Source organism: Anastrepha obliqua, chromosome 1 (genome assembly GCF_027943255.1).
Source record: "Anastrepha obliqua isolate idAnaObli1 chromosome 1, idAnaObli1_1.0, whole genome shotgun sequence".
Taxonomy (NCBI): Eukaryota; Metazoa; Arthropoda; class Insecta; order Diptera; family Tephritidae; genus Anastrepha; species Anastrepha obliqua.
The window spans coordinates 163,633,132-163,764,273 of record NC_072892.1 but is presented as its reverse complement, the minus strand read 5'-3'; the positions used below and the strand labels follow the sequence as shown (position 1 = coordinate 163,764,273).

Genomic DNA, 131,142 nt, shown 5'->3' with positions numbered 1-131,142 from the left:
GCTAATTAGCTAATACTTTTTATGTGTATGTGCATGTGTGTGTAACGCAAGAATGCAAATTGGACTATTTAGTATTATTAACATACCATAATGTGTGATAAAATTATATTGTCATTCGAAGCTCATATTGATAAGCTGGTAATATATAGAACATACAATGCAATTTATGGCGAAATAAATCGATTGATTAGAGTAATTTTGTCACCGATTATCGTTGGTTTATCAGCTTATCAAGCCACGCCCACACTTTTGCTCACTTCACATTATTTATGGCGTTCTGCGATTGTTTCGGTTGCTATTAATAACGAGTATGCACTCGATTTCTCTCCCTGCCATTCTCTTATGCAATTGCAATTACAATCGCATGCTTACAAATACTTTTACAATATATGAATTGCCCTCGTTGGAGGGTGTCTCATAAAATAACAACATTCTGTTGCCTCTACATTTGACTGTTACACATGACTACATATGTACATAGGTTAGTATGGTTGCCCAGGGAGTGGGCACACTTGGACGAAGAGAGATTCGTACATATACATACATAACATATACATATACAGTTGCTTAGCCGATAGCCCAGGTCATTACATTAGAATAATCTGTGATTTTATTTATATTTTAATAAATAAATAATAATACGTTTGCGAAGTATGTAGACATGCTGGCAATATTAGCGGCAATGGTTGCTAGGTAGAAGCAATTCAACATGCCATGTTATTAAAAAAAAATCCGAAAAATAAAGATAAGAATTGGTTGAATATTATTTAATTAGTTCACACCAAAATTAATGAAAAAATCTCTTAAAGCTGGGTTTAGCTTATAAAAAAAAAATAATTAGCGCGTGCACTTCTGTTAGGTGTTTGCCCGAGCTTCTCCTCCTATTTGTGTTGTGCTTCGTTATGTTTTTCCACAAATGGAGGGACCTACAGTTTCAAGCCGGCTCCGAACAGCAAATATTTTTTATAAGGAGCTTTTCCATGGCAGAAATCCACTCGGAGGTTTGCCTTTGGAACGAGTTTATATCTAGATTAATATGTTTTTTAATCGCATTTATTTAAGTTTAGGTGTGGAAACATCGGTCAGATGGAAAAATCTTCTCTTATTTCTTAAAATTTCACTTTATTGTAAAAACAAGCGATTCTAAAAAATCTGGTTTTCAATTTTGAAAGATATAAAGCATCTAATATTTTTATAGAAACTATTTATTATCTAAAATTTCATAATTTATGCTTCAAACTAAATATTAGTTAGGGTAGGGGGAAAATAAATCCATTATTTTCTCGGTAAATGGCTGTAGTGATCGATATCTCGTAAAGATTAAACAATTTAACCCTTAACGGCCGAAAGGCCCCGCTACGGGGACATGAAAAGAATTCAGTGTTCATTTCATTTATTTATCATCGCTATAGTTCTCTTTAACAAATATTGCAACTTTGTACATCCTTGGTTTGTTGATCATATAAAATTATAAATCAAGTAAATGTATTGAATTCATATCTAAATAAACCAGTTTAAATGTTTAGTTTTACCTAATTTTCCGGCGTCTTATGGGCGAGTATTAGAAAAACAAGCTCTCGGCCGTTAAGGGTTAAAGTTTATGTTCCTTGTCAAGGTGACTTTTCACACTAAAAAAAATCTTTTGCTGTTTTTTGTTTGTTCCATTCAGTTGTGAGTTACAGGGTGTTAACAATGGAAATGAACAAAGAGAAAATACGATACATTTTACAGTTTTTCTTTGATAAAGGCGAAAATTCACGCCAGCCTGCTGAAATTGTGAATGGTGTTTATTAGGCCGAGTCGATTTGTGGGGAGGCAAAAAAATCGCCCATTGCTCTGTGAAAATCATATTCTAGGGATCAAATAAGAAACTTTGCCGAAGGAACCATACCCCTAAGACGAATTCTGATGTCCCCCAATTTGGGTCGAACTTTTTAGTTTCTTTTCTCATGTAAAGGCCAAAAATGGTGATATTTTGAAATGATTGCATGGGGAACCCCCCAGGGGAGTTCCAGGGGGTGTGCCACTGGCATGGGTGGATCGGCCGTCCAAAGTTAGTGGGGGTCGGTCATACATTTGGACTCGGTTGGAGCACTCTAAATGGGTCAAAGTGGGATTTTTCGTTCGACCCAAATTGGGGAACATCAGAATTCGTTTTAGAGATATGGTTCCTTCGGCAAAGTTTCTTATTTTGATCCCTAAAATACGATTTTCACAGAGCAATGAGCGATTTTTAAATCGACCCGCCCTAGTGTTTATGGTACCGATACTTTAACAACTAATTACGTGCAATTTTGGTTTCGACGATTTCGTTTAGGCATTTTTGATGTTAAAGAAAATGTCGATAAAATCACAGAAATAATCGAAGTTCACATGCTAGTAGTCGAAGCGTCGCCCAAGACCTAAAGATGGACCATAAAACAGTTTTAAACCATTCAACAGAAATTCTACGCAAAACTGATGAATTTCTTTTTCCCCATACTAATATTTCTTTGCTTATCAAAAGGGGAAAATTCTATAATTTGGATTAAGCTCTACTTGCTTTGAATAAGATTTTATGCCTAGCAAGTATTTGTCTATAACTTAAAGAAGAAAGTAATAAACTATTTCGGGACTCGTATCAACCAACCCGGGATTGGCATCCCTACAACTGACTTGCAAATCCGGACACCATCCAATTGCTGTTGTTGCTGCTTTACTTTTTTTGCAAGCGCACATTTTAATAATTTTTATATTTTTAGTTCATAGCAGTCAGTTCATATTAATTAGCCTGTTAAACCATTTTTTCAAAATAAATATTCTTAATGTTTGTAGTTGTTGTTTTTAAGAGCTTGAGAATTTAAAATGATAATATGTTAAATAAAAGAAATATGGTTGGAATGATTTTTTTTTATAATCTGGTAGCTAATCTCATGGCATTTATTTACGAATATGATATCCGGCATATGTCTGCCGCGGTTACGAGTTACATGGTCTATTCGACCAGTCCAATTTTCCAATAAATCCTTTAGTGCCACCACTGCTTGAATATTTCTATAAATGAAAAAAAATTTGGAAACAGTGTATAAAAAACCAGGAGTAGTTGTGAATATACAGGTAAAATTTCAAGTTAATCTTTCAAGATTTTTTAGAATTATGAGTCCGACTGACTTGAAATATGTGTTTAATGTTTCTGAGACGTTACTGAATAGGCAACGCTAAAATTCAATATCAGTATTTATTATTTTTTGCCGCCTTAAACCTCACTTTTATGTCTGGAAGGGGTTTCATATGTCCAGAAGCGCCAAAACTGCGCTAAAGGAAAAACTGCTTTTAGAAGGGATAACAATAGAAATAAATATAAAAATTTTTATACAATGTTTTTTTAGTACTTAGGTAGGTAGGTAGGTAGGTAAGATGGCAAGAGTACCCCAGGTACGCTACAAGTAGCACTTACGTGCCGTTTTGATACCATAAAGTGGACCACTACCTGTGAAAGGATTAAGGGAAGAGATAAGACCGTCTACAGCCATCCAGTGCTGTTGATGTAGCGGAGGAGAGAAAAGGGATCTAGGCTGGAGAATTTCATCAAGTCATCCCCAAAGGGGACGCTGAGGAATCTCAAGCGCATAGCCGCCAAAGCCGGACATCTGCAGAGAAAGTGTTCCACAGTCTCTTTCTCTGTAGGATCCCCACAGCTTCTGCAAAGGGAGTTGTACGGAATTCCAAGCTTCTCCGCATAAGTGCCGATCACCCAGTGGCCAGTGATCACCGCAATGAGTTTGGAAATTGAATGGCGGGGGGTTCCCATCACCTTAAGCGTTCCGTTTATATCGTATTAGTATTTAGACTTTATAAACAATTTTATATTAATTTTTCTTTACAAAAATTAGTATGTATATAAGAAATCACGTGACCCAAAGTGAAAATGGAAAAAAATTGCTCCACGGTCTGCATCATTTCTCCTTGAAATGTTGATGGATCTGTAAAAAGGAAAAAAAATCTTGTAAAATAAAGTTGTAGTTATAGTTGTCGAGCCGAATTTTAAAAAATTATGTTTATAACATTTTTTAATAAAAATTTCAAAAATCAAATCTATAGCGAAAACACTTTCGAATATTAAAAAAACCGCATCGAAAAATATTAAAAACTGTATGAGTTATCATGCAGACCGTGTCGGAAAAAGCCGTTTTGAGAAAAGTTTGAGGTACAGGAGTGCGCGGATCGGAAGCTATAATATTGGGAATTTCCGCATGAAAATTTCACAGTATATTCTTAAGATACTAACCTTTCGAAATATCGAAAAAAATCGAATTTTTTGAAAATTCTGAACGTACATATGTAACCCAGCATGTAAGCAAAAACAAATGGAGTTTTTTTTAGAATTTCTATTAAGGCCTAACCCTTTAAATAAAATTTATAGAGTCCCCTCTGGATATCCGTTATACCAAACTTACGTATTCTCTTCGTTAAATCCTTAAAAAATAGTCAAAAATTCTCCATGGTTTTAAGTCGGAGTTATAATCAGGCCATACCTATTTCTGAAACAAAATTTCCGTCTTAATATAATATCTGAACTAATTTGCCTGCACAGAAACGCCAATCAACGAGATTAAACTTTCATCTAGTAACCTACGGTATCTTCTTCTTCCTGAATGGTGCGATAATCGCTTATGGTACTCGATTTTGGCTTTCGGTAACTGCACAATGCAATAAATGAACAAAGGTACGTTGAACACGCACGTCCCTATTGCGTTCACCGGTTCGCTTCTTTGTGTACGATATGGCGTCTGAACCAAAAGTAATAATTTTACACTCTTAAAATCTCTTTTCTCCCAGCAGTCAAAGCCAAATTTTGGTGTTGTTTGCTCAATATTAAGCTTTTGGCGCATTTTCGTAGTCAGCAGTTGCTTTTTTACAGGATGCCAGCTAGTAAAATCCGCATCTTACAGACTTCGTAAAAAATTCTCATCTTCCATTTGCTCTATCCTAACGTTTTTGGCGTCTTCATAGCTATATGTGCACTATACGTTCGGATTAGCGATCAATCCTTGCTCGCGCTAGCGTCTTTCTGATGCGTCTTGAGCCGGTTATGTTCACTCACCTGTACTTCTCATAAATCTTAAATCAAAAATCCAACTGTGGAATTGCTAAATTCTACCATGAAACTTAATATGGGCGGATACCACAAACAGGAAAAGAAGCCCGGCGAACATCTGCTTTCGATTGAACCTTAATCTCACCTTCTATACGAATTTAACTAACTTTCCGTTGAAATATTTTTTAGTTTCCCACAAAAATAAATATCTCGATAACTCTAATGTATTTTAAACCAAATTCCAATAAAAAGTTAAGTTTTCTTTGGCACTTTGATTGTACAACTTTTCTCCTTTTTATATTTCAGGTGACACTGTTTTCGCTTCCGGCGCTGCTGCCACCCCCATCGATTTGCTCAAAGCCATGACAAAGCACGGCAAAGAAAAAAATCTTAAAGATGTCACCGTATGTCACATGCACACCGAAGGCCCAGCCGATTACTGTGCGCCCGAAAACAAGGATATCTTTCGCTCCAACTCTTTCTTCATGGGCGCCAATGTGCGCAAGGCCGTAGCCGAGGGTCGTGGTGATAATATGTCGATTTTCTTACACGAAATTCCACAACTTTTCTACAAGGGCATCGTAAGACCCGACGTCGCGATCGTGCACGTGTCACCACCAGATCGTCACGGCTTCTGTTCGCTTGGTACTAGTGTGGATTGTGTGCGTGCTGCCGCCAATCACTCAAAATTGATTATTGGTAAATATTGAGTCAACTTTTTTTTTTATTTGCACACTAAATTAAAAAGTGTTTCCAATTTTTGATATTCAGGCCAAATTAACAAGCAAATGCCACGTACATTTGGCGATGCCTGCATTCACTCGTCACACTTCGATTTTGCCGTGGAAGTCGACTCACCTCTGCCACAACATGGCGGCAAGCCACCAAGCGAAGTCGAAAATAAAATTGGCAAATTGATTGCCGATAATTTGATTTGCAATGGCGCCACGCTCCAGATGGGTATCGGTAATATTCCAGATGCTGTGTTGAATGCTTGTCATAACCACAAGGATCTTGGTATTCACTCGGAAATGTTTGCCAACGGTGTGGTGGAATTGGTGAAAAAGGGTTGCGTAAACAACAGCAAAAAGAAGATGCATCAGGGACGTATTGTCGGCTCATTCTTGATCGGCAATCAAGCTTTGTATGACTTTGTCAATGATAATCCCTTCATTGGTGAGTGGTGAGCAAAAAATGGAAAATTTCAGCAATCAAAAAAAAACTTGAACACTTTCAGAAATGTACGGAATCGATTATGTGAACAATACTAGCATCATTAAACAGCAACCAAGCATGACTGCCATCAATTCGGCCATTGAAGTCGATCTCACCGGTCAAGTGTGCTCCGATTCGATTAGTACACGTTTCTTTTCGGGTTTCGGTGGTCAAGTGGACTTTATTCGTGGTGCTGCTGAAGGACTTGATGGCAAAGGTGTGCCCATCATTGCACTACCATCCGTAACAAACAAGGGCCAGAGCAAGATTGTGCCCATTTTGCAGCCAGGTTAGTTATTTATCCTGCATACCCACGTTCAATCTTTTATCGATGTTTGTGCTTTTCAGGTGCTGGTGTGGTCACGTCACGTGCTCACGTGCATTATGTTGTCACTGAGTATGGCATCGCTTCGCTCTTTGGCAAAAATATGCGCCAACGTGCCTATGAACTCATACAAATCAGTCATCCAGATCATCGTGAAAAGCTCGAAAAATCAGCTTTCGAACGCCTTAAAGTGATGCCATCTTGCTGAATATGTTAAAATTACCAAATTTTAGACTTGCTAGCTTAGCATCTCAATACACATAAACAAGCGGTTCTATTCAACTGTTTAACTAATACATTTATATACTCGTATATGTGTATGTAACGACCGTTTTTTTTTTATCAGGAAATATATGTATATGTAGAAAAGCTACAGCTAGTATTGAGCGCAAAATTATATTGTTAAGAGGATCCCTTCGAAAATATAATAATTAAGTAGCGATTCAAAATTAGACAAAAGAAAATAATTATAATTACATGCGTATTGTAAAAAGAGAACAACAAATGAAAACGATCATTCCCAAAAACAAAAAATATTAGCATTTTACGTAAAGTTAGCAAACATTTTGTTACTACTAAACATTGGGAAGATCAAATAATTAAAACGAAAATATAATATAAAGAAAAAGTAATGCTGCAACTGTTTTGCATTCGATAGACTCACTTGTATACAAATAATTGGCATTGATGTGATTTTTTTAGGAATCCACAAATAATAAAATAAAACATAAACTAAATTTTAAAATATATTTACGTTTTTTTTTCGCATGCTAGAAGTCGAAAATTCAGAAAAGTATGTACAATGATTGATTATGATTAAATATGTATTTTATATTATATTAACACATGGGCTGAAAAGTCGAGGGCCTAACACAAGAAAATCCGGTGTAACGGCCGAAATTTCGACGTTTTTTCATGAATCATTTTTAAAAAGAAAATTAAATGCGATCGTTTTAAAGTTTTTACATGTTTTTATTGGTGTTTTGAAGTATATAAAATTTTTTTTTTTAAGTTAATTTTATATTATTATAATTTGTTGAAAATTTTTGATGTCAAAGTGGAGTCCTTAAAACAAAGATGAGTTGGTTCGGGGAAACACACAGCCTTCCAAAGTCATCTAAATAAAAATTCAAAGAGATTATTATTCTGTAGACTTTATTTTAGGTCCCGAACCTAAAATAAACATAAAAATAAAAAAAACAAAAACAAAATGGCGGACTTGTGATAAAAGTTCTCAAAATCTAATTTTTTTTCTTCATAAATTGTTTCAATTAAATAGTTTATTATTAAAAAATTAAATGTTTTAAAGGTCCGGGTTCTAAATATGTGTGTCTAGAATAACGGGTTAATTTTTTAGCCAAATCGGTTGAATAGTTTTGAGTCAGTGATTCCCCGAAATTTCGAAAACATGGTTTTGAGAAAAACACGTTTAAAGTTTCGACAACAGCTGCTGCTGGCGTGTCACACATTTTCATACACACTACGGTGCGCTCTCTTATTTTAGCTATTACTTTAAAAATATATAAAATTTCTGTCTGAAATTTTTATAGTATATTTATAAGATGTCTTTCTTCCGAAAAATGTAAAAAAAACGATTTTTTGAACCCGTCACACCGGGCTACTACCTTAAAAATTAGCTTTATTCATCAACGTTATTTCCATAAAGAACAACGCAATCCGCTCTAACGTTTCAAAACCACTTCTGTAGAACGTTTTATATTTTGCCTCAAAATAGACCTCTGTTTGAGCGATAAACTCTTCATTCGAGCGAAATTTCGTACCGGCAAGCATTCTTTAAGGTCTGCGAACAGCCAGTAGTCGCTGAGAGCCAAATCCGGGGAATACGGTGGATGTGGGAGCAATTCGATATTCGATTCATGTAGTTTTGCTATCATCAACACGCTCTTGTTTTTGGTTAACAGTGAGCAAACGCGGCATCCACTTTGAACAGAGTTTTCTCATAGTCAAATGCTCTTCCAATATAAAACCAAGTTGTTCTTTTGATAGCTTTACGATGTCAGCTAACTAACTGACGCCACTTCACTTTTCGATCATTCAAAACGATTTTGTGGATTTTTTGATGTTTTCTGGTGTGACCGCCTCATTTGGACATCCACTGCATTGTGCATCATCGGTGTCTCTACGACCACGTTTGAAGCCACCAAACCATCGTTTTATTGTTGTTTCTGATAGAGTAGAGTCCCCATAACACTTTTCCATCCATTGCTTCGCTTGAACGGTATTTTTTCGCATCAAGAAGCAGTGTGAAATTTTTTGCTTTCTTGTTTTGAAAATAACAAAAGTAGCGTCACTTTAGCACAATAACTCACGAACTAATGAATATCATGAAATTTTAACCCGTATGTGTTAGGTCCGGGGCTTTTCATCCCATGGACAAATCCACGGGGGAAAAATATAAATAATTAAGTACCTATCATAAAATAACATAAACCTATTATATGGTTTACATTGACCTTTTTTCAATTTATTACGATAAACGTATTACCCTACTTCCCTTAAGTGACAGCCGACATCAGCTGTCAAACTTTACACAACCTCTTATTATTGGGGCTCCTCTATTCGCAATTTCTCCGCTCGCTATCTCTCTGCTCGATTAACTTGACGAAAAGTTTGCATGCGAAAGGAACAAGAAAGTTATCGAGTAAGATTGTTAGGCAAACATGGCCAAGGCTAAACTAACGTCTGTCCAAGAATATTATAAAACTGAGTAGACTTCAAATCAGAACCTTAGTAGGGGCCCTCACAGGACATTGTCTCATAGGAAGTCATGCAAGGAGATTAGGCCTTTACAGGCATGATTTCTGTCGTAGCTGCAGAAATGAGGAGGAGTTAGAAACAATTCAACACCTTTTTTGCACATGCCCAGCTCTAGCCAGAAGCAGGAACCGATTTTTAAAATCCTACTTCCTAACGAATATAGATAATCTATACACTTTAGGTATCAACAACCTTTTACGCTTTGTCGAGTGGTTTAATATGGAGAGGGAAATCTAGCCCAGCCCCCGCGGCTCACAACGGATCCATTTCGTGGTCTAAGTGGCATCGTTGTTTCTATGTGCGATGCGGCTGTCAAACCTAACCTAACCTAACCTAAGATTTGCTCTAAATATCTATATGTATTTTCAAACAACAACTTCGGCGCGAAATAGGTTAGGTTAAGTTGACCTGGCTGGCTGAAAGCCATCACATAGACCTATTGGTCCTTAATGGTACCAGATGAAGCTTGAACCTGACGATTCCTTGTTGTAGGCTTCTTGTAATAAGCCTGCGACTTTTGCGAATCTAAGTAAGCTCTGAAGCTCTATACCCGAGAGGCACATTCTAACTTATGTATCATATTGTAGAGCTCCTAAGCATTTTACTCAGGTTCTAGCTAACGCAGGGAGTTCAAGAATTTTCCTCTCTTCCAGTTCATTGGAAAATCTGTAGCTATCGTTGTTTGTATTTTTTGTCTTGTATGCGTGTGCCGCTAGCAAGTTGTGGTCTATCTGTATAGGCTATGTTCAGAAACGCATTATAATGCGCAGTACTTGCAGCGCTGGCAGCACTGTCAATGTGACAATTCATGCAACTGATAGATTTGTTGAAAAATTGCAAATAGATTTGTTGCATTTATGAACGCGCTGTGCAGTAAAATGGAATTGTTACTAAGTTTAGTCATGGACGATGTATGTGAGGAAAAACCCGATAGTCTTTTATTAAATTTAAGAAAAAAAAAACCGTGTAAAGCTTAAAAGAAGGACATATCTTGTCAAAAGTTTAATATCAAAATGGAAAATACCCAAAAATAAGTCTTTTTTTGAAGCCATGATGTTGATTCTCTACCCGATGTATTGTTTCTTTTTTTTATTCGCTTATATGTGATGAGTAAATTAGAAAATTTTCGCTGGGCGATGTTTCTATCTATTTTTAAATCTTTATCAACTTTTTTTACTTCATCTACGACCTTAGCCCAGAGCACGCTCTTTTTCCTCCTTCCCGACGTGAACTCGTTCTCCATGCTCAGTCGGACTCTGAGCAGTAATTTTATCTCCGATGCAGTACTGCCATATTTGCATTTTTGAACGCACTGCTCACTCTGAAATGGTATGTTGCGCATTATAATGCATTGTTGAACATACCCATACTTATGATAGTTCGACGTGAAATAACTTCGGTAATATTGCGGTAGCTTATCAGCTAAGTACCCCACCTACTTTATACTTACAAGGTGAAGTCCAAAATAAACAAGAATGAGCTAAAATAGAAACGAGAGGAGCTTTGTGCTGATAACTTCGAGTTTATTTATTCAAAACAGTCCCCTCTGGCCTCGATACACTGTTTTGTATGATCTAAAACTTTTCGAAAGAATGTTTCAGGTCATTGACCGGAATGTCCATCCGGATGTCGGTACAAACCTTTTGTATGGCCTTTACGGACGCAAAACGTTTTCCTTTCATGGCCAAATGCAATTTTTCGGAAAGGTAGAAGTCACAGGGAGCCATATCAGGCGAATACTGTGAGTGATTGATGGTTAAAATCCGATCTCAAAAAATTAGTCACTCGAGTGGATCTATGAGATGTTGCATTATCATACATCAAGCGTCAGCCTCCTCCTTCGCGGTATTCAGGATGAATTAGACGAGTGCCAAGATAGAAAATTGCATTGACGGTTTGGCCCGTTGGCACGAACTCTTTGTGGACAATTCTCATGGAATCGCAAAAACAAATGAGCATCGACTTGATTTTCGACTTCTCCAAACGCGATTTTTTGGGTGATGGCTTGTCTGAGGCCTTCCATTCGGCATTTTGACGCTTAGAGTCGGGTTCATGTTGGAAACACCACGTTTCGTCACCAGTTCCAAAGGAAACTCTCGTCTTTTCTCATCTCTTTAATGAGGTCTTTCGAGTGTTGAATTCTGAGCAATTTTTGGTCCTCAATTAACTTGTGCGGAGTGAAACGTGCACAGACCTTTCGTAAGCCCAAATGATCAGTTAAAATGCGATAAATCGATGTTGTGGAGATATTCAACTGCGACTCCATGAATTTCAACAATGATTTCGGTTAATTTTTGATAAATTTACGAACAATTTCGATGGAGTTTTCCGTGATTACTGATTTTGGGCGGCTCGTATGTTCATTGTCATTTATGTCCTCACAACCATCTCTGAAACATGTAAGCCGCTCTTGAACTCTGGCACGAGATGGACAGTCATCGCCATAAACTGTTTGCATCAATTCAAATGCCTCGGTAAACGTTTTACCGATTTTAAAACAAAATTTGATATTAGCTCTTTGTTCAAAACTAATTTTTGTACCACTGAACCGAATGTCAGCAACATAGATAATAAGATGGGAAACTCTTGCATTTTGAGAGAGAGCGCGCCCATGAGGATGTTTCAAAACTTGGCTGATAGGCCAAATGGCGGGCTGCCAGCGAAAACGCGCCAAAAATAACTAACGAAAACAGTTCGTTTTTGCTTAATGGAGAAATTACGCGATGGAAATGTTTATAATTATTTGTCTATTTGTGTAATTTAATTGAAACATAATAATGTAATTTGAAGAGAGTTTGTACAATTTTCCAAAGCTTTTTATATCCTTTTCGGCTTCTACTTTTAATTCGTCTTGTGTACATATCTGAATACATTTTACATACATATAATTTTTATTGAAAACTAGCATTTCCCAGTGGGCTTCGCACCACCATACATAAAATGTTTTTTTTATATCGCAAGAAATTTTTCATATTAAGTTTTCTTTATAGAACTCGTAAAATGTTTAAACAGTTGAATTAGTTGATTTTTTTCATTCACCATACTTTCTAAAGATGTCACAATAGCCCTTTCTGTACTTTTTTAAAATTTGATTGTGGTGGTCACCTATATACAGATAAGGTGAAAGAGCCGATAAAAACTTGTAATTAAACTTTGGTTCTTTAATTTATATTTCAATTTTTTACGCTAAATAAATTATGCTAAAATAAATAAAGTTAAAAATGTTTTTCCAGTTCCTTGAATGCTCCAGTCTTTATTATATTTTCGCCCAAAATTAATATTAACATAATACACTTACAACCACAACAGTACAATAGAAACGCTCATAAGCGACTGTGTATTTGTTGTTGATGCTTTCCATTTCAATTCAACCGGGCTATTCGGGTCATGTTCTTCGATTTCGATGTAACTGAAATATGTTGCTCTCTGGTCAAAATAATGAGACACGTATTTTTTTGTACGCCCGAAAAAAATTTTTTTCAAGAGTTATCGGCAATTTTGATTTTCGACTCAAACTCGATTTTTTTTAATTATATCAGAAAAATTTTTTTTAATTGCCCATAACTTAGCCAAAAATGAACCGATTTTAATAATTCTGGGTTCAAAATGATCGTAATTACTTACACGAGCGACTTCATGTAGAAAAAATTGCAAAAAAGTAGTTGGAAATTTTTTATTTAGCAAAATAGAAAAAAATTGAAATTTTTTCGAAATTCAATATTTCAAAAAGTGTATTTTTTTTTTTATAACTTTTTCCAAATGAAAAGGACATCTCAAAATTTAATTGAGCTGAATGCCTAGTAGCTAAAATGAGTTGTTTTTGAGTAATGAATTTTTGAGTAAAAACCCTGTTTCGCACTTTTTGTTTTTTGCAAAATAAAGAAAAGAACTCTAAAATTTTTGTGCCAATCGGCTCGGCGGTTCTTGAGTTATAAGATTACCAAGGAAATGTAACTTCTTTTAATATATATAGATGTGTGTTGGTTTATGAATGTAAATATGTATATATGTAAGTGTTTATGGTTAAAAAGCGTAGGTAAGGGAATTAAATTTGAGTTTGAAATATTTTGCAAACATACATAACTATTTTTAACATACATAAACTTCAAAGTTATCTGTTTCAGCTTTACACTTATAAACCTTTTCGAGTTCATTACTTCATAATATTACATATATAGCATTTGTATATCAATTTTGAATAATTCCATTTAAATGTTTTTGTGTTTTTTGTGTTTATTTTTATCAAATGTAGGTGTATACGGGTGATATAAGGCTACTGGGCAACCGCGCACTATAACTTCTGCTCAAATATGAACGAGACTTTATCAATAAAACGGTCCGTGGATGACATATGGCGAAAATAAATTTTTTGTTTTTTGGTAGGACTGTTATAAGCTTACATGGCAAATTTCAGCGTGATATGTCATATAGTTTGTTTTCTGTGCTACTATAAACAAGTCAAGCTACAGTGTGTTTTTCGAATTTAACGATGGAAATTCAAGTTGAACAAAGAATTTGTTTGAAATTTTGTTATTCCAACAAAATTTCGGCTTCAGACGCCTTAAAAATGTTGCAGACAACCTATGGGGACTCTGCTCTATCGCGTGCACGTGTTTTCCAGTGGTACAAATCGTTCAAAGAGGGCCGTACATCAACCCAAAAAACCACGCCAAAGTCGCTCAAAAATTAAGGTTATGCTGACTGTTTTTTTCGATTACGAAGGTGTGGTGCACTCGGAGTTCCTTCCGCAAGGCCGATCTGTTAACGCTAAATATTATTTAGACGTTTTAAAGCGTTTGCGCGAGAACATTCGTCTTAAAAGGAAGGAATTGTGGGACAACAAGTCATGGTTCTTGCATCACGATAATGCACCAGCTCACACATCACGTCTTGTTCGCGATTATTTGAACAAAAATAATGTTAATATCGTTCCACAAGCACCGTATTCGCCTGATATGGCTCCATGTGACTTTTTCCTGTTTCCCAAGCTCAAGTTGCCGCTCCGTGGAAAACATTTTGAGACAATTGAAGTCATAAAAGAGAATTCGAAGAAGGAACTGAAATCCATACCGAAATCGGCCTTCCAGAAATGCTATGATGATTGGAAAAAACGTTGGCATATGTGTATCGCCTCCAATGGTGATTACTTTGAAGGAGATAAAATAAAAATTGAACAACAATTAACCGTTTGTGTTTTATTAAATCAGTCTCGTTCATATTTGAGCAGAAGGTATACTAACCTCAATGGCGGTGTGGAAACTAAAAATTCCCAATTTTTGTTTAAAAAATACCCATTCAAAGTTTCTTCCGGTGTGGCACTACTGACGAATGTTATAAAAAATGCACATTTTTCAGCGCTCTCACGAGAAAAAGAGTTTCCCATCTAGTCATCTATGGTCACCAAGCTTTCACTGGAAGTCAGCTAGGGATGTTACTTCCAACGCGCTAATTTATTAAAAAGATAACGCCATCAAAAACATTGCTATGATGCCAGTCTTGTTTATTTTGCACTCCACCTTGTAAAATTCAACATTTTATTACAGGTTTTAAGAGGAGGTAAGAAATCATCAATCGACTGTTTGGCGAATTTTACCTGCAGACGTGCTCATGGTGGACATTTAAATGATGCCATTTCTCATGTATTCTTATAATTGTTAAGAATTGTTTCGAATAGACATAGTAAAACCTGAAAGAGTCTAAATTGGTACATGTTTTTTTTTTTAACAACATCTAGGCTCGCCTTTGAATCATCATTTATTAACAATATAACACATAAGAGGCAATTTGTTCCCCTTGTAAAAATACTTTCTTCGCAAACTGTCTGTTTGCTAAATGTGTTACGCACTTCAAATCGAACGGTAGCGTAGTGGTAATAACCCATCCAGAAGCAAGTGACACCTCCTGTCTCTTTGCTACGTAATAATTGAAGGTCTTATCTTTGTTTGATTGATTTAAAGTTTTGCGATGTCTATAATTGAAATGATTTTAAAGCATTTCACTTTTTGTCCATATTTATAAAAGATATCTTAAAATTAATACCAAAGAACTTAATGTCAAAAATATTGCAAACCGATTGATTGATACGTATGTGTGTATGTATGAATGTCTACGACTGTAACTTTTCACGATACCAGGTATTAATGCGGAACTCGAAGGCATTAGCGGACTGCAGATAGTGTTTTTGTTCCAATGTTACTTAAAAACAATAGCCCACACCAATTCCGAATGAGGCGAAACAATTAAATACAACTTTACTCAAATTTGGTAGAACAAAAGTCCTCTCAGGAGTTTTACGCTGCACTTTCATTTTTCCACTTTGGTATATCTATTATTCATAATATCATACAAGTATTATCAAAATTATAGTCTAATCTATCTATATATATAAAAATGAAATGATGTTCGTTTGTACGCATTTTTTTGGGCCGATACGAGGCCAATTTTATTCGTTCTTTTTTCATATTATAGGGATCCACTAGGGGAAGGTTTTTAGCAAAAAAAAATTTCTTTTAAATATTTTCTTAATATAAAAAAAAGAAAAAATCAAAATATTGTACAAAACAAAACTTGCTCGATTCTTAGATTAAAGTAAGTTTCGAATCGACATTCATTTTATGTGTACAACTTTTTTTGATTTTTCGTTATTGTATACAGAAATTTCAAATGATTCGAATGAAATTTTTTTTTTTTTATTTCTTCCATAAAATATTACACCTGTCGTTAGACAATAAGTAATTTGATTTACAGAAAGATGGAATGAGAGTGATATTGAAGGGCCAATGCCCCCAAGCTCATTTAGAAGAAATATATACATATTATTTAAAAACAAGTGGATAACAAACAATGACATATACGATTAGTTGACAATTGATTACAAGGATTTTGCAAGATCTGTTGGTGTTTGACGGTTAAGCCGACTTTGGGTAGATTTTTCTTTATTTGGTAGTCTTCTCATCATAGGATTTGTATGCGTTAAGGGGGGGGGTAACGTTAATTCATGGAAAAAAAGGCACATTTTTATGATTTTTTTTTTGATGACACAGTTAAAATTTCTTCGTAAAATCTTTTACTACATAAAACTATAGCATTTGAAGTATATTTTGTGAAATTTTCATCCAAAAATATTTAAAAATACGGCAATGGCAGAAATTATTCGGACGCATCTCAAAAAAAAGGAGTTTTGCGGTGCCCCTCATAACTCGTTGTTAAATCATCTGAAATCAAAAAACCAAAGTTGTTTCGTTAGATAATCGTTTTCTCCGGGTAACGCCGAGAGGGTTTTTTGAAATTAAAAATTTTTCGATTTTTGGGAACACGTTAAAGTCAAAAACACGATTTTCGCGTAAAAAATCGGTGAATTAGTTACCGTAAAAACAGAAGTATCAACAAATTCGAAAAAAACTCTTCGGCGTTACCTTGTAAAACATCTACAGAAAAAGTGTTCAAAATTTCAAAAGGATCGGTGCAGTAGTTTCAAAGTTATGAGGGGCACCGACTTTGAAAACGTAAGTTGTGGGAAAAACGCTTTAAAGTACAAATGGCGCGCGGTTGAGCCAGGTAGGTAGCAACACTTACATGGCTGTATCTTTGTAAGTTTTGCTCCGATTCATCTAAAATTTTCACAGAGTATTCTTGAAAGGTTCTTCATTTAAAAAATCAAATAAAATAAAAAATGCAAAAAAAAAATTTAAAAACGTTACCCCCCCCTTAATAGTCTATTTATGTGTCTTCTGCTAGCGCTTTGTATTGTTTCATCAATAGTATCGATGTCAAGGTCGCGATGAATATCTGCGTTAGGTATGTACCAAGGTGCATTAGTTAAGGTCCTAAGTATTTATGAAAATAATGTTTCAATTCAATTGAGCAATGCTTTCTTTGACCAATTCTATATGGGAATGAATGCGTTTGCAAACGATGTTTTCGGCTATGAACAAATGTTGGAATCGAATGAAAAAGGAAAGAAACGCGAAATGATAAAAAAAATTCTTGGAAAATTTAAAATGAATGGTGCTTCATTGGAAAAATTCAAAGGTAATAAGCATGATTCAATAATAAAAGGTTTGCTCAGTAAGCAGCTTTCTCATTCCCTCTTGACAAATCGGCTCCCTTAGCAAGACACTGGGTTGCTAGCTCTAGAAATTTTGACTAAAAGTGGAGGAAAAGTAAAATTTGTAGAAAAACATTTCATTTTCAAAATGGACTGCTTACCAGCAACAATTCGCTCAAGATTTGTCATCGGTATGTTCAAAACTATGGTAGTAAGACATGAAATAGATACCGCTAAAGTCAGGACATGATAGAGTATTTGACCCAATCCGAGATCGAGATGGAGAATTTACAAAGCTTTATTTTTTATGATGTGGTGATTTAAACGGAACTCATGTTTTGCAAAGAGGTAGCGTTTGCTAAAGAGTAACAGAAGGGAGAATTATTGAATAGTCCCGACGTAATCGATTACATTGCAGACCTCATTATAAAAAAGTTGGCAGAACTTGTTTCCAATGAGCCCACCTTCCTATGGATGGATGAAGTGTTCATGCTTATTACCCATGATTCAATTATTAAAGGTTTGCTCACTAGTGACACTCGAATTTTGACACTCCCTTACAAAAGGTTGTATTTAAGAAGGTGCATAAAAAAGAAAAAATTCAATCCTTTTTGGTAAAAATGGTAGCAAAATAGTATTTTGTTACTTAAATGGAAACAAACTGCGAACGGTTTAAAAAATAAATTTTAATTAATATTTGAATGTAAATAATGGTATAGATAGAAGTGATTAGCGGAAATTGCCTAGTCTAATATTAAAACAAGAAATTATTTCACATAGTCCAAGATTTTATTTTGTGAATTAATTTTTAAATTTAAAACCAATCGCGACGTTTCGCCAATATGAAACTATTTTGTGAAAAATAAATAAATAATTGGCACGTACAATTCTGTTAGGTGTTTCGCCGAGATCCTCCTCCTATTTGTAGCGCGCGCTCCACAATTGGAAGGCCCTACAGTTTAAAGCCGATTCCGGTAGATGGTTTTTTATGAGAAGCTCTTTCATACTGGTACTGTGCTTTTCTAAGCCTCCTCTGAACACTTCATCCATCCATAGGAAGGTGGGCTCATTGGAAACAAGTTCTGCCAACTTTTTTATAATGAGGTCTGCAATGTAATCGATTACGTCGGGACTATTCAATAATTCTCCCTTCTGTTACTCTTTAGCAAACGCTACCTCTTTGCAAAACATGAGTTCCGTTTAAATCACCACATCATAAAAAATAAAGCTTTGTAAATTCTCCATCTCGATCTCGGATTGGGTCAAATACTCTATCATGTCCTGACTTTAGCGGTATCTATTTCATGTCTTACTACCATAGTTTTGAACATACCGATGACAAATCTTGAGCGAATTGTTGCTGGTAAGCAGTCCATTTTGAAAATGAAATGTTTTTCTACAAATTTTACTTTTCCTCCACTTTTAGTCAAAATTTCTAGAGCTAGCAACCCAGTGTCTTGCTAAGGGAGCCGATTTGTCAAGAGGGAATGAGAAAGCTGCTTACTGAGCAAACCTTTTATTATTGAATCATGGGTAATAAGAACATACACAAGATAAAGTTAGAATTCGAATTTTTAGATTTATTTTGTTTATCTCTCATTTTTTCAGAACAACTCATTCCAACTCTGATTTTGAAATCCTGTTGGAATTGGTGATCGATAATTTTGTCACTATAATGGTCAATGGAAATTTGCGTGTATCAGACCCTGCATATTATTTACCATATCAACTTTTTATGGAACATATGGACCAAATGAACACAAAAAAATAATTTAGTTTTGTTTTGATTTTTTGCAACATTTTGGTTTTCAGTTAATACAATAAAAACAATACTGTTTTTTCGTGAACACAAAATTCTAAATTTATTACATTGTTTGTTTAGAATTTTTTTAGAAAAAAAGTAAATTTTTTGGTTTTGAGTGAAAGCGTAGATATTTGTAAGTATTTGACTATAATCCTAAAAGTTAATGGAATACCACTATGACACATAGAAAACATTTTTTTTTTTAAAATTGTTTTCAAAAATATTGAAGAAATAAAGTAAAATAAAAAAATTTCAAAAGCATGAAATTTTTTCAAAACCAAATTTTCCTCAAAAAGATAAAAGAAATTTCTTCGAAGAGGTGTTTTTCTAAAATTACAAAAAAAAATTTCAAAAATTTTAAAAAAATAAAATAAAATAAAACTTTTTCAAGGGTATGAAATTATTTCAAAACAAAATTTTCTGAAAACCAAACAAAATTAAAAAAAAAAAATGGTGTTTTCAAAGCATTTCATATTCCACTATTAATAGAGAATACATTTTTTCGAGGGGGTGTTTTTCAAAGCGGAAAAAAATCTTTTTTAACAAATCAATTTAAACTTTTACAAAAGTATGAAATTTTTTCAAGAACAAAATTTTCTCAAAAACGTTAAATTAAAAAAAAATAGTTTTTTCAAAATATTTAATTTTCAGCAATTAACTGAGAAGAAATTTGTTAGAGCGAAGTTTTTTTCAAAACTTCAAAAAACACTTTTTAACCAAAAAAAATAAACCTTTTTTCAAAAACAACAGGAATGATAACATTGCCTAACAATTTCTGCACTTTTGCACAGTCTAAAAAGGCATTGATACAGAGTGTATTTCCAAACATAGTTCAACATTACAAAAACCATGATTGACTCAGCGAAAGAGCAATTTTAGCTGGGAAAAATAAGGACGTCAATGATATAAATTCAGCTATTTTAGATCAAATACCTGGTGACATAGTTGCGTATAAGTCAATGGACACTATTACTGATCAAGATGAGGTCGTAAATTATCCAACTGAATTCTTAAACTCACTCGATTTGCCAGGCTTACCACCTCATAATTTACGATTGAAAATTGGAGCACCGATTATTATGCTGCGCAATAGTAATGTGCCCCGACTTTGCAACGGTACCAGACTCGCTGTGAAGAAGCTAATGGGTAACGTTATCGAAGCAACAATTTTGAAAGGGAAGTACAAAGGAGAAGACATTTTGATACCCTGAATTCCACTGATTCCGGCGGATTTACCATTCGATTTCAAACGTTTGCAGTTCCCTATTCGCCTTGCCTTCGCTATGAGAATTAATAAGGCGCAAGGACAGTCTCTACAAATGTGCGGTATTAATTTAGAATACCCAATTTTTTCTCATGGACAATTGTATGAAGCTTGCTTACGAGTTGGCAAACCATCGTCATTATTCACGCGAAAGATGAAAAAACCAAAAACGTTGTCTACCAAAAAGTGTTACAATAAAGTTCGAATGAAATTGTATCAAAGAATTTGCTTTGTTTCGTATTAATTTTATTCTCTTTCAGCAAATCATTGAATTTATCGTCTAGCGAAGCGGGCGAGGGTACGCTAGTGCAGTATAAAAGATATATTTTTAAATTTCTTTTACATGAAAGTATGTACAAAACTACGTGTCGATATTACTCAAAAAGCCGTGTAGTCTTCGTCGTTGTCGAGTCACAAATTATTCAAACAATCAAATAATACATTATATTTTGTGAAGTATGTGTCATTGGAAGCTACAACTTTACTCCATTTTTCCTCTGACGAAAAAGTCGAGTTCTTTTGACTTGATCCATTCATTGAGCCAATTTGCGATGCTCTCGTACCTGGTATACCGCTCTCCAATAAGGGCTGACTGTATTGATCGGAACAAATGGCAATTCGAAGGTGCAATGTCTGGGGAATATGGCGGCTGGGGCAAGATTTGCCAATTCAGTCCCTCTAAATATTTCTGGACCTGGCGTTGTCATGCAGCAAAATCAATTTGTCTTGTCTACCATCCCATTCCGGCCGCTTTTCTTTGAGAGCTCGATTCAAACGCATTAGCTGCAGTCGGTAAATTCGTAATAGGAGTTCATAAAAGATGACTCCCTTCTGATCTCAACAGATGCACAACATAACCTGAAGCATGAATATTTTTTCCTTGTCGATGGACCTGTTTCACCTGGCAGGCTCCAACTCTTTCGACGCTCAGGGTTATCATAATATATAGATCCATTTTTCATTTTCTTTTCCGCCGTTGAAGAAGCATCTCACTCAACGTCTGCCGATATCCCTCTCCTTCAATTGATGTGGCACCCAGTTACCTGCTTTTACGACCATTCCCATCGCGTGTAAACGTTTACTGACGGTTGATCTGTCAACATACAACGCTTTAGACATATCATCAATTTTTGTAGTTGAGTATCTTCGAATTTCTTCGGTGCCCCTTCGCGATCTTCATCACTCACGTCAAAATTGTCACTTTGGAAGCATCGAAACCACTCTTTACAAGTTTTACTTAATGGAGCTTGACTAACGAAAATATTGATCAATATACGACACGTTTCAGCTGGACTTTTCTTTAAAAGGTAATAATGAAACATGACTTGCCGCAAATGCTGTTTTTCTCGAAATGAACGTAGACATTTTTGACGTCAGATAAAAAAGATGTCAACTACTGGGATCGCGACCTCACATATACACCTTCAAATCACCAGTATATTACTAGAGCGTACACAAAAATAGAATCAGAAGTGACACCTCTTTTACGTGGGCGGAAACTTATTCCCATACCCAATAGAAAAATTAAGGGGATACCGTTTTATTTTCATCAAAATATCACATTTTTTAATAGGAACTTTTAGAAGAATTTTAGGTACACTGTTTTATTTCTGGTAAACAGATTCTCTAGATAATAGAAATTTTTATGATCCACCTAATTTTCCCTAATTAAAAAACCTTTATTTTACGATATCTCGAAAACGACATGTCGAAAAAAAAGTTATAGACTCAGCGGACTCAGCGACCGATTTTTCAAAAGAATCAGATGGCTGGTTCTTGAGTGTTTTTGGCTGTTTTTCCTTGTTCACTCCGCTCGAGAGCATAAGTCCACGACCATCGTACACGGTGCTTGGCTGCTGTTTTTGCGCGGTCCCATGTGATGTCGGCAACTGGTAGTCCGCGCAACATCAACCTCCTCCAAGCATTCTTTAGCCGACTGCGAGGTCTGCTCCCTTTCGGGATCCAATCCAGTGCCATTCTCGTGATGCTTTCTGGTGGTTTTCTAAGCGTGGACCTATCCAACGCCACTTTCTGTATTTGATTTGCCTAAGGATGGGTTCATCATTCGTTAATCTCCACAGTTCCTGATGGTGTTCTTCCTGTTAAAAATATAAATAATTAAGTAAATACTACAGATGATCCGGAGGCATTTGTTGACGAAAGATGGTAGCCTCTGTGTAATGGAAGAGACCAGCCATGTTTGACTTCCGTACAACAATACTGCCTTCACTGCGACCACTATTGCAAAAAAACCTTTTCTATCATTTTTGCTGTTTCATGCACGGAGATTTGAACCCACACACTCTTACATCGCACCGTATATCGCACCCTAAATACAAAAGGGTCACAACTCAAAATTTTCCACACTCGAGCTTGACTTGTTTACAGTAGCACAGAAAACAAACTATGTGACATATCACGCTGAAATTTGCCATGTAACCTTATAACAGTCCTACCAAAAAACAAAAAATTTATTTTTGCCATATGTCACCCGCGGACCGTTTTATTGATAACGTCTCGTTCATATTTGAGCAGAAGAGACATTTTGAGTTGTGACCCTTTTGTATTTAGGGTGCGATATCTTTACTATTTTCCACGAATTTGGCAGATCTTTATCATGCACAAACCCCCATTTTTTATTGCCTCTTAATTAATATTAGGTTATGTTAGGTTTTTGTGGCAGTCGGTTTAGACTACCGAACTCACTTGGACAATGTAGGGCCGTTGAGGTACCACTGTGTAACACGGGAACCTCAGTGTTTATTCATCATTGGAACGATTTAGACGCTCTTATGAAGCGTGTCATTTCAACACCGGATAGTTCCGTAAGGGAGTGAAAATAGTATTTTCCCATAACCTTGCTCTACTCTTAGCTATAGCAGGACAATTACAGAAGAAATGTTCTACTGTTTCTTCCTCTTCCCCGTCTCTACAACTTGTACAGTATTCATGAGAAAATACTCCTAGCCTAGAAGAATGCCTACCTAACAACCAATGACCGGTGACACAAGGCACGGCCTTGTATGCAGTGGAGTCTAAACGTAAACCTGACTAAATTTAATTTATGGTTAACATAGAATGTTAAAGAATTCCTGCTGGCTGCCATTGGTTTTACGGTAGTGTTCCCATTGAAATCATCAATGAATATAAATATCTTGGTATTATGTTAAGCTATAAACTTAGTTTCATGAAATATTTGGTAAAAAACTTTCGTTTCTACTGTTTGCAATTTAAATGTTGTTCAAGAGACGTTCCCTTTTATCGGTGTGGGTCCTATTTATTCGAATAATCGTGTAAAGTGTTTTGCCGCGAAAAATTTGGATCTACCGCAGGTCTTCAATATCTTAAGAGGAAATAATTATTTAGCTCTTTGTAAATACATTTGTAATTGCTTACAGCAGTGGTCGCCAACCTTTTCAATGTCTTGAGCTACTTTCAAGATTTTGAAATAAACAGCGAGCTACTTGCACAAGCCAACATAAATTAAATAATACACAGTTATATTCGACATATCGTCCCCTTAGTATAACAATAGCCTATGTGCTCATAGCCTATTATTTTTTTATTGAATATTTGGATTCTCCATGGTCGGTTTTATATGTGGTCAAAATTTTGTCAAATTCTAGTTCCACAAAGTTGGTCAAAACGTCAGTCAAAAAATAATAAATATTTACAGACATAACGAGATTTGAGTGAGAGCTACTTTCGACAAAAAGTTTGAAATTCCTTTTCTCAAAACATCAAAAAATTTATAGGCTATTTTAATACTAAGGGGACGATATAATACATGTATTTATTTTACTAATATACGTTCTATATATAATAAACTTATGACTTATAGTGCTTATACTTATGCATAACTAGATCCATGTTCACACCTATGAATCGTAACAAAATTTTTTGCAGTCATAATGGCAAATCACAAGCGACTTAAAAAACAACAAAACAGTAATAGTACATTATTATATAAATAAAATATGGGCAGATAAAAAGAGCATATTTAATGAGAAGGTTGACATTCTGACTCATCGATAATTTTTTTAATATTTGCAGCATAATTACAGTCATTCGAATACAGTTATCCAAATCTATCTAATCTAATATCTAATCTAAAGTCGATTGCGGTATTTATTTTTAATAAATTTCATATTGGAAAAAGAAGATTCACACAAATAAGTTGAACTGAATAACGCTTTCACTTTCAACGCAACACGACATAAAACTGAATACTTATCTTTACTTACTAAAGTCTATATACATTTTGTATTTGAACCTAAAGATTTTAAAGTCAAGTCACTTTGAAAAGCAATCAGTTCCATTTCTGTCACAGCAATGTCTTCGCCAAAGTTGTTCATAACACAAGTTGCAAACTGTTGTATATCAATGTCCATGAAGAGTGAAACAACAAATTGCGTCACTAAAGCAATTTTGCTGAAATCCTTGAAACGATTTTTGAAGTTTTCCTTCAAGGTTGAAACTATTTCCATATGATATTTACTGGCATAGGGCTCTAATAGATTTTTGGATATCTTTTCGGATAGAATAGGAAAAAGCTTAGTATCGCGGTTTTTTAGGTTTTGTTCCCAAAATTCAAGTTTTGTAATAAATGCATTTATATCAGAAATCATTTCCGCTAATTCTTTATCCCTGCCTTGAAGCTGCAAGTTAAGCTCATTTAATTTCTCTGTTTTGTCGAATTTTCCAGTTCAGGAATCGGTTCATCGCGTTCTTTGAAAAATTGGAGTATAGCAGGCAGGACATCATTGAAACGTTTGAGCACTCGTCCTCTGCTTAACCATCGCACTTCAGAGTGAAGAAGTAGCTCTCCATATTGACAGTCAATTTCATCAGCCAAGGTTTTAAATAATCTTCTTATCTAAGTCACTTCTTAACTGTAAAAAAATATCATTGCTCATTACTTCTACTCGCCTCATCACTGTATTAGCAGAAAGTTGCATAGATTTTATAGCAGACACTATTTCGTCTTTATTTCTAAAGTTGGCGAATAAAGAATCTGCAGCTTCCAAAAATGCTTGTTTTATGATTTCCCCGTCTTCATAAGGTTTTTTCTTTTGTGCAATTATCTGGGAAACACGATAAGCTGCTTCAGTTGCAGCCTTATTTTTGTCGATTGTTTTCAAAAATATTGACTGTTGTCCAATTAACTGGATTTTTAAATGTTTCAGTTTTTCTTTTCTGGTGGCAGAATTTAACGGGAATGCCTTCTCAAAATTCGAATGTACAGTTTTATGATGCGTCTCAATATTTCCTTTTTTAGGAACTGACACAGATGTATTACATAACAAACAAACACTTTTGCCTTTAACTTCTGCGAAGAAGTATTGTTCTTCCCATTCCGAATCGAAATGGTATGTCTTCGCCTTCTTACTACTGCTTGCCATAATGTTTCGAACTCTAACCCAACCGCTGCACGCAGAACGTTGATAATGCCGTTCAGTATTAAACTGAGCGCACTGTCGACGTGCATTGCGTATATATAAAGCCAAAAAATTCTCGAACACGCTAATCGGTTCCAGCCAAGGCGAATTTATTACAGGTGACAGCAAACACATATAAGTAAAACCCTACATGTATTTGTTGTTGCGTTTGGTCCAACCATCACGTCAAAATCAGCAAGCAAATGTAAACATACGAATGTAAACATACCAATACATACAAACAAAGCATATCATTTTGACGTAAGCCATACCTACGGTGAAAAATTCAGCTGGGTGAATGCTGTCACCTTAATAAATCCACCTTGGTTCCAGCCGATCCTAGAACGGAGACGCGACTTCGCGTCGTGTTTGTCGGCGCGAAATCGCTTACCGCAGTGTTGCCGCTGTTTATCTATTTATTATGAAAATTTCTGAAATTTGCTAATACTGGTATGATTTTCAGACTTTTGGATTTTTTGCAACGTTAGCAGCGCGAACTACCAGAATTGCCTTTGCGAGCTACCGGTAGCTCGCGATCGACGGGTTGGCGACCACTGGTTTACAGTATAGAGAACTAATTCTGAATGAATTTACTTAGTTTGAAATTGAAGTGATTTGCAGACATAGAACGCCAAGCGTTAAATGTCTATAATTTTATTTATCCTACTCTATTTTTATATGAATTTCTAATTTGTTAAATAAGAAAGTCGTATATTTTTTATTGCAAAGCATGTTTTTTATTTAAAAGCATGTTTTATTTAATAACAAAAAATAGCAAAAATGTTTCTTCATAAGAAAGATATGGCAAATTAAAATAATTCAGTTACACTTTTGACGTCACAGCTTAAATGGTGCACTACATTAAAAGTATTTAAAAAACATAAACACATTAATATTTCGATTTCATGATTAGGGCTAATACTTAGTAGGGTATCCCTTTTGATTCAGAACAGCTTTTAATCGCGAATTCATAGATTCTACAAGTTTTTCTATATAATCGGAGCTAATTTTACCTGTAATGTCCGTTTCAGATCAGAAGCACTAGAAATATTGTGGTTTCTTATTTTATTTTCTAGCACTGACCACAAATTCTAAATAACGTTGACATCTGGACTCTGCGAAGGTGTCTGTACTACATGTGGACAGATCCAGATAAGCCACATTTTTACAATACCAGACGTATGCTTGGGATCGTTGTCTTGGGAGAACCAAAACGAATCCTTAATGCCCGTTTTATCCGCACTTTTTACTAAATTATCTTTTAGCAGATCCAGATACATGTTTCATGTATTCATGTTTCCTTCGACAAAATGTTAAATTTCCGACGCCTTAATAGGGCATGCAACTCCATACCATCACACTGCCCCCGCCGTGTTTAACTGTAGAGCGCAAATTACATGGTTGAAGTGCGGTGTTTGGTTTTCTACAAACACAGGACGTCCCATCACACCTGAAAAGGTTAAATTTGCTTTCAACCGCACAAACAACGGACTTACAGACCGAAATGGCTTTGTTCAAATGTTGCCTGCAAAACTCTATTCTTTGTTTTCTGTTAGGAGCATTAATCAACGGCTTATTTTGGGCAGTCCTTCCATGGAAATTTACTTCGCGCAGAACTCTACGAACAGTTTTAGGGTTACAGATCTTGCCTAAGTATTTTTCGTCTTCGTGCGTTAATTTTGGAGCGCTTAAAACTTAAACTTTAACTTTAACTTTGCGAACAATCCACCTCTTATCTGCATCATTAAATATTTTATTTGGCGCAGATCTGCCCTTATCTTCTATCCTGTTTTCGTGCCGAAAGCTTTCTATAATGTGCCGGACAGTGGAGAAACTAATACAATTTCTGCAATTTTTCGTTGGCTTTTGTCCTCTTTATAATGACGAATAACGTCTTCCCTTTTTTCAAGTGAGGTCCGTTTTCCCATTTAAAAAAAATTTTAATTTTTTCACCTTTCCTTAAACAAATTTTTTGAGAATGCCATAAGACGCTAAGCCAAACAGAAACAAATACATTTCACCGTTATTGCATTCTCAGAGAAAATATAAAATACACTGCATCATTTAAGCTGTAAACATATTTTGCTGAGAAAACTATTCTATATTTCTATATTTTTTCAGCAACCTTTGTTTTTGTTATTGTTCTTTCTGCAGTGGTAAATGTACATACTATACATACCTTATTACAAGTCGTACGAGGTGTGTTCAAAAAGTATCGCGAATTTGTGTTTTTTCAAAAATTATTTATTTATTCATTAATATCTATTTTGTCCCCTTCAAAGTAATCCTCATGAGATATTATGCACTTGTGCCAACATTTTTTCCAATCTGCGAAGCACTTCAAAAAATCATTTCTTTTTATCTTGTTCAGCTCCTCCTTTGATGTCGTCTTTATCTCGTCAATCGTAGCGTAGCGTCGTCTTTTCATGGGCCTCTTCAGGTTCGGGAACAAGAAAAAGTCACTAGGGGCCAGATCTGGGGAATACGGTGGCTGTGGCATCATTAGTGTGTTGTTTTTGGCCAAAAAGTCGCACACAAGCAACGATATGTGAGCAGGAGCGTTTTCGTGATGCAAGAGCCCATTTTTGTTCTTCCACAAATCCGGGCAAATTGGACATAACTTGCAGGTAATATTCCTTATTGACCGTTTTACCTTGTGGCAAGAACTCATGATGCACTACGCCCCTGCAATCGAAGAAAATGGTAAGCATAACTTTTCCATTCGACCGAACTTGTCGCGCTTTTTTCGGTCTTGGTTCGTGCGGCAGTTTCCATTGAGGTGATTGAGCTTTGGTTTCCACGTCATAAGCATAAATCCACGATTCGTCACCAGTTATGACCCTCTGGAGCAAAATTGGGTCGTCGCGGACAGAGCCCAACATCTCATTAGCAATGTTCATGCGATGCTGCTTTTGGTCGAAATTGACTAGATTTGGTACGTACGATTTTGCGGCGACCCGTCTCATGCCAAAATCATTGAAAAAAAAATCGAATGGCTCGAGCCAATCGACATGTCTAAGTCCTCAGCAACGGTGATTCGACGATTGGCCAATACCATTTTCTTCACTTCATCAATTCATCAATTTTTTCGTCTGTTGTTGAAGTGCTCGGGCGTCCGGCTTTCGGCGAAGCATTTCATCGTTCACATCTTCTCGGCCTTCTGAGAACATTTTGTACCCCCGACAAACGTTGCTTTGGTCTAAAGTAGCTTCTCCGTATGGCACAGTCAACATTCGAAATGCATCCATCCGCGCACTTAATTTCGTTTTTCACACAAAATTTGATTCAGGTTCTTTGATCCATCTTTTTGTATAGGTAAAAATCGAAGACGAGCCGAAACATGTGCAAGCAAAGAAGCTGTCAACAATTAACTGAACATTCAAAATGGCCGAACTCGTCGGCATGAGTGAGAGACATGAATACCAACATATCGCCACAAAAAAATCGAAATTCGAATATACGTAACCTGCGAAAATTCTAAATTCGCAATACTTTTTGAACACACCTCGTATACATTTTTTTAATTAAATTTAATAAACATCGAGTAATTTTCTTTTTCCTAAAAAGTTTACCTGCATCAAATAAGCTGTGAGTCACTGCATGTTACTACTACTACTAAATACGTATATTTGCTGTCCATATAGGTATGTATGTATGTGCATGTACATTACCTTTCGAATATAAAGCAAAAACAAAAAAATAGGAAGTTTTTTCTAATGGTGGTCTTACATCGACAGATAATTGCAATTTCCGATTGCCACTCGTCGGTGACATGTAACTGCAAAAAATTCTCTATTTGCAGAAAACTCCGTTAAGGTTGAATATCATTATTATTTTCTCTACAGAGAAAACCAGACCTAGCTTATAAAACTAGAACAACTAATGATATTTTTGTTAATTGGAAACTAGTCAGGTATTGACTACATTTTCACTAGTTGAAAAGAAAGCAAGAGTTCAGGAGGTTTGAACAAATTCGCATATTTTTGTTGACATCCAGATTTTTTATTTAACACTCTTTTGCAAATATTGTTTTTGTAATTGTAAAAAATTTATTTGCTTATTCTTTAATAATTTTATACGATGATTCTTTCTCTATTGAAGCAGGTGTAAAACAAGGCGATGCCCTTTCAAATGTCATATTTAACTTGATGCTGCACTCCGTCGTTAAGGAAATCAACAAAGGTGGTACCTTGTTAATTAAAACAACCCAAATATGTGCCTACGCAGATGGCATCGCTATTCTCTCGAGGAATACGAACGATTTAAAAGAAACCTTTTTAAAAATTAACAAAATGGCGAACGAAAATTGGTCTGTTTGTAAACGAGAGCAGACCAAATATTTTCTGAACTCGAGGCGGCCTACCCAGGTGAAAAGTTTCCATGTGGGAGCCTATACTTCTGAAGCAGTGCAGCATTTTAAGTATTTAGGAGTTATGTTCGTATGTAGCGGTGATTCAATTTTTACAGTCAGGGATCGCATCAACGCCGCCAACAAAACGTATTATGACCACCTTAACTTGTTCAAGTTCCGTTTTTTTTCTGGAACTACAAAGCTAACTATGTACAAGGCCCTTATCCGACTAATCCCAACATATGGTTGTGAGGCATGGACTCTTAAAGTTGCTGAGTGTGCGCTAATTGCTTGCACGGAAAATAAAATTGTGAGAAAGATTTTTTGTCCAATAAGAATGCATGATGGTACCTATAGAAACCGGTACAAATCCGAACTAAACAGAACGAGACAGCTGTGTGTTTTATTAAAGCGTAGCGCATAAGGTGGGTGGGTCATGTTACCCTATGCCTGCTGACTCTACCGTGAGAAAAGCCATGACAGGGAAACTAAGGCATGAAGACCAAAGCAGACCAGGAAACTAATAGATAGACGCAGTGGAACGCGATCTCAAGGGTTTAGGAAAATGTAACTACCAAGCAAAAGCTCAAGATCGACCACTTTGGAAGATTGGACGCACCCCGCTTTGTAATGCAGTGAAAGAAGAAGAAGAATTTTATGACATATATATGTATGTGCGTATGAATCTATGTCAGTTTCAGCCTTATTCACCCCATCACCCCAAACTCTCACAAGTTTTGAAGTTTGTGTGAATGCGCACGATCTACAGATTGCAGAGGTTTGGCCAAAATCAGACCGTTAACCGGCGCTCAGCGTTTTTAAAAGGATCAGCTGATTGGCTGAAGTTACCAGGATCATGTTGGTGAAACAATTTTTTGAGGTGTGGCCAAAATCAGACCGTTAACCGGCTCTCAGCGAATTTGAAAGGTTCAGCTGATTGGCTGACGTAACTGGGGTTTGCTTACGAAAAAACTGAGATTGTGTTGGTGTTATACGAAAAAATTAATGCAGCAATGATCATCTTACTTCATCACCGTCTGAACAACGATGAACGATAATGGGACTAGTGTGTGAATACGTGTGAAATGAGCGGGCAGAATTCCACTGCTACGTCACCGGGTGCTCGGCAGCCGAAGTTACTCTCACGATTTTAGTTCGGATGAGCAAACCTGGTAATCTATCACTGTATTGCAATTTTGAAATCAAGTACTTAAACAGACAGCGAGGGCTTTTCTTCACAATTATTTATGTGATTCTGTTTCTTATCCATTGATCCCATTATTCCAGGAGTGTTTAGACAATGACATTTTTATTGATTCGTGGAAACTCTGATTGAACCTGACTACAAATCAAATGGTTTCATGCCTAGTATTAAACGCATTTAATGACCATGCTTAGCTACATAGGGCAAATACAAACTCTACAAACGCGTTTGACAAATTCGGTCACTCAATACTTTTACGCAAGCTCAAACATTATGGCATCAGGGGAAAACTCTTAGAATTCTTCGCCAGCTTTCCTTGTAAGAGGAAATTACTTGTGAAAATCTGTTCTTCTTCTTGATTGCCGCGATAATCGCTCACGCCATTTTGGCCGAGTTTAACAAAAAGTCAATCATTTCTTTCGCGTGCTAACCGGTGCCAGTGGGGCACATCAAGTGAAGCCAAATCCTTCTCCACCTGATCTTTCCAACGCAGAGGAGATCTTCCCCTTTCTCTGCTACCACAAGCTGGTACCGCATCGAATACTTTCAGAGCCGAAGCGTTTGTACCCATTCGGACGACATGACCCAGCCAGCGTAGCCACTGGATCTTTATTCGCTGCGCTATGTCTATGTCGTCGTAAAGCTGTCGTCGATATTCGCCGTTGCCAATGTGCAAAGTTCCGGAAATCTTGCGCAGAATCTTTCTCTCGAACACTCCAAGCGTCGCTTCATCGGATGTTGTCATCGTCCAAGCTTCTGCACCATACGTTAGGACGGCCATGATGAGAGTCTTGTAGAGTGTTAGTTTTGCTCGTCGAGAGAGGACTTTACTGCTCAGTTGCCTACTTAGTCCAAAGTAGCACCTGCTGGCAAGAGAGATTCTACGTTGGATTTCAAGGCTGACATTGTTATCGGAGTGAATGCTGGTTTCTAAATACTCGCAGTCTTTTACTACCTCGAAATTATTACTGTGACGTGGGTGCCGATACGCGAGTGCGCCGACTGTTTGTTTGATGGCAGGAAGTATTTCGTTTTGTCCTCGTTCACCACCAGACCCATTCACTTAGAATCTTTACCGAGTTTGGAAAAGGCAGAACTCACAGCGCGATTCTCAAGGCCGATGATGTCAATATCAGATTCAGATATCGCGGCATATAGGCAACTCCTTTTCGTACTGTCGAATGCAGCTTTAAAATCGACAAAAAGATGATGCGTGTCGAATCTCTGGGGGATTGTGGATTTTCCAGGTCCAAAACCACACTGAGCCACATGCATGTAATATATTTATTACGTCTGGTGGGTTTGTGACAAATTGAAGATGTAGTGAAACTTTCGTTAAGGGAAGCAGGGACTATTGTAGGTACTAATTCATCTTATCAAGGACTAACTCCAAAAATGTAAAGAAAGAAATAGGAAAATTCGTTTTAGATTGTCGTATAAAATTCTCAAGTTGCTTATATAGCGAAAATTGCCATCTAAGGAGGCGAGTAGCTTTTTTATGGCAGAAATACACTCGGAGGTTTGCCATTACCTGCCGAGTTGCGGTTTTATAAAAAAAACTTTTTCTTAATTTTGCTGTTTCACCGAGATTCTAACCTACGTTCTCCCTAGATTCCGAATGGTAGACACGCACCAACCCATTCGGCTACGGCGGCCAGCCAACTTATCTACCTATCCTATAAGGATATTCTAGTCGAGAATGTTGGCGAATTTAATAAAAGAGGACCAGTTGAATCCCCAACAGCATTTGCTTATGCACTCCATCTGCATTGATTGAATACTCCCATTTTTTTATAAAATTTTATTATTATTACTTTGGTTTTGCTCGTATTCGTTCCATCATCGACTTGGTTCTTTTAGCGTTTATCAATAACCACGAATGCATTATCATTCTGCTGTAACTCGCATTAATTCATTATTTAAACACATGTATGCTTATCACTGTTATCGTGCCGCAACAGATTTTTATTGATTCGTATCGTTTTGATGAACTTGAAGCAATTTAAGCAAATGCACACATACATTTTCGGCCGAGAAAATATAGCCAACATATTGGCCTCTGCTTACATTCACTCAATAATTATCTTGATTGATGACACTTATAAATGACACGAATGAATTATGAAGTTAGATTTATGGGCATGGCTTTATGGTATTTGGTTGTACTCATTGGAGGCGAAAGTTGCCTAATCTTGCGCAGTTGTATAACCGAGAGCTGAGCTCAAAAATATGCATTTTAGTGTATCAAGATTTGAGTACTTTTTTTTTTTTTTTGTTGTAATAATTCAATACTCTGTATACCAGTCCTGTGTCCTGCTGAATTCTGAGAAAAAATTTTAGTAGCCTTTGAATTTTATGCCAAATTTATGTTCTGCGAAATATAAGTATACTTTTAGAAACTCAATAAAGTAGTTGTATATTATCTTTGATTGTATTTTTGGCTTCAATTAATCTGGAGAGCGTTTACCAAAAATGTAGAAGCTATGGGTTGAAAATGACAAGGCTTATGGGCAGATTTATAAGTATAGTAGATTGTAGATTTGAGGGGGTTTGGACAAGTCCAAGCACTCAGTCAGGAAGACTATTATACTACACCCGGATAGATTGCAGTGGAAGGTATAGAGAGGCAGGATAGATACAGTATGGATAGTAAGACTGAAAAATTTGGTTTGAGGTCAGTCTTCCGTGAATCTTTTGGATTCATGGATGAATGACTGACATTTGACTCATTGATGAATTGATGTTTTTGGATAAGTTCTGCTGTTGAAGTGGAAAGTAACAGAAATTGTATACATATGAATTTCTCAACCGGTATTGTTAAAAAAGCAAAATAGTTCAATTACTTTACGTTGCCCTTAAATGACCAAATTGTTTGAAATACGTACGACACGTTTGTCTTTATAATAAAGGGAGGTTAAATTTCAAGGGCCGATGTTGAATGTGTGAACCACACCTAAAGGTCAAATTTTTTTTCTGCATTTCATTTGACATTTTTCAATTTCAGACTTATTCAATTTAAACCATGGAAAGGTACACAATCGAGCAACGCGTTAAAGTTATTCAGATTTATTATGAAAACGGGCGTTCAAATCACAATGCATATCGCGCACTTCATCTTCAGTGATGAGGCACATTTTCACCTCAGTGGATTCGTCAATAAGCAGAATTGCCGCATTTGAGCGAATGATAATCCAAGAGTGATTGCCGAAAAACCAATGCACCCACAAAGACTGACTGTTTGGTCCGGTTTATAGGCCGGCGGCATCATTGGGCCGTATTTTTTTCCAAAATGAGACCGGTCAGGCAGTTACTATGAATAGTGTTCGCTATCGAGAGATGATAATGAACTTTTTATGGTTCGAACTGGAAGATATGGATGTGGACGATATGTGGCTTCAACAGGACGGTGCCACTTGTCACACAGGTAATGAAACAATGGCTCTTTTGCGCGAAGAATTTGATGGCCGAATAATCTCACGGTGCGGCGATGTCAATTGGCCGCCAAGAGCATGTGATTTGATACGGTTGGACTTCTTTCTTTGGGATTATTTGAAAAGAAAAGAGCTTAAGGATGAGATAATTCGGCACATTAACAGTATAGAACCTCAAATATGCCTCAGCGTCATCGAAAATTTGGACCATCGGATGGAGATGCACCGCCAGGGCGCGGGGGCCATTTGGCCGATATTTTGTTCCATGCGTAATTGAGCCCCAATATTATCATAATAAAGATAAATGATAATAATTTCGTAAAAAAAATTGTATTTTATTCAAAATTAACACCGGCCCTTGAAACTTAACCACCCTTTATAAATATGTAACTGCAGCCGTTGAAGTTGAAGTCGTGTAAACATAACTTTTTGAAATAGCTAATTTTGTAAAACCGGGCATTTACAGACAGGTTCTGGAATCCGAGTGAAAATGAAAATTCAGCAGACGCGAATCCGATGGATTTATTCTCTTTAGGACATTTTGGAGAGCAACGTCGAAATTAAAAGATTTAGAAAATGTTTATTTACCTGGATACAAATGCAGGTGTCTCAATAGGCCCTAGGGTCACCGAGTGTCTTCTCTTATACAAGCAACCTGCCTAGCCTAACTTAATCTAACCTACACTAAATGCTAAATATTTTCTGCATTAAAAATTTAAATACCGAAAGCATTTAAACACTCTGCGATCTGCAGGATTTATTCAACAAGTGCAAGCGATCATTGACGCGGGTGGTCGAGGGCGCCTGCGAGGGAGCTTAATTCGTCTTATCTGTCAAATCGTCCATGAAGATCTCAGTTTTATCCCATCAAAACGCCTTCTAAACAAAATTAAACACCCTGAAGCGACTAAGATAAAATGAACTTTTTTGACGAAAAATTTTTTTATCAAGACCTAAAAAGCAACCACAAAAATAATAGATGGCTATGTTTCAATCCTATAGAGGCTCCTGTTGTCATGCACATGAATTTCCAGCCACTGTTATCGTTTTAGGTGTGTGAGTAACAAAGGACATGTCTTGCCACCACACTTCTTTACTCAAGGATTTCAAGTGAATACTGCTGCATATATCATGGTCCAAAGACACTATCGAGGTAATGGATCGATAGTATACGCAGTGAAATCTCATACGTCTTTCAGCAAGTCTCTGCTCCTTCACGCAAAGAATTGACGACACATGATTGAATAGCTGAAAATTTCCATGACCACATAAAACCGAACTTATGGCTGCCTAACTCCCCATATCTTAATCCCCCGAATTACTACGTATGGGGCGTAGTTTGAACGTGAAACCAATAAACATCCTCATAACACCATTTCTTCTTTGAAGGTTGCAATTAATACCTCAATTGACGCTTTCCACACTGATTTCAAAATGAAGACACATCTCACAAAATTCAAGCGTCCTGCCTGTCGCCACATATCGCTCAAAATCTTATATAAATCCGTTGCTTTCAAAGCCTACCGCCTGAAAATATGCATTCACAATTTTTAAGTGCATATATGGTAATTTACAAGAATAAAACTATAATTTTGAAGATGAGTAAATGCACATTTAATAAATACGCCACTATGAACATTCAGCGTAAATGCTGCATTACTTTTTATGAGATGGCATCACGTTTTGTGACGAAATTTCTGTAGTAATCGCAACGTCACGCTTTCTGCGAGTAAAATGTTGACAATCTCATGATCTTCATTAGCTAATCAATCGCAATATAGAAATTTTCACGGCAGATGTGAGATGGAAGAGGAAAAATCAGTTTTCATTTAATAAATACAGGGTGGGCCATATAGCGTTTGCTTTTTGAACCACCTATTTTTTTGAGAATGGTAACACAAATGACATGTCAAATGTGTTCATAATTTACTTAAAGGTTTGACATTTACGAAATGGGACGCTATACGCTTGAACAAAATTGGGAAATATTGAAAACCTATTTCCAAAGTGGTGAGTATTCTTCTTCTTCCGCGGTTACAGTAAATGACGAGCGTTAACGTGACATGCTCAACGAGTTTTTGTTTCCAAAAATTGAAGAGCATGACATGGACGACCCTTGGTTTCAACAGGACGGTGCAACTTGTCACACTGCCAAAGTTACACTCAAAGTTTTGGCTACCGTTTTTGAAAACCGAATAATCAGCCGAAATTTCAATATCAATTGGCCGCCTCGGAGCTGTGATTTAAGGGGGGAAGTCCATGTAGAAGCCTCAAAATCGGTCATTTTTTAAACATATTTTTAAAGGTGATAAAATAATTATATTAATATAATTAGAAACTTTAACACAACTTTATTTAACCTTTTAAGAGTACAAAAAAAAAATTTTTTTAATTTTTTTTTTTCAAAATGGCGGCTCAGCATCATTTCTTGTCGGCTGCCTACGGCGCGAGGTCCCAAACTGCTCCATTTATCACTCTTAATCTATCGATCTGAAACAAAAAAATAAAAGTGATTTCTTTTTATGAAATATTAACGGAAAGGATGAACCTTTAAAATTAAAAAAAAAGTATAAAATTAATTATGAAATAAGCCTTTCAAAAAAAAGTCAGAATTTAGGGCTATTTTATTGACATTTTTAACCCCCAAAAAGTAATTTATCAACTCGAAATGTCTAAAGTTTTTGGTTCATCCTTCCGGTAGTAACATACAAAAAGGCCTCACCAAATTTCAAACAAATCGGTCGATAACTTTTTGAGTTACAACACGAGCAGTTTTTAAAAAAGTCGTTTCGAAATAATTGAGTTTAAAGTTTGAGGTACAGGAGCGCGCGGACCGCTCTCTACCTAGTTAGTGGGCTGTAGAAGCTATAATATTGAGAATTTCGAGATGAAAATTTCACAGTATATTCCTAAGATACTATATTTTCAAGTTATCGAAAAACAAAAAAATCGATTTTTTGAGACTTCTACATAAGGCTCCCCCCTTAAGCTCGTTGGACTATTTTTTGTGGAGAACCGTTAAGGACAAATGCTATGCGAACCATCCAGAGACGATTGATGCTTTAAAACACGAAATCGAAGTTGCCATTCATGAAATTGGAGCCCAAACAATCGAAAATGTGCTTAAAAATTGGGTTGATCGAATGGCCTACTGTTAAGCCAGTCGTTCATTCATAAATGACAATGTTCAATCTTCAAAATAAAAAAAAGTTTGAAAAAATATTGATTAGTTTTTTTTTATAGCCGATTCAAAAAGCAAATTTTACCTGGCCCACCCTATACTACTTAGAAATTTAATATTATTTATTTACAGAACTATGTCACTAATTCATATTTCTTTATTTCCAAACAACAACTCGGCGCAAAACAACCACTCCAATATTGCGGTCGCTAATCAGCCTAGTATCAACAACATCAAAAAAAATAGCATGGTCGTAATATTACTGTAATTATTGACTGTGGCGGACACACCTGTTATTAGACATTGTTGCTTCCCATTTAAAAGAGGCATCTATCCATGTTCAAGGAAGCTTTCAAACAAATATGAGAAAGATAGTTGCCTCAAAAGTCGTGAGCTCAGTACGACAATGATGGTCGTAACATACGACACACATGACTGACTTTCTAAAGGTAAATTGCGCTGCAAAAGCACAAAGTCAAATGACTCTAAATAAAAAATACCTATAATGCGAAGTTCAATGCATACATTTCCCCATTTGGAAGACACTTTATAAGCTAGGTGGATGTAATGGTTCTACTTGCGTCACACGTGGATTTTTAGTGCCCCAAAAACGGATATTTTGCTTATTCACGTAACCGTTTAAATGGAAATGCGCTTCATCGCTCATGACGATTTTCGTCAAAAACGTCTCCTTCGTTGATGAGACTTAGGACGGCTTAGCAATAATTCACACACGACTGACGGTCAGTAGTTATTAACTGGTGCACTGTTTGCACTTTGTACGGGGACATGTGTAAATCTTTTACTAAAATTCGCTGTAGGGCCCGTCTGGTGATGCCCAATTGCGTGGCCCGTCTGATTTATGTTTCTTCGTTCTCAGAGTCATGGGTAGCTACAGTCGCGATATTCTCGGTTGAACGACCTATCCGGTGGCCGCCACACCTTGTAAGCTTCCGTGAGGTTTGAGTGTTCATTGGCACGACACCATTATTAAGTCGACGTCGATATTCACACTGTGCCAACACTACCGACCGATTATTAGTCATAAAAAACCGTCACAATTAATCCACGCTCTTGAGAAATAATAGCTTAGACAGACGGTGGCGTTAATTAGGATTAACAATTGAATTCGGATTTAACTCAGGAATTAAGTTCAATTAATGCGCATTGACAACTAGACTTAATTCTCATGATTTGAGCGGATTAGAGGAATTTTCGATGGCAGCATTTCCGAAAAATGACATTTTAAATCTATTGTGAACGAAAAATAATGAAAATTTTAAAGAGAAGTACAAGAAAGACTGGATGAAATGTGCTAGTTTGCATTAACACGTTCGAAATTACATTAATTGTTTTTGATATTGCGGAGCAGTTTGAGAATTAGATATTCAAGATTTTTTTAAATAACTAATTATTTTTTAGTATTAGGGCAACCCCGTATTTGTTACCTGCGGTGCATCTTTTACTGACAAAACTATCCAGTAAGCAAATCAGCTGTTCACTAATCCGCGTAACAACCGTCTGTCACACTACAATTTTAATCAGAATTAATTGCGCCGGTAATCGCGTTTAACGTCGCCGACTGTCTAGGCTATAAGACGTCTTGTTCACAAATGTCAAACATTATTGACATGGTGATTAATTTTGCGCCACCGTGTACTATATATGTAATTTAAGCTCTTGTCCTGTTAAATTGACATATTTGCACCATTACATTTTTTTCAATTGCTCTTGTACGCACATGGTCAAGCCGCAATCAAAGCTCTGACCAGATCCAAACTAGTCAACTCCTGTAATGAGGAGATCAAATCTCTTGGGTGCACAGGTAATATTCCTCTGATCTGGATTCCAGGACATAGAGGGAAATGAAATCGCCGATGTGCTTACCAAGAAGAAGACTAAATTGGTATCAGAGACCTCCTACCCGGTCATCGGCATCCCCCTGATTTTTGGGGAGAATTGCACAACTTATTTCGCAAGAAAGCGCAGAAAAGACGGAGTACCGTTTTTTATGTGCTATTTCGAACACCCTGGACCCCCAATACAAACGGAGGACTTAGAACCTCATAAGGACTCCACGCCATTCAATTTCCAAACACGTAGTTCTGCTTACCGGTCATTGAACGATCGGCAGACTCGCAAAAAATCTAGGTTTACCATTTAACCCTCATTGCAGAAGCTGTAGAGACCTTTTAGAGAAGAAGACAGACGAGCACTTTCTTTGTAAGTGTTCGGGTTTGGCATCTAGCCGATTAAGTCCACTGGCTGCTTCTTTCTTCGACAGTCCGAGGCAGTGCGCCTACCTAAATCCCATCGATCTTCTCCATTACATCAAGAGCTCTGGCTGGCTGTAGACATGTGCCTGTTGGTGGTCTCTTAATCGTATCAAAACGGCGCTTTAGTGCTACTTGGGGAATGCCAAAGTGATACTTCATCCATTTCACCTATACCTACCTAACTGGCACACGCATATGCCTCAGTAGACTGCCAAAGCAGAGAAAGCTTGTATGTATTTATGTGCATACATAAGTGTCAGATTTTAAGCTACCAATCATTGTCGGTTTCAAAGGAAAAACCCCGAGCACTATTTCCATGCAAGTTAATACTACAGCGCAACATTGAAAGCAAAAACTTACACAATTTACACTTTTAAAAATAGTAAACAAACTTTATTTGTTTTCTTTAGTTTTTCTTTGTTTTTGTGTATTTTCTCTTTTCGAAATGCGCATTCAAATTTGATTGCATGTTAATTACTCCACAATTTTCTATCACTTAGGTTGGTATGTACAAATTACAATAATGCATACAAGATATCTCTCCATTTATCGTAAGTTAGTTTTTTAGTTGATTTTAATATTTAGACCTCATTATTTCATATTCATGCTTGTGTTTGCACCTGCTTTGCCAAGCTTCAAGGTCCACATATCGTCAGAGGATTGTTAAGTGACTTACTGTCGTAGGTGCAAAATTGTAATTTGCTGTACATAGTTTTTTTTCATTTTTTCGTACCTCGTCTTTTGTATCTGTGTATGTATGTATGCGTATGCATATCGTATTGCATATACAAATGCAATGCAAAAAGTGTATGCATGCGTTTAGTTGGTTTACTTTATATGTAACTTCTGAATGCTACGACTCTACTTATTTCGGCAATCAATTTACGTACATATGTATAATATTATGTTGGATAAGTTGAATATGGGATCATTTTTTAATGGTTACGTGTATTACTCAGTGCCTATAGAAAGCATCCCTGATAAAACGCTTTTTATTAATCAGCGCAGAAATTGATTTGTTTATTTGATTTCCTACACAATTAAGACGCCAGCAGCGTTGTCTAAAACTATTAGTTGATAACTGTTGCATAATGTGAGCAAGTTTAAGTGAAAATCAGTTCTTACATTCTGGCAGAAATCGCGGCTGATCTTACTGCATCTGCATGCTAACCGACGTATATAAATAACTATCAAGGGTTCGGAAGTTATAACTGTATTACTTGTATATAAAGGAATCACTAGGGTAATTTGAGTAAAATATTATGAACTAATTAAAACAAAAAGAGGAAACCTAGCCGAGGAACTCGAGTAATCAATCAAACTCGTTCAACTGAACTCTAACTCTTTTTTTTCATCGTTTTTTTAGCTTAAAGTGAATTATAAATTTGAAGAATGTATAGGATTTATGTTTTCTGACTGCTAAAAACTCGTTTATTTCTTCTTATTTTTAGCATTTTTGCCATCTGAATTATTTTCCACTTTCTGCTTCTTCTTTTGTGGTTGAGCCTCTTCCTCCTCTTCCTCGCCAGTCTCCTCATCGGTCTCTTCATCTTCGATGTCGACAACGTCGTCCTTGATATTCTGGCCCATTATGTAAACAGGTCCATTGCCCTTGATCAACTTAAATGTCACAGATGTTTCGAAAAATTCCACATCAGGATTTACGGCGCGTGTTTCACCAGCCTTTAGCACGGCGATAGGAATCTGGAGTGCGTCCTTAACTGTGTACACCTGCAAGCGAAAGAAGAGAGCAATTATTATTATGATGAATAGAGAATGATTAGAATAGAGAAATATAGAACATATCTGTTATATCTCATAAAACTGGAGAATTGTCGACACACATACGTACATATCACATGCACCCATACATTCTACATAACACAGCGGCCAATAAGTCCCGGGCATTCCCATGGCAGCCGGTTCTACGTACCGGAATGACTCGGGTTTTTCCCGTCCAAGGGCTGCCGCTCCAGTATACTAGCCCTGTATAGTGAAACTCATCCCGGGCCTGACCTCTAGATGGCGCCCGTAATAGCATATCGATTTTGTTATTCAATAGTGCTAACCTCTAAAGGTATACTGTTAAAATTTCAAGACATTCGGTTTATTATTTACCAAGTTACAGTTAGCTTTAAGTGACTCTACTTTTGCTATTTTTAAGAACAATGAATTCAAAGCAATTTCGTGTTGATTTATCATTGTTTTATGAAAAAAAATACCGTTGAAGCAAATCAATGGCTCAATAAACGTTAACCGGGCTCTGCTCCATCGGAAACAACCATCAAACGATGGTATGCTGACTTTAAACGTGCCCGTACAGACACCGATGATGCTGAACGTCCTGGTCGTCCAAATGAGGCAGTTACTTCAGAAAATATTGAAAAAAAAACCGTCAAAATCATCATAGGCAATCGCAAGAGTGAAGTTGCAAGAGATAGCTGACATCCTGAAGATATCAAAAGGCAGTGCGTTCACAGTTTTGCACGAGAATTTGCGTATGAAAAAGCTGTTGTCGAAATGGGTACCGCGTTTGCTCACGCCGAAACAAAAAGAACTACGAATTGATGTTTCAAATCGCTGTTTGGACATTATTAAGCGTGATAAGTCTGAGTTTTTGCGTCGATATGTAACAATGGATGAATTATGGATCCACCACTACAAACCAGAGTTGAAACTGCAGTCATCTGAGTGAACTGGGCCCGGTGAAAGCCGCCCAAAGTGAACAAAGACGAAACAGTCAGCTGGAAAGGTTATGGCGTCGGTATTTTGGGATTCGCATGGTAAAATTTCCATTAATTATTTGGAAAAAGGCAAAACAATTAATTCTGATTATTACTGCGAATTATTGGAACAATTGAAGGAGATAATCGCAGAAAAAGGGTCCCATATGAAGAATAAAAAATCCTCTTTCACCAAGACAATACACCTTGCCAGAAATCGATTAAAACGATGGTTAAATTGAACGAATTACGTTTCGTATTGCTTTCCCACCCACCGTATAGTCCAGATCTGGCCCCCAGCGACTACTGGCTGCTTTCAGACCTCAAAAAAATGCTCCAGGGAATGAAATTTCTATCAAATGAGAAAGATATAGCTAAAACTGAAGCGTATTTTGAGGCCAAAGATAAATCGTTCTAAAAAACATGCATAGAAAAGCTAGAAACTCGTTGGAACCTCAAAGGGGACTACATTATATTGATGAATAGACATCGGATTCTTATGCAAGTGCATATGTTTGTTTAACATCAGATGAAGTTCGCACCTAGGTAGAAACTCATCATAATAAAAATTGAATTAATAGGATCCTACTATGTTTTGCATAGTTTTTGCATATTTGCATATATTTTGCATATTCAATTTGCATAAAAATCCGATCTCTATTGATGAATAAAGAATTTTTGAAAAAAAAATGTTATTTTCTTATCCAGTCCCGGGACTTATTGACCGATGTGTTATACCCATGGCTAAAATAATAAATGCACGATGCTTTCACCAGTTTTGGCTACTTTACTTTTGTTATATTAATTTTCATAATTTTTTTATAAAAATATTGTTTATTCTATTGTCCATTCATTACTTATTTACAAGCCATCTAGTATCGACGTGCCACAGCCTTTTCTACAATAGAAAAAATCAAGTATCGGGCAGTAATTGAATTCTTATTTCTGAAAGATGGATTGCTTGCTGAATTTAAAAGTGATCGCACAAGCCTTGAAAACGATCCATGTCAAGGTCGTCGGAAAACAGCAACGGAACCGGAAATCATAGAAAAAAATACAGGATATCGTATTGGAAAATCGTCGAGTGACTGAAAGAGATTTGGTGTAAGCCCTAGGCATCTCCTTGGACAGCAAAGTTTTGACTGAAGTATTGGGTTTCAGAAAGCTGTGTACACAATAGGTGCCACATTCGCTAACAATGGAACAAAAACACATTCGAATGTAACATTTAGAGCGTTTTCGAAAGGATCAAGTGGATTTTGTGCGTTGATTAATCACTATGGGTGAGACTTGGATCTATCACCATGATACTAAATCAAAACAAGAGGCTAAAGTGTCGTGCAGACCCGGTTCTTCGGCTCCGAAACGAGTTCGGCCAAGGAGTTTTTTTTTGGAATGTGCGAAAAATCAAAAAAGACCAAAAGAAAAAAATATTTTTCATCAGGACAATGCACCGTGTCACAAGAGCATTTTGACAAAGGCTAAAATCTATGAATTAAAGTTCGAATTGTTGGAGTATTCACCACTAGTGACTTCTGCTTTCAAACCTAAAAAAAATGCATGCGTGGAAAGCATCTTTCATCGAATCATGCAGTCATAACAGCTGTGTCAACGTATTTTGCAGCCCTTCCAGATTCTCACTTCAGGGACGAAATTCATAAATTGCAATCTCGTTGGAACAAGTGTATTGATGTTCAGGGACACCATACTGAATAATAAAGTATATGTAATATATTTATTTATAAAATTGTGTTTTCCTTATCGCCGGCAAAACTCTTTGAACAACCTAGTAACATATAAATCAAAATTTTAAACTTTGTACACGATTTATAAAAATTTGACAAATTTGGAAACGCACTAAATTTTAGTATTGTTATTATTAAGAACGGATTTAGCACTGTGGCCTGAAAGATCTACTGTGCCAACAACTAGCAGTGGCTAAAACTTTAAATCAACAATAATTATCATGGACCAAAACTTCGCTCTACCATCGCATTTTTAAGTACTTATTTTGGTTTAAAGCTAGGCGCGTCTGTTGAGAACCGCTTTTGTTTTTAAAGCTATATCAACTGACCCAAGTGGCAACACGAAACAATCACAGAAATATGTAGGGCGTTCAACTCAAGCGTAATACGCGATTCCATTTTAAGCGCAACTGGCTTTATATTTTATATTTAATTCCATTCAAATTGTTAAGAATTGTCAGAGTAGTAAGTACAATTTCATTTCGTCTATAAAAGCCAGATGGTTTTATTGTGAAATGTTACTTCCTGGCAAACAAAAATTTTTCTATTACTTAGGGTAGAAAGTCAGCGTGTTGAACTTGGAGGCAACTATAGAAGTCAACGGGGTAAGCATGAACGCACGGTCAGCGAAATCGAGAGATTTTTCGACATTTTGCTTTCATCGTTTTCACATTTTCGTATTTTTATTCAATTGCTCTTTGGTCTCGCGCTCAACGAACAAATGACCAAATAAAATTGTGAGCTTAAACGTCAAAGACACCCAAGAAAAACCGCAAACAAAAAGTCATCGCAAGAAGATTCTCGAATTTTTTTAAAGGAATATGCCAAAAAAAAAGCAAAAACAAAAACTCTTACATTTTTAGAATTTCGACATTATGTTACCGGAACGCTCCGGATTTATATCTATCCACGGAATGTCACCACACTGGTCTAGAAATGTAAAAAAATCGATTTTTTGTTTTTTCGATATTTTGAAAGTATAGTATCTTAAGAATATACTGTGAAATTTTCATGCGGAAATTCCCAATATTATAGCTTCTACAGCCCATTAACTAGGTAGAGAGCGGTCCGCGCGCTCCTGTACCTCAAACTTTAAGTTCATTTATCTCGAAACGACTTTTTTCGCCTGGTGTTGTCAAAAAAAAAACTATTATTCAACCGAATCCTCTGAAATCATTAATGGCTATCGCCCGTACTAGAATCATATTATTATTTCAATTACTTCGTATTTTTTTATTTAAAAACCTGAAAAAGTTAAGAGTGTTAAGTTCAAAACCCGGCCATTTTGTCAATTTTTTTTTTATTATTCTAGTAGCGGGACACAGTACAGTTATACTGCTTAATAATTCTTTTGGTTTTTGTGTTTCAGATAAATAGAAGAGCCAAAATATACAACACCGTCCAGGTCCAATTTTTCGGGAGGATCAACTTCAGCGCCATTTTTTAAATTATAAAAAATTAATTAAAAGTTAAATAAAAAGCGCAAAAAATGTAAATATCGTTTTTCATTTTTTTATTGGAAAAACAAATTCCTGAAAATACCCTAAATTTTCGAGTTCTAGACCACTTAACGTTTATGGTAGATACTTCAAGTATTTGCAACAACAAAAATGCGACATGTGATTTAATATGAAATGAGGGACAGCAAATTTATTTCATTAATTAAATTTTCCAATTCCGTGATGTATTGATGGAACTCGTAACTCTCATACTAACAGTCCAGGTGCTGTGACAAGCATAACTCGGCTACCATGAACGCATATAAATAAACGTCATTGGTATTAAAAAAAACACTTGACCAGACGTTGCCACCAAAAGATAATTGACATTTTGAAACATTGTCGTGTGATCGTCATAAAAACCTAGTAAACATAAACGGGTTTAACATGGCGCGACACATGACTAAATACTTTGACGCTTTCATTTGTGAAACCTTTTTGAATGTAGCAAGCGATATTTACCCACTTACTCTATTTTGACTTTATTAACGAACGAACCAGATCAATGCAAGTGACAAGCGTTATCTAGAGTGCGATATTTCAATATGATAAACGCAATTTTTATTAAAGACTTTTTCCAAATGACACGTTTTAATTTATGTTTTTTACATTGAAGATTTTTTGCACATACATAGACAGTTATTTTAATAAAAATTTACCATGAATTTATAAGTTCAAATGTAAACAAAAAATGTGGAGATTATCTTGGCACTTAAAGATATGCATAAGCGAGTGGGATTGACGGTTTTCCCCAAAAATCGGTGTATCCATGTGAAATATTCTTATTTGCTCTTATTCTTATGGTTGTGCAATCAGATTTTCAATAATGTGTTTTTATGCCGTCAATATTACTTAAGTAAAGATATTTCATGCTTATGTCTGAAAATAATATTTTTCAAATTTCTAAATAGCCTCCCTCGACGAGGTGCTTCTCTATGATGGCAGTGAACCAATCAGATGCAGCCGCTCTTGGAGTTTCGCAAGATTTTTGGCGCTGCTCGCGTATATGACGGTTACCGCATTCGAATAAATCATGATCTGTATCAGCTTTACGGAGATATTGGCATGGTCAAACGAGTCACCCCGCAGCGACTAAGGTGTTTGGATTAAGTCGTCCGTATGGAAGTGCTACGGTGAAGAAGGTGTTTGAAACGGTAATTGGCGATCGACGGCGAAGAGGATGTTCTCTTGCCCGGTGGAAGACCAAATTGAATATAACCTGGCTTCTCTTCGCTTAAGAAATTGAAAGAAGTGTGCGGAAAATCCAGACACCTGACGAGACATTATTCGGCAAGCTGTGTAACTCGACAACGGGTTTTTACGGCCAATTAAGTAGTAACAAAAATTTAAAGTAAAATTGTATTGAAAAATATGGTTTGGTGCATGACTACTAGTCGGAAGTGTGCAGATTCGAAATCCCGTGCATGAAACAGCAAAATGATAGAAAAAGTGTTTTCTATAGGGGTTACCTCTCGGCAAGCAATGGCAAACCGAGTGTATTTCTGCCATGTAAAAGATCTTCACAAAAAAATATTTGCCCTTCAGAATCGGCTTAAAAGTGTAGGTCCGCCCATTTGTGGAACAACATCAAGACCCACGCCACAAATAGGAGGAGGAGCTCGACCAAACACCTAACAGAAGTGTTATTTATTTATTTATAGTACAAAAAAATAAAATGGTAAAACATTATTTTAGCATAAAAAATTGTCTTTGAGTAAAAATTTGTTTTTATTTAAACTATCCTCGAATTCTGCTATTTATGTGTCCCTCTGTGTCGAGGAAATTATCAAAGTTGTCTCTTGTTAAAAGAATTCGTATTATTATTACTTTTTTCTTAATATGGAAATTAATCATTTTTAACTCAAAACTGTGTCAGTCTCGTGTCGCTAGTATTTGTTTTAACCCTCATCCGTTGTTGGTATGCGCGTGCATACCATTTCACTTTTTGAAACTATGTTTAATATAGTAAATATTCATCGATTGATTTGAATTTTTGTCCAACTAAATATTTTAGCAAGTATTTTTACTACATTGAATGACAGATGGCGTTGCGGGCTGTAAGTGCCCCAACTAAAAAACTTACATATCTGTTGTTGGTATGCGTGCGCATACCAGTGTCAAAGATAATGGGATGACTTTTTGTACCGGTACATATTTGAGTGTTCGTTAGCTTTTTTCGCATGTTTTCAGAAAATTTCTCTATCAGTACGTTCTGTTAAGTGTTAAATATTGTGTTGAGTTATTAACGGAGAATCAATCATCACTAACAATATCTTTGATATTTTACGAGAATTTTACCATTTTTTGAAGAAAATGAATCGCCGCAGTCTACGAAATCGTATTTTTGATGAAAATGAGTTGGAAAGTGAAAGTTCAGAGCTTGAGGCATCGATTGAATATGAAGAAAATGACGATGAGCGATCTGAAAGATCGAGTGACGATAGCCTTGAAAGTGATTCATCGGATATCGAACCACTGTCACAAGAAATTTTAGAAGGTAGCGCAGTAAATCTCGATATTCGCATGAATTCGAAAAATGGATTGATCGAGTATACGCAAGAACCATTTGTAAGTGGTAGAAGATTTTCTTTTCGACATCAATCGAATGTTTCTAAAGGTATTTTTTATTCTGTTTTTCTCCGGTTTGGTAGTTTTGGTAACTTTATCATTCTTGTTCATTTTGCTCACAGGTCCCACTGCTTTTGCTATTTCTGCGGTTGATTCTCCTCTATCGGCTTTTCTTTTGATCCTTTCGCCAATTGAAGAGCATATTCTCAGAATGACAAATTTATTTGGTGCAAGAACATATCGCAACAACTGGGAACATTTGACAATTCAGCAATTGCGTGCGTACTTCGGATTGCTTCTTCTTGCTGGTGTTTACCGGTCATATGGCGAGTGCGTTACGCAGTTGTGGAATGTAGATAAAGGCAGAGCTATTTTTCGCAAAACCATGAGCCTTGACATGTTCAAGAAAATTCAAAGGTGCATTCGTTTTGATGACCGCGAGGAACGTAATCGGCGTGATAAGCTTTCACCTATTCGATTTGTTTTTGACAAATGGACTGCACATCTCAAGACATTGTATACTGTTGGAAAAACAGTCACAATAGACGAACAACGTGTTCCGTTCCGTGGCCGATGTCCATTTCGCCAATACATTCCATCAAAACCGGCAAAATATGGAATAAAAATTTGGATAATTTGCGATTCAGAGTCCTATTACACTCATAATGCTCAAGTTTATCTTGGCCGTGTTGCAAACACTGCTGTGGAAAGAAATGTTGGGCAACGTGTTGTGCTCGATTTGTGCCATGGGCTGACAAGTAGAAACGTTACTTGTGACAATTTTTTTACAACATACGCGCTGGCTAAGGATTTGCACAAGCAAAAAATGACGATAGTGGGAACAATACAAAAGAATCGAGCTGAATTACCATCAATACTGCTCGATATGAAGCGAAAGCCAGTTTTTCATACAGAATTTGTTTATGAGCCACAATTGCAAGCCATTTTGTTGTCATATGTTCCAAAAAAAAATCGATTTGTGACATTGTTGAGCACATATCATCGAGGCCTAGAAATTGAACAATCAGCGAAGAAGAAGCCAAATTTGATTACTTTTTACAACAAAACTAAAGGTGGAGTAGATACGCTCGACCAAATGGTAGGAACGTTTCGATCAAAGAGAAAAGTTAATCGTTGGCCAATGGCTCTCTTTTGCAATATGCTAGATATAAGTGCATTGAACGCATATATTATTTTCACCCATATTTTCTCTGATTGGAATAGAAAAAAAAAACAAATATTAACATTCGTCGTAGATTGTTTCTTGAGGAATTGGGTGAAGCACTCACAGTTCCATTTGCTACAAACCGTAGTCATCCACAACGTATGTCACAGCAATTCCATGCTGAATTGCATCCTCAAACATCAATGTCTCATCTTCAACCGAACAACAAAAGAGGCCGATGTTATATTTGTTCCAGTAAAAACAATCGTAATGTTTTCGCTTCCCGATGTGAAAAGTGTGCGAGATTTATCTGTGCTAGTCATAAATATTCAATTTGCCATAATTGTGCCTGTCGAATAGTTTCAAATTGAATTTTTACGTGTCCTAAATATTTATTCTTTTTTCGCATTTTTGTTTTAATTTAACATCGTTTTGAAATTAAAAATCATTGTATTAATGAGGAATGAATAAACAATAAAAGTCGTGCAAAAAATGTATGGGTCTGCTTTTTCTTTAATTGGATTTTAATCCTGTATTCGTGCGCATACCAAACAACGTATATGTAATACGAATTCTAACAACCGATGAGGGTTAAATAATAAATCAATTTTTTGTATACATAGACCAAGTGTTCTATTTATGCGACCATGGCTGTGTACACATACATTAGGGTACTCACTAAAAAACCATTGCGGTTTTTCCAATGGAATTACAAAATTTATTATATTTTACAATTGCCGCCAGAAAATTTCAGAAAACATATCGACATTTACGTTATGTTTGGAGATACTTTACAAATATGTCCAAATCTTAAAAATTGGCAAGAACCTTAAAATATGACAAATTTTATTATACCGACAGAACCGGAACAAATGCACTTTTTCTTTTAATTTTTTTATATGGAGAAACACCGTCAGGAAAAAAATGTATCCAAAATTTTCTGAGCCACTTTGGACTCAACTTTGTTATAAAATGAGGACAAATTTCTTTTTAATCCGGCTTAAAAAGTTGGAAGTTTTGAAGAAAATTTTTCCAATTTTTATACTAAAAATTTATTTTAAAAATATTACTTTTATAAAAAATTTATTTTTATAAAATATGTATTTTTATACATATATAAAATGTATTTTTATATATTAAAAAATGTATTTTTATATATAAAAATTTATTTTTATAAAAAAAAAATTTAAAACAGTTATTTTTATAAAAAATTTATTTAAAAAATAATGGATTTTTATAAAAAATTTATTAAAAAAAATTATATTTATAAAAAATGTATTTAAAAAAAAATTATTTTTATAAAAAATGTATTTAAAAAAATTTATTAAAAAAAATTATTTTTATATAAAATTTAAAAAACAAAATAAAAGTAATCAAAACTGGTCTAACTATCGCGTTTCTATTATTTTGGCCGTGAGTGTGCACACATGTCCAACCTCCAACGACAATATTTATTTAGTAATTTCACTGTTTCACATCGTTTATACCATCCATATGGTAATTAAAAAACTGGCATTAGTGAAAGTAAAAGTTTTAAACGAATCACTTTGAGAATTGATAAAATTTTAAGTATCCTCCTTCAAGTATCGACCTAAACAAATACTTAAATCTTGCTGATAAGCAAATATTGGGCGTAAGAGCGAAAATTTGGCGACATTTATACATCAAAAAAACAAATCTGTAACTAATCAACCAAGTCATTCAACAAATTACTGTAAATTTTCGCACGTGCATACATGCACAAACGTATAAGTAGTTGTAAATTACTGATACTAACTGCAACTAGCTGGGGAGTAAGCTATTAGTTATTAGGCAGTCGGGTGACCACATAAACAGACTTACGACAAAAACGGTAAACACAAGACAAACAAACATACATACATACATACCTACACATACACATATGTACATAAATACACACATACATACATACATACGTACATATATACAAAAAAACTCTGTTGAATCGTCACATTCGCGCTGCATGCTTCAATTGGCCCAAAGTAAAAAACGGTCTCCAGCGCGGAAACGTTTCATTCCAAATCAGTCGGTTGAAGCAGTAGCAGCAGCAACGGATATTCGAAATTTTAACCGGAACAAATATTCGAATTTCGAGTGCAGTTAATAAAACAAAATATAATAGTTACGAAAATTTTCGACGAAACCAATTTTAAAAAACGAAGTTTAGTTAATAAAATAATTAGAAAGTTGCAGGGAAATACAAAAGAAAACAAAACGAAGATTTAGAAAGAATGTCACAAGTCAAAGGTGCGAACACAGAAAGTGATTGTTGAAGAAGCTAAAATGTATAAATAATATAATTAACAACTTGAAATGCCACTAACGGTCTAAAAGGGTGCAAACAAATTTCGCAGTACTCAAGTTGCTTTGTGTTAATATTGACAATACAAAACCATTAAGTGATTAATGTAATATAATGATATCTGAAAGCTATATACAAACTGTTTATATACTTACATACATAGATATGAATACATACATATGGACATTTCCATGAAAAACCATGAAAAGTGAACCACAGTTAAATAAATGAAAATGCTCTAACACATTTTTTATGACTTTTTCATAGTAGATCACACAAATGGACCCGAAACGGGTCGGAAGGGTTGAAAATAAATAAAAATAATATAATAAATAAAATAATAAATAATAGAATAATATAATAAATAAAATTATATAATAAATAATTTAATATAATAAATAAAATAAAATACCTATTCCTAAAATATTTTATATTATTAGGAAAAAGTTAGAGTCGCGTCCGACATCATATTTTAATTCAAAATACATATGTATGTAAGAAAACATCTCAAGATTCGCAGAGTTCTGACTATTCTTACGTGTACCCTGACACTACTTCCGTTTTATATAACGTTAAATATCAGCTACTTTGATTTCACCCAAAAACCGTACTAAACTAAAAAACTACGCTACGAAAATATCGGGTCTGTGAAAAGCACTTTTATAAAAATGTTCCCATGTTAATGTTAAAGTTAATGATGTTGTTGTTATTGTAGCAACATAAAATGTTCCCCATAAATTTTTAAGAAATTCTACTATAGTAGAAATCTTTGACCGGATATAAGCCCGGGTCCTTTCAACTGTCGTGGGGAAATGTCTGGCTGTTTGCCTCGGACTCACCAGCAGGTCTAAGACAGTTCAATTGAATATATTGTATGTATAGTCATCTCAAAAATAAAATTTACGTGAAAAAACAGGAAGCAATTCAAGCATTGAAAGATATAATAAAGGTGATTCAATTACCGAAATAGAGCCTAATTATGCCTAAAGGCCATATAAAATTTCACCAAATGAATCGGCATTTGTAAGCGACCTTGAAGGTCGCGGTATAAATTTTATATTCATACTCGGCCGCATCGTTAAATCCGTGTGAAAAAATCATTTCTATAAAGTACAATTGGAAAAAGAAAACAAAATGGGTACAAATTTCTATACAGTGTTTAGCAAAAGTAATCGGAACTTCAGTTTTGTAAAACGAAACCTCAAATAAATTTAATTGTAGGAAACAAAACTTAAATTAAGGCATTTACCATGAGAGATCCCCACCAATAATAATCAGCAGGGGAAAATTAATACATTATTTTTTCGGTAGATGGCTGTAGTGATCGATATCTCGTAAAGTATTTAAAGTTTATGCTGGTTGTCAAGGTGACATCTCACACTAATAAAATTTTTTTGCTGTTTTTTTGTTTATTCCATCCAGTTGTGTAAACAATAGAAGTTAACAAACAGAAAATTCGGTACATTTTAGTTTTTCTTTGATAAAGGTGAAAATACAAGGCAGGCTGAAAGCCGCTGAAATTGTGGAACAACAATAAGATACGCGTCACAAACAGGAGGAGGAGCTCCGCCAAACACCTAAAAACAAAGTGTGCGCGCCAATATTTTTTTCTTTTTCGCGCAACAACTGATTTATAAAGTTTCCGAATCACGTTTTTCAGTTCTATTGGTGAGGCTCCATGCAATTTGTTTTTTTTTTTTTTTTGTGCGAAAACTTATTATTACAAATGACTAGTTACATAAAACAATTGTACGGATTAATTGAGTGTGACTGCAGAGTTCTAAAAAAAAAAAAATTATATAATCTGTGTGCATTTTAGATAATAATGTTAATAGTCAAGTCAAGCAAGAAAAGGTATATACATCCATAAATTAATTGTGCTATACTAACATACATACAGTACAACATACTTCAGTACAAATACAAGCTAATTTGGCTGTACTTTATGGGTGATGAGTGAATATTTAAATCGTATAATAAATCAAAAATTGTCCCATATCTAAAAGAGCATTTCCAAAGATAATATTTTACTGATATTGCTAAATTATCAGTAATAAGAGAAAAAAGTATTAACACAAAAGAAAAAATCCAAGTACATGTCCTGCGAATGCGGTTTGCCGTACTAAGTGACAAGAACCATTTCAATAAAATAAGATTAATTAATTTTCAAGTAAAAAAATATGTCAACAGAGAACTGAATTTACTTAAAAATTGTGTTTGTTTCTTAACCTAGACGAAGATGACATCTACCACGAAAAATTACCGAATGTTTGTGATGCCGTCAAGAAATCGGCGAAAAATTGTTGCACGCCAGCCACAGCAAAGAAGTTCCTTCCGATCATAAACTGGTTGCCCAAGTATGAATGGAAATTTCTTATACAAGATTTTGTAGCGGGTCTAACAGTGGGCCTTACCGCCATACCACAAGCGATAGCGTATGGCACAATAGCGGGACTAAACCCACAATATGGTTTATATTCGGCATTCATGGGTTGTTTTATTTACATCATATTTGGCACTTGCAAGGATGTTACCGTTGGTAAGTGTAAATAAAGAGAAGAAGATGGAGCGTGATGCTTTCGTATTAATATTGTTACAATTAAAACTCCTAAATCCACTAACCGCGAAAGTAGTTAATTGTAAAGAGTAATTTATGCCAATCAATAATTTCAATCTTCCCCATATCAGGTCCCACCGCTATTATGGCGCTCATGGTGCAAACAAATGTAGCCGGCAGTGCCGATTATGCAGTGTTACTCTGCTTTCTATCTGGTATTGTCATACTGCTAATGGGTATCCTAAATTTGGGCGTCCTCGTACAATTTATATCGATACCAGTGACGACAGGCTTCACCATGGCTGCAGTAATAACAATAGCCAGTGGACAAATTAATAACCTGTTTGGTATACCAAGTAAGTTTTGGAAAAAAAATTAAAAAACGAAACAAAAACAAAATTAAAAAACAAAACAAAAAAAAATTAAAAAAAAAAACAAACCTGAAAATCGAATCTCTCATTAAATTCTCGAAACGAATTAATATTTTGGACCAAAATCTGTAATAAAAATCTCGGTTAGGTGGGGAAATCATATAAAATAATGAGCTCTAGGGCAACACAACGGACCCAACTTGCGGTCTAGGTGGCACTCCGATGCGGGGTCACCCTTAAACCAACCAACCAACCCAAAAAAAAAATAAAATAAAATAAAACAAAAACAAATTAAAAACAAAAAAAAAAATAAATAAAAAAAAAACAAATTAAAAACAAAAAAAAAAACAAAAAAAAAGAAAAAAAACAAATTAAAAACAAAAAAAAAAAAAACAAATTAAAAAAAAAAAATACAAATTAAAAACAAAAAAAATAATAAAAGCAAAAAAAAAAAACTAAATAAAAACAAATTAAAAAAACCAAATTAAAAAAGTTCGAAAAAAAAACAAAATTTAATAAAAAACATTAAAAAAGTTCGAAAAAAAAACAAAATTTAATAAAATACATTAAAAAAAATTTTAAATAAAAAAATTAAAACAAAAAATTAAATAAAAATAAAAAAATACAAATTTTAAATAAAAAACAAATTTTAATAAAAAAAAATTTAATTAAATTAAAAAAATTATTAAAAAAAATCAGAAAATTTCAAAACAAAATTAAAAAAAACCCTAGTTAAAAACCTTCCAACCTACAGGTTCTTCCAATGAATTCATCGAGTCGTGGGTCAATTTCTTCACACATTTAAATAAAATCCGACGTAATGATGCTATACTGGGCGTAGTAACATTAATTGTGTTGATACTTATGCGAGTAAGTGATAATAATGAAAAAAAAAAGTAAAACTCTTATTTTAATTTAAGTTTACGTTCGCCATTCGCAGAAAGTCAAAGACATACCCTGTTCGTGCAAAATGCTGACCCAGTACATCTCATTATCTCGAAATGCGCTGGCAGTCATTATAGGAATTATACTATGTTACACGCTCAGTGACGACAATTGGTTGGCGTTTACCGTGAGCGGCGAAATTGTACCAGGCATTCCATCATTTAAGTTGCCACCTTTTCATACCGCAGTGAATGGCACATATGTTGGTTTTGGCGAGATGGTACAGGAACTGGGCGCCTCGCTGGCATCGATACCTCTAATTTCGGTGCTCGAGAGTATTGCTGTGGCAAAAGCATTTTGTGAGTACATAACATATATGCACATAAACCTACATACAACATAATTTAGTTATTCTTCACTTCAAAGCATTAATTTAACTCATACATTACAGCAATGGGACAAATTGTGAATGCCTCACAGGAAATGATAGCACTGGGTATCGCCAATATTATGAGCAGTTTTGTCTCATCTATGCCTATTACAGGCTCATTTACGCGTACAGCAATCAATAATGCGAGCGGTGTTAAAACTACACTTGGCGGTGCTTTCACCGGCATTGTGGTTTTGATGACTTTGGCGTTTCTTACAAAAACTTTTTATTACATACCGAAAGCCACGCTGGCTGCCATTATAATTGCCGCCATGTTATTCATGGTGGAGTATGAAAGAATTGGCGAAATTTGGCACTCAAAAAGTATGGGCGTTCTATCAAAGGATGTATTCCTTTAATCAAATTTAATAAGTTTATATATTTTGTATTGTTTTTGTATTCCAGAGTTGGATATGGTCCCTTTTCTAGTTACACTGCTTGTTTGTGTGTTTTGGACACTGGAATATGGTATGGTTTGTGGCATGGGCGTGAATATGTTGTTCATTTTGTACAAAAGCGCCAGGCCTAAAATAGTCATTACAACGGAAAAGGTTCGTTGTTGCTGCCCTGTAATTACAGAAATGGAAATTTTCATACCTAAAAGATTTTCGTTTCTTTCTTTCAGTTGCAAAAAGACATTGAAATCGCTGTTGTGGATGTGCACGAAAACTTAACCTACTCCTCGGCGGAATATCTGAAATCAAAAGTTGTGAAATACGTGGCTACGTATGGGCAGAGCATCGATATGGTAGTAATAAGGGGAGAGCAAATATACACAATTGATTCTACTGTTGCGCTGGTAAATGAAATTTGATTGTGACTAACCAAAACAAAACATAACGACTTCTTCTTGTTTCGCAGAATATTCTTGGGTTGAAAAAAGACTTGGCTGCTCTAAATTGTGAATTGGTGTGCTGGAATTGGCAAATATCTTCGGCTGGCGTCGTTTGTCGCTTGCATCACGACGCGCGCAGCATGTTCAAATTTAGCAAAACTCTACAGGAGATTGTGACGGGAGAAATACAAGAGAGTACAACAACAATACAAAGTGATTGTAACTCAACTACAATACCGTTATAGTCGAAATGTAAAGATGTTTTAACTTTAAGTTAGTTCCATTACCAAAGGTTACTTTAAAGTGATAAAACTCAATATAAGTTAGATTTTTTTAAAATAGATTTGTAAAATAAAAGACTGCTGGTAAGTGTTGCAACAAATTAAAGATTCTAACATTTAGAAAAGAAAGAAAAAATATGGGAGGGTTCATCATGAACTCTAAAAAACACAATTTTAAATTGTATTCAACCATACCTACAACCTACAATTCATAATTTGTCGGTTATAATTTCAGTGTAGCACCACAAAAACGCAAAAAAATGCATTCAACTAAACAAAAATGAACAGTTCTAATAAATAGCAGCTTGTGAGCAGTAGCAAGGAGCTGGAGCATACATGAATGATTTCGCAAATAGCGCTCCGGTCGACTCCAAATTTTTGTTACTACTCCAACTACAGAACGCACTGAAATTTTTTTTTTACTATTGCTCTGAACCTCTAGCACTAACGAAACGTAGCCTGGAGCGGAGCAAAACAGTTTATCCCACGTTTTGCGCTACCTTCTGTACTACTCAAATGCTTATATTCAAGTTCATGAATTAGTTAATGCAAACACTGACTAGAACCATTTGAAATGTGGTGTTGTAGAAAAATTGTAAAAACAAGCTGGACCGGCAAATCCTCAAAAATATCAAATGGCATGGTGTTAAATGGGATGCAAATTTCAAGGAAAATGCTAACGGTATGCCCGGTATGAATAAAAAAAAACGCTTATTTCGGATATACATATATCCAGAGGCAATAAATACGATATTTTACAACTATTGATACAATGTAAAATTGAAGGACGAATAGGAATTGACAGGAAAAAATTACTTGGTTTGACATCAAAGAGTATACAGGCCTCAAAAGAGGTGGAATGATATACGGTTCACTAGACAGGGCTGGTTTATTGGGGCGGCAGTCATGGGAATGGCAAAACCCCTAAAAACCCACTCATCTAACACCCCTCTCCCTCTGGACGCAATCTATCAAAACAGCAAGTTTCTTGGGCCTACCTTTAAATGAGTTAAACGAAGACGACCGGTGATATACACTACACTGACAGGGCTTAGTATTGCTGCTACAACAACAACAACAACAATCACATAATATTTTCGAACCAAAATTATATATCTATTATCTTGCGAGAAATAGGGAGGGGCTCTTCAGAACGTTTTCATGCGCCTAGTATAAGCTACAAGACCAGCAAGATAAATGAAGAAAAGATGAAATGCATGACACGATCCTTTCATAATAGTCACATCAGAATCGGAATTTATATTTTTGAGTTCATGCAAGAGTTTAAATACTTAGGTGTAGGTCCTTATCAATGCAACACCGTATTCAGGCCATTCTTTGGCCATATCAAACTTATGAAGTCTTCATTAATATCAAAGGAACAAACGCTCCAGATGCACAAAACTATGACAAGACCGGTTCTCACCTACGGCTGGATCTTTAAAGTTGATGTGAATTTACAGATGCGATTTGAAAAAAAAAATTCAGAAAAATATTCGGCCCTTTACGATTATATTATATGAAAACCGTATACGGTACAACCGCGCGAGCTCAGTATTTTAATAGCGGGGCGGTAGTAAAAAAACGTCCTAAGAATGTGCAGCGAAAGAGCGACCAAAAAAGTTTTTGAAGCAAATCCTGAAGGAGCAAGGAGAAGCCGACCAAGACGACGATGGTTGCAAGACGTAGAAGACGATATTCGAAAGATGAGAATTCCGCAAAATAGAGCGAAAGCGGGCTGTCGAGAAGAATGGAGACGTATTGTAGAGGAGGAGGCAATGGTCCACCCCGTTGCCAATATGATGATGATGATTATATTTAATCACTAAAAAAACTGTTCTATACTATAATAACTATTTAATTTTAAAAGAATAAAATTTTAATGATAACACGATTTCTTAAAAGAAGTTTTGTCTTCGTAGTCAATAAAAGGTGCAGAGGAAAAATTGATAGCGCAAAGCCCCAATTCTTTTATGGAGAAGTTGTAAGTTCTCACTGAATAAATTTTTGCTTGCTAATTACTGGCTACTTTTTACTCGACAAGAAAGTCCACTATGAACACTAACTGCTATGTGCGTATGTATGCTATGAATAATTTAAAACTTCAATAACAGTTAATGATCAATTTTTTGGTGTCCGTCTGTACCGGATGTTCCATCTATACTCGACAGAACTAAATATAAAACTATCTACACTTCTTTTCGCCTTGCTTCTTCTATAACGCTTTAGAATCAGTTATTCAGTAGAACTTTAAAGATGTGTCCTTCGAATTTCTTAACTCGGCATGCATACCGGCAGAAATAGCGTTAGCGCTCCTGTCTTCAGTGGACACAATAAAGCCTGTCGTTCCCAAAAACATGCTGTCTCAAAGGCGTGAGTATAAAAGGAAAAGATTGTTAGATAAGTGTGTTTGAGGGGGCAGGTAATAGGTGGATAATATCCTGCAGGGTTCCTTCATATGCCGGACATAGTTTAAGTATGTCGGAAACGATTCTGGATAAATAGGAATTTAAGCTGCTACAATATTCGAAACGCAACTGTGCCACAGTAAAGCGAGTCTCACGAGGCAGCTGTAGTCCCCACGACAGTCGGTTCTCACGAGGAAGCTGCCGCTCCCACGACAGTCGATTCTTCGTAACCGGAACGACCTGGATTTACATCCGGCCAAGGACTGCCACTTCAGCAGCATTGCCCGTACATTTACATATGGGGAATGTTTAGGCTGATACAACAACAACAACGCAGCTGAAGCCCACATGCAACGGGTGGTGTTTGGACTCTGATTACATTCGGGTTGCGCGAGTTCTCTCAATTTCGAGGCGGCAGAAAACTACCGATGAATATAGTTGATAGCCCGTCTGTATACTGAAAAGTCCAGTGGTGGTCGTATGTAGTCCTTTATCTCATCTGTGAAGTCAACTAACACAGTTAATGTGGTGAATCGAGGCTGTTCGTTCGCATCATAAAAAATGGTTGAATTGAAAGTTAGGTTATGGTGATAGTCGGTCTGTACGACCAACTCACGACAGTCGGTTCTACGTTACCGAAACGACCCGGATTTATATCCGGCTAAGGACTGTCACTCCAGCAGCATTCACCGTATATAAGTATGGGGAATGTTTATGCTGCTACAACAACAACAACCAACTCATTTAGACCTTAAAGGTCCGTTGGGATATCACTGTGCGACACTGAAACCTCATTTATTTATCTCCATCAAACCATTTATGGCTCTTATGAAGCGCAGGATTAGTCCAGTCCCCACGCCGGACAGTTCCGTTGACAGTTTGAATTGAAAAACAGCGATTACGACTGACCTCTTTGCTCGGCCGATTTGGTCGCACCGGACATTTTAGAGGTATTTAGAAGACTCCACGCTCATTGACACAATAAATTGTATTTGACCGGTGCAAATCGATATTCAAGCGATTTTCACTATGTAATTCATAGATATCATGTTTTGAAATCCTCATAGATGGAACCCCGGCTACCTCCATACCTTTCAAGTAATTTGTATTTGAATATTTCTATTTTTCTACAAATAAATGTTTTTTGTGTGAACTTTTTTAAATTATCATGCCTAAGCTATAACATGGCAAGTAGAAATAGAATGCATCGTCATTATTGTGATTCATGTTTATACAAGTGACAAAATTAGTAAGTTGCTATAATCAAGCATACAATAATAAAGAGAAACAGCTTCAAACCATTGTCGAAAAATTTCCAATAACGTTCATATATTCTTTATAATGGCATTGTATGTACACGTGTACGCCCAAATGTATTGGGAACGCAATACTATACAATATTTGCACTATGATACACAAAACTTAAGAGCGCGAATCTCACATGCTTCATTTACGTCGGTAGGTATACATACACATGTGATATGCGTGAAAGTGCCTACTACTTAAATTACAAACTGATTTTACTATAATTCCGCTTACCTGTACAACATTAAATTCGTCCTCTTTCGCTTCAGCGCCCAAGAGGATCTGTTTGATAATGAGCCTTTGGCCGCGGGGGAAGTCCTCATCGTTGGAAAGCACATCCCATGACACCGTGCTGTCCTGTCCAGTAAGTGTAACGCCTGAAGACAAGAATCACAATTTAGTACTCAGTCAATTATTTATGCAGTACACAAAAGCTTTGGAGCGGCACATAGCAACGAAGAATTAAATATCTAAACACTGCCGGCATCGATGAATTCTTTAACAGACGGCGCCATTTTTATACTCGTGAATTTGAGATGTAATTCTTGCCCAAATTCACAAAATAGAATCTGCTTGCTGTTAAACAATATTGCATACTTAATATTTACCATAAAACGATTCGTCGGACATTGTGATTGCTTAGATAACTTTTGATTTTTTAGTTGAAAAATTCACGTCTAGAATTTGCAGAGAAACCCCGAACGGCGGTTGTGTAAATCGAACGAATGAGCGAGCAAAAAGGAAGTGTTTAACCAAAAATCAAGCCGGTCAGACGACGAAAAGAAAATGTGAAAAAAATGCCAGAAAATGCCGTCAACTTGAATTGCTTCGAATTCGCACAGCTAAGGCAAACGTCAAAATATTAACCGATTCAAGTAGATGCCACATACAACCATTTTTAATTAATTTATGTAAAAAATAATATTTTGATAATATAAAAACAACCTTATTTAAAATGTCAAACTTGCAAAGGCTGTAAGAATAACTAAAAGACCTGAGAAGAAATGAATTTGGCTTTGATTTATATGAGGGAACGTCACATGATACCTGTTTGCACAAGACAATGCTTTGCGAACAATTGAAAAACGTGTTAGTTGTCAAAAAATAGAAAAAATGCACCTTATTTAGCCTAATAATTTATATTTACAATCATTTGACTAAGCTGATAGCCCTGGCAGCTAGTGCGCTTACAATAGACTAGTCTGTAATATTAATTATATTTTAATAATAATAATAATATATAGAAGAAGTGTTTGCGTAACGTAGGCGTCCGTTAGTGTCTTTTCGTTAAAATTACTTATTCTGTCTTAAATTTATTTGGGTTTACACTTGAGTCAAGCATAGATTATCAAATTTTAATAACACTTAATAGATCTCCTAATTAAATTAGATTTCTGCGAACTGTGCGCTCTTTTGTGATAAGTTTTTGATTTATTTCGCCGAATTGGCCATTTACGTCAAATCGTTTGCAACATTTAGTATTTTTGAAAAATCAAAAATTAAGAAGAAGACAATCAGAGAGTTGTGAATAAATTAAGAAAAATTGAGAGTGTGTTGCTATTGCCTTCGCAAACTGTGTAAATGCCAAATTATATTTAAGTTGAATTAATACAAGAATGATAGAATACAAGATAACGCCTTCCTAAGTGCCCTGACCTCAATAGAGTAAATGGACAACAAATAGAAGAAGAAGAATAAGCAAAAGTGAGTGGAAAGCCAATATAAAAATAAAAACGTGCGTGTAGCGTAGTACACATAACAGAAGTGAAACTTTCAAAGCAGACAAAAAAAGAGGGAGAGACCCCAGAGAGAATGAGATAGATAGAGAAAGAGAGAGAGAGATAAAGAATATATATCTAAATACACACATCATCACAGCATTTGTAGAGAATACAAATAGACAAAATTTACAAAAAACGGAGAATGGTCGACACAAACCGTGGCAACAACCAGGACCGCAGCAACGACACAAATTACCGCAAGGCAATACCAATAAAATCGATGCCGGAATGGATAGCATTTTATAGTTGTATTATTATATTATTTATATTACCTACAAGTTTGCACCAACAAACAAGCGCCAAAAAGTAGGCAGTGTTATTTCGCACTAGCAATTAGAAACCACAAGGACCAACTCTGGAAAAATAGCTTAAAGTGTACCTAAGATATATATGTAAAGTATAGCTCTCTCTCTCCTTTTCCTCTACGTTATATCTTTTTTCTCTCTCGCGGAACGAAATGCGCAAAACGTTGCATGGCCTTGAATTTTTACTCTCCATTCTCGCTCGTCCATTGACACCTAAGAAGTTTCACTTCAAACAAATTTTGCACGTGCGTACATTCGCAGCATACAATACAATACTGCTGACTGGTCTCTATACACCAATGTTTTAACTGTGGCATCTCTCTGCGTTTTGAATGACTTATTTGATATTATGTTTATTCGATAAAATTAAAAACGATAAAATTTAAAACGCAATATCAATATTTTCAGTACATCGATGTTTTCCAATATCTCCACTTTCGTATGATAAGGTTATACTCGCTCTCAATGAAAATACAGTGTTTTTATATTTTTCCACTTATAACGATAATAATTCCAAATTTCCTTACATCTTTATATTGCACAAGTTGTTGTTGTTGTTGTAGCAGTAACTTTGCCCTGTCAGTGTAGTGTAATCACCGGTCGTCTTCGCCTAGCTCATCTAACGGTAGGCCCAGGAAACTAGCTGTTTCGACGGGTTGCGTCCAGAGGGAGAGAGGTGTTAGATGAGTGGGTTTGATGCGGCATGTGAAAAGGTGGTTAGTGTCATGCGGGGTGCCTTGCACAAGTATTAATCTGTGCTATCCCGTACGCAAAATCAAATGGTATGAATGCCAGTTATTCATTGCTAGTTTAACTGGAAAGTATAGCTTAATTATTTTATTTATAACGAGGAAAAAAAAATAAATTATTTTGACACGAAATAAAGAGCACTGGCCGCTAGGGCCTTCGGCATAGCTAAATTAATGCTGAACAACTGGCCCTGAGTGTGCTCATCACAATTTTAGTTGGATCTTTATAAGTACTCTGGCAACACTACGAATTTAATGTTTCTTTTGCCGCCATTATTATTCGTGTTTTGCTTTAAGGCGGCTTTCCGCCTGTCATTTGAAAACTTGCCTTGCACTTGAAAAGTTTTGATTTGCACTGGGTTTGCATTTACAGTTTTTGCTTTTTTCGTATACTAATTCGTGCGTGGTTGCTGACCTTACTTAGTTTGGCACGTGTATTTTTCAACCAAAACTATCGTAGGAAACCAAGTATTTTGCATTTACCAATCAATTAAAATTTGCATTGAAAATGGAACAGGAATCATTTTATGGTAAGCAAATATACTAAATTTTATATAATTCCATATCGCAGCATTGAACGAATGACAGTAATGGAGTTTATTGCAATCTTGTATACTTGTGTATAATTTTTTTATTGGTTTTCTAGGAGAGACGCTGACTGGAGAAGAACCTTTGGCTCAATTTGAAATGGAAAAACCACACTCAAACGCGGACGATCAAAAATTGGTCATTAAGCAGATTTGTCTGGGCGCTGAAGCCAAAGAAGGAGAATTTAACGTAGTGCAGGTGAGTTTTCGCTTAAGGAATATTTAATAAAAAGAAATCGGGGTTTTCAATGTTCTTCAAATAATTTAGTTATTTATATGTACATACTATACAGTAGATCATTGGCTATTTACCTATATTCTTGGTCAATGTCAGCAAAAAACTAGCTTAAACTGCGAAAATTGAATTATTGACTAATTAGTTGTATCACAAGTTGTGTACTGTTCAGAATGTCACCTGAATAATCTCGCGCTAAAGTACATATTTATATATAGTATATGTTTATGCATGTAAATTTGTTTGTTTTAATAAACTGAACTTCTTTGTGGATGGTAAAAATATTTACACGGACATTTCAAATGGCGAAAACGTTTTGCATGGAAAAGTCTAAACATATTTACATGGAAATCTCAAATGTCGAAAACGTTTTACTAATATTTTGAAATAACGATATTGTGAAAAAGCAACTTGTTTATAAACTTATCAGAGTATGTCCGCGCGGTAGTACAATTAATATATTCCAAACACATATATGTATATTGATGCTTACACCCTTTTTTGCGTGCTAGTACCAGCTCCTCCTCCTATTTGGGGCGTGCGTCCTTATGTTTTTTTTTTCACGAATGGCGGGACCTACACTTTTAAGCCGACTCCGAACGGAAGATGTTTTTTTATGAGGAGCTTCTTCATGGCAGAAGTACGCTCGGAGGGTCGCCATTGCCTGCCGAGAGGCTACCGCTATTAGGAAAAACTTTTACTTCATTTTAGTGTTTCACCAAGATTCTCTCTGAATTCCGAATCACGCACCAACCTATTCGGGTATATTGGCAATTTAATATATTCCAAATATATATTGACACTTTCACCCTTTTTTGGGTGTTTGACATTGCCTGCCGAGAGACGACCGCTGTTAGAAATTTTTTTCATTCATTTGGGTGTTTCACGGTGATTCGAACCCACGCACAAATCATACGATTACGGCGATTACTCTCACTCGAGGAAAATCTAATATTTTAAATACATACGAGTATATAAAATATGTATTGTTAACACGTTGAGTGCCACCATACAACAAAAAATGGGGTTCGTCCGGCCACGATTTTTTTTTATGCCACATTGGTCTCATACCCATAGGCCAAGCAGCATAAACAATGCAATGGCTCTAGTATGGCGTGAATACACTACTACTAATAGCCTCTATGAAGCAGCTGCATCAGCACAAACCGAAATCTCACACATTATACCGTGAGACCAAGTGTCACCACGAGGCCTGAAAGTCTCTTCGCACTGTGAGACCAACCTGGACTCACATGACACTCAACGTGTTAACTATATATCATTTCACTAACCATGCTTTTTTTTGTCTATTCGCAGGTTGAGGTCCGAACAAACCACAAAGAAACGCTTAAAGTCCCTATTGCAGTTCTCAAAGCTGGAGAAACCCGTTCTTTGCGTCCCAATGTAGAATTCCTCAACACTTCAGTTACATTCAAATTAATTCAAGGCACAGGTCCTGTTCATTTGTATGGACAAAATTGGTATGGTCAAATCGCGATGGAAGAGTGCTACGAACCCGGATGGGGTCCAAATGACGAAGAAGAATATGATGATGAGGAGTACGAAGAAGCGTTGCCACCACCACCACAGACAAACGGCAAAAATAAAAGGAAATAAAAAACGTTTACGGAACAACATAAATTTAATAGGAATTCAAAAATAAAAATTAAAAGTTAAAAATGTATTACATAAATTGATGTATGTAATAAACAAACAAAAAAAAAACTATTTTTGTACACCTAAGATAAGAGTAATGACCATAGTAGGTAATTCTTAAAATAAATAATTTCCAACATCCAAAACAAATGAAATGAATTTTAGTGATTTGAGGGATAAAAACGGCGTACATGAAAACATCATAACTTTTTAATAAACAAATATAGATATAAAATTGCACCGCTACCACTCTTTTTTTTTATATTGGAAAAAAGTAATTCAATTTTACTGTACAACTTGCATTTATTTCCTTTTATAGTAATATAGAAATTCTATTTAATAAGAGATTTTCTTTCGAAACGTAAACCGGCTATGTAGTATTTATTCGATAATTACTATTAATTACTTGAAAAGGTGTTGGAGACAGAACGTTTTCCTTTTGTTTTGTTACCAACTCCTAACTAAGCTAAATACAAGAATATGCCACGAAAGAAATATATATACATATATTCTTTAGAATAAATAAAACAATTTGATCCTAAAGAAAGATATTCTTAATATTGTTGAACACGATTTATAAAATTTGTTGTGTACATACATATGTACAATATACTAAATACAGCCTTGACAAACAAGTATTTGTACCTTGATAATTTCACTTCGGAAATCACGGTGAGGTGGTAAAAGTTAAGGCAATTTGGCTACCGTGATTGGGTTGTTAATGAAGATAGTAGTATTTTTATAAGATAGGGAATATAGAATATAGTATAATCAACCAAATGCAAAAAAGTTCGAAATTTACTGATTCACTGATAACAGGTGTAAAATGATAATGAATTAGGCAGTACAAAACGAAGTGAACGAATTCAGTTGAGAGCTACGTAATAAACAAAATAAGCGAAAATTATGTTCTCGAATTCTTAGGGGGGAAAAAATAATGGGTAAAATATTAAATAACCAAATAGTCCAAATACTTTCAGTCAAAGCTATAAGCTATTTACACGTACATATTTGTAAAAGTTGTGTGCGCCTCATCTAAATCCTATTTACAATGATTTTGATAATTTGCATGTACCCGTATGCCCGCCGAATTTCAAATGAAGTCCCTTACATTTAACAAAGCACTCCGCTGCACTCCATTCGCCGGAACAGTTTACATGCGCGTCACAGATATTTTTTGACGCGGCACTCTGGAAACAATAATAAACCAAATTTTCATTTTCAACGTTAGTGTCTTATAAGTATGAAGCTATATTTGAAGTACATATGTATGTTAATTGCTTTCGCATGCAGACCGCGATGCATGCGCACGCGCACACACGCACCTGATGTGTATAACGCGTCGTCGGTCGCTGGGATGTATTAGATCGAGCTTCTGACTCCATTCCAACCGTTTAATTTCATGGCGCATTTTTTTCCGATCGAAATATGAAATCACACAACTGGCAGGTATCCAAAATATTGATGTGATGACAACAACGGCCACTGGGAATGGTACGTAGGGTAAATAAACAATTTAATTTCCAATATTCAACATTTTACTTACTGACAATATTGTCTTTTAAAAAGCGCAAAACGCGATTAATATTTATCTCCTCGATAATGTCCCAAAATCGTTCGACTACATCTTGTATCGTTTTCTCGCATACACCCTGAAATAGCACACATTCGATTAGATAAAAAGCATTATGATAATGTTTTGATAATTTACCTTATTGCAGAATCCTTGTATACACGGAGTGCCGTCAGGCAACATATCTGGTGGCTCTACGGGAAAGCATGTCTCATTTATGCTCATGCGGCAGCAGCTGAAATTTTTGGCCAAATAATTATTAATCTAATAATAAATAGCTGAATTTTTTTGTTGCATATCGTGTTATATTTACCGTTTGCATGCATCTTGAATGATGTCGCACATACAGCTCTGCAAACCCTGCGTCTCGCAGTACGGTATGCACTTGCCGTTTCGACATTGGCCACGCTCTTGGCATATTGTGCCGTCTGGCATTGGCGGCGATTTTGGACACTCGGCATGCGTGCCCGAGCAACGTGCCTCCTGCTCGCAGGTGGCATACTGTGCGTCTCGACAGTTCATACCGGCCGAGATGAATTGGCAGTTTTGGCAGCAAGGCGAATTTTTATCGCTACACGTGGCACCCTGATTGCGACGCAATTTGCAGTTCTTATCACAACACGCATCATTGTCTTCAGTACCCAGCAGACCGGCGTCACATTGCTCGTCACCCTCAACCCGCAAATTGCCACAAAATGATTCTTCGGGCTCAGAGAAGCAACGACCTGATTTCGCTTGCAACACTTTACGTATCGAACGCAGAGAACACGGGGAGAATTTCTATTCAAAAATATACATATGTACATTAGTATATATACTTATAGATATGTAAATAAAAGTATTTATCAAATTCATTCAATAATTATTGTATGGGAACTTTTTTACCTTATTATTGACGTCATATCCGCTCACAGAATAGGTATACATGAGAAAACTTCCACCTTGTGAGGCACTGGGTGAGCATTCTGGTATATCCGGATCGTGCTCGGATCCCCAATTATGACCGAACTCATGCGCAGTCACCAAATCTGCTTCACGCGTAATGACACGCTGTCCATAGTGATTGCGCGAACTACTCAATCCAGAGTTTAAATACAGGGTATAACCATTTTTGAAATACTCTATTGGATAGAAAATAAAAAGTGTTAACATGAAATTAATTTGCATCTTAAAGCATCATATTCATGCAGTAAATAGAAAGCAAATAAAATTAAAAGTAAAGTGCTTAAAAAACTTGTTTAAAACCATAATTAAGTTGCAAATTGTTCACACATTTTTCCAACATACGCAAGAATACAAATTAAACAATTTCAATTTCAATATTGACCACAAAATTCATAAAAAAAAGTTTTGCTAAGCCAAAGGAAATAATATTATTTTTTTTATTTAGTAACCTGGTGTACAAATTCCACCAACGGAATTGCGACGGGGAGAACCCACATAAGCCAAACCTAGTATACCGCCTTCAAATTTTAGATCAGTAAAGAGATGTGCTAAGCAAAAATCTTTGTGACTATACTCCCGCGAAAACACCTACGTATATCCATATATTGTAATGTTATGAGATGAGAAGAAAGAGCAGAGAAAGCATTTTGATTACCTCAATGTCATTAAAGCCTACAGTGAGTCGGAGCCTGTATTCTACACATAAACCAAATTGCACTCACCTCTAATAAATTGCGTACATCCCATTTTTCGCGAATCATATTGTAATGAGCTTCTCCGCCACGCAGCCGTGTTGGTTCCGAGTGCACAACGATTTTCTTTATCACGAAACCCATGCCTTTAAAACCTTCCTGATCCTAGAATATAAAATATATTGGAAAATCAAATATAATATCAAATCTGAAAAATGTCACTTCTTTCTGCTTACTGTTCGATCTTGCCACACAGTGTCGTTATATATTTTATGCACACGATCAATCAGACTTATCTGATATAAGAGAGAAGAACGACAAATTAAAAAATGAGGCTTAAACTACTTTTATAACAAAATACCAAGTAATTTATTGTTGTTTTTGTGTTCCCACCACCCATTTCTTGAAAGAAACGGTAATCGGCCACCAGCAACAGGGGGCAGCGAGTTTTTGTGGGCGTGTATTCATACTGATCCGCCTGCCGTTTTTTACGTTTACGCGCATTGCGCCCTCCGTTCTCCTTATGTATCGTCCGTGTGTTTTCGTCATTTTCATCTTCTTCGTCATCGGTTTGTAATTCTGTGTAAAGAAGTCATTAGTAAGTTTTTAATACCATCATATTCAACATTTTGCTCATACCTAATCCTTCTTTGACATAACCGCATGTCATAGGTGCCCCACCCTGGCCATTCTCATTCTTATTCCAATTCAACTTCACATCAGATGTTCTGTAGGCTACCATAGTTTTCCTCGCAGACAACGGCAAGTGACGCCAAGATGGCTTTAGGAGCAAAAAATTACAAAAGAACTAAAAAATTGAAGTTTGGTAACTCACCTCTACGTGATATGTTTCGTCCGGTACATTTATGGACATGGTCATCAAACCATCGTCAATATGCGCCCGAACAGACGATTCCATTTCACCGAATACGCGTCCGGTGTAAAAACTATCATGATCTATATAAAAGCACGGGATAGTTGTAATCAATAACAAAGTCGTATCTATTGAAAATGTATTTACCTAGATGCACCACTGTCTCGTTTCCATCGCCATCTACAGTATACGCTTTGAAATTACTGTGCAAGACCTCCCGATGCGGGTGCAATATTAATCGAAAATTTTTGCCTAACGTCTTGAATTCTACCTCTTTGATCACGTTATAGGGGTGTGAACTCTGTTTAATTCCGCGCTTAACGATTTTGTGTCTACAATCTTCGCTGCGAAGTATCTCATAATGCCGCAGAGTTCTATGAAGTGTGGCTGCGAACCAATTTTATTATTAATGCAAACTTTAACGCTCATAGTGTCTACTTACATGCATTCTGGAGAAAAATTATCAATAAAATTACTAATAAAGCACAATTTCCATGAAAACCTCTAAGAACTGTTGTCATTTTCACTAATTTTCGCACAATATTGATTTTTTGCGCAAACTGCTTTGTTGCCACCTGATATGTGAAATCTACATATTGTGATAAGTGAGAAATACACAAGTGGCAGCACTTTCTTTCACTGGAATGTGTATATTTAGCGTACGTGCGCCCGCAGCCAGTTATTACATACGACAAACGAGTTTTCAGTGAAATGATTGTAAACAAAACAATTTCAATGCAAAGTGGCAAAAAGAACCAAGCGGATATAAACAAAGACTTTTGGTGTAAATGTCAAAACAAAACAATAACAGCTGCTACACACATAAAAGAGTAGAACAAGGAGTGGAAAATAGAGAATACAGTGTACGAATTCTCTAACATTTGTATATCTCTTCCTGCAAATGCAATTAAAATTAGAATTTCAAGTAACTGTAACATATTCTTATGACCCTTGCGCATCACCGGTTCTTTATTGGGTTAAGTTTTTATTTATTAATCAATTAAATAGTCAATGAATCATCATCAGCATCATTTGCGACGACTTTTAGTCATTTCTTGCATTCGCAGCGTGAGTAGACAGCACTCAATTTCTGATTATTGATAGAAAGGCCTCTGCTAATTCTTCTTTCTTCTGTAGATGTATGAATGAGGTTTGCACTTCGACCACATGGTTTTTTGTGCCCTTTACTCACCACAGTACCCCATCCAAGCCCAGTTCCCTTATTAAGCTCAAGATAGAGCTGGGTTAGATTGAGCGTATATGCCTTTCCTCTGGCTGCAGTTGGCCAAGAGGTCTCAATCTTCTCCGCGCTACAGCGCTACATTCCAGGAGAAGGTGCATCTTCTGTAGTCTGAGTCTTCCTCGGCTTCGTGCGCTTGTCACCTTCGTATCTAGTAATCTCTCCTTTCTGGGAGCACGGGAAAACCAACAACACGAAGAATAACGTAGACGAAATGCAGATAAAGGATGATTCTCGCCTCTGCAGGGATTTTATATTAATTAATAGGCATCTCAGTTCATAGGCTGTGTTGGAATCTGAAGCTCATAGATTATGTAGCGCAAATCATAATCATATGTATAATATGGAGACCAGATAAAAGAAGTGTATACAAGCTTCGAACAAGGAATGACATACATATACAAAAGCTTTGGCGTATGCGAGTCAGTGAAATCGGAACTGTGACGCCTAATAAAAGAAAGCGTGTATAATAAAATTAATAAATTTAACGAAAGTATATTTTGTATCGAAGATTATATCCCGGCCTTTTATATAATTTACTAGCAATAGGAGCGACACGTGATTAGAGGTGCTAATGATACTGCAGCATTTTGAAACGTCGCACTTCCGATAGATAGTTTACCTCAATTGCAAACATTATTAACAGCGATCTGCTTGATTGCGATTGATAAACACAAAAAAAAAAAAAAATAGCGATATTAGGATGCTACCATGCGGAACACAAGCAAGAACAATTCAACGATGATTGTGTAAGTAAGAGAGAAACCATCTTAAAAAGACTGACTCAAACCAATAAAGGCTATTTTTTTTAGAGAATCACATGGGAGAACCTTTCGAAAGCCGTAGAAAAGTCAATATAAATGGTGTATATGGAAATGTTTATAATATGAATACTTGAAGTTTACCTTATTCGATTCGTTCCGTCAACGTCAGTTCGTCCATGGGGCCTGTTTTATTTCGAGCGCCAAATTGTTATTATGCACAGATTTCAGAAATTAATTCGAAGGATTGATATTGCCTTCCGAGGGGCGATCGAATTATAAAACATGGCAACGGCAGCTGCCACTGGTGCAATTAGTTCAATAGTATGAACAAAGTAAAAGTATTTATTTTTTCATTGTTTCAATAGAATTAACTAAATGTCCCACTGTACTGAAATAATTGGGAAAATGAGAGCAAACGTGTTCTCGCATAAAACTGTGCTTAACTTCCCAGCAAGTAACATAGGAATGCATTACATCTGGAACTAATTATGTAACTAAATATTTCGGACTAAAAAAATAGTGCTTTCTTTGGAAACGAGGAGGTAATGTAATAAGAAAAAAAAAAAAAAACAATTTTATATGCGATTAGCGCATGTATAAAGGTATAATACGGAATAATATAATAATTGTACGTTTTTGTTTTGGTACCGTTATATGCGCTTTCATATCGGATTCATGATATTTGCTTTGGAAAATTACAATTAATAGCTCATTATGTGTTGGAACTTGAAACGATTTCATGGTTCTTTCAGTTGAGTTGGTGCGAGTTAATGAAATATAAATAATTAACTAATTAATTTCATTTTAATGTTATACTACTTTCAGTTTTAAGCTCAAAATATGTTTAAATTTAAATTAGAATTGAAATTTTGAAAAACTAACACCATGTGTAACCAGCGACCTCAAAAATATAATAGAAATAATTTGCAATTTATTATATAATTCTAAAACGTACCAATATGCAGCCCAAGCCAGTGATGATTTTTTAAGTAGAGGTGTACGTATTCCAGTACCTTTTGGCGATACTAATGAAAATAAGCTAATTGACTAAATTGAGTTATGAATTTATGTCGAACCGAGTTTCTTAATAATGAGATGTAGATATTGTCAGTGATCCCATTTTCTTTGACTTTTCTTTCATTAATTCATGTATTGATCTGCTGCATACATTTTGCAAATATTATTGTTTTCTTTTGCTATGTTAAACAAACTTTCAATATATCTGAGTATTAATAAGAAGCACAACAACAACATTGTTAAAATGATTTTTTTCTTTTGAGGAGGGTATAGTTAGGTAGTCAATAACGTTGCATAGTGTTAAAAGTACATTTTTTCGCCTACTTGGTACAATTTTGAAATGTCAAGTACCGTCACTGCTACAGATTATTGACTACTCCTCGTTTCTCCTTTAGTGTGTTTTTCTACTGGGTTTTTTCGCTACCATTTTGCATTCGCATTAACATTCGCAAATAAATTTTTGGGCAAATTTTGGTAAAAAGTGCTAATTAATATTCATAGTATTCTTATCACAGAACAACACCAACGAAGAGGCGTGGAAAACAAAAATACGCATACACGAAACGCAAACAAATTTGGTAATCAATTAGAAGAGGCGCATCGGGCCAGGTACTCTACATAGCAGATAAGCAGGAACAACAAATGGTATGAGAAATATTTCATATCTATAAGATTGGTGTGTTCTTCATTTTTGAACAATTAGTCACTATTTAAAAAAAAAAAGAACTATTTTAAACAAATTTCCGATTACACTATCTGAAGCATATTCTTGAGTACTATCGAAATTTTTACACAGATGAGCTACGATGGATTACTGTCACTGTCGCAGTTGACAGACGAGAAGTTAAACCTTATACAAGGGCGCGATCCTCCGTCAGCGGCCCCGACGGCTGAAAAAAGTGCAACAAACACGGAAAATAATCATGCTGGTGCGAACAAAAATTTAGGTACTCAGCCCGCTGCACCTACACTTGTCGATGTCACAGTCGAAGAAGAAGAGCAAGCAGCAGCAATACAAACGATTCAGTTGCCTTTAGGCAGTGGCGAGAGCAACAATGCTGATTCAGGTATGAATTTGAGTACAACGACCGCAGCAGCTGCAACAACATTAACACCACTTACCACATCGGTAGACGTATCGAACGCGGAAACGTCAGCAGCACAGCGAAAGGTTTCGGCCTCATCCCGATTGATGAACGCATTCCAGCTATTATATTCGAGTGCAACTACTGCGAACCCATCCACTGACACGGACGAAGCAGACATTGGTGCGAGTTCAACAAACGGAATGCCTGTTGGAAGTCGTACACCGCATAAGGGTATGGAATCCAAACTTCTGTCAATGTGGCATAACGTCAAATATGGATGGAGTGGAAAAATTAAGCCAAATTTTTCTAAAGAGCAGCCTGTTTGGCTTCTAGGCCGCTGCTATCATCGTAAATATACGCCACCATCGTCCATGGAGAGCTCAACAGAATTGAGTACAACTGCTGGCGTTATCACACCAAATGTAACTAGCAGCGTATGCGAAACTGCTGAACAATATGTGCCTGTTGATAGCACCATACTCGCTAGCAATGTATATCCAACACTCAATCCACATGAAGTTGATGAGATAGTTGTGCCGCAGGAATTAGGTATGGATGCAGTTGAAAATCAAGTGGCTGAACATCCATGGGAGGAGGGTATCGAGGGATTCCGACGAGATTTTTACAGTCGAATTTGGATGACTTACAGGCGGGAATTCCCCACAATGAATGGCTCAAATTACACATCCGATTGTGGTTGGGGATGTATGCTGCGTAGCGGGCAAATGTTGTTGGCTCAAGGCCTCATTTGTCATTTCTTAGGCAGAAGTAAGTGCAAAACCAAAACAGTTTTTCATATTTATGTACAAAACTAGTAAATTTAGATAAAAAAATGTTTTATAACAAAATAATATTTGTAATCCGATCTTCTTGTAAAATACTTTGCCTTTTGACAGGTTGGCGTTATGATCCAGAAACACAATTGCATTCTACGTATGAAGACAATATGCATAAGAAAATTATAAAATGGTTCGGTGATAGCTCTTCTAAGAGCAGCCCCTTCTCTATACATGCGTTAGTTAGCTTGGGAGAAGAAATGGGCAAACGGCCAGGTGATTGGTATGGTCCAGCATCGGTTTCATATCTCTTAAAGTAAATATCTCATCATGTGCATACACAGTCATGGATTGCTTAAATAATCTTTATTAAACTAATTTACAGGCAAGCGCTAAAAACGGCGGCTCAAGAAAATGTTGACTTCGATAACATAGCAATTTATGTAGCTAGGGATTGTACAAGTAAGTTTGGGACAATGTAGCTTATATATTTTTACGTTTTTTTACAATTAAATTTTAATATTTTTCGTATGTAATTTAATAAGTGCGCTATCAATGTCAAACTCCATGTAAAGAGTATTGACATATATACATTATTAATATATTTCATACACTCACTGAATAGTTCGTCTTTGAAGCACTTATCGCTGATAATAAATGATAATTTATTGGATACTTATGTATAAGTAAATATTAAATTGTAGACTTTAATCAATCATTACTTATCTTTCGTAGTTTATATGCAAGACGTTGAAAAGGAGTGCCGCATACCGGAACCCTCCCCAAAGAAACATGTGCCGTGGCAACCAACACGTCGCACTGAAACGCCGAAATCGCAGAAACAGCAATGGAAATCGTTAATTTTATTAATTCCACTACGTTTGGGTACAGACAAGTTGAATCCCGTCTATGCGCATTGCTTAAAACTGCTACTGAGTACGGAATACTGCATTGGTATAATCGGTGGCCGACCAAAACATTCGCTATATTTCGTTGGATACCAAGGTACACGTGTATGTGTGTATTAAATGCTTTTAAAAAACTTAATTTTTGTTTTGTTTTTTTTTTTTATATTTTATCTTTTAGAAGACAAAATGATACACCTGGACCCCCATTACTGTCAGGAGATGGTTGACGTTAATCAGGACAATTTCTCCTTGCAATCATTTCATTGCAAATCACCGCGAAAATTAAAAACATCTAAAATGGATCCAAGTTGTTGCATTGGCTTCTATTGTCCCACAAAAACCGATTTCGATAACTTCATGGAAAGTGTACAACTGGTAAGTAACTATTTAAAAGTATAAATGTATTACCTTTATATGTACTTAATTGAGCCAACGTGTTAAGGCTTAGAAGTCCCGGGCCTAACAAAGAAAGCACGTTTTTCTTCAACCCCTTCAGAATTAGATTTTGTTCATCAACGTAATTTCCATCAAGAACAACGCAATCATTCCAGCGCCGCTCTAATATTTCAATACCACTTTTGTAGAACGATTTATGTTTTGCCTCAAAAGAGGCCTCAGTTTCAGCGATAACCTCTTCATTCGAGCGAATTTTCTTACCGGCTAGCAATTTTTTAGGTCTGCGAATAGCCAGTACTAGTCGCTGGGCGCAAAATCTGGCGAATACAGTGGATGTAGGAGCAATTCGAAATTCGATTTGTGTATTTTTGTCATGGCTTTGATTGACTTGTGACACGGTGACGAAACAAAATTTTTTTCTTTGCCATATGCGGACGTTTCTTTGCAATTTCGGCCTTCAAATGCTTCAATAGCGCTATATAATATTCACTGTTCATGGTATTTCCCTTCTCAAGATAGTCGATGCATTTTACAAGACACACATCCCAAAATACCGAGGACGAGGTTCGCCAGTTGCTGTTCACTCAAATGACGATCGTTTTGATTCCTGAGTGAAGTGATGGATCCATGTTTCATCCACTGTTACATATCGACGTCAAAATTCCGGTTTATTACGTTTAACATGGCCAAACACTGCTCAGAATCATCAACCCGTCCAAGTTTTTGGTCAACAGTGAGCAAACGCGGCACCCACTTTGAACAGAGCTTTCTCATAGTCAAATGCTTATGCAATATAAAGCCAACACCTTCTTTTGATAGCTTTACGATGTCAGCTAACTCACGCAACTTCACTTTTAGATAAACGATTTTGTGGTTTTTTTTATGCTTTCTGGTGTTACCGCCTCATTTGGACATTCACTGCGTTGTCCATCATCGGTGCCTCTACGACTACGTTTGAAGTTAGCAAAACATAATTTTATTGTTTATTGTTTTTTAACACTTTTCAAGCCATTGCATCGCTTGAACGGTATTTTTTCAAGAAACAGTGTGAAATTAAAACAGGAAATTATTTTTGATCCATTGTTTTGAAAATAACAAAAGTAGCGTCACTGTCAGCTGTCTTTTTAAGGTTCGTACTAACTGAAAAATATGTGAATGCAATAAAACTTGTGCCATCTATTTGCTGGGTCCGACACTTTTCGATCCATGTGTTAGTTGATGTACCCTATTTGTTTGACCGCATATAAACCATATAAGGAATTACTTATGTTTGCTTTTTTTACAGTATCTGCACCCAATGCGTTGTGCCTCCGGAACAGTTCAACCTATCAACTCGTCCAATACCAGTGGGCAAAGCGAAGGTGCTCAATGTGTTGAAATAAACTACCCGCTCTTCACATTCTCACGCGGACAATGCCTAGATGAAGAATGGGACTCAATCGATGAGTCTCTTTATAAACCATTGCAACGGCAAGTTACACAAATGAAGCAGGAACTCGATTTACAAAGCAATAGCGTTACTTATGTTAGTGCACACGATGACGATGATGAAGAAACTGAGGAATTTGTGTTGCTTTAAAAGAAAAATTTCGAATACCTTCGTCCAATGTGTAGAAGTGCAGAATTCATCTCATTTTCAATTACTTTCTTTAGATTTATAAAATTTCTTTTTACGGGTTATTTCCTAATATTTTAGATGCCTCATGTACATGCACACATACATACATATTAGTATTTTATAAGTCAAGCGCCTGCATTATGTAATTGTACAAATAAGTTGTAACCATAATAATTATTTAAACTAACATTTATTATTGTTTATAATACAATAACTAATTATGTTTCTCTTACTCCCCTGGATCCATCCTAACAGCGTACCGTCGAAGTATCTCAAATTGAAAGACTTAATTTTTTTCTCATATCTAATTTAATATACACAGTTACAGTGTGACCTGTTTACGCATTACAACTGGAATTCATTTGCTTTCATTCAAAATATACATATTTGTTTCATTCATATTCCAGAAAAATACGAGGGGAGTGTGCGTAAAACAAAAACAATTAACAAGTAGTTTGCCAAGCAATGTTTAATGAAAAATTGTGTGATCACTTCTGAGTTTGTGCTTGAGATGAAAGTATTGTGCATTATAAATAATTAAACGTTAGTGCAAGTTTGTGATCCAAATATTTATTGTAATATACTTTATTGATTTAGTGTAGTAATAGCAGTTTCGTTAAACGCTGAAACTAATTCCATCTCTTATTTTGGCTACATATTTCTCTAGCTGAATGTGGAGCCATAAAGAATTCAACATTTCGTTTTGCAACGTTACAAATTTTTGAAATAGTACTACAAATATACATACATACATACATATATGTTTAGACCATAATCACTAGTTGTTAAATTTGTGGTGAATTAATATTTCTGCGTATAAAAATCGCCTTTATAGGTATGAAATGCATTCTCTCAAAATTAAAACCATTGCATTGTAAAGTGTTGTATTTGTTTTTCATTTATGAAAAAATTTATTATTAAAAATAATTACTATTATTATTATTATTATTATTAGATTAAAAGTACTGACATATACTTATTAATGTACATAATAAGCGATAAATAAATTAACTATATACTGTATTTGTTCGGCTTTTGACAATTTTCGTTTAAGGGGTTAGGGGTAGTCAGAATTTTCAAAAAATTGGATTTTTCGTTTTACATTTTCTTTAAGAATAATATCTTAAAAATATTGTGTGAAAATTTGAAGTCAATCCGACAAATATAGGGTTTTTTAATAAGAGGTATTATTTTGATATTGAAAGAAAAATGCTATTTTAATATAAATGACCGGATGTTTACTTCATTATAAAGAGGAAGGTATGCCATTAATAGTGGAAAATAGTATTAGGCAAATGACCACCACGACCACGCTTATAGGAGAATATCCTTTTAATGAAATTTTCCATAACCGAATTGCAAAATGGCTGCCCTATATCCTCGATAGCTTCACGAATTCCATCTTTGAGATCTTGAATCGACCCTGGGCTGTTGGCGTAGACCTTCTCTTTCACGTGGCCCCAAAGAAAAAAGTCACAAGGTGTTAAATCACAAGATCTCGGTGGCTAATTGTGATCACCTATTCGAGAGATAACACGGTCCGGAAACTTTTCCCGTAAAAGATCAATGGTTTCGTTGCTTGTGTGGCACGTAGCGCCGTCTTGTTGAAAATAAACGTTGTCCAGATCAATACCATCAAATTCCGGCTAAAAAAAAATCGTTAATCATCTCTCGATAGCGCAATCCATTCACCTGTAGCCCCTGTTATTTGAAACCCCTTTACTTTTCGAGCTATTCAACAATTAACAAAGGAACATTCGGGAGCAAGTAGCTAGCAGAAGCTACAAGCAAGCGACATATGAAAGTGACAGATAAGCGCGCTAACGATGCTAGGCAAAATTGATATTTTGGAAGCTGCTATGATGGCCGAAGAATTATTATATGGTCCAAGAATAGATGGCACAGTGTAAGTAATTAAAAAATTCGTGTAACTCTACATATATCGATAGTAAAACTTTAAATGCGTTTTTCTCAAAACTATGTTTTTTGAACTGGTGATCATTGTAACTTAAAAACGGCTTGGTAGATTTCAATAAAATTTATACGGCTTTTGGAAAACATAACTCCTGAAGCATTTTTTTTTAACTTCAATTTTTTTTTTAACAATTAATGAGCGGTTTTTTTCTCGAAAATCTGAAAAATATTTCCTGGGGCCGCCATAATGTTAATTTTGAAAAAAAGCTTCGATCAGGCATAAAATTATCAATTAATAACACTAATTTCTAAGCAAAACAGATTAACGAAACCAACGCAAGACTGAGTCTCGTCGAGGCCCTATGCTCCCGAGTGGAGTGAACAGGAAAAAAATAATAATAATTTCTCTTGTCCGATTGATTTTAGATGTGTGTGATGATCATCACAAGGGACTTCTGGAGAAACGGGCTCCACACAAACAGCGATAACTTTTACAATTATTAATTTTGTTTTTTAAAATTTTGCTAAATTCAAGTCGAAACATGATGTATTAATGCTCTGTTTTTATTTTTGTAAAATAAAGCAATTGACTAGCAAAAACAAAAATTTTAAAATCGCCATTTTTTCGGGGCTCCGACTACTGCAACCCCTTAAAGGGTTAAGGGGTTACATGGGTTTCGTCGGGTAAAAAAGGCCTATTTTCAATATTTTTTTTTCTATGTAAAAAATTATATATTTAATTCAAACTTTTTTCTGTCTTATAGATACATATTTAAAGAATAATTTCTGAAATTTTCAATGAAAAAAAATTAAAACTCCTCCATTGTGACGTCATTTCCGGTGACCCCTCGAAAAAAGATGCGTTCGCGTTGTCAGCATAACTCCTGACAGGCTCATCAAAAATGTAAAAACAAAAATAAGTGTTTTAGTTAAGACCATAAACTCGTGCTTGAACGAAGGAAAGAAAAAAAAGTAAAAATTGGAATTTTGGCAGACATTTTTCCAAAAAAAAAATTAAAATTTTGGTCAAATTTGCTTAACATTTTGTGTTTTTTTAAATAGTTGTAATTGAAAAAAAAAAAAAAAAAAAATCCTTCGTTCAAGCACGAGTAAATTGTATTTCGAACACCTGTGTAAAATTTCATCAAGATCGGTTGAGTAGTTTTCGAGAACATTTGAGAACCGACTTTGAAAACACAGTTCCGAGAAAAACGCGTTTAAAGTTTTGAGTAACAATAAAAGTGGCTTGGAGCGCACACATTCCAAAGGCTGTATCTCCGAATTTATTATTCGGATCGACTTGAAAATTCGAGATGTTGTAGAAATTATTAGGCAAAAAAAAAAAAAAAAATAATAAATCGATTTTTTGAACCAACGAAACCCATGTAACCCCTTAATAGCATACATATATGTATACACTATACTCAAAAAACCATTTTTGTTGTTAAATAATTAAAAAACAGTATATAAAGTAAGAACCTTACTTGTGTAGATGCTTATTCTTCAATATAATAAAATTATTATTAGTTTGACTAGCTTGCTTTTAAAACCAACGAAGTCCTCCATCTCGTTTCTCAGCGAAAGCAAAACTCATATACGAATACATTGCCAAAAATGTTCCATACTTCGTGTCAAGTGATTGCCATTTACGAGATTCAGATGAGCACTCAACACTGTTAGAAGAAAGATTAAAAATGAAATTAACTATAAAGATTTATAAAAAAAAATATTAATAAAATATGAAAGCCCTCACTTTTTAACTCCATAAAATATCTACTAGAGGTTACATTTGAAAGAGGTTTGGAAAATGCGCTTAAATCAGTTTTTCACTCAATATATTCGCAAGTTTTACATATATATGTACATATAATATATATAAGTTAACACGCTGCGGTACCCAACATATTGCATTCCCACACCTTACCGATACACGTGCCGCTGCATCAGCATAATCGCTGTTATTCTATAGGACAACCCAACACCCTAAGTCAAGGCCAGTTACATATCAGGTACCACGTACTAATGCTAACGCACTAAGAACGGAGCCAGACGCAGCGTCAGCAAATTATGTTTCACACGATTGTGAAATACTTGCACATGCCACCAGTGCATGCCAACCGTGGGAAGCTAGGGGCGGAGCCAGCATACCAAGACGCGGCGCACCTGAAGGCAGCGGAACGACCCAAACCTATAAAGGCCTGCAGCGCACATCAAGGGGGCAGTTGCGTAGTGGACATAACCGTAGCTTGTAACATTTACCTTTGTAGTAAATAAACCTTGTAAATTCTAATTTTGATCCTTTAGTGTTTCATTTGCAGGGCAAGTTGGCCCTTTAATTTTTTTTAGTGTATTGGACTGAAAGTCCTTTTCTGGCGCCCGAGCAGGGACCAGTAGTGAAGTGACAAAAAAGTTGGAATTAGCTAAGAGCTAGAAAATAAAGTGAAAAGAGTCGCTAAAAATAAAAAAAATTTTTAAAGTGTAAAAGCTAAAGAAGCTACAAAAATAAGTGAAAGAAAAAAGTTACAAATAAAAAGGAGAAGAAAAATTTAATAAAGAGTGTAATATAATTTTTAAACAGCCAAAGGGCTACGAAAGTGAAAGTGAAAAAAAAAAAGTTCTAAGGGAAAATAAAAATAAATTTTCCTTTAAATAAGCCAAGGGCTACAAAAGTGAAAGTGAAAAAAGTTCTAAAGAAAAAAAATAAATTTTCCTTTAAATAGCCGAGGGCTACAAAAGTGAAAGTGGGAAAAAAAGTTAAACAGCCAAGGGCTAGAAAATCAAAGTTTTAATGTTAACAGAGATTCTGTAAGTAACCGTTGTATATTTTGTTTTTCTTCTCGTCTTAGCTTTTCCAGGATGGATTCACTCCAAGTTACGGTGACGAATTTGACGGGTGCAGTGAATGCACTCATGGAACAACTAAATGGTTTAGAGAGGCGTGTATCGTGCTTGGACACACTCCAAAGCCGGGTCGCTTCGATAGAAGCTGCTACTCCTGCTCAAAGTACGGTGGAAGCTCACGTTCAACCCCGAGCTCCAACAACTGAGGAGGAGCTAAGAGATATCTCGAGGCTTCCTGACTCCGTAAAGGAGTTACAAATTTTCAATGGTAACCCAACAATGTTTGTCTCATGGGTGCACGCTGTTGAAAGCATCCTTACCGATTTCGAGCCGGTAAAGAGTAAGCCAATCTATCGTGCAATCTTACAGCACATTCGCCAAAAAATACGAGGGCCCGCCGATACTGCCCTCATATCGTATAGCATTTTTGACACTGACTGGGCCGCCATGAAGGAGTGTCTATCGCTCCATTATGCAGACAAACGAGACATCTGCACCTTGGAGTACCAACTCCACCAACTCTCTCAAAAGAATTCACGGCTCGATGATTTCTACGGAGCCGTGAATCACCAATTTGCGTTGATTATCAACAAACTTAAAACTGAGAATTATTCTCAGGAAACAGTGCGTGTACTTATAGACACGTACAGAAACCGCGCATTGGATGTTTTTATCCGCGGGTTGAATGGGGATCTTTCGAAGATGCTCCTGGTTCAGCGCCCAAAAACTCTACCCGAGGCATATTCAAGGTGCCTCGAAATACAAAATACAAACCTAAGGAATTACACAGTGCATTCTCCGCGATTCAATAATCGCATCGTCGCACCTATGAATACGATGCCAGAACGCATGCATGGCCTAGAGGGCAATAAAGCACCCCCTCTACCACCAAGGATAACCTATCGTCCCCAAGAGCGACGATATCCTTTTGAAAATCGAGGTGGATACACTATACCTAAACGAGATCCTCCAACAACCTCTCAGCCACCCGTCGAGAAAATGGACATAGACCAATCTGTCCAAACACGTAGAATCAATTACATGAATAGGCTAAATCCCTTTAAGCGGGGTGCAAAGTCAGACAACCTTCCGCGGAAACAGCAAAAGCTGTTCAATATAGAAACAGAAAACACCAAGGACGAAGTGAATAACGATTTAGCGGATACACAAGACGCACAGGAGGAGAATTTTTTATCCGACGGACATCTAGCATACCTTACATAGAGTATGTACTACCAGACGGCCGCACCCTAGATTTTCTGATCGACACTGGTGCCAACAAAAATTTTATTAGCCGAACGGTCGTAAGGCAAGGCAATCCAGTCGACAATCCCTTTTCCGTTAGATCAGCTGGCGGAAATATTACCATAAAAGAGAAAATTAATTTAAACCTATTTAAGGACGTAGGTAATGACTCCGAGACAACCTTCTTTGTACTCCCAGGATTGACGTCATTTGACGGAATCATAGGAGACGACACACTTAGGGATATAGGCGCTATAGTTGATAGGAAATCGAACATCCTAGCCGTAAACAAATACAAAATTCCATTGAAAGCCCGAATGTCCACGCAGGTGAATTATACGTTGTCTAAGGATCTCCCACTTCAAACAGAAGGGAAAGTGCGTATCCTTATTGGTAAATTTAGCAATCTTTTCTTACCCCTAAATGGAAAGGAACTAGTGGACACTTGTGTACGCGCTGAAATCAAGACAACAACTCATGAACCTATTTATAGCAAAAGCTACCCGTATCCATCTTGTATGAGAGAAGAGGTCGACCGACAAGTGAACGAGTTGTTGGAAGAAGGAGTTATTCGACCATCCAGAAGCCCATATAACTCTCCTATTTGGGTGGTGCCTAAAAAACCTAAGCCAAATGGAGAGAAACAGTACCGTATGGTGATAGATTACAAAAGGCTTAACGCCGTAACTATCCCCGACACCTACCCCATTCCTGATATAAACGCTACCTTGTGTAGCCTTGGTAACTCTCGATACTTCACAACCATTGACTTGACTTCTGGGTTCCACCAAATCCCTATGAAAGAATCGGACGTACCGAAAACTGCTTTCTCAACGATGAACGGAAAGTATGAGTTTTTGAGATTGCCTTTCGGCCTTAAAAACGCGCCGGCCATTTTTCAACGCATGATCGACGACGTATTGAAACAATTCATTGGCAAAATCTGCTACGTCTATATAGACGATATCATTGTGTTCGGCAAGGATGTTGACGATCATTTGAAGAATGTTGAAATGGTATTTTCCCAATTACTACAATCCAACCTTAAAGTGAATTTAGAAAAAACGTGTTTCCTGCAGACAGAGGTCGAATTCTTGGGATATATCATCACTCCCGAAGGAGTTCGTCCTGACCCAAAAAAGGTCGAGGCCATGAACTTGATCTTGCCACCATGCAATTTGAAAGATTTAAAAAGTTTTCTGGGAATGACCTCCTACTATCGAAAGTTCATCCGGGACTATGCAAAAATAGCTAAGCCCCTAACAAACCTAACGCGCGGGCAAAATGCACAAATAAGGGCAAATGCATCAAGGAAAGTAGCAATACAACTTGACAGCGCGGCCTCACAAGCTTTTACTGATCTAAAACGTATGCTAACCTCCGCTGATGTTCTGGCATTTCCTGATTTTGGCAAGCCATTTAACCTAACCACTGACGCATCAAACTACGCAATTGGTGCAGTCCTGTCCCAGGGAGATATAGGTACAGACAAACCAATCGCATACATTTCTCGTTCGTTGAACAAGGCTGAGGAAAACTACGCCACCAATGAAAAAGAAATGTTAGCTATTGTTTGGGCATTGGACAATTTAAGGTCGTATCTGTACGGTGCCAAAAAGATAAGGATATATACTGATCATCAACCCTTAACCTTTGCCTTAAGCTGTCGCAATTATAACGCCAAGCTTAAACGATGGAAAGCAAGGATTGAGGAGTATAATTGCGAACTAATCTATAAACCGGGAAAATCGAACTTGGTTGCCGATGCTCTTTCTCGCCTCAAAACCGAGTGTAACATATTGAATGAGTCTGTTGTCGCTCAACCTCCATCTGTATCGGGTCAAGAGCCTACAACAAGTGCAGAACCGGAAATCGACGCGACCTCCGAAGGCACGATGCACTCAGCCGATCAAGACAGCTCAGACCTAGTACCACATGTGGAGGCCCCCCTTAACGTGTTTCGAAACCAGATTATTTTTAGAAATGGAGATCGCCCTCGATGCATCGAACATCCTTATCCAGGCTACAGTAGATACTACGTTTCATTTCCTGAATCCGATGTCAACGCACTGGTTAATATCTTACGGGAGTGCCTCAACCCGAACGTAATAAATGGAATTAAAATTCCCGAAGAACACCTCGCCGCACTGCAGGACACATATGTTAATAACTTCCGGAGATACAGAATCAGGATAACACAGCGATTAGTAGAAGATGTTACAATTCCTGACAGGATATATGAAATAATCGAGAAAGAGCATAGGCGAGCCCATAGAAACCCTCGCGAGAATAAAATACAGATACTTGAACAATTTTACTTTCCTTCAATGTCCAGACAGATCAGAGACTATGTCAAGCAATGCGATACTTGCAAACTAAACAAATACGACAGGCATCCCTCGAAACCGTTCCTTCAACAGACGCCTGTACCTAGTTATCCCTGCGAAATTCTGCACATCGATATTTTTGAGATGGAGAAGCAGAAATATCTTAGCGCAATCGACAAATTTACGAAATTTGCTAAGTTATTCCCAATAAAAAATAAATCTTCAATTCACATTCGGAGGAAGCTTACTGTTCTTCTGCACTATTTTTCCGTGCCAAAAATGCTAGTTATGGACAATGAAAGGGGATTTTTAACCCCTCTTGTTCTAAATTATATCCAATCACTAGGTATAGAGGTTTATCAAACCCCAACACAAAGAAGTGAAAGTAATGGTCAGGTTGAGCGTTTACACTCAACATTGATAGAAATGTACCGCTGTATTTCGGTTGAGTTTAGCCGGCTCACCCCTAAAGAACGCATTTCAATTGCTGTAGACAGGTATAACAACACCGTTCACTCCGTTATCAAGCGAAAGCCGGCGGACATATTTCTCAACCGGACCTCAAGAATAAACTATCAGGGTTTGGTAAATTTCAGGGAAAAAACCATGGAGGATATAAAAGCTCTATTAGAAAGGGAGCAGGAGGTCAGAAACGCGAGGTTGAACACCAAACGCACCCCTCCACGTTCTTTCGATACCGGAGATGAGGTGTTCATTTCAAACAAACAAATTAAGGCCAAACAAAAGCCATTATATAAAAAAGAAACGATTGAAGAAAATCGAAACGCAACAATACTAACGCAAACAGGAAAAAAGTTCCACAAAGCGGATGTAAAAAACATCTAAAGATAACATTGGTCACAAGGCAAATCTTATGCTTAGATTCTCTGGTCCCAGGGTATGGGTGCAAATTTTTTGCAGCCGATGTAGTCAGATGTTGGTTCAATTCCAAATAACTCGATGGTTCGAATGATTGCAATCGGTGTGGTTCAACTCCACCACGAGGTCTCTGCTTTAATTGACGTGAAGCCACTCGTGCCATGAGTAGGCCATTTGCAACTATCAACGCTTATGGCTAAAAGGGATCAACGCGAGCCTTCCAATGTCAGCTGAGAGAAACGCCTACATTCCGATGCAAAATTACGCAACTAAGTTGTACGCAAACACCTAAAAGGTGCAAAGAAAAAGAAAAAACAAAAAACAAAAAGAATGCTACCAAAAAATTACTAAATCACTAAGCATTAAAGTATGAGATACCATTGGTCAAAGGGTTAATAAGAAGCTTAAGATCAGTAGAATTCGGAGGTACGAATGCAAGCGTTAACGCGCCTGTAGCCGTTGAAGTTATAGTGGTTCAATTCCATTTTTCTCACTGGTGTGGGGTAACCGATGCGGAGGGGTTCAATTCCCCCAAAATGATCTTCTGCTTACTTGCGTGAAGTCATCCGTGCCATGAGTAGGTCGCTTGCAATCATAAACGCTTGCGACTAAAAGGGATCAACGCGGACCTTCCATAGTCAAGTTAATACCCATATTCCAATGCAAAAATTTAAAACACAATTTTTTTTACAACAAATAAAAATGGGTCCAAAAATATGGAAAAGCAAACATGCGCAAAAGGCAAAAAATATAAATAAAAAAGCAAAAAGAAAAAATTTAAATTAAATACTAATATAAAAAAAATATAAAAAAAAGAAAAAGAAAAAATTTAAATTAAATACTAATATAAAAAAAAAATATAAAAAAAAAGAAAAAAGAAAAAATTTAAATTAAATTTACTAACAAATTAACTAATTAACAATTTGAAATTTTTTCATAACCAACTAACAATTTTAAACCTTTCGATAACTAAAATAACACTAATCGAGCTTAAGGCAACTTGCAACCAATTTAACCAACTACTTCACTACTGGGTTCCCAACTAACGAAAATAGAAAAACCTTTTTTAACACAATAGACTTCACCAGCTTTTACTAATTCACCCTCCACTGCGCAACTCACAACTAGGATAAGTCCCTAGAATAAGGAGTAGACACTAAGTTCGCATACTCTTAAGAAATTTACTGTTCGAATAAGATATTTGAAATAGAAATAGAAATAGAATAGCTTAGTAAAGCAGACACTAAGATGATAATTTTGTTCGAATGAATTATTTGAAATTCCATAGAATAGCTTAGTAAAATAGGCACTAAGATAATAATTTTCCATTTTTTATGTAAGCAAACAATTTACTAACATTACTATAATTCATAGCATCTGCCTCTGCGCAACTGCGCACTCTTATGAGATATTTGAAATAGGCTCACCATTGGCCACTATACGAGATGGGTACGGCTGGATCATCGATGGACACTTTAAGCTCATTCACGTTATAGATCTAGAGCGTTATGACTTGACAACGAATCAACTGGAACATTTACTAACCAACCTCAATGAAACAACAACAACCACAGAAGTACTGCTGTTCCAACTAAACAGAATTCGCACACACTTGGATGAACTGAGAGGGCACAAACTTGCGAGATCGAAGCGATCCATCAATTGGATAGGGTCTGCCTGGAAATGGATAGCTGGGTCACCAGATGCGCTCGACTGGGATAAGGTCCTTAGCAACGAAAACTCCCTTAACCAAAATAGTAACAGGCAATACAAGGTAAACAATGCAATTTTCAAAAAAACTAACGAAGTATTGCAGAAGCTAAACAGCGTTGTGACGATCACAAATGACGTCGTCGATCGAAGAACCAGGGAAAGGCTCGAGCAGGATGTCCAAAACAAGATAGCTATTCTGAAGGAAGACGTGAACGAGCTGATACGCGCCTGCCAAATGGCTAAGGCGGGCATCGTCAATAGCAATCTCTTAAGCAAGGAAGAAGTTAACCAGCTTGTTGGCGAGATTGACGTCCTTCCATACAGTAATGCCATTGAAGCCATCGAGTATAGCAAACCTTCGATCTACACCAACAACACGCTATTGCTGTACGTGTTATCTCTGCCTAAGGTCACGGAGGAAAGATTCAACCACCTTATCACACGAGCTAATGTCCAGAAGGGCCATCGGATAGAATTGGCGTACAAAACTATCCTTATAAGCAAACAGGAGACGTTTGGCATAAGGGGAGACTGTTTGCACCTATCCTCAGCAATGGTATGTGAAAAGAAATCCTTGGACCTGCTACCGGAGGCTGGTTGTTTGGCTCGTCTCCTCAAGGGCGGAGAAACAAGTTGTCCTTACTTGACAAGCAACGCATCTACCGTCGAAGTAATCAAAGATGATACTATTTTCCTAAACAATTTCGTTGGCAACATAAGTTCAGGTAAAACCACTACTAATCTTAACGGTTCCTATATTCTCCGTGTAGACAACGAGACGGTAGTAATCAACAACCAAACATACTCAAGCATTACTACCTCAGGAGTTCAGGTGCTCCCACCAATCCTAACTAGCGTCACGAACCGCACAATGGCTATAAACCTCGATCTGGTACATGGAATGGCAATTGACAACTTGGAAATATTGAAGCACCTTAAGTCTGAGACGAATTGGTTCATATTATCCGAGGGATCAGGACTACTGTTACTTATGGTGTTAATTTGGTTTATCTGGAGGAAGCTCACAGCAAGGATCCACTTACCCGAAATAAAAATCGAGAACCAACTTAGTCGAAGGATCGAGAAACGTCCTTCGTCACCTAATCTGCGGGACGCAGATATTTAAAGGGGGAGGAGTTAACACGCTGCGGTACCCAACATATTGCATTCCCACACCTTACCGATACACGTGCCGCTGCATCAGCATAATCGCTGTTATTCTATAGGACAACCCAACACCCTAAGTCAAGGCCAGTTACATATCAGGTACCACGTACTAATGCTAACGCACTAAGAACGGAGCCAGACGCAGCGTCAGCAAATTATGTTTCACACGATTGTGAAATACTTGCACATGCCACCAGTGCATGCCAACCGTGGGAAGCTAGGGGCGGAGCCAGCATACCAAGACGCGGCGCACCTGAAGGCAGCGGAACGACCCAAACCTATAAAGGCCTGCAGCGCACATCAAGGGGGCAGTTGCGTAGTGGACATAACCGTAGCTTGTAACATTTACCTTTGTAGTAAATAAACCTTGTAAATTCTAATTTTGATCCTTTAGTGTTTCATTTGCAGGGCAAGTTGGCCCTTTAATTTTTTTTAGTGTATTGGACTGAAAGTCCTTTTCTTATATATATATATTTATAATTGTTGCGCACACCCGTTTTGGGTGTTTGGCCGAACTCTCCTATTTGTGGCGTGCGTCTTGATGCTGTTCCACAAATGGAAGGACCTACAGTTTCAAGCCGACCCCGAACGGCAGATATTTTATGAGGAACTTTTTCATGACAGAAATAGACTCAGAGGTTTGCCATTGCCTGCCGAGGGGCGACCGCTGTTAGAAAAAAACGTTTTATTCATTTTGGTGTTTTACCGAGTTTCGCAAGTTTTACATAACAGAAACAATTATTGTACACTAACAAGCACAAAATTGTCGATAAAATACATAAAATCTTCATAAAAAAAGTTTTTAAGTTCGTTTCGGCTTCGCTCGAATGTGCAGACGATTTTTTTAGAAAGCCTATAAAATTAAAATTAATAAATCAGTTTATCAGAACGAACTCAGTGCTCTTGCGTGCAAGAAATCGTATTTCTCTACATGAAATATAGGAAATGTAAAGAAATAAAAATAAATAATTGGCACGTACATTTCTGTTGGGTGTTTGGCCGAGCTCTTCCTCCTATTTGTGGTGTGCGCCTTGGTGTTCCACAAATAGAGAGACCTACAGCTTCAAGCCAACTCTGAATGGCAAATGGCTTTTATGAGGAGCTTTTTCATGGCAGAAATACACTCGGCGGTTTGCCATTGCCTGCCGAGGGCTGAACGTTGTTAAAAAAAATGCACCAAGATTCAAACCTACGCACTTCCGAATATTAGTCACGCAACAACCCATTCGGCTTCGACAACCTGTAATATGATGAAGCTAATATGAAGATCAATATTTTTACCTGGAAGCAAATCACCGCAAGAGATTATCGCAACTTTTCGGCAGACTACAGAAACCGTTTTTATATTAAATCATAAGAAAAATCCTTCGTTTTCTTGTTTCGTTCATTTCTTGAGGGCTTTCACAATTTAAATAACCACACACTGCTTATATAGTGTCGGTTTTATTTGCATTTTCTTTTCGTTTTCTCTTCAACAGTTTACTGAGGTTTTCACGCGCAGTAACAGCCTTTTCTGGACTTAGTTTTAATGCATTTTGATAACTTTCAATTGCTTCATCCAGCTTGTCCCAGCGATGGTATAAAACACCCAAATTGGTATGTAAGAGCACATTTAATGGTTCCGATTCTATAGCCATTTTGTAAAGCTCTTCCGCTTCCACATAACGTTTTAGTTTGCCGAAAACATTAGCACGTATAAACATAATATTTGTATCGTTTGGTAAATGGTTTAACGCCTGTGTTGAAAGCCTTATGGCATCTTCGTACAAACCTCGATTATCCAGCATTGTGAGTATATTAGCCCAAGCTTTGGGCTGGCGTGGACGTAATGTTACTGCCTCTTGCCAATGATGCATTGCTTCGGAATGCATTTTCTTGTCGAGATAAAGATTACCCAAATTGTAATGACAAATTGCATAGTTTTTGCGATATTTTAATGCATTTTTGTAACTTCGTAGTGCATTTTTATAGTCTTTACGTGCTGATTGAACAATTCCCAAATTCATCCACGCCGCTGCAAAGTCAGGCAACACTTTCAAAGCTTCCGTAATGTATTTTTCAGCGTTAGCTAAATCTCCCAGTTCACGATACAAATTCCCCAAATTCATAAGCGCTGATTCATATCGTGGGTACAGTTCGATTGCTTTGTGGTAATGTATCAGCGCATTGTCACGATCTAATCTATCCGTTGCTAGACGTGCTATATTATAATGCACCTAAAAAGAATTTATTATTTATTTTTTTTCATATTTTATTTCTCAAAAATACCTTTGCATTATTGGGGCAGACTTTTAATGCAGATGTAAATAATCGATCCTCTGATAACCATTGATTGGCGCGTTCACGGGTACGTAGCAATAAGCAGGCGAACAATAACATTAACATCCACTTAAATATGGTTATTAGCCAAGGCTTTGTATTAGAACAATGGGCATAAGACAAAGCTTGAGCCACTAAGAAACAAAATCCGATAGAGGGAACATAAAGTACGCGCTCAGCTATCACGAAACCGACTTTAATAATGCCTGAGGCAGGCAGGAAAGGTATTACCATCAAGACCAAACCAAATACGGGTGCAAAATTTTGTTTGTTATTTATAAGAGCAACAATGGTTAATGAGTACATTGCCAAAACTGCCTGCAAGCGTAAATCCCAGATGTTTGTTATTAGTTCAATGCAGCCCAATGCCCAATCAAAGCTAAGCCACTGCGGGTATAAAAGTATCCACCAGTTAATTACATACAGATAATTTTGAGAAAGAATTCGTGTTAATGGATTGGCAGTAAACGCTATCGGATTATCCATTGGTTTAAAATGTGGACTCTGGAAATCTTGTAGCCATAGACGAAATATAATTAATCCAATATTTCCGGCAGCCAAACCGAAGTTACGAAGTGAGCATACAAGCTTTAATTGTGTTCGCCAGGGATGTAAGTAAACTTGTGCACGGACGTAATCGACAAAAACATAAGCGGTTGGAATAGTAATTGCCGTCTCTTTGAAAAATATTCCCACGGCTGTAAGTATGATGACGACCATATCGATTACTGCGCCAAAACGTGTTCTCACAAATGCTAGTAAAAGTGCCACCAAATACAGCAAACAGAATAGAAGTTCAGCCCTGCCAACCACACCGCACACTGCTTCAGTATGTACAGGATGTATAGCGAAGAGTGCTGCTGCCATTGTGGCCACTTGAATATGATTAGTGAATTCAAAGCGGAACTGACGTAGGAGCCACCAAACTAGCAGGGTATTGATACTATGTAAAGCTAGATTAATGGCTTTCATGTGCTTGGCGCGCAGTCTAAATTGCCCATATTCTAAATGGAAGAGCAAGTTTGTTAGCGGACGATATGATTTATGCGAGTCGGCACTAAGAAGCGGCGTGCCCCAAAAATCATTCTTGAAGATCGCCGTCCAGTTAGTTGGCCGCGTCGTAACATCAGTATTCTTTACAATAGCTACGTTGTCATCAAAAACAAAACTTCCATTCAAAGCATGATAGTAGCCGGCGAAACATAGAAGAATGAGCATGCATTGGTAGAGTAAAATCATAGCGGCGGAATCATTTTCAACATCTTTACAAGTTAGTTGCGGCTCCTGGCCGAATGTCGTTTTACTCTTCGTCATTGTAACCACAGTTCTTTCATTGCGCGTATTATATACACATTATATTATATATTTTTACTTTTTGTTCAAAAATGTACACAATTGTTTTATTGTTTACGCCTCTTTATCGGCTTTCTCGTTTAGTTTATTTCAGTGACGGAAACTAGAGATCACTAATTTTCGATATTTCGATTTCCAGGTTATGCCTTTCGTTTTATATCTATTATGTATAAGTTAATTTGAATTGACAACAATGCGCAACTTAACAGTCAATATCTGTTTTTAGATGCTACCGTCAATTTCAAATTTTCGCCTCATTGACAATGTTGTAGGAAATAAATAATTTAAGGGGTTATATACAGTTAGAATTTTCTAAATCGATTTTTTTCTTTTTTAATTTTTCTTAATAGAAAATAAACGTGTCCGAAATTTTTTTGTGAAATCGTTATTTCTAACTAGGTCTGTAAATTTTCTTAAATTTCATGTATAAATTTATTGCGGTTTTATTTAAAGATGACAGGCTATATGGGCAGCCTCATGTTACGCGTACTAAATTTTTCGTCTTTTTACATTGACGGTTTGACGTCTTGCCGACGAACCCATGTTTGTACAAGGTGGCACAAAATTAATCATCATTATTAATTATTTCGTTTTTGAATAACTTTTTTACTAAATAAAAAGAGGTTGTCTGTAAAGTTGGTTTACTGACGATAGTTTAACGTGACAACGTCATAAGAAAATACTGATGGAATGGTTGCATTTTTCAAAAGAAAATTTTAATTTTATTTGTTTGATATATATTTTGCATGGATATGGAGAAGGAGGTAAATGGAATCGGAATGGAATAGGTCAAGTTACATTTACACAAACGTGAAAAATGACGAAACATTTATCAGATTCATGAAAGATATCTTCAATTTCGATTGTGCATCAGACGTTAATAAGTCAACAACACTAAGAGGCACCATCATCGATTTGCCTTTTTCAAGACACTTTGCACTCGAAACACCCCCTTTCATTTCCTACTTTTTCTATCATCGTCCTATTCTCAACAGAGAAATGGTTCATTACCATGCACACAGGAAGAAGGCATATGCAAATACAAGTATGTGAATTTACTACTGTGTCCAAAAAATAAGGTGACATTGTATTTATTTTGAAAATTCTTTATTTATTCTTCCAAATCAATTTCATCCCCTTCAAAGTAATCCCCTCCCGACACAATGCACTTATGCCAACGTTTTTTCCAATTTTCGAAACACTGGTTGTAGTCACTTTCCGGGATGGCCTTCAGTTCCGTCTTCGTTGCGGCTTGAATCTCCTCTATCGTGTCAAAACGGTGTCCCCGGAGCGGTCTTTTGAGCCTGCTGAACAGCCAGAAGTCGCACGGTGCCAGATCAGGTGAATACGGTGGTTGCGGAACGATATGGGTTGAGTTTTTGATGAAATGATCACGAATTACGAGTCCAAAAAATTCAATGTTTTCGGTACCAGTCGAGATTTGACGCGCTTGAGGCCCAAAACATCCTTCAAAATGGTATTGACTGAGCCTTTCGATATGCCAACATCATCAGCAAGGTCTCTAATCGTTAATCGACGGTTTTTCAACACCAAATCTTTGATTTGTTGGACGTGAGCTTCGTCAGTTGAGGTTGATGGTCGCCCAGGACGCTCTTCGTCTTCGACACGTTCACGACCGGCTTGGAACTCACTATACCACTTGTAAACATTTTTTTTAGACATAGCCTCATCACCAAAGGCTTTCTGCACCATCCTCAACGTATCCGAAAATTGATTCCGCAAACAAAATTTAATGCAAATTCTTTGCTCAACAAATTTCGACATTGCAAAAAACGAGAAACTCACTTTTAGCAGCTCACAAAACGACGCGTATCTCAAACAGTAAATGAATATTTCACATGAAATTTGACATAGATGCCACTCACAGTACTACCAACCTAAAAAAAAAAAGAATTCTCCTAATCCTTCAAAGCGCGCAGTTTAAAATCAAATGTCACCTTATTTTTTGGACACAGTAGTATATACAAATGCGCATATACATACATATACATACATATATATGCTCACTCAAGTAGGACAGAGCCAGATGTCGAACGTTGCCGAACGCAGGGGCCGATTGTGCTCTTTGTCGTTAGTTCCGCGCTCCCGCTTGCAGTTCAAGCACATTAGCTTACATTTGCTTGCGTACGGAATAGATTCGTATATATGATATGTCCATATGACTTGTATGCGTCTTTACATATAGATTTGTTCTTTTTGAAAATTGCGCGAAATTGTATATGTATATGCATGTTTATATACATATATTATTATAGTATACGACATATCTTATAAGGTATATGGTAAATATTACCATACATTTTTTCCTTCATATATAATAAAAAAAAAATAATAATAATGACATTAAAACAACAGGTATTATTAACAAACTTGGTTTTATTTTAAATTCTTCAAGTAAATCAAATTAATAATAATCAATAAGAAGGCATATGCAAATACAAATACGTGAATTTATATATGTACATATGCGCATATACATACATATATACGCTCACTTAAGTAGGAGAGAGCAAGATGTCGAACGTTGCCGTTCGTTTGCTTTGTTTGCTTTGTCGTTCGTTCCGCGCTTTCGCTTGCAGTTCATTCAAGGTAACGGCAATGAGCAAGGTAACGGCACTGAGCAAGGTAACGACATATGAGCAAGGTAACGGCAAATGAGCAAGGTAACGATAAATGAGCAAGGTAACGACAAATGAGCAAGGTAACGACACATTTTTTCGTGCGTGCAGCCGGCTAAATCGAATTATAAGACGTTATCACGTCAAAAAAAAAATGTATTGAGTGATGGAAATCTTAATTTTGTCCATTGCTTTTTTGTTCATATACTTCAGGTATTTAGTTCGCAAGTGTCAAATATGAATGACGTATTAAATCATTTGCAAAAATTAAAAATCTTTCGATAAGGTGATGAATTTTGAGCCATCTTGTATCTTCACTTTTATACTGTCATGATGTATTTTTCAATCTGAAACAGTGGGCAATTATACAAAACAATTGTTACTTGGCCTTGTTGCAGGAACAACCCGATTCAAATGCATTCAGCAAATTAAGGTTTACCCCAAAATGATAAACTACAAGATTTGGCCACAGGAAGCAGAATTGTGATAGTAACTTTGACTGCTACGTCATAGAGGCGTCGACAGCACAATTGTGGACGCTCATGTCACAAATAATCTCACGCTTTTCCCATTTGTCGCTGTTCAGACCATAGATAATGTTCAGACAATGGATAGGGCTGCGTTGATTTTTTCTTACATGACCAACAAAATTTCAATTTTTGACAAACTCTGTTATAAACAAACTTTCTCTGGTATGCCCCTGGTGGAAATATGGCAAAGCGAACAAACCTTTATCATGATCAGCTGTTTGAAGCTGTTTATGTTTTGTAGGAAGTAATTTCTTTAGATCACTTTCTGTGCCAGAGAGTCATTTGTTTATTAATTAAAATAAACCACTCGCAAAATGTCGGAGGATATATTATTTGATTTCTTGCACGCTGAAATCGTAAATTACTGTCTAAATAACAACAACAAAGTGAGTCCAATTCACATAATTTGTGCACGTAAAACTGATTCCATTTAATAATTTTCATCAAAGGAGAATGATTTTTCCGCCTTGGAGTATATTGGATTCAACACTGGATATCGCCTAATTGAGCGTTTAACACGTGATGTGCATCGATTTAAAGATGAATTGGAGACAATGAAATTTATATGCACTGACTTTTGGACACTTATCTACAAGAAACAGGTTGATAACTTGCGTACCAATAACCATGGCATGTATGTGGTACAAGATAAAGCATTCCGATTTCTTACACGAATATCGACAGGCTCAAAACAATTAGAACATGCGCCCAAGGTATGAAAGTGCTCCACTTAAGAAGCTACATATATTAATATGGTTTTTTTCTAACAGTTCGTATTTTTCACTTGTGGTCTGGTGCGAGGAGCATTAACGAATTTAGGTATAAACAGTACTGTGACTGCCGAAGTCCAAGCAATTCCAGCATGTAAATTCCATATAGAGATAAATAGAAACTAAAGCCTTACACATTTATACGCTATGCATTTTAATTACAATTTAATGAGCTACAAAATTATATATTCGCATAAAAGGCTATGACATCTTTTTCGCCAATGCGTATTGTATCTTTTAGTCTCCAATTTGATTTCTCGGGAAAATGTGGTTCTAGTGGCAGCGGATCAGTAAAAACATCCGTTCCAGTAATCGGTCCAATTATAAGCAAACTATTTCCTTTATAGATTTTGAGGTAGTTGAGGAATGCAGTACGATTATTAAAATAACAAAACATTAGCGCGAAATTCCAATTTTGTAATTTACAACACTTTTGAAGGTAATCGACTTGTTCAACGTCTTCTTTTTTCAAATCATCAATATAATTAAGGTTAATGAAACTTTTGGTTGAATATTTGCTTTCCCACCAGGCTCGATCAATTTCGATGCCATTGACCGAAATACCTATTTACACGAAATTAATTTTTTTAATTTATATAAATTTGTTGGTTTACACACCTAAACTTTCTTGCACTATCCATTCGAGTAATCCGTTGCCACAGCCTATACTAAGTACATGCTCTACTTTATGTGCCGCCAGTAGTGAACCAAACTTAAGTAATTCATTTTCGGTGGGCCAAATCCACATTAAGATGCGCCGTTTGTCCAAATCAAGGGAACTACCTAGTGAGAGCCATTCTCGCCAATTCTTTGTTGCAGGGTCGACCAAAGAATTAAATGTTGACTCGTGATAAGTATTTTCAAGTGCATCGCCCATAATAAATAAACTTATTCTGATCTATTGAAAATCTTTCAATGATATGAGAATTCGCGCATATGTTTTTTCTTCTACATATGTATGTATGTATGTATGTTGAAAAGAAACAGACAATAGATCAACGCAGGCAACGTCACATAGCTCTGCCCACGGTCATTGCCAAATTTCACCCTGCATGCGTCGGCAGAATTTGTATACTTACTTGTCAAAGTATATAATAAACTGATGGCATTGAGCCAAATAATTCTCTATTTGTAATAAATGCTTTTATTCTTTTTCATTTTATGAATTTTTATTTTTTATACATACGTACCATCTAAAAGGGATACAGTAACCCATAGATTATGGGTTAGAGTGCAACAAAATTATGGTTATAGCGTAAAATTTAATACACTTCTTCAGCAAAATGTAAATATTGTTTGTAATATTGTTCGCCCCTCGGCAGGAAATGCTACCCTTTTGAATGAATCGTAAAACCATTGGCCGGAATCTTGGACCCTCTGCTTGTTGAAAAACATAAAGACGACACCGCGAATTTCAGGAGCAACTGGGCGAAGCACATAACTAAGTAAATATTTATGCGCTAATTACAAATAATAATAAAATAAATATCCGTATGTCCAGCAAACATTTAGAAGTCCTGATATTCATAGGTATATTTGAAGTTTTTGCGCCAGTGCATTTCACTGAAATTCGACGTGCTGAGCGTTACTCGCTTTTCTAATACTGGTGTCATATCCACACCGGAAACCGAGTTATTTGCGCATTGCGGCTGTATGTTGTACATTTCTTCTTTCTCACTTTCACTTTCGTTAACACTTTCGTCTTTACAGTCTGAATTCAAAATCTTGCGATACATTTTGATTGGGTCGTACTTCTTTTTCACTCTCTTTTGAACAACTTTAGGGCCTCCGCTTGCGGTGCTGTGTATATTTAATGGCACATTTCGCAATGGAGTAAACGTTGAGATATTCGAAAATGTATTGGTGTTTACAACGTCAGTTTGAGCAGAGTTCGTATCTAATTCGGGAGTGGGCATAAGGGAGACTTGGCATGTTGGCACTTTCATTGGTGCAACATTTCCTATGCACTTGATAACGGCGCTATTCTCTACAGTCTTTGGTTCGGTTACTGGTGGCTTATCTACTAAAGGATCTTCCACTTCAATTTCTTTATGCGCATCGGAAAGAATGGGTTTTGTAATTTCTACACAATTTTCGAAGTTCCGATCTGGATGTAAGGTGCGAATATGTCGCAACATATTATCCTTGCGCATTATGGTAACATCACATTCTATGCAGCGGTATTTAATAGTATCTGAAAATCACAAGAACTATCAATTTTTTATATTTTACATTGCAGACACACATATTTACCTTGATGAAGTTTTACATGCCGCAGCAAAACTGCTGAGTCACTAAATTTGTTGAGGCATATGCCACATATAAAACAATCAGTCTTTGTGTGTTTTTTAAGATGAATTTTAAGAGTATAGTTTCGTTGAAATTGTTTATCACAGTATTTGCACGAATATTTTTTATCTATAAATATAAGAGATGGTATTAAAATTACAATTAGGGTAGCGACCTCCCTTACCAAAATGCTTTTGCATATGTTGTTTTAAAGTAGACTTCAAAGCATAGCTTTTCTGGCACTGTTCACACTTGTAAGGCAAATCTTTATCATCATGCATTTTTCTGATGTGTGCAGACAACGAGTCCTTGCTACGAAATTCTTTGCCACATTCAGAGCACTGCAATGGCGGCATATAGTGAAGTCTTTCGTGCTTCCGTAACACCATTCGATTTGTGAAAGATTTATTACACTGCTTACAACAGTATGTGCGTTCTGCGTGTGTTTCCATATGATAATTGAAATGTGAACTTGTAGCAAAAGCCTAAGTATAAAAATATGTCGGTTAACAAAGTTTTGAAATTTGAACTGTATTCTTACCTTATCGCAATGCTGGCACTTATACTTTTTGGAGGCATCACTACCGCAAGTTAGGTGGTAATATTGTTGTGACCGACTGGTAAATTTTCGGCAGCATCGTGTACAATAGTAGTGCATACCAGAGTCCGAATCATTTGCTACCCGACAAATATGTGATGGCATGGAGGTCACCTTTCTACCTTTCTTCCTGAAATTTTTAGCTACAACACCAATATTCGGTAATTATACAGAAGAGCGGCCCTTCAGAAAATCAATATTTTTGTAAAATTTTTTCAATGATATCAATAAAATGTATTGTAAAAGAGTGTTTAAGATCGGGGGAACTATACTTTTATGTAGGATTTACTGTTAATATGAATATCAAATCCGGCGGGCGACACAACAAGAATTACCGCTTGAACATTATATAAGTGTTTTGAAATGTTGTCCAACTCCGGCTACGCAATCCACAGTATTTTTGCGTAAAACTCCTTTTCGCGTGGGCGGCCTTCGGCCGCGCTTCAAAAAAATAACCCTCATCAGTCCAACTCCGGCTACGCAATCCACAGTATTTTTGCGTAGAACTGCTTTTCGCGTGGGCGGCCTTCGGCCGCGCTTCAAAAAAATAACCCTCATCAGTCCAACTCCGGCTACGCAATCCACAGTATTTTTGCGTAGAACTCCTTTTCGCGTGGGCGGCCTTCGGCCGCGCTTCAAAAAAATAACCCTCATCAGTCCAACTCCGGCTACGCAATCCACAGTATTTTTGCGTAGAACTCCTTTTCGCGTGGGCGGCCTTCGGCCGCGCTTCAAAAAAATAACCCTCATCAGTCCAACTCCGGCTACGCAATCCACAATATTTTTGCGTAGAACTCCTTAAACACTCTTTTACAATACATTTTATTGATATCATTGAAAAAATTTTACAAAAATATTGATTTTCTGAAGGGCCGCCGGATTTGATATTCATATTAACAGTAAATCCTACATAAAAGTATAGTTCCCCCGATCTTAAACACTCTTTTACAATACATTTTATTGATATCATTGAAAAAATTTTACAAAAATATTGATTTTCTGAAGGGCCGCTCTTCTGTATAATTACCCAATATTCACTTCAGGAGCTACTTTACATTCAGCCACTGTATTGCTGTCGATAATTTGGATTGTTTTATTTTTAATATCACATTGCATTTGTTGTAGGCATTCCATACACTCATCGTCAGTAAGTAAACAGCGGCGACATTTTCGATGACCACAACTATCAGTGACCAACCGATTTGCAGTTTCTGTCACCAAGACTCCACAACGGGGACAATGAACATTGCTGATGTTTGTAATGCTCATTTCACATTTATTTCACTCGAGGGGACGAATAATGTCTGCAGTTCAATAACGTAAAAAAATAGATCGGCAAAATAATGTAAACGAGAAGCAGCTGTTTCAAACAGGTTTGTTTATTTTTGGGTTACTAACGAGAAGTCATTGATGGGTTTTAGCATAAAAAAGTCGATTACTAGAATAATGTAATGGGTGTTTGATCTTAAGAACTTAAAATGGTAAAAAAATAAATAAATAAATAATTGGCGCGTACACTTCTGTTAGGTGTTTGGCCGAGCTCCTCCTGCTATTTGTGGTGTGCGTCTTGATGTTGTTCCACAAATGGAAGGACCTACAGTTTCAAGCCGACTTCGAACGGCAGATATTTTTATGAGGAGTTTTTTTCATGGCAGAAATACACTCGGAGGGTTGCCATTGCCTGCCGAGGGGCGACCGCTATTAGAAAAATGTTTTTATTAATTTTGCTTTCACCGAGATTCGAAGCAACGACCTCTCTGTGAATTCCGAATGATAATCACGCACCAACCCATTCGGCTACGGCAGCCGCCGAACAAATACAAAACAGAAATATTGTTGAAATTAATTTTTTTTATTACAATCTGGTAAATGATTTTATGGCATTTATTCGCTTAGTCCAATTTTGGTCATATGGTTGTTGTTGTTGTAGCACCATAAACATTCCCCAAACATACATGGGGAATGCTGCTGAAGGGACAGCTCTTGGCCGGATATAAATCCGGGTCGTTCCGGTAACGTAGAACCGACTGTCATGGGAACGGCCATATGGCGTTAATGGAGGCTTGAATATAGCAATAAATCGATTGTTAAGCGCGAGGTATGGCAAGTTACGTAGTCTCGTTGGAATCAAATGTCGTTGATGTTTAGCTGATTGATTTTTGGAAAAAAAATTCAGTCATCATGGCTCGATAGTGCTTGCCATTCGCCATAACGGCAGCTGCTTTTCTCATTTAAAACGAATTAAGGACCGACGATGTCGCCAGTGCTCTATGAAATTCGCGAATAATTTATTCTTTTCAAAGTAAATTTCCACAATTTGTTTTGGCGTTCAGCTATTCATGATGACATACCAAACCTAAATAAATAGAAATGCCAACACAGTTTGCCATTCTCAGCTGTCAAACCATAGTTATCGATATCGATAGTTCTTACGCAGTTAAAAAAAAAAAACACCCTACACAAATAATAGGTTTGTTCGTAACTCAAATAACTTATACAAGCTTGTATATAAAAAAATTTGAGTTATCCAAAAACAAAAAATGTGGTTAGTTTTATTGATTTAATTTAAAAATGAAACATCGCCGGCTGATCCAGGTTTGGTGATGATATTGATAAATACATCTGCATTTAATTTTCATGGAAATATTTCGAATACAAGTACAAAAAAAATGTAAACACGCAAGTGACTGCATATTTTGTATATTTAAGTGAAGTTTAGAAAAAAAAAATTATTATAATTTTCCAAGTTTCCGAAGGCAAATTAGCGCAAAACTATTATTTCCGGAATATAGGGAGTTATAAAGGTTGTTCCTGAACCAGTACTTAACATCTCCACCAAGTTTCATTAAATAAGTCATTATACTTTGCCTAAAATTGGCCATGTCACATTATACTATTGTTGTACACATATATCTTCCTTTGAATTTTGTTGCATGCTTATGCTTGTTGACATTTTAAAACGAACACTCCTAATGAAGCACACAGAAAAAAATTAAACATGGCAGTCAACAAAGGGAAGAATGTTTGAAATTGTATACTGGAGTGACGTTGTTTCGGAATAGTAGAGACGTGAAAAGGCAATTGAAATAAAATTATACAACCCATAAATAAATTATCAATCCTCATGTACGATTGCACTGCAAATTTGGTACAGATTTACATTCAAATATATATGGATGGTATGCCCGATAATTTCTTATCAACACAAAATCTAACAAGTGGAATGCTCGTTTGACGATCGCGTTTTACGGAACAAACATAACGTGGTCTTGTGCGGAACGAGTGCATAGTTGTGTGCAATAAGTAGTCTATTACGAATTGTTGTATACGCGTCTTCAAAGGTTGAAACATGGCAAAAGTTTTCTTTGGAAAAATTATACATACAAAATCCTTAAATGAATTTGAGTTGTTTACATCTGGATTTGTTGCTGTAGATCAGAAAGGCAAAGTAAGTTTAAAAACGTTTCGCTTAATAACTAGTACAAACAATATGTGTACATACGTATATTATATTGTTGGTAATAAACTTTTATTGCGTATGCATGTGTACATGAGGATAGCATATGTATGTATAACTGTCTCATCTGAAGTTTAAAGTGCTTTAGACCGTTAAGAAAATCATGTACTTAAGCGGGAAGCTTTTGCAAATTTAGCAGTGGGAACTTATAAAGTAAATATAATAGTTAGGAAGATAGGCTTAGCTTTTACATATTTACTTTTAAGTCATGGAGGATGGAAATTGCCAATACTCGTCATTTGTGCTTTTGAACTCCATCTACTATAGTTAGCAAACCAGGACGGTCGCATTTGAAAGGAAAAAAAAATAAATAAAAGAATACTGCTAAAGTGCAGTATTTTGGGAGATGTGAATACAAGTATTAGGGATCTCCATTTGGAGTTCGAAATAATGAAAAGCGCATCTAAGGAATTGCACTTGCAATTTTACTTCTGATGTGAGTAAGCTCCCGTAGATCGGCATATGCTTATCAAACCCTACGAAGCTTAACGTGAACTCATAACAACAACAACAATCAGGTGTCTATCACAATTCGGTGGTGCAATGGAACGATGAGCTGTATGAGCTTTACGACAACATAGACATAGCGCAGCGAATAAGGATCCAGCGGCTACGTTGGCTGGGTCAATTCGTCCGAATGGATACAAACGCACCGGCTTTGAAAGTATTCGATGCGGTACCAGCTGGTGGTAGCAGAGGAAGAGGAAGGCCTCCTGGTTTTTTGCGGATAAGTTATTCTGCATCATTCGGTTGATCGGTCCATGCCGGTCGTAGGTACATAAAAGGTGGTGAAAATATATTAGTTAAATATCAAATTTATGCTTTTCACAATCATAATCAATCGGATGCCCATAAGGTAGGCGAAAGCTTCCAAAGCCCTGAAATCTACATGATAAAACTCAAAGAATTGGGCAGAGTGGGAAAAAATTACCTCACCGATGTCGTCAAACTATCGCTCGCCACCGCAGACATCCCTTATATCTCTTTCTTCCCCAATTGTGAAGAAACTTGGACCCTTCGACACGGATATGTACAGCTGCTAGAGTTCGAAAATTTGCCCTCATATGTGAACTTAAGTGACGGATTGCGAATTATTGCAGTAATCATTAATCATAGGTAATATTATAGGGCAAAGCTTTCACTGTAGAAAAATTAAACAGGTTAACTTTATCTTGAAGCATTCTTATACACCCGAGAGAGCTTTTTATTTTTCTTGTAGCAGCATAAAGATTCCCATAAATATCCGGGGAATGCTTCTAAAGGATATAAATTCGGGTCGTTCCGGCTACGTAGAACCGACTGTTGTGAGAACACCGAGAGAGCTTGTCTCATTTGCTGATGATTGTTTGATAAAGTCGCCCATTCATGGCATAAATGATTTTTGTTCGAAAGTAAAGGATTAATTTGGAACTACTGTTATGAGATGGAAGGGACATCTCCTGACATGGCTACAATACCGCCTCCAATTCCGGGCCCCTGTACTCCCCGTTAGGGAACATCATATTTTTCTCAGCAAGCAGCTTTTGTCTGATTGTTAACGCAGAGATCACCCCAGTAAAACACTTGATAGAAGTGGGGGCTCTACCTGAAGACAGGGTCAGGATTTAATTCTAGAGTAGGACATCCAGATAGTACTTAGTAAGGCAGCTTCTACAACAACAACTCCTGATAAACTAATACATGCATAGTAATATCAATATTTCTTTTTTTTAAAGATCGCAGGTGCTGGAAATGAATGTGATTATTGCGTTTGGCTCCCTCAAAATCCAGACTTTAAAGGTGCTCACGAGGAACATCTCTCGGAAGACCAGTTTATAATGCCTGGTCTTGTTGATTGCCACATCCATGCGCCACAAGTAGCGCAAATCGGACTTGGCTTGGATATGCCCTTATTGGATTGGCTGAATACGTATACGTTCCCATTGGAGGCGAAATATACTGATCAGAAGTTTGCGGCTAAAGTGTACGCTAAAGTTGTGGTGAGTAGATATATAAACTGAGTTACACTGAGTTAATGGAGGGTTTTTTGTATTGATATGGAATAGCTCATTATCAACGAGCGTAATTAAAATATATCTTTTTTTCTTTTTTTCTTAGGAAAACACTATAAAAGCGGGTACCACGCTCGCATCCTATTTTGGTACAAACAACAAAGACAGCACTTTGATACTAGCAAAGGAGGCACTGCGTCAGGGCCAACGGGCATTAATTGGTAAAGTTTGCTCAAATTGCAATAGTCCTGACTTTTATGTGTAAGTTTACCTAAAACCAATGTAATGAGTTGATTTCCAAGAGCTTTACACAAATTTCAGTGAAACCACAGAAGCATCAGTAGCAGACACTGAAGAATTTATCGCTGCAATAAGAAAACTGAATAATGACCGAATAAAACCTACAATTACACCAAGATTTGCATTGAGCTGTACGAATGAGTTAATGGTGAAACTGGGTGACATTGCACAGAAAAATGACTTACATATACAGGTATGTAAATAATAAGTTGTGTATGTATGTATGTATATGCCTTTCAATAATAAAAAGGGTAAAGTAACAAAGCGAATCGGTCTGGAGGTTAACGAAGATAAAAAGTTAGCATAGTCTGTTCTCGGCATCCATACGCCTGTTAACCGACATAATTTTGAGGTATTTAGTAGAGCACTTCAATGAGTTGGAAACCATTTTCAATGCTGACAATTAATATCAGCTTCGAAATGCAACGGAATATTCAATTACCAAACAAGTGCTGCTCTGAACTGAAGAATCAACTGAGCTCACAAAAACCCACGTTTTGAATTGTAATTCTCTTATTTTATTTTATTTTTTCCTATTGTATGGTGTGAATTATGAAGGAATATTTTGTAAATCATAATTTCGCCGTCACATAAATATGCAGATGTTTGTATGTACCAGTTATAAATCCAAATGCTTTTTTTCAGAGCCACATAAGCGAAAATTTGTCGGAAATAAGCAGTGTCAAGCAGATGTTCAATTCGAGTTATGCCAAGGCATATGATAATGCTGGCTTGTTGACACCGAAAGTAAGTATCAAAGTTATGAACTTAATAAAAGCGTGAAATTAGAAAATTCTGCAATCTCCGGAGCGAAAGCTATACATATCGGGCAGGTTCTGCAATTACCTCCGAGTGAATTTCATTAAAATTTCCTGGCAATTGCATTGCATTGAAATTCACTCGAAAGTGAAATAAAGAACCTGCCCGAATGTTTGCAACGAAATTTAAATAAGAATGTGCGCATTTAACAAAGGCTAATAAAAACAAGTAAGGAAGTGCTTATTTTGTTGTTGTTGTAGCAGCAAAAACATTTCCCATACATGTTCGGGGAGTGCTGAGGGAGTGACAGTCCTTGACCGGATACAAATCCGGGCCGTTCCGGTAACCTAGAACCGACTGTCAGGGAAGCATCCAATACGAGTACGAAGTTTTGGCCCCGACGGACTAAACATGCTGATGCTGAAAAAGCTGGGTCCATTGGGAGTAGAATATCTCACAAAGGTCTTCAACCTGTCTATGGCCACTCTCATCATTCCTGATAAGTGGAAATTAGGGAGAGTGGTCCCACTGCTGAAGCCTGGGAAACCCGCCAACCAAGGGGAGTCTTATCGTCCGATAACTCTCCTTTCCCCAGTAGTGAAGACACTTGAGGCCCTTCTACTCCCACTCCTCACTCAACACCTGACTCCAGCCCCACACCAGCATGGTTTCCGTAGAGTGCACAGTACCACCACGGCACTCACCGTCATAAACACCCAGGTAAACCGCGGCCTCAACCAAAACCGCCCCTGCGAGAGGACTGTCCTAGTAGCGTTGGACCTACAAAAGGTTTTCGACACAGTCAGCCACGCCACGCTACTAGATGACATTTTACAGTCGACACTCCCGCCAGGGCTGAAGAGGTGGACCGCGAACTACCTGAGTGGTCGTCACTCGTCGGTAGTATTTCGAGACCAAACCTCAAAACAAAGAAAAATAAAGCAAGGAGTACCGCAGGGTGGTGTCCTTTCACCCTTGCTTTTTAATTTCTATATTTCGAAACTCCCCCAGCCACCAGAGGGAGTCTCACTGGTCTCATATGCCGACGACTGCACGATAATGGCGTCGGGCAATGACATTGATGGCCTATGCTCAAAAGTAAACGCCAGCCTTTCTCGCTTCTTCACTGCGAGAAACTTAAAACTTTCTCCCACTAAATCCACGGCGACCCTATTTACCACCTGGACAAAGGAGGTCAAGCTGCCACTTCAGGTTCAAGTCGATGATACCCCAATTCCGACGATAAACAACCCCAGAATTTTGGGAGTCACCTTTGACAGCTTGCTCTCCTTCTCGGCGCACACAACCGCTATTGCAACGAAAGTAAAGAATCGCAACAAGGTCCTCAAGTCGCTTGCCGGCAGCACTTGGGGCAAAGACAAAGAAATGTTGCTGTCGACTTTCAAAGCAATAGGCCGACCGGTTCTGAACTATGCCGCGCCTGTCTGGTCGCCTGGAACCAGTGATACGCAGTGGACGAAGCTTCAGACCTGCCAGAATACTGCCATCAGGACCGCGACAGGATGTCTCCTGATGTCCCCTATCCACCACCTACATGACGAGGCGCACATGCTCCCGGTTAAGGAGCATAACAAAATGCTCCGCAAGCAGTTTCTGCTTGGGTGTCACCGTAGGCCTCACCCATGCAGACACCTGCTCGAGCCTGAGCCACCTCCCAGGCACATCAGGAGACACTTCCTCAATTACGTGGACGAGATCCAGGACAAAACGGACAGACCTCTCCAGGATCAGACAGTATACAGACAGGCTATTAACGACATTCATCGGGAGACACTTACCACCTTCCTAAGCTCCCGACCCCCGAATGCCGTTATCGGAGTCCAACCACCACCTATCGCAGACGAAGAGCTCCAGCTTCCTCGAGAGTCCCGCGTAATCTTGGCACAACTACGTTCTGGATATTGTAGCAGGTTAAACTCCTACCTATCCAGAATCGACCCCGACATACTAAACATATGTCCTGCATGTGAAGGTACCCCGCACGACACTAACCACCTCTTCACATGCCCCATTAAACCCACTCATCTAACACCTCTCTCCCTCTGGACCCAACCCGTCGAAACTGCTAGTTTCCTGGGCCTACCGTTAGATGAGCTTGACGAAGACGACCGGTAATTTACACTACACTGACAGGGCGAAGATACTGCTACAACAACAACAACAGTACGAAGTTTGGGTGGTTAGTTGTATTAAATCCTTATCAAGATACACTCGTTTACCCAAAAGTTAGTAATTTGAGTAATAAAATGTGATTAATTTTGCATTATTTATGTTTTTTCTTTTTCGCAATTACGGTGCACTAGATAGGGCAAGTTAACTGGGGCGGTAGCCATTATATATACATATATATATATATATATATAATAGTTCCTCCTCCTATTTGTGGTGTGCGTCTTTGATGTTGTTCCACAAATAGAGGGACTTACAGTTTCAAGCCGACTCCGAACTGCAGATATTCTTTGTGAGGAGCTTTCTCATGGCAGAAATACACTCGGAGGTTTGCCATTGTCTGCCGAGGGGCGACCGCTATTAGAAAAATGTTTTTCTTAATTTTGGAATTTCACCGAGATTCGAACCTATGTTCCCTCTGTGAATTCCGAATGAATGGTGGTCAAGCACCAACTCATTCGGCTACGGCGGCAGCCATTGGTCAGAAAAAACTTGAGTCATAAGGTTAACGTGGAATCGACTGTCATGGGAATTTTATTTTTTTTAATTACCGTTATATGGAAGACGAGCGGAATAATTTACCGATTTCGCCTATTTCCACTTCCAGCCTATCTTGGACAAAGAGTAATTTGTGTATCATTATTATTATAGAAATATATTCATTTTTGCTAGAGATATCATAGACACCGATATATAAGAAGTATTCATTCGCAAAAGATTTTTATTTTAAGGTGCTCCTTTCATTTGTGCTGGTTGGAATTTAAAGGTCCACAATTTCATAGCACCGTGCAACAAGAGAATTAGGTGAAAACAACATTAAAAAACTATTTTTAGAGATCACTTAAGAATTTATTTCGTGCCTACACATTTTAATTCATTAAATATATTATAAGAAATAAATTGTTAAACGGCGAGCGCAAAATCTAACAAGTCTCTAATTTAAACGCTTCGCACATGCGTCGAAAAATCTCACTCTATTTGCTCCATGAGATACAAGAAATATTCATAAAATATTGAATCGTGTTAAAACAAAATAATTCGTGTAGAAAAACATTTTTTTTTAACTCGTGTTAAGGGGTTATATACAGTTAGAAGGCCGAAAAACGCGAATTTTAAATTTATTGATCGAAAAATTTGTACACATATTATGTTATCTTTTAACTGTATTTTAAGACTTAGTATTAGTAAAAATATTTGTTTGGAAAGGAGCTACAGCTGATCTCCGAGAGCTCCTCTTAAAAAAGAAGTTTTGCTGTGACCCCTATATCTCTGAACTGGATCCCCTGAAATTAAAAAGCCACACAGATTTCGTTAAAGTAATTTTAAATCTAGTAATCATATCGGCCTTAAATTGCTTAAAAAAATACATATTTATCGGTAAGAAAAAATTAATTTGATTAATTACTGAAAAATATATTAAAGAAGCTCGTGTTAAAATTTGAGACTAATCGATTTAGTCGTTTTCGAGTAATGTTGGTCACCGACTGTGAAAGCATCATTTTGAGAAAACCCCGTTTAGAGTCCGGCCTTGTCCTTCAATCACTCTGAAATGCCTTTTCAAATTTGCGTGTAACTTCGAAAATATTCACCGGAACGATATTAAATTTTCTGTGTCTATTCTTAAGTGTATGTATTAAGAAAAAAATAAAAAAAAATCTGTATATAACACCTTAAACCAAACCCGAGTAAAAAAAACGTGTAAAAAGAAAATTAGGTGTATATATAATTAGCGCTTCCACCCTTTTTGGGAGTGTGGCCGAGCTGCTCCTCCTATTTGTGGCCTGCTGCGCCTGAAGTTGTTCCACAAATGGAGTGACCTACAGTTTTAAGCCGAGTCCCAACGACTGATATTTTTTATGAGGACATTTTTCATGGAAGAGATTTGCTCTTTTTTATCATTTTGGTTTTTCATGCACGGAGATTTGCACCTACGAATTTCCGAATAGTAGTCAAGTCGCCGTAGGTTTTAATTAAATTCAAATAAATTTTTCATTTTAGACGGTTATGGCACACGCCGTACATTTGGAAGATGAGGAAATAGCACTTTTTCGTGAACGCGGCACTTCGGTCGCCCATTGTCCAGCCTCAAATACAATGCTAAGTTCAGGTTTCTGTGATGTGCTGCGACTTATTAAAAATGGCGTTAAAGTTGGTTTAGGCACAGGTATATCCATTATTATACCAATACTAGCCTTACCAAATTATATGTAATCTTCATGTTTTTTATGCAGATGTCTCCGGCGGCAACTCTATGTCTATACAAGATGCTATATTGCGTGCACTCGACGTTTCCCATCATCTGGAATTTGTGAAAAAGCAGGATATCAAAGGCAGTGGCCGCCTAACCACTCAGGATAATGAATATCAACCACTTAATTACAAACAAGCTATATTCTTGGCAACACTTGGTGGCGCTGAAGCGCTAACGTTGAGTGATGTTACCGGAAACTTTGTGATGGGCAAAGATTTCGATGCATTGGTTGTGGATACGAGCAAATATCCGCTGCAAAACTACGCCACTGATGAGGCGGCAAAGAAATCACAAGAGCAACAACTCCTCGAAATGGTGCAAAAATTCATTTATGTGGGTGATGATCGCAATATAATTGGTGTTTATGTTGCGGGAAAGCAAATCAAAAAAAAATTATGAATTGGATGATCTAAATGATGTTAATGAAAATAACTTCAATGCATAATCATAATTAATTTCAATTTCATGTTAATTTCATAATTTTTATTTTTACTTTTATTTTATACAACGCCAAGTTTGATTGCATTTGCCGTTATCAGTTTGACATCCAATTTCTCTACACTTACGCTAAATACCATACACACAGGGGTGCCTGAGCAGGGGCAATTTGTGTGTAGTCTTCACCTTAAATGCATATTAATATTTACATACATACAAATTGCATACATTTTCCTACTACATGAACTTCTTTGTAAATAATTGTTTATGTTCGCATCACTTATGGTTTTATATGCATATTTTATGTAAATATAAGATATTATATTAAAAATATGGGGAAGTATGTCGCTATAATAAGAGGCCAGAAGGTGCGTCCTGCTAAAATATTTGACGATTTTAATTATCATTCAACTTGCAGCAATTTTTGTTTGGAATGGTGCTCATATTTTTCGATTGTATAGATTTTAAAATTTATTACAACTTTAGCTTGCTTATGCGTCTCTAATAATTCCACACATTTTTGTAATATCATTTTCATTCAATAAAAGATTTTTTGAACTGTCAAACTTTTATATTTTTGTATATAGGAAAAAAATTGATGGTTTGCATAATACTATTATAATATTTTGGAGTTTCTTTAGTGCTTTATTATATTTTTTGTGGCATTGTAATTTAACCACATAACAACTTTGCTATCATCAACACGACGCGTAACCTAAGCGTGTGGAAGAGATTTATAAAAAAATATTTTTTTACAGTTACAACTTACTAAAAAACCAAATAAACAAAAGCTTTGGATTCATATAAAGTTATTAAGCTAAACCCCGTAGCCCAGAAATTCGCGGTCGAAAGTAACTTTTAATGTTGTAATTATTAGTTCACGTTTAATTTTAGAGAAAAATTGATATCTTTTTAATTTAATTGAGATGGAAGCAGTGCTCATTTGACAGAAAAAAAAAATAAAAATCAAGAAAATAAAAAAAAAACAAAAAATTAAAAAAGAACAAAATCACCATCTTACAAAAAAAAAGTTAAAAAAAAAATTCAAAGTAATAGTCTTAATGAATATAAATAAAAAAAAAAATTTAAATTAAAAGAAAATTAAAAAAAAAAATATTGTAATAGTTTTAATAATAAGAATCGTCATAAATAATTTCATTCATATTGACTGATTTGGTAGAATAAAGAACAAAAAAGCCAACAATCTTACAAAAAAAAAATTTAAAAAAAAATATTGTAATAGTTTTAATGATTGAAAAGAATCGTCATAAATAATTTAATTCATATTGACTGATTTGGTAGAATAAAGGAGAAACGCCAACCATCTAACAAAAAAATAAAAAATAAAAACAAAAAAAAAATTAAAAGAAAATTAAAAACAAAATTAAAAGAAAATTAAAAACAAATATTCCAAAAAAAATTAAAAAAATATATATTGTAATAGATTTAATGATTGATAAGAATCGTCACAAATAATTTAATTCATATTGACTGATTTGGCAGAATAAAGAACAAAAGCCAATCATCTTACAAAAAAAAAAAAAAAATAAACAAAAACAAAAATAAAATAAAAAAATGAAAACCAAAATAAAATGAAAAGAAAGTTAAAAACAAAAATCCAAAAAAATTCCAAAAAACAAAAAAAATTGTAATAGTTTTAATGATTGAAATGAATCGTCCTAAATAATTTAATTCATATTGACTGATTTGGCAGAATAAAGAACAAAAGCCAATCATCTTACAAAAAAAAAAATAAAATAAAAAAAATGAAAACCAAAAATTAAAAAAAAAACAATTCCAAAAAACAAAATATTGTAAAGTTTTAATGATTGAAATGAATCGTCCTAAATAATTTAATTCATATTTACTGATTTGGTAGAATAAAGAACAAAAGCCAATCATCTTACAAAAAAAAAAAATAAAATAAAAACAAAAATAAAATAAAAAAATGAAAACCAAAATAAAATTAAAAGAAAATTAAAAAAAAAAAAATCCAAAAATTCAAAAAAAAAATTCAAAAAAAAAAATATTGTAATAGTTTTAATGATTGAAAAGAATCGTCCTAAATAATTTAATTCATATTTACTGATTTTTCAGAATAAAGAACAAAAGCCAACCATCTTACAAAAAAACAAAATGAAAAAAAAAATTAAATAAAAAAAAAAACAAAAAGTATTGTAATAGCCTTAATAATGGATAAGAATCGTCATAAATAATTTACATCATATAGACCGTTTCAAGGAATAATGCATAAACAGGAACTAATAGGTCTTTTCACTTTCGAAATAGACGCACAATTTATGATCTCACATATTTTTGAACAACCAAGAAAACTTAAAGATAGAATATTAAATGAGAACTCGATTGCTAAGCAAACATATAAACTAAAACTGTTTGCTTCATATGTACATATGTACTTGTATGTGGTTAAGGGATATTAAGCATCAACATAACTAAATCTTACTCTACATTGATTTCGAATTCCATAATTTATGTATGTATGTATGTATGTATATAAATTTATATATTTATTCAATACTGTTTGCCATATAAACAAATCTGCCTGCTTTAAAACTAGTGTAAGTAAAAAAAAACTAGCTCGAGTAAATATAAATGCTTCTTAAATCGTTTTTACACTCTCTTTTCAAATTCAAATTATTTTTGATAAAAAGAAAATTTGCGTGCGACCAATATTCCATTTGATTTTTTAAAGTCAACGTAAAAAATAGTAACTATTTAAGGCATTTTCTTAGTAGAGCAATTAAGTAAATAGATCAGACCATTTAAAAAACAAGAATCAATTGCATTGGCTATTATTTTTTAGAATTATTGTTTCAAATAATATGTACGCATACAAGAATACATCTGGTATAGAGTTACTACTCGAAACTTACAGTTAATGATTCATAAGCAATTACATATACCAGTCATTTACGGGCTAGATTAAGAAAACTCATACTCACATAAAAATTATGTATGTAATTTATTTATATATTCCTATATTAACTACTTTTAATGCTTTTTAACGCATCTCAAAAAAGATTGGTTCGCGGCAGGTCTTGCTGATGGTATCGATGCTCTGCATTGTCCGCACTGTAATTACACATTTTATGTGTTGAATAAATTTTGCTGTGTGGTATCATTCTCAAAATCAGTCCAAGCGTTGTTTAGCTCCATAAATATTAACTTAGCTATGCTTTCATTTTCCGTGCCGTTATGCTAATAAATTAAAAAAACAAAAAAATTAATTAGCCAGTACAAAAATTTCTGCGGCGTAAATTTGCTCACCTTATCCGGATGTACAGCAAGACAGGCGCGCCTGTACGATTTTTTTACATCGGCCGGCGTAATGAGTGTGGACATTTCACACATCGTCCATTTTGCGCCAGTCCAAAGCACCGTGTGCATCGAACATAGGAGCGCTCTTATGTTACTCTTCTTGCCCTCCGTCTAAAAAAAATTAATTAATTACTTAAATGCTACAAATCCGTATGTATATTAAATAGCGCAAGTACACACCCATTCCATGATTTTAACTTTTTCCGGATCCATTTCCTTAATGAGATCCTCTTTGCGCATTTCATTGATGGACCGTGGCCCCTGATGCATTTTGCTGCCAAAGTTGTATCCTTGTTCACCCAGTATATCTGCGAAAATGTCAGCATTCTTATTAGCTTGTGCACCAGTATTTTGCCCCGACTTTGGCGTATCGAAATTCGACCGACTATAATCTGGTCTATTTGATTGCGCATTTGACCCAGCCGTTGCTGGTGTGGCTTGCGGCGATTGTCGATTGGAATTTTGGCCAGAAGATGACGAGAATGGTGGACCAGGCGTAAAGGACGCACCAAAACCGCCCACACTACTTGGCGACTTCACATGATTCGGCGAGGCAGTTGCGGTTGGCTGCGGTGGGTGTGGTGTTCGTACACCGCTTGTGTTGTGTGTGGGGCTGGAAAATTGTGTTGTATATGGGCTATTTCCGATGGGTGTAGCACCTGTTGATTTACTGCCCAATGTATGTGGATTGAAGTTGATATTGAGACCAGAAGCTAAATTGGCAATATCAGCGAATGGATCTTTTGGCTAAAATATTTCAACGGCAACAAAAAATTACAACAACTAAATAGTGTATGTTTTTTATACCAACATTTTGTGGTGATGGCTCCTTGCTGGGGTTGGTGTTGAACGTTGGCACTGAGCCGAAGAAAGTGCCTGTTGCTGGCGTAGGTGTTGATTTTGCAGACCGTGATGCGCTTGCATTAAGTGGTGTGTTGTTACTATTGAATTCTACATTGATTCTCGGCGCCGTTGAGGCGACCGAGCCGAAGATATCATCAAGATCGGCGTTTGAAGTGGGCTGTATGTTGTTTTCTAAAATCGTAATTGACATTTTAATAAAAAAATAATTAAAATTAAAATTATTAATTCAAAAGCAGTTTGTTAAGCGCAAAAAACATTATGCTTTCAATTACTATTTGACCTGCAATGGATTAAAATTCTTACCCAAAATATCAGGTATTGGCGCTGAGCCTATACCTGTTGAGTTATCATCCCCGAAAGCGCCAAGTAAATCAAAACTAGCGTCGCTTGTTGGCATTGCTGTGGCTTGGGGATCTTGCACCGGCAGTTGCGGTTGGGGCTGGTTCAAATTGAGCAAATCAATTGGAGGTGATGGTTCAGGCTGGATGTGTTGCACATCCTCGTGTTTTATTTCGGTGACATCCGGCAAAACAAGCGGTGAATTAGAACGCAAGGATTTTTCTATACTTTCTTTTGGAGGTTGCGGCCTTGCAGGCTTTGTTGGGTGTTTTGTACTAGGTTTTGTGACTGTATGAAAATAAAATAAATAACTTATTTGCATCGCGTTCACAATAGCAGGACTTACCAAAATTATCTACCATTTCCTCGTATTCCAGCTGTGAACTAAAGAGATGTTGCGCGTCGCATTTTGGTTTTGCTGGCACCCAGGGCGGATTTCTACTAGGCGGGCATTCCTTATCCGTAAAAGTCAAAGACAGCGAAACCGAAAAATCATGATGCACCTGATCAGCATCCGGTAAATCATCCAAATCGTTGAGGGAGAATGTGATTAATGTTTCTTGTTCCGGTATAAAGCCAGTGTTTATTTGAAATTGACATATCTTTAAGCTTTGTGGGCGCACCATGCCTTTGAGCGCATTTCGCGCGTGATAGAGTACGACTATCAGATCTCCGCAGACCGTCAGATTGATGGGCAATGTAATTTTACCTGGTCCTGCCAAATACAATCTAAGAAATTTTTAAAAATGTATTGTTTAACATCGACCCAAATTAGCATTTAATTGAAAATAGATTCTAGCTCACCTCATCTTTTCGTAATCCTGCAAAGTGCTCAAGAATAGTCGATCATTGCAGTACACTTCCATGTAAATACGACAGCCATCCCGTGCTTTGGTCATACGCGGCACAGGTTGGCAACTCAACGAAACTAAGTTGATGCTTTTGTAGTGCGGTAATAGTGGTGTTGGACGCAAAATATCGCCAAAATAATATAAATAACGGAATTCCGATGGTCTAAGGTTAATGGGATGGCGCTTCACAGCGAACACTTGCACTGCGTCTTCGGGTTCCTGCACTAAGTTCGCGTACATGAGAAGCGCCCCAACTATTGTAGCCGCAGAACAACCACCTGAGTCACTCGTTTGAATGATAACCACAGATTTAGGGTCGGCGATTAGGAAGCCGTACATGTCTTCGACGACCGAAAACATACCTTGCAGACTGGGCGAATGTGCCTGCACACAAGCATAAATGGAACCCACTTCGACAGTGCGCACTGGTGGCGACAGTCGTGGACAATTACTTTGGCCAAAATTATAGATGCTTACTTTTTGTGGTGGGAAGCGACTTTCAATGGACAATCGCACATCTTCAATATTATTAGTTTTATAAGCTGATTCAAATCCCTCTGAAGGACAAGGCATCACAAGAATACGCGACGTTATGTAACTTATGTCTAGATCAGTACGAGCGATAGTTTGTTGCATTGTTTGCATAACCTTTGAGGAAGTGTCTTTGAGATTTTTTAGAAAACTTCCAGCACCTCCACGCAACGATGAAAATAAACTACTATTTGATGCACCAGAGTTCCCGGCTTGTGCACTTGGTGGATTATTAGGTAGCTGGTGCTGTGGCTGATTATTGCCTGCTGGCTGGGCAGCCGAGCCTGAACAGTCATCCACATAAAAAGTAGATATGCCAACACTTTCTGCAACTTTAGGTGTTGGTTGTGGGAGCTGTGCTCCAGTGCCACCACTAACTTGCGGAGAACTTGTGCAATTTATTGGACTTCTAGGCTGAGGAGATTCTATAGGTTTGCCGTGCAAATCAAGAGCACCTTTGAGCGACCAATTTTTTGTTTCTCCTATAGCAGCCAAACGTTCTAGCACCATCGATATATTGAAGCGATGCGCTGGATTTACATTTAGGCAGCCTAAAGCACAAAATAAAAGCTTAGGCTAAGTATTAAAAAAAAACGGAATATTGAATATTACCTTTGATTATTTCATGAAAACAGTGAAAACGCGAATCAGTTGGTAAAATATAGTTTCCATTAACGATGCGCAGTTTGGCTGAATCTTCGAACGGATGCTTTTGGAAACATAAAGCATATAAAATGCAACCCAAAGCCCAAATATCCACCTTTATACCGATTTCGTAATTTGACCATGTGTCTAGCATTTCGGGCGCGCGATACATTGGTGTTGTGACAGAGCTAAGCTGGAATATAAAAACAAGGAAAATTCAACTAAGACTTTAACAACACATTATGGTGTATGTACCTGATCTTCTAGAATATTACGTTGTTTCGCGCCCCAATCAATTGTCGGAGCATATGTTTCTTTGGTTGTAGATCCAAAGTCACAGAGTTTAAGTTGTTTATCATTGCCGATAAGAAAGTTCTCGATCTGCAAAAACACAAATTTATAATCCAATTTATTTTATGCTTATTATAGATCTAAAATTTAATCTAAATTATATTTTGTAGGCATTTTAGCGCACCTTGATATCGCGATGTGTTATTGGTGGTGTTTGAGTGTGCATATGAACCACGGCACGAGATGCTTGATAGAAAACACGCAGGACCAATGCGGGATCGAGTGGCGTATTCAAGCAATCTATAAGCGAACCTCCTAATTTTTTTTTTTTTTTTTTTTCAAATACATTAGAAATTGGAATCAGCTTTTTAGTACAACGTCTTATTACCATTACAAAGCTCCGTTAGTAGCAAATATTCTGCGCGCTGTTGAGGTCCAGTTGTTTTATCGATAAATGATGCTCCGACAAATGTAACAATGTTCGGATGTCCGGAAAGCTGTTTGTGTGTGTTAATTTCATTAATGATGGCATTACAAGCTGCCTTATCTGTACCAATGAGCCGCTTGAGGGCGTATTTTTTACCACTGTGCAAATCTTGCGCCACATATACAAATGCAAAACCGCCTGCAAGTAAGCGCATAACGATAACACAGAGTAGAGTATATGGGAATTATTCTAATTGTCCGACGATTTTTGATAAGAATAAATAAATTTAGCGATAACAATAAAAAGTAAATACGATAGACAAAGATATTTGTTAAACATTCATGCATGACTGTATTGGTTGTTCTTTCATGGATTTACAGATTTCTTTGAAAATAAATCCAACTTAAAGATATGTATGCTAAGCAATTATGTTTGGAACGTGCAACGTAAAAACATGAATACTCTAAGCTATAAATACATATGCATGTTAATGTTAATAAGTAACGAAAAGGTGTGAAAAATGCACTAAGCTCGAAACTGTGTCTGTTTTATTTATAGGTTCCAATTATATTTTTGTGCTAGCATGCCCTAAGCGTTATAATTTTATGCTAATGACGCGAAAGTAAATTAAATATTTTTTTAGATTCTATATCAAATGCTACTGGAAGGATAAGTGTTAATTTCCGTCAGGTATAGGGTTTTTGCATTATCGATTTTTCGTTGTCATGTAGAATATTCATAGGTGTATGTATTGTAGGTGGTAATAGCCAAACGACCAGTTATTAGCGAATGCAAAATTGAGGGGGAGTCAACAGTGTCTTACCCTCAGCAATAACTTGCTTTACACGGAGCTTATGTCCTGCTACTTCAACAATTTGTCCACAAAACTCGTTTGTCGTTGCAGTTGACGTAGGAGCTACGTTGCCAGAACTACCATTCTCATTATCTCCACCAATATTGGTATTTGGGGCTGTATTGAAGTAGCCCATTGCTGATTTAAAGAATTCACTCATTTTAGACTACCCGAACCTGTTATGCAAATAGGCGATAATTCACGCGTTCTCTTGTATCTAAAACGCTATTTATTTAAACTTTTTCTTAACTTGGTTTGTATTCAAAAATTTTACTTTTAATTATTGTATTTACTAAGATAGAATCAAGAAAATTACGCCATGACAGTGGCACAACAACAAAAACACGAAATCTAGTGGAGTTTTCGTTGCCACAGTTATGCAGAATCTTGCCAGCTGTGCAGCAGAGCTGCCTAATTCGATTAAATTGTTCTTATTAGAATCATTGAAGCTCGTTCAGGAAAAATTACACTTTGATGGTGTAAATATTTTACAAGACCCTACTCTTATAGAGAAGCGGGATAAGCATAGCTGGAGTTTTATAAGTGACAATTTATTAGTTTGGGGAAAAGCAACTCCGTGGATCATAATGCATTAAAAAGTATTGGTCAACAGCAACGCAACCCTGATAGCAGTAAACATTTTTTGTTGTTGTGTTGGAGTGAGTAATTGTAATTTATCTCCAGGTATTTGCCGAAAATAAAAATTAGCCAAAAATAGAAAAATGTCGCATCAAACTGGTATAAAAGGTACGTAAGATGTATATTGGATATAAAATATATTCTAATATTGCGGAATTCACCATATAATTCCAGGTAATGATAAACTTACAAAAGTTTTTGGGAAAAGCAAAAACGGAAAGCTGCGGGTTATAAAAGTTTCAATAGAAAATGGTAAGCGCATATTAATTCGTAATAGAAAGCTTAGAAAAAATGTGAATGCAAGTATTTGTACATAACTGAACGTAAAAATTGGTAATAAATTCCTTACAGAGGAACTTAATTGTACCGCTACAGCTGAGGTAAAAAAAGACTGGGAGAGGGACTACGACAAGTTAATTGCACCATTGTTAGAAGAAAATGTACCATGTTATATACTTTATCGGTTGGATAGTAAAACTTCGCTTGGTTATGCATGGCTGCTGTTGAGTTGGGTGCCGGATACGGCAACAATACGACAAAAGATGGTTTATGCTTCCACAAAAGCAACACTTAAAACCGAATTCGGTTCGGCGCATATTACTGAGGAAATACACGCAACAACCTTAGAAGAGACTACATTTGAAGGCTACGTACGGCATAAACAAGACTTTGCAGCACCGGCACCACTAACCACTCGTGAGGAAGAGCTGGTAGAGTTGCGTAAAACTGAAATTAACACCGATATTAATACGGATACGCGTCACCAAACCCTGGGCGGAGTAGTGTGTGCAATGTCTGATGCCACTGTTGCGGCTGTTAAGGATTTGCTACGAGGTTCGTATGACTATCTTCAATTTCGTATCGATCTGGACGAGGAGCGCATACATGTGTCGAAGGCAGCAGTGGTGCCGCTGAATGAATTGCCCCATCAGGTGCCGACCGAACATGCACGCTATCATTTATACCTCTTCAAGCACACGCATGGCGGTGACTATCAAGAAGCATTTGTTTTCATATATTCTATGCCTGGGTATACATGTTCGGTGCGTGAACGTATGATGTATTCCAGCTGTAAAGCACCATTTTTGGACAACTTGAGCACGTTTGGAGTAAATGTTGCGAAAAAGGTAAGTGTTATAGAAGTTTTTTTCGATTGAAGTATGTTAAATTTGTTACGCATTTGTTTTTTAGTTGGAAATCGATAGTGGTTCTGAATTGACTGAGGAGTTTCTGCTCGAAGAACTCCATCCAAAAAAACTTGCCAGCAGACCAGCATTTGCGAAACCTAAAGGCCCACCTAGTCGCGGTGCAAAACGTCTGACTCGTCCACAAGAGCAATCTTAAGTGCAGAATGGATATAGAATTCTATTCGGCAACTTGACCACCTCGCGGCAATAATTTGACTAATGCTTTCTTTATTCTTCCACCTGATGTTTAACTCGCATTTTATCATGATTCAAGTATTTAACTATAAGAAGTGTCTACAAGTTATTCATACATATATGTACATAAACATAATGTTTAATAGTATTGAATGTTAGAAATTATGTTTATTTGTGTTCACTTCCACGCAAGATCTATAAATAGTTATGTAAATGTACACAAAAGCATACATGTAAAGATTTACTGCCTTATTCCTTTCTAATGGTACGCGCGGGCCGTTGATCTTAATCATTTTGTAGCGCTGTTCGATCAAACTTTCAAACAACTAATGATATATAACTATTCCGCAATAATGTTTGGGGAATGCTGCTGGAGTGACAGTCCTTGGCCGGATGTAAACGATATAAATCCGGGTCGTTTAGGTAATGCAGAACCGACCTTTGTGGGAACGTGATATGTTTTCTAATGCATAGTAATGGCTCTGACCCATATAAAAAAATTGTAGTCAATAAAACAAACAATACACATACATATACATTTACCAAATACATAAAAGTTGATGTTGAACAATTCAATTTGCTCCCTTTTGTTTAACAAAAAAAAAAAAAAATAATGTGTCATCTTCTATATACATATGTAGCTGTATTTAAGCGTTTAGAAATTGCAATATAACATAAAAATGTATCTATTATTAATTATACATATGTGTGTACATCCAAAATAAAGAGTTAATTTTCTACTAGTTAACTTAAACGCAATTGTTCTCGATCCTTTTTCATCTCCACTTTTTATTTAATAGGATCCAAAGTTACTTTACCGCCAACTTTTTGATCGTGCTCCTTAAAGAGACTGGGGGTTTTATGTGCTATGTCTTCTTGCGCCTGAATAGTGGATAAAAGTAATGAAAAACGTATGCACAATGTTTGATCAGTACATTTTTACCTTCATTGCCTCGTTCACAACATTTTCACGCTGTAATCGCCATTTATATTGCCAATAACGTATCTCTTCCATGGAAGTACCAGATGCATAGAGTAGTGCAAGCGATGCCGCTCCTGCTACGGTCCCCAGCACACCACCAACAACACCTCCCGCAACCATGCCTCGTAGACCTAAGTTCATTTTATATACGCTGCCGGTAATTAAACCTGCTGCAATATATTCAAAGATGGAGGATTTACCCCGATACACGGACACGCATGTGATTATGCCACTGAAAATGTTGGAGGCCCTTGTTTTTATTTGTATTTCCATAGGCATAAACGTTTGTACTCACAAGTATGAAGTCGTGAACAAACCAATTCGCCAGCCCCATTTAAATCCACCTCTCGCAAAACTCATGGTCACCTCATCTTGCAATTTGCGCTACAAAAAAAAAAAAAAACTGTATGTCGTGATATATATTACATTTATTTTACCCCACTTACTTTTGCATCAAGATGTGATTTAAATGCTGTCGCTTGGTTACTCTCCATAAAGTTCATGTATGCCGTCCGAGATTGTATAACACCGCCATAAATAGCGCCAAACATAAAGCCGACAAAACCCGCCTGATAAATTGAGTTCAAGTCTGAAGATATACTGCCAAATTCGCTGGTGGAAAAACAATTTTATGAATATGTACAAGCAAATCAAAATATTTTCAAACAGCCAACTTACTCAACTTTAAACAAATCTTTTAAACGCTCCCATCCGGTCTCATTCACGTCTGGTTTGTTTTGCAGATATGACTTGTAAGTCTTTGTGTCTTTAGAAACGATGTCATTCTGAGATGGATCGCCAGGTAAGCTTGGCAATATGCCCGCTATGAGTATTCGACGCCCACTCCTAATGAAACTCATATTATATTTTTCTTCGATTTCTGTGTAAAAAAATATCAAATGCCCGTGAAAAGTTAATTAAACCACAGCTGATTAACAGCTGCTCAACAGCAGTGTACAAAGTTTGTTTCTTTACAAAGAATTATCCGAATTATCCAACTTTTTGCTAGAGCAGGAGAGGGCAATATAAACCAAATATAAGAATGCGCACTGTTTCGCTACGCGATGTACAGAATATTCACTCTTGGTTTCGCTAGAGAGAGGCAGAAAATGAGGTTCGATTGAGGTTTATGCTGATTGCAACGGAACTAAAACTTTTTTTGCGAGTTTTGTGTTGATTCAATGAAGGTTTTTGTGAAGTGCAATCGAAAGCAAAATAGACGCATGAGGTTTGCTCATGTAAAAACTATGCAGTAACTTAAATTCCGTAAATTCGCTCGCAAAGAGAAAAATATCAAAAAAGTTCAAGCACGCAAAACCAGTAACAATTTGCAAGTTTCACGTACAGCTGATTAAATTGTTGGCGGGAAAAATTACAAAAATTAATAATTTTTCAGTTGAACTACCTCGTATTAAATAAAAAAAAGAAGTAAATAAAAGCAAAACAACGAGGGTAGTATCACAAGATCTTATTTTCTCCACAATAATTTGTTCCATTTCATTATTAGAACATTCCATTAGAAATTGTATTGTTGTGGCAATCACAGCTTTATTGACAAATTTAGTTAATAACGAAGCAGTACAAGTATTTCGGAAACTGCCGCAACGGTGACTGTAGGCTGTGGCTCAGAAGTACATGCCTCTGTATCATTGGCCGATACCTATTTAATATATGACATCAAATAAATTTTATCTGAAATATATTTAATTACATTCTCCATTTTAATCCCCACTTTTACTTAAATTTAGAACTTTGACTCAATTCCAAAATTTGAATTCGTGTTTATGTTTACTTTGCGATCAGCTGTTTTTCAGTTACAAATTCTTACAAGTAAAAATTTATCCAGTAAAAACTTTCAACTTCTCCTCAAAATGAGATGCCATTTTACTCTCTCACTTTCCCCTACTTTGCTAATTGTTACAATTGTTGTTACTTCATGAGCAGACCCATGGCATTTCAAATGAAAGGTAGTTGAAAATACCTTTTACAAATTCATATTTAAATTATGTTAATTGGGCAAATTTTCGAAAAAAATAGTTTTATATACATTTTTGTGTACTTCTTTTTTTCAACTTATTTTTTGATTTTTTTTTTTAAACTTGAAAAGTATTTACATAAAAAGTGTTTTAGTGACTCCTATAATTTTCTTCGTTTTTCCCTTTCTCTGTAATCTGCGTGTAATTCACCTTTAACCTTCAATATCTCCTGCATTTTTGTTTATGCAACTAATTTTTAGTACGGTTGTATAAATTTATTCCTTCCGCTCCACCGTTGTAACAAGCATGAATAGTTCTATCGAACCTTATTTTGTTTTTTTTTTCTTGCGAAACGCGCATTCCTTCCTCATGTACACTATCTTGCTTCAAATAATTTCGACACTATTTCTAAAACATAGTTTTCATTTTTATTTACATCTAAATTACTCATTATTCTATAAATAAAACACTAAAAAAGCGTATCCTCAGATCTGATGTATTCACCAATGTCCGACTGATGGAAGCAAACCGTAGTCATTGGATCTGCAGTCTTGCATTCTGTCGTAGAACGCGCCAACACACCGAATCCTAGTGGTAAATCATTCATGGAGTAAACGACCACACCTTGGTACTGACCGGCATTCTCTGTGATACGTCCTAGCCCCGATTTTGGAATATGATTGCCGTAGAGATATTGCTGTTCAAAGGATGGCTTTACCCAGACTTTATATTGGGCATAAGGCGCAAGATAATAGAGTGCGGTAATGTGGAATTTCAGTTTGTTTGTTTTTGAGAATTTTCCAAAGCAAGTGCCAACACACACAAGCTTTTCTGGGCCAAAGCATTCAGATAGTTTAAGTATACGCTCCGAAACGTAATACACACGATCCCTGTGCTCACGGAAGCAATATGTTCCATCCGGCCGGTCTATCAGCTGCTTCACATTGGTGCCAATGCTGGAATTTTATTTTTATTTATTAGTTTTTTGCTTCAGCTTTACTATATATATCTTATACTCACTATTTGGACAACTTTTCAAAAAGAACCTTTGCTCGCTCCTCACTTAGCCTTTTCATATTTTCGCGTATATGGTTTTAAAAAGAGTAACTTTATAAAAATTGTATTAAAAATCGTAAATTAAAATCACAGATAGTGACCAGAGTAGGCAAATATCAAATACAATTGACACACGTGCTCACATTTGTTTATGAACAGTACGGATGAAAAGTATCGCACAGGGCTGCCGTTTGCCGCAAATGCTTTAAGTTTATATATGGTAAGATAGGAATATGTCAAACATTATCACATTATTATCTTTTAAATTAATATCGACAAAATATCATTTTTGGTGATTATCAGGTGGAAAGAAAGAAAAAAATAATAATAACTTGGATAATTAATATTGGAATAAACAGTATGAGAATATTGCCATAAGACTTGTGAGAATGTTGGGTATTTCATATATAGTAAGAATGGAGCAGGAAAAATTTAATACTTCTTTAAATTCGTTAAATTAAATATTTAATATAATAAAATATTTTATAAAAATATATAAAAAATTCCCCATTTTTCCACAAATGGAGGGGCCTACAGTTTTATGCCGCCTCCGAACGGCAGATGAGGAGCCTTTTCTACACTACACTACAGATAAACACTAGGAGGTTTATCATTTTCTGCTGGGAAGCAAACGCTACTAGAAAATCTTGTTCTATTATTTGATATGACCTGTTTTTTTTTTTTAACGGTTACTTTTGCACTTCACGCTCTTCTTGCGTATATACAGTTAATCTAATAGAAGCCGGCCCGCCAAAGCTTGCAAACCAACCACCAACTTGGTTCTAATAAACTGAATTGTATGGCTCCATCTTTGAGTTAATTTGGGAATTTGGGTTAATTTCTGCGCATTTCTCTGTAGACTGAAATAAATAAATTATGGCTCAGCTAAATTTTGCCAAATCCGCCAAATTTGCCTTGATAACTGTTTGATCGTCCATATTTTTTTCTTTGATTTTTTCTTAAGGGGGGAAGCTGGTCTAGAATTTTGAAAAAATCGAAAAATTTTTTTTGTCTTAAAAGGTGCTTTAGGGTCTTAGAAATAATATACCAAATGAGGGATGCCAGCAAAAATGTCTAAATGCCCAAATTTTTCATTCGACGGCAGTGCCTCGCAGGTATGATTTTACAATACTTACAACTTTAAACGCGTTTTTCTCGAAATCACTTTTTTTAAACTGGCCGAAGACATAACTCGAACAAATCTTTACCGATTCTTACGAAATTTTGACAATACATTCGAAATACCTTTCTCCGGAGACGTACGTAGGATTTTTTATTTATATTACATAGTTTTTTTTTTTAATCAACAATTTTATGTCGTTCTTTATAGTGAAAATTGTAACTTTTTGTTCAAACGTGCACCATTTCGCGAAAAAACAAAATATCGAAAAAATCCTACGTACGTCTCTTTCTGTTGTTATATAGAAACTAAAAAAATTTTATTTTTTGATCCAGGACAAAAATTAAGGAGTTTACGTCTTCGGCAATGGACCCACTAGAAAAAAAGGCGCCTTAGGAGAACTGCTGGACAGCGGCCATTTTGAAATTAATTCAGACGAAAAATTTTGTATTTGTACCATGAAAGCTATATTATTAAACCTATTTCACAGATTTTCGATTGATTCCTTTGTTGAGTCAAAATAAATTCATAAAATATGCCCATTTTTTGCGCTCTAGACCAGCTTCCCCCCTTAACTACTACATAAACATTTTCAATAGGGTTGACATCAGACGACTATGAAGGCCAATCCAACATTTCATTTAGCTGTTTCCACTCTACATACCTTCGGTTTCGCTGCTTGGTATAGTTGTCTTCTTGTAAAACCCATGGTTGTCTACGTAGTTTTCCCAAAAATCTGCGCAGTTGACGGTAATAATGCTTTTTGGTAAATTTTTGTATTTATTTATTTTAAATTTTTATTTTGAAAAGCTTTCATGATAATAAATTATTAGGTAAACTAAAGTAAACGCAGCGTTAGCTGCAGAGGCTTTCGGCTGCCTGGTGATGTGTGTGTATGTATTCAACAAACCTGCATTGGAATTGACGGTACACCCAAATAACAGTTCGTTGAAGTTGTCGATTATTAGCAGTACATCAGGAGCAACAAATGCAACTATTCGCCCAAAAGGAAGATTCATGCGTTAATATTACGTTTGCCCCATGGCGAAAAGATTTTTATGTTGTGGCCAATATCTGACTGTTAGCCGACTCTTAGCGAATTTGACGGAATCGGCCGTTGGACTGACGTAGCAGGAGCTGCGAATCGGTTTGTTTATGAAAAAACTAAGAATGTGTTAGTGATATACGAAAAAAATTAAAGCAATGTCACTTAATTAGTTTTCCTCCGATAGTCAAGCCGCGATCAAGGCTCTGACGGCGCCAACGAAACTAGAAAACTTCTGTAAGGAGATCAAATCTCTTGGGTGTGCAGGTAACATTTCTTTGATCTGGGTTCGAGGACATAGGAACGTAGAGGGAAATGAAATTGCTGATGAGCTTGCCAAGAAGAGGACTAAATTGGTATCAGAGACCTCCTACCCGGTCATCGGCATCACCCTGACAGTTTTTAAAAGCAAACTGCACAAATTATTTCTGAGGAAAACGCAGAAAAGATGGAGGAGCTCCATTTCTTCATGTGCTATTTCAAAAACCCTTTGGCCCCGGTAAAATATACGAAGGACTCAGAAAGTCCTTTGGACTCCTCGCCATTCAATTTCCAAACTCGTAGCTGTGTTTACCGGTCACTTGACGATCGGCACACACGCGGAAAAGCTATGCTATGGGCCCGTCACAGTGGGCAGCTAATTTGGCTGACAGGAAAATATAAAGGGTTTTTCAATTGGCGAGGGTCGATATTGACGCCCTGTGGCGGCCATTTTGTTTTGGTGACATCTGTCAAATCTTTTGTTTATTATTAGTTGTTTATGCCAAATCATCATGGCAAGTTACACGATTGAACAGCACGTTCAAATGATAAAACTTTATTATCAAAATGAGTGTTCATTAACGGAAACGTTGCGCGCATTGCGCCCATTTTTCGGTAGACGTGGTGGCCCTTCAAAGTCGACTCTTCAACGTTTGGTGGCCAAATTTGAGACGACCGGGTCAGTAAACAATCAGCCAACACCCGTACGTTCAAGGAACGCAAGATCAGTCGAGAACATTGCCGCGGCCCGTGAAAGTGTACAGCAGAACCCGAGACAGTCTATCCTTCGCCGTGCACAAGAATCTTGGCCTTTCGCAGACTTCAACTTGGCGAATTTGCGTCGGGACTTGGGCCTACACCCGTAAAAGATCCAACTGACCCAGGAACTCAAAGTTGATGACCATAGACAACGCCGTTTGTTCGCTGAATGGGCTTCGAATCGTTTGGAAGAGAACCTCAGTCTTGGGCGAAAAATCATGTTTAGTGACGAGGCGCATTTTTGGAAGAATGGCTGTGTTAACAAACAAAATTGCCGTATATGGGACGACATCAATCCACACGAGGTTCAGAAGGTGATAATGCATCCTCAAAAAGTTATCGTTTGGTCTGGATTTTGAGCCGGCGGCGTCATTGGTCCGTACTTTTTTGAAAACGACGTTGGTGAGGCGGTCACCGTCAACAGCGAGCGCTACACAACGATGATAACCAATTTCTTATGGCCCATATTGAACCATATGGACCTAGACGACATGTGGTTCCAGCAGGACGGCGCTACGTGCCACATAGCAAACGCCACGATTGACATTCTGCATGAACGATTTGAGGGTAAGGTTATCTCACGCAGAGGTGATGTGAATTGGCCACCAAGGTCATGCGATTTGACCCCGCTAGACTTTCTCCTGTGTGGTTTCTTGAAGTCTCAGGGCTATGCAAATAAACCACAATCGACCGATGCTCTAAAGGTGAACATAACACAGGCCATCGCTCAAATTCAGCCGGATCTATGCGGAAGAGTCATTGAAAATTGGACCACTCGGATCCGTTCCACCGTAAGAAGCCGAGGCGGGCATTTGAATGATGTCATATTCCACACTTAATGGCATATATGCGCCTTTCAAATAAAAAAATAATTTTGTCAATAACTCGCACATTTTTGTTTTATTCCATTTCAACATCTACCCGCCCTTATTGAAAAATTCTTTACTATATGTACATATTTGGCGGCCTCGGTAGTCTAGCGTAGTCACTAGCCTCCCATCACAGAGGTTGTGGGTTCGAACTCCACGTAAAGCACGGTCCTCCCACTTTTCCAAACTTACC

General features: G+C 36.5%; 15 protein-coding genes across 19 annotated transcripts in view; 7 read left to right on the top strand and 8 right to left on the bottom strand.

Moving 5' to 3' along the window:
• Positions 1–7,364, top strand: part of LOC129239661 (4-hydroxybutyrate coenzyme A transferase) — a 25,548-nt gene extending 18,184 nt beyond the window's left edge. For both annotated transcript variants that reach the window (XM_054875344.1, XM_054875334.1), the window contains 4 exons: positions 5,384–5,776; positions 5,849–6,253; positions 6,315–6,581; positions 6,641–7,364. In XM_054875344.1, the coding sequence (XP_054731319.1) occupies positions 5,384–5,776; positions 5,849–6,253; positions 6,315–6,581; positions 6,641–6,825 (1,250 nt within the window). In that variant the 3' untranslated portion in view covers positions 6,826–7,364. The remainder of the gene's footprint in view (positions 1–5,383; positions 5,777–5,848; positions 6,254–6,314; positions 6,582–6,640) is intronic.
• Positions 7,365–41,716: 34,352 nt separating this feature from the next.
• On the bottom strand, positions 41,717–62,275 carry LOC129239652 (nucleoplasmin-like protein). The gene is made up of 3 exons (XM_054875321.1): positions 62,095–62,275; positions 61,721–61,863; positions 41,717–42,122 (listed from the first exon to the last, which is right to left on the bottom strand). The coding sequence occupies exons 1-3, from the start codon at positions 62,114–62,116 to the stop codon at positions 41,823–41,825; spliced, it is 465 nt and encodes a 154-aa protein (XP_054731296.1). The 5' UTR covers positions 62,117–62,275; the 3' UTR covers positions 41,717–41,822.
• Positions 52,148–57,862, top strand: LOC129239643 (sodium-independent sulfate anion transporter). The gene is made up of 9 exons (XM_054875310.1): positions 52,148–52,359; positions 54,648–54,953; positions 55,103–55,327; positions 56,097–56,212; positions 56,283–56,586; positions 56,679–56,981; positions 57,063–57,208; positions 57,283–57,456; positions 57,519–57,862. The coding sequence occupies exons 1-9, from the start codon at positions 52,344–52,346 to the stop codon at positions 57,735–57,737; spliced, it is 1,809 nt and encodes a 602-aa protein (XP_054731285.1). The 5' UTR covers positions 52,148–52,343; the 3' UTR covers positions 57,738–57,862.
• A 2,357-nt stretch (positions 62,276–64,632) lies between the features above and the next one.
• On the top strand, positions 64,633–67,034 carry LOC129239636 (nucleoplasmin-like protein). The gene is made up of 3 exons (XM_054875299.1): positions 64,633–64,851; positions 64,968–65,107; positions 66,461–67,034. Exons 1-3 carry the CDS (start codon positions 64,830–64,832, stop codon positions 66,758–66,760), a joined length of 462 nt encoding a protein of 153 aa, XP_054731274.1. The 5' UTR covers positions 64,633–64,829; the 3' UTR covers positions 66,761–67,034.
• Positions 67,035–67,082: 48 nt separating this feature from the next.
• On the bottom strand, positions 67,083–71,520 carry LOC129239624 (ADAM 17-like protease). 2 transcript variants are annotated; one of them, XM_054875281.1, is made up of 14 exons: positions 71,326–71,520; positions 71,031–71,270; positions 70,845–70,966; positions 70,649–70,790; positions 70,371–70,588; positions 70,246–70,305; positions 70,040–70,174; positions 69,767–69,905; positions 69,258–69,493; positions 68,686–69,152; positions 68,511–68,607; positions 68,346–68,451; positions 68,064–68,284; positions 67,083–67,989 (listed from the first exon to the last, which is right to left on the bottom strand). In XM_054875281.1, exons 1-13 carry the CDS (start codon positions 71,402–71,404, stop codon positions 68,073–68,075), a joined length of 2,253 nt encoding a protein of 750 aa, XP_054731256.1. In that variant the 5' UTR covers positions 71,405–71,520; the 3' UTR covers positions 67,083–67,989; positions 68,064–68,072. The 2 variants fall into 2 exon arrangements, with proteins under 2 accessions (XP_054731256.1, XP_054731261.1); XM_054875286.1 differs by having other exon boundaries at positions 68,125–68,284; positions 71,326–71,518.
• Positions 71,521–74,321: 2,801 nt separating this feature from the next.
• Positions 74,322–79,687, top strand: LOC129239613 (cysteine protease ATG4D). 3 transcript variants are annotated; one of them, XM_054875268.1, is made up of 8 exons: positions 74,322–74,549; positions 74,701–74,971; positions 75,038–75,760; positions 75,889–76,084; positions 76,154–76,230; positions 76,504–76,773; positions 76,855–77,051; positions 78,358–79,686. In XM_054875268.1, exons 1-8 carry the CDS (start codon positions 74,547–74,549, stop codon positions 78,649–78,651), a joined length of 2,031 nt encoding a protein of 676 aa, XP_054731243.1. In that variant the 5' UTR covers positions 74,322–74,546; the 3' UTR covers positions 78,652–79,686. The 3 variants fall into 3 exon arrangements, with proteins under 3 accessions (XP_054731243.1, XP_054731234.1, XP_054731230.1); XM_054875259.1 differs by having other exon boundaries at positions 74,322–74,513; positions 74,701–75,760; positions 78,358–79,687; XM_054875255.1 differs by having other exon boundaries at positions 74,701–75,760; positions 78,358–79,687.
• A 2,015-nt stretch (positions 79,688–81,702) lies between these two features.
• Positions 81,703–94,520, bottom strand: LOC129239611 (protein O-mannosyl-transferase TMTC4). The gene is made up of 3 exons (XM_054875242.1): positions 93,045–94,520; positions 92,058–92,992; positions 81,703–82,277 (listed from the first exon to the last, which is right to left on the bottom strand). Exons 1-2 carry the CDS (start codon positions 94,407–94,409, stop codon positions 92,204–92,206), a joined length of 2,154 nt encoding a protein of 717 aa, XP_054731217.1. The 5' UTR covers positions 94,410–94,520; the 3' UTR covers positions 81,703–82,277; positions 92,058–92,203.
• Positions 94,521–97,827: 3,307 nt separating this feature from the next.
• Positions 97,828–98,620, top strand: LOC129239606 (trafficking protein particle complex subunit 6b). Its single transcript, XM_054875229.1, has 3 exons — positions 97,828–98,003; positions 98,067–98,330; positions 98,388–98,620. Exons 1-3 carry the CDS (start codon positions 97,932–97,934, stop codon positions 98,511–98,513), a joined length of 462 nt encoding a protein of 153 aa, XP_054731204.1. The 5' UTR covers positions 97,828–97,931; the 3' UTR covers positions 98,514–98,620.
• LOC129239598 (uncharacterized) lies at positions 98,518–99,342 on the bottom strand. Its single transcript, XM_054875219.1, has 2 exons — positions 99,006–99,342; positions 98,518–98,951 (listed from the first exon to the last, which is right to left on the bottom strand). Exons 1-2 carry the CDS (start codon positions 99,262–99,264, stop codon positions 98,569–98,571), a joined length of 642 nt encoding a protein of 213 aa, XP_054731194.1. The 5' UTR covers positions 99,265–99,342; the 3' UTR covers positions 98,518–98,568.
• Positions 99,343–99,539: 197 nt separating this feature from the next.
• Positions 99,540–102,656, bottom strand: LOC129238197 (histone-lysine N-methyltransferase PRDM9). Its single transcript, XM_054873241.1, has 5 exons — positions 102,302–102,656; positions 101,218–101,440; positions 100,861–101,161; positions 100,641–100,805; positions 99,540–100,581 (listed from the first exon to the last, which is right to left on the bottom strand). The coding sequence occupies exons 1-5, from the start codon at positions 102,541–102,543 to the stop codon at positions 99,896–99,898; spliced, it is 1,617 nt and encodes a 538-aa protein (XP_054729216.1). The 5' UTR covers positions 102,544–102,656; the 3' UTR covers positions 99,540–99,895.
• A 1,593-nt stretch (positions 102,657–104,249) lies between these two features.
• On the top strand, positions 104,250–113,051 carry LOC129239591 (guanine deaminase). Its single transcript, XM_054875205.1, has 7 exons — positions 104,250–104,722; positions 106,507–106,770; positions 106,889–107,043; positions 107,104–107,275; positions 107,728–107,829; positions 112,030–112,195; positions 112,263–113,051. The coding sequence occupies exons 1-7, from the start codon at positions 104,624–104,626 to the stop codon at positions 112,679–112,681; spliced, it is 1,377 nt and encodes a 458-aa protein (XP_054731180.1). The 5' UTR covers positions 104,250–104,623; the 3' UTR covers positions 112,682–113,051.
• Positions 113,052–115,502: 2,451 nt separating this feature from the next.
• LOC129239586 (cyclin-G-associated kinase) lies at positions 115,503–121,182 on the bottom strand. The gene is made up of 12 exons (XM_054875192.1): positions 120,831–121,182; positions 119,969–120,205; positions 119,765–119,895; positions 119,545–119,670; positions 119,257–119,482; positions 118,067–119,195; positions 117,609–117,991; positions 117,227–117,550; positions 116,871–117,094; positions 116,240–116,806; positions 116,009–116,170; positions 115,503–115,939 (listed from the first exon to the last, which is right to left on the bottom strand). The coding sequence occupies exons 1-12, from the start codon at positions 121,018–121,020 to the stop codon at positions 115,829–115,831; spliced, it is 3,810 nt and encodes a 1,269-aa protein (XP_054731167.1). The 5' UTR covers positions 121,021–121,182; the 3' UTR covers positions 115,503–115,828.
• Positions 121,183–121,512: 330 nt separating this feature from the next.
• LOC129239573 (twinfilin) lies at positions 121,513–123,635 on the top strand. Its single transcript, XM_054875165.1, has 4 exons — positions 121,513–121,607; positions 121,674–121,751; positions 121,851–122,626; positions 122,691–123,635. The coding sequence occupies exons 1-4, from the start codon at positions 121,583–121,585 to the stop codon at positions 122,841–122,843; spliced, it is 1,032 nt and encodes a 343-aa protein (XP_054731140.1). The 5' UTR covers positions 121,513–121,582; the 3' UTR covers positions 122,844–123,635.
• On the bottom strand, positions 123,480–124,824 carry LOC129239581 (RPII140-upstream gene protein). The gene is made up of 5 exons (XM_054875178.1): positions 124,542–124,824; positions 124,310–124,475; positions 124,159–124,247; positions 123,825–124,095; positions 123,480–123,763 (listed from the first exon to the last, which is right to left on the bottom strand). Exons 1-5 carry the CDS (start codon positions 124,721–124,723, stop codon positions 123,671–123,673), a joined length of 801 nt encoding a protein of 266 aa, XP_054731153.1. The 5' UTR covers positions 124,724–124,824; the 3' UTR covers positions 123,480–123,670.
• A 1,427-nt stretch (positions 124,825–126,251) lies between these two features.
• Positions 126,252–127,026, bottom strand: LOC129253409 (60S ribosome subunit biogenesis protein NIP7 homolog). Its single transcript, XM_054891772.1, has 2 exons — positions 126,860–127,026; positions 126,252–126,795 (listed from the first exon to the last, which is right to left on the bottom strand). Exons 1-2 carry the CDS (start codon positions 126,913–126,915, stop codon positions 126,309–126,311), a joined length of 543 nt encoding a protein of 180 aa, XP_054747747.1. The 5' UTR covers positions 126,916–127,026; the 3' UTR covers positions 126,252–126,308.
• Between the last annotated feature and the right edge of the window lie 4,116 nt (positions 127,027–131,142).

Excerpts from the sequence above, each read along its gene's own strand:
- LOC129239643 (XM_054875310.1), top strand. Across the intron at positions 54,954-55,102 it reads TTGCAAGGATGTTACCGTTG|GTCCCACCGCTATTATGGCG; the intron begins GTAAGTGTAAAT and ends TCCCCATATCAG. Across the intron at positions 56,982-57,062 it reads CGAAATTTGGCACTCAAAAA|AGTTGGATATGGTCCCTTTT; the intron begins GTATGGGCGTTC and ends TTTGTATTCCAG.
- LOC129239652 (XM_054875321.1), bottom strand. The coding sequence starts at position 62,116 with ATGTCCGACGAATCGTTTTATG. Across the intron at positions 61,864-62,094 it reads GTCCGACGAATCGTTTTATG|GCGTTACACTTACTGGACAG; the intron begins GTAAATATTAAG and ends TCTTGTCTTCAG. Across the intron at positions 42,123-61,720 it reads ACGAATTTAATGTTGTACAG|GTGTACACAGTTAAGGACGC; the intron begins GTAAGCGGAATT and ends TTTCGCTTGCAG.
- LOC129239636 (XM_054875299.1), top strand. The coding sequence starts at position 64,830 with ATGGAACAGGAATCATTTTATG. Across the intron at positions 64,852-64,967 it reads GGAACAGGAATCATTTTATG|GAGAGACGCTGACTGGAGAA; the intron begins GTAAGCAAATAT and ends TTGGTTTTCTAG. Across the intron at positions 65,108-66,460 it reads GAGAATTTAACGTAGTGCAG|GTTGAGGTCCGAACAAACCA; the intron begins GTGAGTTTTCGC and ends GTCTATTCGCAG.
- LOC129239624 (XM_054875281.1), bottom strand. The coding sequence starts at position 71,404 with ATGACAACAGTTCTTAGAGGTTTTCATGGAAATTGTGCTTTATTAGTA. Across the intron at positions 71,271-71,325 it reads AATTTTTCTCCAGAATGCAT|CCACACTTCATAGAACTCTG; the intron begins GTAAGTAGACAC and ends ATTGGTTCGCAG. Across the intron at positions 68,608-68,685 it reads ATTCAAGATGCATGCAAACG|CTGCTGCCGCATGAGCATAA; the intron begins GTAAATATAACA and ends CAAAAATTTCAG.
- LOC129239613 (XM_054875255.1), top strand. Across the intron at positions 75,761-75,888 it reads TTGTCATTTCTTAGGCAGAA|GTTGGCGTTATGATCCAGAA; the intron begins GTAAGTGCAAAA and ends GCCTTTTGACAG. Across the intron at positions 76,774-76,854 it reads ATATTTCGTTGGATACCAAG|AAGACAAAATGATACACCTG; the intron begins GTACACGTGTAT and ends TTTATCTTTTAG.
- LOC129239611 (XM_054875242.1), bottom strand. The coding sequence starts at position 94,409 with ATGACGAAGAGTAAAACGACATTCGGCCAGGAGCCGCAACTAACTTGT. Across the intron at positions 92,993-93,044 it reads TCTGCCCCAATAATGCAAAG|GTGCATTATAATATAGCACG; the intron begins GTATTTTTGAGA and ends AATTCTTTTTAG.
- LOC129239606 (XM_054875229.1), top strand. The coding sequence starts at position 97,932 with ATGTCGGAGGATATATTATTTGATTTCTTGCACGCTGAAATCGTAAAT. Across the intron at positions 98,004-98,066 it reads GTCTAAATAACAACAACAAA|GAGAATGATTTTTCCGCCTT; the intron begins GTGAGTCCAATT and ends TTTTCATCAAAG. Across the intron at positions 98,331-98,387 it reads AATTAGAACATGCGCCCAAG|TTCGTATTTTTCACTTGTGG; the intron begins GTATGAAAGTGC and ends TTTTTCTAACAG.
- LOC129239598 (XM_054875219.1), bottom strand. The coding sequence starts at position 99,264 with ATGGGCGATGCACTTGAAAATACTTATCACGAGTCAACATTTAATTCT. Across the intron at positions 98,952-99,005 it reads GATAGTGCAAGAAAGTTTAG|GTATTTCGGTCAATGGCATC; the intron begins GTGTGTAAACCA and ends TCGTGTAAATAG.
- LOC129238197 (XM_054873241.1), bottom strand. The coding sequence starts at position 102,543 with ATGAGCATTACAAACATCAGCAATGTTCATTGTCCCCGTTGTGGAGTC. Across the intron at positions 101,441-102,301 it reads GCTCCTGAAGTGAATATTGG|ATTACCGAATATTGGTGTTG; the intron begins GTAATTATACAG and ends CTCTTCTGTATA. Across the intron at positions 101,162-101,217 it reads AGTGCCAGCATTGCGATAAG|GCTTTTGCTACAAGTTCACA; the intron begins GTAAGAATACAG and ends TTTTATACTTAG.
- LOC129239591 (XM_054875205.1), top strand. The coding sequence starts at position 104,624 with ATGGCAAAAGTTTTCTTTGGAAAAATTATACATACAAAATCCTTAAAT. Across the intron at positions 104,723-106,506 it reads CTGTAGATCAGAAAGGCAAA|ATCGCAGGTGCTGGAAATGA; the intron begins GTAAGTTTAAAA and ends TTTTTTTTAAAG. Across the intron at positions 107,044-107,103 it reads AATAGTCCTGACTTTTATGT|TGAAACCACAGAAGCATCAG; the intron begins GTAAGTTTACCT and ends CACAAATTTCAG.
- LOC129239586 (XM_054875192.1), bottom strand. The coding sequence starts at position 121,020 with ATGAGTGAATTCTTTAAATCAGCAATGGGCTACTTCAATACAGCCCCA. Across the intron at positions 120,206-120,830 it reads AAAGCAAGTTATTGCTGAGG|GCGGTTTTGCATTTGTATAT; the intron begins GTAAGACACTGT and ends GCTTACTTGCAG. Across the intron at positions 116,807-116,870 it reads AGGAGCCATCACCACAAAAT|CCAAAAGATCCATTCGCTGA; the intron begins GTTGGTATAAAA and ends GAAATATTTTAG.
- LOC129239573 (XM_054875165.1), top strand. The coding sequence starts at position 121,583 with ATGTCGCATCAAACTGGTATAAAAG. Across the intron at positions 121,752-121,850 it reads AAAAGTTTCAATAGAAAATG|AGGAACTTAATTGTACCGCT; the intron begins GTAAGCGCATAT and ends AATTCCTTACAG. Across the intron at positions 122,627-122,690 it reads GAGTAAATGTTGCGAAAAAG|TTGGAAATCGATAGTGGTTC; the intron begins GTAAGTGTTATA and ends TTTGTTTTTTAG.
- LOC129239581 (XM_054875178.1), bottom strand. The coding sequence starts at position 124,723 with ATGAGTTTCATTAGGAGTGGGCGTCGAATACTCATAGCGGGCATATTG. Across the intron at positions 124,248-124,309 it reads AATCACATCTTGATGCAAAA|CGCAAATTGCAAGATGAGGT; the intron begins GTAAGTGGGGTA and ends TTTTTTTTGTAG. Across the intron at positions 123,764-123,824 it reads TTGTGAACGAGGCAATGAAG|GCGCAAGAAGACATAGCACA; the intron begins GTAAAAATGTAC and ends TCCACTATTCAG.
- LOC129253409 (XM_054891772.1), bottom strand. The coding sequence starts at position 126,915 with ATGAAAAGGCTAAGTGAGGAGCGAGCAAAGGTTCTTTTTGAAAAGTTG. Across the intron at positions 126,796-126,859 it reads TTTGAAAAGTTGTCCAAATA|CATTGGCACCAATGTGAAGC; the intron begins GTGAGTATAAGA and ends ATAAAATTCCAG.